We start from the raw sequence: 144,179 nt of genomic DNA, 5'->3' as shown, positions 1-144,179 counted from the left end.
TGTTAACCCACTCTCTCCACATCCTCTACCCAACAGTTCTCCCATCCTCTGTCCCATCAGCCACCTCCAGTCCACGTCTCCACATCACCTTCATCATGCCACACCCCACCAACTCCAGCCCTTGGGTGTCACATGCCTAGCCCAAGCACCTACCACCTATCCCTCCTAAATTCCTAGCCCACAAATCTCTGCCTCCCTCCAAACTGCTAGCTCCCAACCCCTCTTCCTGCCTCCTAGTTCTCATCTCTCCCTCCCCTACCCACCTTACCTGACACAACCCCCAGCTCACCTCAGTCGACCTTCCAAAATGCAATCCCACCATTGTGCATCCAGCCATCACAATATAGGGGCACATATGTGTGTGTGTGTGTGTGTGTGTGTGTGTGTGTGTGTGTGTGTGTGGTGTGTGTGTGTGTGTGTAACTATCATGAGAATGTCACAAAAACTACATGCATAAGAAATTAGCTTGAGTCATTTTGCTGACCAAACTTAGGACTTGTGTAAATGATAGTCTATTGCTTAACTCTTACCATGCATGTTTTCACAGCCACATAATCTTCTGTTATGTGACAGTTCCTTAGGAACAAAGAGTATTTTCATTTGAAAAAAAAAAAAAAAAAAAGAAAAGAAAAGAGAAGTGCGTGTGGGGGGGGGGGGGGGGAGGGGGGGGGGGGAGGCAGTCAAATGTAACTCCAGAGTTAGAAACCATGAATCTTCCTGACCATATAATAAAAAAATTATGTTGGCAGTGAACATAGAAGACTGACACCAATTAATTCTCTTGGACCATCAGGAACCACGGAATGCATTAAACTCTTTGCTGGAATGGTGGTGGTCTTCACTGTCTGGCAGTTAAAACACCCAGCCAATCTCTACTTAATCATTCTCCATAAGTTATGAAAATTATAGTTTCCTGAACTTTAGCTACAGTTTTGCTGTTTCCATAATTACCATTACTTTCATGTTGGTAATCAGTTAATTTACCCACATATTGATCAGGAAAACACAATTTCCATATTTGTTTATCCTGTGGGAAATGTGTTTCTCACTGAACATGACAGACAGATAGCATGGGTTTGCTAGGTGTGGAGGGTAAAATGGACAGGTAAAGCATGGCAATAATGTAACAAAAAGATGTCTGAATACAAAAGAGTTCTTTTAATGGAATGTTAACAGGTACAATTAATTGCATTGACAAATATGTAAGTTGCCACAAAAATTTCTATGAATAAAAACTCTCAATCAAGATAGTCTGGTAATTCCCACCACTCATAAAGGCATTACAACTAAACATACAGGGTGCCCACCATCTGTGAGGGATGTAACCAGTTTAGTTTTTTAAAACAACATGAGAAACATTGTTCACATTTTGAGGTGTGGTAAACAGTGCTAATCTAACACAGTCATCAAGGGAATCTACAAACAAAAATAAATGAACTTGGAGGTACTGTGAGTGTATCTAACACACTGATCAAAGTAAAATACAGAATCCAAAAAGCTGAACTTAGGTAATGTGAGTGAAGTTAATCTAATGCAGTGGTCAAAGCAAAGCAAATTACAATATAAGAATAAATGAACTTGTGGTACTGTACTTGAAGCTGATCTAACACAGTTGGGGATTTCAGTCCCCAACAGCTATACATGTGGCACTGCAGTGGTTTGTGTACAGTTCACATGTGGTGGTGACATCCAAAACATGAGACCCAGTGTCCATGAAAACTTTGGCCACTGTATCCATCATGATGTTGGTAGGTGGAAAGGCTTCCAGCCACTAAGTGAGTGTGTTGATGATGGCAAGGATGTACCAGTAGCCATTTTATGATGGAAGGGGGCCTACAATGTCAATACAGCCACAGGAAAAATGATGGTCCACTGAGGGGGAGGGGGGGTGATGTGTTAGGAGTGTGCACATGATGGCCTACCTCAGAGTGTTGGCATGGGAGGTAGGTGTGTATCTAGAAAGTCCAGCTGAATGCCAGGCCAGACAAAATTCTCCTGTATGAGGTGGGATAGGCCATGGAGCTGCTCAGATAGGGGGAAGGTAGGGGCATATGCACTCCAAGAGCAGCCTGGGTGATTGGAACTCACGTGAAAGTCACACCAGATCACTGAGTCCATTTTGGGAACCATGTGCAGTTTGAGATTTAGACTGGTGTTTGGGTCACTGTGCAGTCTTAACTGCTTGGGCTGAGCTGGCTGGGTGGTGGGCAGGGCAGTGTGGTCGAGGGGGGTATTGAGCATACAGGAGCAGCTGAGGCAGTCAGTAATGGTATTCTCAATACCTGTCACATGCTTTGTGCCAGTTTTGAGCTGCGGTATGCATTCCTGCTGGCAGAACTGCCTAGGGGAAATCTGTATGCATTCTTTTTGACAAAACCCTGGGCAGTGGTGAGTGAAGACCATGAAGGGCCGTCCTTCCACAGAGGGGTGGAAGTACTTCAAGTACAATGAGGAGCTCACAGTTGTACTTGGCCCAACTCTGCTGCAGTGCTGAGAGCTATTTGGAAAAGTATGCCAATGGCTGCCAGAAGCCTTCACTGTGTTGTTGAAGGAAGCACCTAGGGCAGACTGGCTGGTGTCAGTAATGATATCAAACAGTGTGATCAGATGGGGTTGGGTCAGGATGGCAGCATGCCAGATGTCACATTTCATTTGTTCAAAACACTCTATCATTTGCGTCTAACAGGGAATGGGCCTGCTACCTTTAGTGTGGTCACCCTGGATTGTGCAAGGAGTGGTGCTTGCACACTTGCAGCAGCCTTCATATGACTCCAGAAAATTTTGCAAATCCTGAGGAATCTGTGGAGTTTTTTAAATGTTGTGGGGCATGGGATTTTGGCAATGACCCAGACCTTCTCATTCAACAGGTAGGAGTCCATGGATTATATTCTGTATCAATGGAAGTTGATCTGAAAATAAATCATGAAGGCATTGGCAGAGTTCCTTTAGATCACACAAGTAGTTGTGGATATCATCCAGGTAGGCAAAACATCCCAAGGTACCACACAGGACACTGAAGCATTGCCAGATCTGGGTGGCATGCCAGAACCCAAAGGACATAAATACGATTTTCAAGAGGACTGATGGGGGTGATTATTGTCATCTTCTCCACATACTTCAGGTTGACCAAAATCTGTGTAAATGCTTTTGCACAGTCTACCTTCCTGATGACTGTTGAGCCAGACAGATTGTCACTATAGCTGCACAAGAGGGGTACTGGGTAGTAGTCAAGGATCATCCTGGCATTGAGAGCCTGAAAGTCACAGCACATGTGCAAAACGCCATCTTTTTCTGGGCTAAGATGTAGGGCAGGGACCCATAGCAATTGCTGCCTCAATTTCAGTCTGCACAGTTCTTCACTCACCCCACAGAAGGCAGTAAGGGAGCCGAAAATGGTGGGCCTAGCATTGTTGTGATGTAGTGGAATTTATCATGGTGTACCTTCTAGGGAGCACTAAAAGGGTGTACAAGGAGAGGAAACTCAGCAAGGAGGTCAGCAAAAGAGATGGAATATGACAATTTCTTGATGACAAAATGTGTCGCAGTGCGGGATCTGCAAGGAATGGAGCAGCAGTATGTGTCATTGATGATACAGTGATTTGCAATTTTGAGGAGAAGGCCATAGTGGACAATGAAATCAGTGCCAAGGATAGGGTCCATAACACTGGCCACAGTAAAGATCCATGCAAAATCTCTGGTGAGGCTGAGGTCAATGGGCTGGGTGTAGGTGCAGTAGGTCATGATTTCAAAGCCATTTACCTTGGTTAGGAGGAGGGGGCAGGAAGGCCAGAGTAACAGAGTAACAGTTTGCATGGATATATGGATAGATCAAAGTCATAGTGGGCAATGAACATTGGCCACAGTAAAGGTACATGTAAAATCTCTGCTGAGGCTGAAGTCAACGGACTTGGTGTGGGAGCAGTGAGTTGTAATTACAGAGCCATTTACCGTGGTTAGGAGGAGGGGGCAGGGAGGCCAGAGGAAGGTAACAGTTTGCATGGATACATGGGGAGATCACAGCTAGGGTCATGCAGGTAAGCTGTTGGAGAGGAGGGATTCTGACAATCGTGCACAAACAGGTGCTGAGAAATAGTGATGCAGCTGGGCGCACCTACTGCCAGTGATGCTCTGTAAGATTGAGTGAGTAAATGAGGGTATCATCCAGGTAAGCAAAACAACCTGAGGTACCATGTACAATGTTGTCAAGATAGTGTTGCCAACACTGGGTGGCACTGCAGAGACTGAAGGGCTTAAGAACCCTTTCAAACAGACTAAAGGGGATGATTATTGCCATCTTCTCCACATTGTCTGGGATGACCAGAATATGCATAAATACTTTTGCACAGTCAACCTTGCTGAATACTGTTGTGCCAAACACATCATCACTTTAGCTGCACAAGAGGGGCACTTGTAGCATTTTGACTACTTTGTTTCTACATTTTTTGTCCTTGTTGTCGACATACTGCATTGTGATACTGGCTGAAAAAATGGGTTGTGGATGTGCAACTACTGCCTACTGTAAATAATGTAGCTGACAGATGCACAGTTGCATTTCACAGTCTTTTACTTTCACTATTCACAACCCCCAATATTACACAGTTATATGGCCAGTGCACTGTTGTTTAACTTTCGATAAGCCTCAGTAATAGGTTGCAGGTGAACTGTCACATACTGCTACAATAGTTTCCTGCTGTACATCTTCGAGCAGTAAAAACCTAACCACAAAGTTCACAGTTCTTCAATAATAGACAGGTACAAATGGAGCAGACACTGTCATTGGTTTAACAAATGGCCTATTGGTGTAATACTTATTTCACTGTTAAGTTGATGCATTGTTGTCATTCTAACCAACACAGGTTCCTCATCTGAAACCCAGCCATGGACTGACTGTCTTGTGACCAAAAATCAGGCCCCTATACATCCTCACAGTAATAGGTACTGAAATTACACATTGTTCAAAGTTAAATTTACAGAAATTACAATTAAAACTTAACCCATTAAATTAACTGTTAATTACTTTAGAATTAATTAAGGGCTGGCTTTGATAACATGTTTTCAAAGAGAGCCAAACAGATACTTTAATATTACTAGGAGTTGTTCCTCCAAATGTTTATAATTAGTACAGAATTTATATTTTTTTATATGTCAACAATAGAATTTAAGTTATGAAACAATTACTGATTTTGTCCTATAATGAAAGATAATAACTAGTAATAGTCAAAATAAATTAGAAAACCAATTAAATACATAAACCTAAGCACAGAATTAGATCTGGTGTTAAATTCTTTAAAACTAAGGGTGAACCTTTATCTTTTATGAAAATGCAGATTATATTCACATATGATAATGGTAATCAGTTAAAATTGAAAAAACAAATTTAAGGAGCCAGATGGCAAAACAAGAGGGGAAGTAAAATTTTCCCAGCTTGCTTCATCACATCACCCCCTCAATGGATTGACCTGAGAGATATTGCAGATAGCTAACTGGACAATTCAATGACCACAAGTAACCCAAGAATGTGGGTTAAAAATCTACACACAAAAAAATATTACCTACAAAATCTTATCAAAACTACAGTACATATATTTTTTATTTTTTTATTTTTTATTTTTTTAATTTATACTTGTATGAACTGGCCATGTGAAAATCCCCATCTAAAATATTTACATACAGTGTCTTATACATTTGCACAAAATATCCACAAGTTATACTTTTAACAAAAAAAGTAAGCATCTTCATCATAAGTGATGTCCTTTTCGGATAAGCGAAGATTACCTTTGAAGATACATATCATTTGATACTAGTCCTGTCTTCCTTCAAATAATAAATCCTCCTGGGTCGCAGTGCTCACTGCCACCATTGGATAAGCAGCTGCAATAGCAAGTCGTATACTCTTAGCTCACTTATTTGTTACATAGTTAATTCTTAATTTCTTTGTGTGTTTTTGGTATTTGCATTGTTTAATTCATACATTTTGGTTGTATTATAGTATTTGAGAGTTGTATCATCGCGTTTTAGTACCTGACTAGTGTAAAATCGCGTAGTCTCCTTCCGCCGCCGAGCAGTGTGTCAGCAGTGCGCAAGTAGCAGCATTACTGTATTTACTAGGCAATCTTGTATTTTAATAACCATTTAAATTTTGTGTCGAATTGTTTGTGCTCTCTGTAGATTAGTTCAGACGTTCTTTGCACAACAGTTTTCAGCATGGATAGGGACTGCAACTGCTGTGTTCGGATGCAGGCTGAGTTGGCATCCCTTTGCTCCCAGCTTCAGGCAGTGTTGGCTTCGGTCACACAGCTTGAGGCTGTTGCCAGTGGGCATCATTGTGGGGGTCCGGATGGGGATTTGTCGGGGACGGCCAACTCATCCCACACATCCCCCGATCAGACTACGACTGTGGCTGCCCGGGATACTGCCCACATTGAGGCTGATCCCTCACCTGTGGTAGAGTGGGAGGTCATCTCGAGGTGTGGCAAGGGGGCGAAAGACATTCTGGAGGGCTGAACGGAAGGCCTCTCCAGTTTGTCTGATGCACTGGTTTCAGGCTCTGTCTCAGGCTGATACTGATCTTCAGCCAGACATGGCTGCTTGTCCTGTTCCAGAGGTTGCCCCTCAGTCTGAAAGATCCGGGCAGTTGCAGAGGGTGGGTTTACTGGCAGTTGGGAGCTCCAACGTCAGGCGCGTAATGGGGCTCCTTAGGGATATGGCAACATGAGAGGGGAAGAAAACCAATGTGCACTCCATCTGCATACCGGGGGGAGTCATTCCAGATGTGGAAAGGGTCCTTCCGGATGCCATGAAGGGTACAGGGTGCACCCATCTGCAGGTGGTTGCTCATGTCGGCACCAATGATGTGTGTCGCTATGGATTGGAGGAAATCCTCTCTGGCTTCCAGCAGCTATCTGATTTGGTGAAGACTGCAAGTCTCACTAGCGGGATGAAAGCAGAGATCACCATCTGCAGCATCGTTGACAGGACTGACTGCGGACCTTTGGTACAGAGCTGAGTGGAGGGTCTGAATCAGAGGCTGAGATGGTTCTGCGACCATGTGGGCTGCAGATTCCTCGACTTGCACCATAGGGTGGTGGGGTTTCGGGTTCCGCTGGATAGGTCAGGAGTCCACTACACACAGCAAGTGGCTACACGGGTAGCAGGGGTTGTGTGTGTAGCATGGACTGGGCTGTTTTTTAGGTTAGATGGCCTTGGGCAAGTACAGAAAGGGCAGCAGCCTCAAAGGGTGCGGGTCAAAGTCAGGACATGCGGGGGCCAAGCAGCGATCGGTATTGTAATTGTAAACTGTCGAAGCTGCATTGGTAAAGTACTGGAACTACAAGTGCTGATAGAAAGCACCAAAGCTGAAATCGTTATAGGTACAGAAAGCTGGCTGAAGCCAGGTATAAATTCTGCCAAAATTTTTACAAAGACACAGACAGTGTTTAGAAAGGATAGATTGCATGCAACCGGTGGTGGCGTGTTTGTCGCTGTTAGTAGTAGTTTATCCTGTAGTGAAGTAGAAGTCGATAATTCCTGTGAATTATTATGGGTGGAGGTTACACTCAACAACCAAGCTAGGTTAATAGTTGGCTACTTTTACCGACCTCCCGACTCAGCAGCATTAGTGGCAGAACAACTGAGAGAAAATTTGGAATACATCTCACATAAATTTCTCAGCATGTTATAGTCTTAGGTGGAGATTTAAATTTACCAGATATAGACTGGGACACTCAGATGTTTAGGACAGGTGGTTGGGACAGAGCATCGAGTGACATTATACTGAGTGCACTATCCGAAAATTACCTCGAGCAATTAAACAGAGAACCGACTCGTGGAGATAACATCTTGGACCTACTGATAACAAACAGACCCAAACTTTTCGACTCTGTAAGTGCAGAACAGGAATCAGTGATCATAAGGCCGTTGCAGCAACCCTGAATATGGAAGTTAATAGGAATATAAAAAAAGGGAGGAAGGTTTATCTGTTTAGCAAGAGTAATAGAAGGCAGATTTCAGACTACCTAACAGATCAAAAAGGAAAATTTCTGTTCTGACACTGACAATGTTGAGTGTTTATGGAAAAAGTTCAAGGCAATCGTAAAATGCGTTTTAGACAGGTACGTGCCGAGTAAAACTGTGAGGGATGGGAAAAACCCACCATGGTTCAACAACAAAGTTAGGAAACTACTGCGAAAGCAAAGAGAGCTTCACTCTAAGTGTAAACGCAGCCAAAACCTCTCAGACAAACAGAAGCTAAACGATATCAAAGTTAGCGTAAGGAGGGCTATGCGTGAAAATAAAATTCAATGTACCGACTTGACAAAAAATCCTAGGAAGTTCTGATCTTACATTAAATCAGTAAGTGGCTCAAAACAGCATATCCAGATACTCCGGGATGATGATGGCATTGAAACAGAGGATGACACGCGTAAAGCTGAAATACTAAACACCTTTTTCCAAAGCTGTTTCACAGAGGAAGACCACACTGCAGTTCCTTCTATAAATCCTCGCACAAACAAAAAAATGGCTGACATCGAAATAAGTGTCCAAGGAATAGAAAAGCAACTGGAATCACTCAACAGAGGAAAGTCCACTGGACCTGATGGGATACCAATTCAATTCTACACAGAGTATGCGAAAGAACTTGCCCCCCTTCTAACAGCCGTGTACCGCAAGTCTCTAGAGGAACGGAAGGTTCCAAATGATTGGAAAAGAGCACAGGTAGTCCCAGTCTTCAAGAAGGGTTGTCAAGCAGATGTGCAAAACTATAGACCTATATCTCTGACGTCGATCTGTTGCAGAATTTTAGAACATGTTTTTTGCTCGCGTATCATGTCGTTTTTGGAAACCCAGAATCTACTCTGTAGGAATCAACATGGATTCTGGAAACAGTGATCGTGTGAGACCCAACTCGCTTTATTTGTTCATGAGACCCAGAAAATATTAGATACAGGCTCCCAGGTAGATGCTATTTTCCTTGACTTCCAGAAGGCGTTCGATACAGTTCCGCACTGTCGCCTGATAAACAAAGTAAGAACCTATGGAATATCAGACCAGCTGTGTGGCTGGATTGAAGAGTTTTTAGCAAACAGAACACAGCATGTTGTTGTCAATGGAGAGACGTCTACAGATGTTAAAGTAACCTCTGGCGTGCCACAGGGGAGTGTTATGGGACCATTGCTTTTCACAATATATATAAATGACCTAGTAGATAGTGTTGGAAGTTCCATGCGGCTTTTCGCGGATGATGCTGTAGTATACAGAGAAGTTGCAGCATTAGAAAATTGTAGCGAAATGCAGGAAGATCTGCAGTGGACTGGCACTTGGTTCAGGGAGTGGCAACTGACCCTTAACATAGACAAATGTAATGTATTGCGAATACATAGAAGGAAGGATCCTTTATTGTATGATTATATGATAGCGGAACATACACTGGTAGCAGTTACTTCTGTAAAATATCTGGGAGTATGCATGCAGAATGATTTGAAGTGGAATGATCATATAAAATTAATTGTTGGTAAGGCAGGTACCAGGTTGAGATTCATTGGGAGAGTCCTTAGAAAATGTAGTCCATCAACAAAGGAGGTGGCTTACAAAACACTTGTTCGACCTATACTTGAGTATTGCTCATCAGTGTGGGATCCGTACCAGATCGGGTTGACGGAGGAGATAGAGAAGATCCAAAGAAGAGCAGCGTGTTTTGTCACAGGGTTATTTGGTAACCATGATAGCGTTATGGAGATGTTTAGCAAACTCAAGTGGCAGACTCTGCTAGAGAGGCACTCTGCATCGCGGTGTAGCTTGCTCGCCAGGTTTCGAGAGGGTGCGTTTCTGGATGAGGTATTGAATATATTGCTTCCCCCTACTTATACCTGCTGAGGAGATCACGAATGTAAAATTAGAGAGATTCGAGCGTGCACGGAGGCTTTCAGACAGTCGTTCTTCCCGCGAACCATATGCGACTGGAACAGAAAAGGGAGGTAATGACAGTGGCACGTAAAGTGCCGTCTGCCACACACCGTTGGGTGGCTTGCGGAGTATAAATGTAGATGTAGATGTAGATGTACACAGAAAATTTCACTTGATCAATGTTTAGTAATTTTCACAAGCACTTTCACACTTTTAATGAGCTTTTACACACTTTCTCACCAAGTTGTCCACACCTTCAACAGGTCCAAGTGGCAGTTAGTAAGAAAATGCCCTGCTCTCAATTCCCTTGGAGTTGGTTATCCTTTGCCAAAGTACATGAAAAAAATCAGACAAAATATTCTACCTTAGTACACTTACTTTTACTTCTAACTTAAGTCTAAGAAAAAATATTTGACACTAATGGCAAATGATAGTCATTACATCATATATAAATACATTACATAGTTTTCATAACACTACAATAATTAGCACTAAAACTGACTATAGTACAAAAGTTGTGGACTAGTAAAAATTTAAATCAAGTGCACAGTACACTACAAAACATTACTCTAAGACATAACTGTCTCAAGCTGGTTATACTTGAAAGATTTGGGTTTCTTTTCCGTTTGCAAAATAACAAAAACTCAAGAAGTGCAGTAGCATAGATTTATTAATCATTACATTATGATAAAAGAATAGATTCACCATCACATAATTTAATTACTATTCAAATCAAGATTACGGGGATGGAAGTTTTACCAAATCATATCCCCACTTGTCTACTCAACTCTGAGCACTACTCTCACTGAAGCAGAAAATTAAATCATCACAAAATGTTACCAAATTGTTGACCTGTTCAAATATTCACATCACTCTTGCACCACAGTTATCAGTTAATCAGCAAAATTATTGTTCTTCATTCCAGTATTACCACCTCAAGCTCATAATTCCTCAGAACACAAGTAGAAGTTTTCAGATAACCTATAGATCCAACGATGCAGCTTTATACGACTTGTAAATCACTAAAATATTGCTCTTTCTGTTAAGCTCTCATTCCCAGCTGCAGTGTCATGAATTGCACAATATACATAGTACTCAATGTTGCCTAGTTCACAATTAGATCATGCTTATCTAATGCAAAACAGACTCTACTGAAAAACAATCCACAGTAACAGATCCTTATGCTAAGGCAAACTTAACTATCATTACCAATCAGACAAAAATTATCACTTAGAAAGACTATTACTTGCTTGACATTCTAGCCAGAAGGGGGATATACATGCAAATCTTGCTTACACTTTCCACACAAAGTACTCCAGGTGACTATTTTTAACATTGCTCTAGGCAACTGTGTTTAAAGTTGGAATTCCTTAATTTTAGAAATGGCTGTACCATGACACAGATATATATCTCCATATACTGACTGCACTGTACACAATCACTTCTACTATACAACAATTAATGTTAAGATCTCATAGTCCAGATGGTTTATATTGCACATTGCCTCTGTTGCTGCACCAAATCACACTAATTTTGCACATGAGCTGATTACTTCATATGTTAATTATCCTTCACATCTGCTGAAGCCTTTCAGTTTACCTTACCTCTTCAACAGAAATTCTTTAACCATTGTACCAATTTACTTTTTTCCATCCTCTTATGATTGCATTACTTATCACTAACACAACATAATATACATATACCGGGTGATCATAAAGTCAGTATAAATTTGAAAACTTAATAAACCATGGAATAATGTAGATAGAGGGGTAAAAATTGACCCACATGCTTGAAATGACATGGGGTCTTATTAGAACAAAAAAAAAGTGCGATTATTGGCTTTGGGGTTACCTGAAGTCACAAGTGTATCATGATTGACCGACATCTCTAGGGATGCTGAAAGACAACATCCGACGCCAGTGCCTCACCATAACTCCAGACATGCTTTACAGTGATGTTCACAACATTATTCCTCGACTACAGTTATTGTTGAGGAATGATAGTGGACATATTGAGCATTTCCTGTAAAGAACATCATCTTTGCTTTGTCTTACTTTGCTATTGCTATTCTGATCAGATGAAGCGCCATCTGTCAGACATTTTTTGAACTTTTGTCTTTTTTTGGTTCTAATAAAACCCCATGTCATTCCAAGCATGTGTGTCAATTTGTACCTCTCTATCTACATTATTCTGTGATTTATTCAGTTTTCAAATTTATACTGACTTTTTGATCACCCGGTAAACACCCCCACAATAAGCAGCCTAAAATATGATGGAACCTGCAATTTCTCAAACTATTGCTATAAGAAGATTAGCATTACAAGAATTTAAATAGGACTCCATGCAGGAAATGTACTTAAAGGACAAATGCTTCAACTGCAGGGTCAAACAATTGTTGAAACAATACATGAGAGATGCTTAGAAGTTGTTCTGTACCTCACCAACAAATGGAGAAAACATGATGGGCATATGGTGGAAAGTTAAGAGTTTTGGAAACAGTAATTATTCATGTAAAACTGAAAATACAGTCATAGGCAGGAAAGAAAACTTTTTGGACATGACCACTCCAACATTTATTATCCTCAAACAATTTCATTTGGTCTCATGATAAAGGATCACATTTTGCACATCTCTGTAAGTTTAAGGGAACTTCAGCTGGAAATCAACCAAATCTCTAACACCAACTGTAGGACTGACAGCATTTGTTACTCAATGCTTGCACATTTGCTATTAGAGATATTATAACATTTGCTACACACTCCAAATGAAATCTTTTCTATAGAATCTTTTCCAACAACATGGGTGACAAAAATCATTGCACCATAAGCATCCACAAGGTGGAAGGCAATAGGAGGAACTTGCCCCATCTTGGAAAATTGGGTGGACATTTTATTCATTACCAACATTTCATGTATTTGTAGAAATTATTCTGTGATTTTACTGTGGCAATGCACTACAGTACATGCACATTCACCACCAACCTGCTTCAGCAGACAACAACAGCAAATGACATGGATCAACTGTGGGCAAAGCGGACCGAATTACTGAAATCTCACTCTGCCATGCACTGCCTTGTGGCAGTCACAGCGTTTTTCTCAGAGAGAAGTATATGACAGGACAAGTTCTCTGACTGCCACTTCCCATGCAGGTGCTGAGCAAATGACATGTTCACTTGAGCGAGATAGTGTTTCATAGTCAGTGGCTTTTGTGCTGTGTGAACTTGAAGATGGGACTTGCCTCGAAGTGCAGTGATGGTCTTCTGGACCTGTGGTTGCAGAGAATATGATGACAGAGAGTCTGTATTGCATGCTTTGGCCGAATGATGATTGTGGGTACCTACAAAAATCCTTGCTGACTGTTAGTGGTGAAGTGTTAGAATTTTGTTTATATGGACCAATTCAAGATCAAAGGTTTTTACACTGCTCCCATTAGATTCATGGGATCAGTAAGCTACTTTCACATTATGGAGTTTTCAGTAGTGATTGTATCACAGAGGATGATGTGCATTGGGTCACCTGACTGTCATAGTCTACCATGTGCACACACACAAGTTTTCTTTTATTGTATTAGCCAGGTACGGAATAGCTGTCTATAACTTTCAATATTTATGATTCGTTACATGCCACTCACTGAAACCTTCAGTTCTGTAGTGCTACTGTATGCTATGGGAATTATACTCACTGTGTCCATTTTTATTGCTACAAAATTTTACTGTGATGCTGTCCCATGTCAATTTTGTGTGGTTTTGTCCCATTGCAATAAACAAACTTAAAAATCAAAAGTACTTTCCATATCCTGTTTGTTTTTTTTCCCACTAACACCCATAGATACTAGTGTACCATGGGACTACGTGTCAAGGTTAGTGAGGATAGTATTTCTCACACTGGTTTCCTTTGAGTGAACTACCCCCACCATCCAGCTTCTGCTCACTGTACCAAGCACCAAGTCACATTCATCACACAACCACATTGTGCATCCATCCCTGCCTCTCTGCCTGCTAGAGAAAAGAGCAGTGCACCATCATACAGACTGATCCCTGTACCACCCCAGTGGGTCTGCTCCACCAACAATGACCAAACACCCACTGTCTCCCCCCCCCCCCCTCCCCCCTCAATCCACAGGCATAGATGGATGGATTCAAAGCATTCCTAAGCCTGTCTGTGCAGCTTGCAGACACCACCACCGTGCAGGTGCATGTATAGACCCTCTCCCACCCCTCCATCTGCCTGTGTTGCCATTTACTTGCCACCACTCAACACAAGTGACCCATGCCTGTGGTTCACTTCTGCTAAGGTGACATTAACAGGCCCTTCCATCAGGGATGATGTATTGCAATTTGCACTTACTGCCATGCAGCTGGAACCATCAAACACCACAGAGGTGTGCATCATCATTTAAAATTAGCTGCAGTCAGAAAATTCAGTGCCCTGTGTTCTCTGCTCACAGGGTGACTCTGACTCAATGTATCAGAACTGCAGTGCAAACACATGCTTTTCTCAACAGAAGAGTGCACCAACGTGTGGCCCTGACAGCTCCTACAGCACCTCCGAATGCTGGCTGAGCAAACAGCTAATAGCAACTTGGTTCGCTCATTTACCACCCCTACCCCATGCCCGTAATATGCGTGGCATTACCTGTGCAGAAGTTTGAGTGCTGATTCAGTGGCTCCAACTGCTGACAGGATTTACAAAGTGTGCACTGTCACTGCTACCACGCAGTGTCACAAAACTCATTCACATGATGGCATGCTCATGTGACTTCCACCACTCCACACTTCTGCAGCCCCTGGACCACCTGCAGACACAGCACAGCTAATAGCCCAGGTGACTAGTGAGATGGGTAAGCTCACTGCTGTCTTGGAGCCCACACACCTGCACCACACCATCCATTGCCCATCTATGCCCAGTGGTGCTTACAACTGCTAGCACACACAGGTAATGCAAAGGTGCACACTCCCAGCCAGTTTACAATGGCTGCAATGTCCATGGGGCTGGTGAATATTGCCAGTACCATAAGGGTTTTGGCAGAGGTGCTGCAAATTGCCATGCATTGTGTGTATGGGCCCAACTGGCAGTAGGTGCATCCTGCTGTTCCATGATTTTGCAGAGCCATTTTTATGTGCTCGTCATAGCCGCCACTCCTTGCCACCCTACCCCCTTGACACAGGTTTGGACCTTTCCATCTATCCCTGCCGGTTATTATCCTCTGCTGGATGCCATTCTCCTTACCTCCTACTCCTCACTGCAGCAAACAGCTCAGCCATCTAAACATACTGCTCCCACACCTGATCCATCAATCTAGGCCTCAGTTGAGATCTCTTGCACACCTTTACCATGGATAATGTTACAGACCCCATACTTAGTGCCGATTTTATTTCTCATTACAGTCTCCTCCTCAGCTTCGCAAATCACTGTCTTGTTGATGCTGTCAGTCCTACCCCACCACCTCTTGCTCCATCAAATAGCTCTCCTACTCCAGCCCTTTCACCAGTCTTCTTACTACATTCCCCCTTCTCACCAACCCCTCCAGCACTCCCTATGAGGTTCACAACAACACCTGGCATTACAACGCCACAATACCAGGGCTGCTGATTTTCTGCCGTCCATGCCCCCTTCTGCCTGACAAACGAAGACCCATGCCGGCTGAGATCAAGGCAGCAATCACTGCAGATGTGCTCTGCCCCTCCAAGAGCAGGTGGACCTCCTCCCTGCCCTCATGACAAAGAAAGATGGTACATGGTGCCCCTGAAGGGAGTTCGAGGCTCTCAACTCCAGGATGGTGCCTGACCATTACCCCACTCTACTTGTGCACAATTATAGTGATGCCTTGTGTGGAGCTACCATTTTCAGTAAAGTAGACTGTGTGAAAGTATTCTCACAGATACTGGTCACCCCTGAGGGCATGGAGAAGATAGCCATCATTAGACCTTTTGGCTTCTTCAACAGTGCCTTCAAGCCATTTAGCCTCTGAAATGCTGTCCAGGTGTGACATTTCCTTGACAATGTCCTATGTGATATTTCTGGGTGTTTTGCCTACTTGCATGATAACCTGATTTATTCACACTATCTTGCAGGGAACTGCTGCTATCTCCAGGAGGTATTTTCTTGCCTCTGGGAGGTTGGTGTCATTATCAACCTAGAGAAGTGCATTTTTGGTATTCCAGAGATCGACTTTCTGGAGCACGAGGTATCGCCCACAGGCTCTCACCCCATTGATGAGAAGTTCTGGGCTGTGTCTGAGTTCCCACATCCCACTACATACAGGGAACTCTGCAAGTTCCGAAGGATGGAAAATTTGTTCAGGCGCCACCTAAAGGACTTTGTGAGTGTGCTGTCACCCTGGTTGCTGACCCTGAGCCCCTATAGCTGTGAAACAACATAAATACAGGTCTCAACTTGCAACTGCATATGATACCAGGTGCCCACAAACTCAAATGGTGCAATGTCTATGTCAGTACCAACCACCCATGCCCCCACTTGGATCACATCTGCTGATACCTTCCCCAGATTTCTATAAGGTGGCCTTTGAACACTTGCATGACCTGGCCTACCACGGTGTCTGTGCATCTGCTGCTTTCATGGAGGAGCATTTTGTTTGGCCCAGTATCCCACGTGACTGCACCAACTGGGCCCACACCTGCATCCCATGCTAGCAGTCTAAAGTAGGCAGGCACATGCATGCCCCCATCACTTCCATCACCCCAGTGGGCCGTTACTTGTCCCACATACATATGGATATCATAGGCCACCTGCGATCACCCAATGGTCACCGGTATATCCTTATTATCATCAACAGGTTCACCTGGTGGCTTGAAACAGTACCACCTCTGTCCAACATAACTGTGAATACAGAGGCAAAGGCCATTGTTGACACGTGGGTCTCCCGTTTTGGGTGCCCCCACCACATCACCGCCAACATCTTGTTTATTTAAGACTCTCACAGCAGCTTGTGGCACATCCATGCACTTCACAACAAGCTACCAACCTGCTGCTAATGACATGGTGGAGCGACTACACAGATCACTAAAAGTTGCCCTCACATGCAACTCTGCAACTTGGTCTACTGCTCTGCTTCCAGTCCACTTAGATTTCTGGGTGGCACATCTGGTACTGAGCTCATGTACGGACAGCAGCTCACTGTCCCAGGTGACCTCATTGAGCCATACTCCCTGCCTTCCGTAACCTGCATCATGGCCTTTGTGCGACATCTCCACAACTCAATGGGAAGCCTGCACCTGGTACCTCCCAGGTGACAAGCAATTGCCAGCCCTTCATGCACTGGGACCTCAGCACATGTATGCATGTGATGCTCTGGTTGGATGGCCAGCCACCACTCCACTCACAGTGCTCAGACCTGAACCTTGTCCTCTCACATTCTCCGTGGCTTCATGGGCACCATCATGAAGGTCTCAATGAATCACCTGAAGCTGGTGTACATGCTCAACCTGCCTGTGCACAGCACCACCCATTGAGATCAAGGTAGCACAAAGCAATCAAGATGGTGCCTTACCTGATTTGATTGGCAGCCTGTGGGACCCCAGGGCAGAGGCCGCCTTGCCATTCAGCGCACCAGGTAACCCAACAGAGCTATCTATAACGTTAGCCACCCCACCCCCACTACTGGGCCCTCCCCTGAATGCTGTGTCCGAGCCATCAGACAAAAATGCCATGCCTCTGGCACTGAGGGTCCATTCACCAGTGCCACAACACCAGCAGGCACCTCCACAGTGATGTGTGACCCAGTGGGTTTACCAGTACAGGATGCCAGCAGCAGATGCCCATGACAACAACATAGGACTGTGAGCAGTGTACCACCCACACTAGGTGCACTGTGCACCACATGCCATGTGTCACCTGCCCATGCACTGGCACACTACTGCCTCTCTTGCCTAACCCTACCCCCACACCACACCATGCCTCACAATGCCGGCAAACCAAGGCGCAATGCCACCCTCTGCCTCAGATAACAGTGGAGCGTTGCATCACCCGAATGGCAGACTTACCATGGGACAATACAATGCCCACCATGCACGACATTATCACACCTGCTGTGATGGTATATGCTGGCCCACTGACTCCATGCTGCAGGGCACAGGACCATGTTGGATGTCATTGCCACATCTGCCTTCATTGACACAGCCAACACTGCCCCTACCATCACCATACCATCATCCATTGCGGGGGCCACAGCTGGTGCCACTGCTACCACTGCCATCGCTGAGAAACCACCCACCATCTTCTTCTCATACGGGGGGGGGGGGGGGGGGGGGGGGCTGTGTGGTGACATGCTACAGTGCATGCACATTTCCTCCCATCTGCTTCCACAGATGACAACAGCAGATGATGTGGATCAGCTGCGAGCAAATCTGATCAAAGTACTGGAATCTCTCTCTGCCATGGACTGCCTTGTGGCAGTCCCAGAATTTTTCACAGAGGAAGCATACAATGGAAAGAGCTCCCTGACCAACATTTCCCACACCAATGCTGAACAATTGACATGCTCACCCTAGAGAAATACTGTTTTATAGTGAGTGTCTTTCATGTTGTGTGAACTTGAAGACAGGACTTGCCATGAGGTGCAGTGATGGTATACTGGACATGTACGGTTGCAGAGAAGATGACACCGGTGAATCTGTATTGCACGTTTTGGCTGAACAATGATTGCAGGCACCTGGAAAAAAACTTGCTGAGTGCTAGTGGCAGAGTGTTAGAATTTTGTTCATATGAACCAATTCAAGATTGGTGTTCTTCACATCTCCCCCAGCAGTTCCAAGGGATCGGTAGGCTACTTCCATATCATGGAATTTTCAGTAACAATTGTATCACAGTGGATAGTGTGCCGTGGATTGCCCGATTGTTGCAGTCTACCATGGCTGCGAGTTTTCTTTTCTTTTATTTGCAAGGTATGGAATAGCTGTGTATGACTTTCAACATTTACAATTCGTTACTTGTCACTTTCTGAAACCTTCAGTTCTTTGAGGCTATTATGTGCTATGGGAATTATGTCCACTGTGTCCATTTTCATCACTATGTAATTTTACTATGTTAGTGTCCTATATTAATTTTTATGTAACTGTGTCCTGTTCCAATAAAGGAAATTAAAAATCAAAAGTACTTTCTGTGTCCTACTTTCCTTTTTCTTCCTGCTAACACCTGTATGTGCTAGTGTACCATAGGACTACTTGTACAAGGTTAATAAGGAAAGTATTTCCCACACAACTAAACTGCATATTTAACAGTGCAAAGTGCAACAGTAAACACTGTGGCTTTAGCAAGCACTTCATAGCTACAATTTATTTTGTTGTCAAACTGAACACTGAAAATTACACTATTTTCTTGCTGTGGAGGTGCTTTAGGTATTTTTCTCCAATCACTGCAGTTGTAAACCTTTACTGAAGATTACCAAAATAGAGTCCCCAATATTTTTGCTTTTGACTTCCTCATTCAGCCCTTATTGAGCTACAGAAAGGGACAGTTACAACACTCAGCACACTATATTCATGGCTGCAGTGTACCTGCTCGACACCCATCTCCAGTTCCCACAAGGCCAGAACCTTCCCTTGCTGTAAAACTTATCCCAACAGTAGGTTACCATGTGGCTTTGGACAAAGAAGGTCTTTCAAGGCTTGCTGAGACTGTATCCAGTTTTACTTGGTGGAGTGATTGTAGAAGAGCCTGAACAATGCAGTCATGTAATGCTGTAGATGTATTCACCTATATTCTAGGAACAGGTAGGAACAGGCCCAAATGCAGGAAAAATGTCATTTCCTGCACTAGAAGAAAGGAAAAAAATGGTGAAATTTCAAGGATGAAAAGATATTCACTCGAGGTGTTCCAGTCTTCTCAAACTACAAGGGCACAACACAGTGCATCAGATAGGCAAAGAGTTATGTATTCAGTTGTCCAGTTACCATGGCTGCATAATAGGCTGTTAAGAGTCAGTTACATTTACTAATTAATGGTTGTTTTGATAGGCTGCCCAGACACATCTTTTGAATGCTGGCCCTGAGTTCGCCTTTATGCAAACAACCCAAAAAACATAGCTTTCAAAACATATTTTGTCGACATTTTATTATGTACCTCGCTAAAACAACATTTTTTTGCCACAAACCACATTAAAACACAGAAAGCATGAATATAATGGAATAAATCTGAAGGAGATATCAAGGTGGTAAGGTAATGACCACACAACAAACGTACAGGTCGAAGACTAGGTGGTAACTGAGGTCCCAGAAATATACAAAAACAAAGATCAACTCGAAGACATAATACACATATGATGTTTTGGCCTATTGATCCGTGGATCGACGCCACAAATCCATTAATGAGATCCTGTATGAAGTTTCATATGCAAAAGAAATGCTATACTTGGTATCAAATTTGAATAAGCATTTTTAAAGTTTATATCAGTATATGAATAATAATATCTTTTGTGAATATATTCTAGTTTTATTTTTAACTCATTGGATATACTGGTTAATCTTAAGAGGATGTAATTGCAGATGGTTTAATCAAAATGGTAATCTACCCTCAAAATATATTTGCTATATAACTGCTAAATATTTGATATTAAATTAGTTTTTTGTACTTTTTATAAAAGGGAATTGCAGGGAATTGCACATTCTCAACCTCACCAAATCAGTTATATAAAAAATGGCGGTTTTACAATCTTCCCCCTTGGATAAATTTTTCCAGACACCTGAGCATAGTTTCCTTACTGGAGCCTTGAAAAGAGTTATCATACCAGGTCTTAATGGTCTAATTATAGTAAACTTACACATCAGTAAAACTCCAGAATCAATTGTTGAAACATGATTAGAATAATGGCTGGAACACAGTTACTTACTGTTGAGAAATCAAAATTCTTCAAAAAAGGAAGGGAATCTAATGATAATCATGCAATATTAATGTTGAATAATGAGATGATGGACACTCAGTCAGGTATCACAGGGTCTCATCAGCTTGTGTTCCTCAGTTCAATATTGTATATCATATACATATACTGCTGATCTCAAACTTGTCTACCACCAATCGTTAAACTAGTACAATGTAAAGGCAAGCTCTATTCCATGTCCAAATCTCCCTTGCTTTGAAGTCCCAGTGACACCCAGTCAAAAAGCATTACACTTCAGTTGACAAAACTGCTAAGACCCTTGAATGAATGGTTAATGGAGTTTTGGCAGTTGGAAATGAGTTCTGTTTTGTGGAAAGCTGATTTCTTCTATATTACATTTCATTCAATATGGGACCCATAAAATGTCAAAGATGTTTTTACTAATATCGAGGTTGCTCTGATAGTTAATGCATCTGTCACTTATAATCACAAACAACTGTGGAACAACGTTGCTTTCAAAATTGAAGTTTACCAGAACTAGGCTCCAAACTCCCCACCTCTATGCTAGAAGACAGGGTCAATGTTTTGAAGTTATGTCAGTATGGAGTGTAGTTACCCAGAGAAGAAATACTGCACATACAGTTATGTGTAATGACAGCTATGAGCATCATAATAAGTGTATGCGCTTCTCCTTGCAAAGAGGTTTTCCATGCAACACCTACTGTAATAAAAAAAAAATAGAGTTAATAGCATTACACTTTCCAAGAACATAAAAAATATATTCCATGGCACCTAAACTTCAAGTTTGCACTGGAAAATTCGTATACTAACACCTGCACAAATTTTTATAGAGCGCTTTAGGTAGTACGTCTATACCTATTACAGTCAATCTCAATTTCAGAAATAAATTTCAATATTTGAAACTGTAGTTTGTCATTAAATACATAAACATTAAAATATGGTACAAGCTTTAAGGGATATCCTCTTTAAACAGTTCACATATTGCATGACAGCTCATTATTATATCTTACACATACTTTGAAACAGAAATCAATATTTCAAAAAGGATAGATTGCTACTCACCATAATGATGACCCACTGAGTTGCAAACAGGCACAATGAAAAGACTGTTTACACATTATAGCTTTTGGTCAAGGTCTTCTTCAGCAAAGAAAACATGCACATTCACACAAGTAAGCACACTTCATGGATACATGACTGTTACCACTGGGGATTCTGAATGCAATTCCCATTGGAACTGCTGGTAGTAGCAGTCATGTGTGTGTGTGTGAGGTGTGCCTACTTGTGTGAATGTGATTTCTTAGCTGGCAACAACTTTGGCCAAAAGCTATAATTCTTTTCATTGTGCCTGTCTGCAATTCAGTGGGTCATCTTTACAGTGAGTAGCAATCTATCTTTTTCCTAATATTGTTGACATTTCAACCTGAACTTTCCATTGTTTGAAATCAATATCTCTCAGCCTTGTTTCAAGCAAAGTAAAACAGTACTTGCACCTTTTACAAGCACATTTAAAATATACATGGTGTTTCAAAAATGACCGGTATATTTGAAACGGCAATAAAAACTAAACGAGCAGCGATAGAAATACACCGTTTGTTGCAATATGCTTGGGACAACAGTACATTTTCAGGCAGACAAACTTTCGAAATTACAGTAGTTACAATTTTCAACAACAGATGGCGCTGCAGTCTGGGAAACTCTATAGTATGATATTTTCCACATATCCACCATGCGTAGCAATAACATGGCGTAGTCTCTGAATGAAATTACCCGAAACCTTGACAACGTGTCTGGTGGAATGGCTTCACATGCAGATGAGATGTACTACTTCAGCTGTTTAATTGTTTCTGTTCTGGCGGTACACCTGGTCTTTCAAGTGTCCCCACAGAAAGAAGTCACAGGGGTTCATGTCTGGCAAATAGGGAGGCCAATCCACGCTGCCTCCTGTATGTTTCGGATAGCCCAAAGCAATCACACGATCATCAAAATATTCATTCAGGAAATTAAAGACGTCGGCCGTGCGATGTGGCCGGGCACCATCTTGCATAAACCACGAGGTGTTCGCAGTGTCGTCTAAGGCAGTTTGTACCACCACAAATTCACGAAGAATGTCCAGATAGCGTGATGCAGTAATCGTTTCGGATCTGAAAAATGGGCCAATGATTCCTTTGGAAGAAATGGCGGCCCAGACCAGTACTTTTTGAGGATGCAGGGACGATGGGACTGCAACATGGGGCTTTTCGGTTCCCCATATGCGCCAGTTCTGTTTATTGACGAAGCCGTCCAGGTAAAAATAAGCTTCGTCAGTAAACCAAATGCTGCCCACATGCATATCGCCGTCATCAATCCTGTGCACTATATCGTTAGCGAATGTCTCTCGTGCAGCAATGGTAGCGGCACTGAGGGGTTGCCGCGTTTGAATTTTGTATGGATAGAGGTGTAAACTCTGGCGCATGAGACGATACGTGGACGTTGGCGTCATTTGGATCGCAGCTGCAACATGGCGAACGGAAACCCGAGGCCGCTGTTGGATCACCTGCTGCACTAGCTGTGCGTTGCCCTCTGTGGTTGCCGTACGTGGTCGCCTTACCTTTCCAGCACGTTCATCCATCACATTCCCAGTCCGTTGAAATTTTTCAAACAGATCCTTTATTGTATCGCTTTTCGGTCCTTTGGTTACATTAAACCTCCGTTGAAAACTTCGTCTTGTTGCAACAACACTGTGTTCTAGGTGGTGGAATTCCAACACCAGAAGAATCCTCTGTTCTAAGGAATAAACCATGTTGTCTACAGCACACTTGCACGTTGTGAACAGCACACGCTTACAGCAGAAAGACGATGTACAGAATGGCGCACCCACAGACTGCGTTGTCTTCTATATCTTTCACATCACTTGCAGCGCCATCTGTTGTTGAAAATTGTAACTACTGTAATTTCGAAAGTTTGTCCGCCTGAAAATGTACTGTTGTCCCAAGCATATTGCAACAAACAGTGTATTTCTATCGCTGTTCATTTAGTTTTTATTGCCGTTTCAAATATACCGGTCATTTTTGAAACACCCTGTATGTTGCCTTCTTGTGATTGATAATCAGTTGTAACTAAAATGTAATTGTAACAAGGCTGGATGAAGAGAAAAAATGCAAAAATCACCCATCAATTAGGAGAACCTAATGGAACACCACACAGCATCCCATCAACACATCAGGTTGAGGATACTCATTTGGTAAAACACATGTTCTGCTATGTGGAGAAGGCAGTATCTATCTGTTGCACATCTTAGTCTGACAGGAACCATCAATCCTTCAAAGTCTTTTTTAAGAGACCGAAGGAGTGTGGGGAGGGATCAGGGCTATAGGGCAGGAGCTTGAGTGTCTCTCAGTTGTCCATAATGAACAAGTCTGGCCTCTGAGGTTGACTTGTGTCTTGTGTCAAACCATAAGCAGCACGGAACTGGGTGCACCATTCCACAACTGTAGTTTTCAACAGGCATGCTGCCCCTACACATTCTTTATACTCTGTTGGATGTCTACCAGTGTTTGTCCTGCGGCAGCCAAGAAGAGAATAACAGCATGTTGGTCCTCTCTGGAAGCAATAATGTCATTACAGTTCACATTTTCACATTTACCGCATGCATGTCAGAAAGACGTAACTGACACACTAATCCCTTGCTTACATGTTGGTGCTTATACACTCACATCAGAGTCATGGTACATTTCATATATGCTGCAGCAATGCCCTCCAGAGGAAAATTTTTGATCGCTCTTATAATACAGAAGTCCAAACAGTTCTGTGGCACTTAAGAGGTTTTACAAGGGGATTTCCACCATTTCTTGGCTTGCAAGATGCCTAAACTTGTCACTGGCTGAACACTTTAAGATGTGTCAGAATATATTAGCTCTGCTGTTGTTTCCTGCCACAGTGGATCCATATGCAACTTGTTATATCAGGTATCATTCTCTTAAGGAAAAAGTGATTATTGGCCATCAGTGTTTATGTTCACATATGAAAAGATGTTTAGGAATGTAATAAGTGTATTTTATAATAGGTGTGGATTGTAGTATAAGCAGTGCAATAAAAAAAAAGAAAGTCATGTGACTAGGGCCTCCCATTGGGTAGACCGTTCGCCGGGTACAAGTATTTCAATTTGACGCCACTTTGGCGACTTGCTCGTCGATGGGTATGAAATGATGATGATTAGGACAACACTACACCCAGTCCCTGAGCGGAGAAAATCTCTGACTCACCTGGGAATTGAACCCGGGTCCTTCGGATTGACATTCTGTCATGCTGACCACTCAGCTACTGGGGGCAGACAGCAGTTCAATTACTTAAATATTTACAAAATCCACTCACCCATCATGTACCCAAAGACGCTGACACTCTCCTGCTGGCACAGTGTGTGTTGTTTTCTCATGAAATATCAGGACAGACACATAATCAACTGTGCCAAGAACAGCAAGCAGTGCAAAGCACTGAATCAGAAGACACCAACAGCTACCTTCATGGCAACTGTACCCACTTTTGGCAATGCTCCTTGTTTAATACATTGCTGATTCACAAATTGCAGTTTCTTACTGTGATGCAGATCTTCTGAAGTGTGAAATTTGATAGTGGAGACATTAACTAAGGAAATAACTGTTAGTGTACCATCCAGTTAAATTTCTTTGATGACTGATTGTGGTAGTATGAGGCCCCACAAAACAATAACATCAGGGAAGGAGGAGGATCACCCCTGTTGCTCTGTCTAAGAATATGGTTCAAGACTATTATCATGATTTGTTACAGTTTGTTGATGATAATCTAGCAACTGCTAAGAAATCACAGGCTGTGAATTAACTAGGAAGGAAACTTTCTGACTGGACAATGTTTCAATCTAGACTTGAAGGACAAAATCACAGAGTTGGAGAGAGAGAATCTTTGTTTAATGTAGAAGCTCAGATGCAGTTTTTGGTGCAGTCAGCTTCTACATTTTTAGTGTAGCAGCAACCTCAACGAATGTGTCAACAATGGTGAAAATAGATGCATGTGTGACAAAACCAGGAAGCACTATCTTTATTGGATATCAAGATAAGGATGCTAAAGAACTGAGGAAGAGATATGCAGATCTATGAGTTCTTATATAGCATAGGATCAAAATAAAGAAAATGAGGAGCACAACAATGAGTTAATTACATAAATGAAGGCTGAGAAAGATGGCAAGAAGATCTTTGAAAAATTCAAAGTTAAATGAGATACTGAAAGTGAGCTGCCCAGGAAAGAGAGACCCTTAATCATTCTGCTTAATGTTGAGTCAGATTCTGCAGAAAAGGACAGGATTTACAAACAGAACTTGGAAAATAACTTTCATGTACAGAAATTTGAACAGCAGATAAAGACAAAGTTCAGAACAGTATCCAAAGACTGACCCACAGTGCATCACATCACTGATGTCATTTCAAAATTGAGGAAGACTCTGACACAGGGAGTGTCAAACAAGAACTACCACTTTATCACCTGACACAACACATTGCAGGGGTTTAATTCAGCTTTCAACCTCAGCAGCATCCAGCAACACAGTCATTGCCCACTTCACACATGTGGAAAGCCTCTCTTTGGTTCTCAGCAAAGAGCACTATGAGTGTTATTTTCATTCAACTGTGAATACCCCTTCCTGCTGCTGGCCCTGATAAATTTTGACACTGATGTGCGAGTATCACCAGTCACATCCAGCAGCAGTGAACACTGCAACAACCACCACCTAAAGATGTCTAGCAGCTGTTTTGATGAAATATTATGGGACTCACACAATGTTATCCTATGACAAACCCAAGAAGTGTATTTGCAACAGATATGTTGGCAAAGCCTGAAAAGTCATATAATGGTAAGCCTACATTCAACTTTGGTCCATTGCTGTCAAGGATTATTTAACGGTACAGACATGTACCATGTGTAGAGATTATTGACGTAGAGCTTAATTCTGTATGGCTACAGAAAAGGTGTGCTAACATGGCAGGGAGAAGGGCCCTACGAAGATGGGCTGTAAGAAGAGTGCAGCTTCTCCAGTTTGTATTCCTTGCATGTTAAGGCAAAAGGAATGTGGGAAACAGGGAAAAGAATGTAGCATATCTACATCTACATCTGCATCTACATCTACATCCATACTCCACAAACGATTGTATGGTGCATGGTGGAGGATATCTCATACCAGTAGTAGTCATTTTATTCCTATTCCACTCATAAAAAGAGGTAGGCTAAAATGACTGTATATGCCTCTACAAAAGACCTAATTTCTCTTATCTTCACAGCCCTTACATGAAATTTACATTGGCAGCAGCACTGTCATTCTAGTCTATTCCAAATGCCAGTTCTCTAGATTTTCTCAATAATTTTTTGCAAAAAGAAATATCATCTTTCATCCAGGGATTACCATTTGAGTTCATGAAGTATCTCCGTAATACTTGTGTGCTGATCAAGCCTACTGGTAACAAATCTAGGAGCCCACCTCCGAAATGATTTGATGTCTTGCCTTAATCCTAGCTGGCAGGGATCCCAAACACTCAAGCAATACTCAAGAATGGGTTTCTCTAGTGTTCTATACTTGGTATCCTTCACAAATGAACTCCACATCCCTCAAATTTCCCCCAATAATCCAAAGTCAACTATGCTTCTTCCCTACTACTGTCATTATGTGCTTGTTCCATTTCATATTGCTTTGCAACTTTACGCCTAGATATTTAGTCATGTCAAGCAGCATACTACTTACTCTGTATTAAAAATCACAGAATTTTTTTCCTACTCATCTACATTTACTTACATATTTTTACATTCAGAGCAAGCTGCCATTCATCACCTGCCACACACCGTTGGGTGGCTTGCGGAGTATAAATGTAGATGTATCTACATCTACATCTACATCCATACTCCGCAAGCCACCTGACGGTGTGTGGCGGAGGGTACCTTCAGTACCTCTATCGGTTCTCCCTTCTATTCCAGTCTCGTATTGTTCGTGGAAAGAAGGATTGTCGGTATGCCTCTGTGTGGGCTCTAATCTCTCTGATTTTATCCTCATGGTCTCTTCGCGAGATATACGTAGGAGGGAGCAATATACTGCTTGACTCTTCGGTGAAGTTATGTTCTCGAAACTTTGACAAAAGCCCGTACCGAGCTACTGAGCGTCTCTCCTGCAGAGTCTTCCACTGGAGTTTATCTATCATCTCCGTAACGCTTTCGCGATTACTAAATGATCCTGTAACGAAGCGCGCTGCTCTCCGTTGGATCTTCTCTATGTCTTGTATCAACCCTATCTGGTACGGATCCCACACTGCTGAGCAGTATTCAAGCAGTGGGCGAACAAGCGTACTGTAACCTACTTCCTTTGTTTTCGGATTGCATTTCCTTAGGATTCTTCCAATGAATCTCAGTCTGGCATCTGCTTTACCGACAATCAACATTATATGATCATTCCATTTTAAATCACTCCTAATGCGTACTCCCAGATAATTTATGGTATTAACTGCTTCCAGTTGCTGACCTGCTATTTTGTAGCTAAATGATAAAGGATCTATCTTTCTGTGTATCCGCAGCACATTACACTTGTCTACATTGAGATTCAGTTGCCATTCCCTGCACCATGCGTCAATTCGCTGCAGATCCTCCTGCATTTCAGTACAATTTTCCATTGTTACAACCTCTCGATACACCACAGCATCATCTGCAAAAAGCCTCAGTGAACTTCCGATGTCATCCACCAGGTCATTTATGTATATTGTGAACAGCAACGGTCCTATGACACTCCCCTGCGGCACACCTGAAATTACTCTTACTTCGGAAGACTTCTCTCCATTGAGAATAACATGCTGCGTCCTGTTATCTAGGAACTCCTCAATCCAATCACACAATTGGTCTGATAGTCCATATGCTCTTACTTTGTTCAATAAACGACTGTGGGGAACTGTATCGAACGCCTTGCGGAAGTCAAGAAACACGGCATCTACCTGTGAACCCGTGTCTATGGCCCTCTGAGTCTCGTGGACGAATAGCGCGAGCTGGGTTTCACATGACCGTCTTTTTCGAAACCCATGCTGATTCCTACAGAGTAGATTTCTAGTCTCCAGAAAAGTCATTATACTCGAACACAATACGTGTTCCAAAATTCTACAACTGATCGACGTTAGAGATATAGGTCTATAGTTCTGCACATCTGTTCGACGTCCCTTCTTGAAAACGGTTATGACCTGTGCCCTTTTCCAATCCTTTGGAACGCTACGCTCTTCTAGAGATGTAGATGTAGATCACACCAACTAAAAATGTTATCTGTCATCTTGTATCCTTCTACAGTAACTGAATGATAATATCTTCCTGTACACCACAATGTCATCAGCAAATGGCTGCAGATTGCTGCACACTCTGTCCATCAGATCATCTATGTACATAGAGTATAAGACTGGTCTCCTTGCACTTCCCTGGGGTACTCCTGACAATATTCTTGTCTCTTATGAATACTTGCCATCATGGACAGTGTACTGGGTTCTACCAGGTGTACCGGTATGAAATGAGCGTTTTTTTGTGAAAATGAAACACTAATTTTGAATCAAAAAGTAAAAACATTTTATTCAAAGTACTCACCGTTGCTTTCTGTACATTTTGACCAGCTTTCTGGCAATTTGTGGACACCACACCAATAGAAATGTTTGTCTTTTGAAGCAAACCAATCAGACACCCAATTTTCAACTTCTTCGTAGGAATCGAAGTGTTCCTCAGTCAATGCATGTCCCATTGATGAAAACAAATGGTAGTTGGAAGGGGCCAAGTCTGGTGAATATGGTGGGTGGGGTAGCAGCTCCCTGCCAAGTGTTTTGATTGTATACTGAACCAGTTTTGCTTTGTGTGCAGGTGCATTGTCGGGTAAAAAAAATTACTTTGCCATGTCTTATGGCCCATTCTGGTATTTTTCAATCAATGCAGAGTTTAAATTGATCATTTGTTGTCTGCAGTGATTAGTTTTTACAGTTTCACTGGGTTTTAGAAGCTCATGATACACCACACCTTTCTGATCCCAGCAAACACAGAGCATTGTCTTCTTGCCGAATTGATCTGGTTTTGCAGCCGATGTTGATGGTTGTCCCGGATCAACCCATGATTTTCCCCATTTAGGATTCTTAAAATAAATCCATTTTTCATCACCAGTAACAATTTGATGAAAAATTGATTTTCTTTCATGTTTTTGAAGCAAAATTTGACAAATAGTTTTTCGGTTTTCCATCTGTCTTTCATTCAATTCATGTGGCACCCATTTTCCACACTTTTGGATCTTTCCCATAGATTTCAAACGTTCAGAAATTATCTGTTGTGCAACATTTAGCATTGCTGCCATTTGCTTCTGACTCAAAGTATCATCTTCATCCAATATTGCTTGCAATTCAGTGTCTTTGAACTTTTTTGGTGGTCTTCCATGTTCTTCATTTCTTACATCAAAATCATTAGTTCTGAACCATTGAAACCATCTTTTGCATGTTGCTTCTGATAGTGCACGATCACCATATGCCTTGACAAGCATTCGCTGCGACTCTGCAGCACCTTTTATCAAATGAAAATAAAAAATTAATGCTTTCCACAAATCATCACTTTCTGGTACAAAATTCGACATTGTTAATATGATGAAAACATATGATGTTGTTTGTTCCATGACTTGATGTATACTAGATATCTTTGACAGATGTCATACCAACCAAACAAAAAAAAATTAAGGCTCGTTCACAACAAATGTTCCCTATCGACACATTTGTATCTTAATGCTCATTTCGTACCGGTACACCTGGTATTACCCAAAAAGTCTTCAAGCTACTCACATATCTGGAAATCTATTCCATATGCTTGTACCTTCATTAACAGTCTGCAGTGGACACCATGCCAAACGCTTTCCAGAAATGTAGGAATATGGAATCTGCCCACTGCCATTCATGCATGGTTTACAGTATATTGTGTGAGAAAAGAGTAAGCTGAGTTTTGCATGACTGATACTTTCTAAACCTGTGCTCATTTGTGGACAGAATCTTTTCCACCTCAAGGATATTTATTATATTCAGACTGCAAATATGTTCAAGAATTCTGTAACAAACCTATTTGAATGATATTCGTCTGTAATTTTTTGAGTCCACTCTTTTACTCTTCGTATATACAGGAGTCACCTGCACTGTTTTCCAGTCACTTAGGACTTTGTACTGGATGACAGGCTCACAATAAATGTAAGTTGTGTAAGGGGTCATTGTTGTAGAGTATTCACTGTAAAACCAAATTGGGATTCCATTCAGACCTAATGACTTATTTGTTTTCAACACTTTCAGTTGCTTCTCTATACCAGGGATGACTTATTTGTTTTCAACTCTTTCACTTGCTTCTCTAGACCAGGGATGCCTATTACTATGTCCTTGACAAGGGAGTCTGTGTGATGGTCAAATGATGGTATGTTTTTTGTGATCATCCTGTGTGAATGATTTCTTAAATGCAAAATTTAAAACTTCAGATTTCCTTTTGCTGTCTTCCATAACCACACCAGACTGTTTGGTGACTGGCTGGATAGAAACCTACAAATCACTTAGTGATTTTATATAGGACCAGAATTTTCTCAGATTCTTGGCAAGATGTTTTGCTAAGGTATGATGGTGGTGGAGATGGTGTGTAAAGTACTCACTAGTAGTGGTACAGGGTAACCCCTGTCATGCAGTGTACAGTGGTTTGTAGAGTACATAAGTAGATGTGGTAATTGTTGTGTGCTTTGACCATCAATCTTTTTACAGATGCATGAATTTCTATTGACCTGCACCTTTCATCATTTGCGCATTCTTTCTTGAACAATGCAACACTCTTCTACCTCAGGATTTTCTGAATATTTTTATTAAACCACAGTGGGTCTTTTCCATCCTTAATCCACTTACCTGGCACATATTCCTCCAGGGCATGATTTACGATCTGTCTGAACTTTGCCCATAATTTCCTGTCAAGCACTGCTAAACACAGAAATATTATTACTGAATTATGGGTGAGACACACAGCAATGAGTCTTGTGTGACTGTACAAAGATAGACAGTAGTGCAAATTGATGATAGTGGATTTGATAGGTTACTTCAAGATTCATGTAATTTAAATGTTAAGCAGTGTGATAAAAAGAAAAACCTGAAGCAAGGAAGCAAGGCAATCAGTTGAGAGTGATGGCACTACGAAATAAAATAAAATTATATCTTTTGTACAAAAATGAGTTGGACAAGACATGTATAAAATATAGCAGGAAGAAAAAGAAACCACCATATGAAATTCTGAGAAACTTTAAGAAGTCACAAGAATGGAAGCAAACAGCAAATGTAGATTAGTGTAGAACTGCAAACAGCTTACCCACAGCTCAACACCACAGGTGACTGTATTATTGAGTGTACAGAAGTAGGTTGCCAGACAGCAGACTGGGAGAAGAAAATAAAAATCAGGAGAGCAGGTGGAACACAGTCAGCTTGTAGATTTATAAAAATAAGTTGCTGCAAGAACCAAAGCAAGATATCATAATTGAAGACAGTGGTCTGCACACACAACAAAAAGGTGATGATTTAGGTCTAATGAAAAGCAGCTACAAATGATATACCCAAATCTAGAGTTTAGTAAAATAAAGGATGTTTTAGAGTTTCTCCTAAAGGTAAAACCTGACTATTTTGAAAACATTATTCACAAGACTTAACAAGAACATGTGGATCCAAATAAAATTTGCAATAAATCTTAGGATGCCCTGAAGCTAGCAACTATAGAGGAAATGAAAAATGTTCGTGTTGCACTGAGATATGTGGTGAGGAGGTGAGATAAGGTTGTCCTCAATGGTCAGTCAGTCATAGTTCCAGTACTGGAGGTGGCAGACCATATTCTGTTATGGAGAAGAAATATTTCTCAAAATGTGAAACAGTTTCTTGATCTTGCATGAAAAGTCCTTACAAGGCAAAAGGCTACAGTCAACCTGGATAGTGTCTGCAGAAATCTTGTACAGAGAGTAAAGACTGCCAAAACACTGCTAAAATGGTTAGCAATCCAAAGCAGATGCTGTTTACAGTGCAGGAAAAGGCCAAGTAGTTTTATGGTTATGAATGAATTACTCAGATTAGCAGAATAGAAGTGGATCAATGTAGCAAAATTCTAAATCTATTAATATAGCGAAGGAAATAGTTGATCAGGAGCCCAAAGGCTGCCATTATTGTCTTTAATAAGAATTTGATGCTTTCAAAGTTGGGTCAGATTTGCAGTGAACACAGGCTCAGTGTGGAAGTTCTTGGAACATCTGCAGAATAGGTGATAACAAATAATTATTTTCAACATACGGATGAAGAAACTGAATACTTAGGGCATATGGAGACTTCACTTCATGTGGCAGGCATAAAAAAGTAATATCATGACTATGGGTCCCAATTTGCACTCTACATTATGAAACAGCAACTGCACTGAGGCTAGGGGACTAAACCTAATGGATGCATTCAGTGAATTAGATTTAAATTTCTGTGAGCAGGTCTAAGAATTCATTGATGTATCAAAACAGAAGACATAATACTTGCCTCAAGAGAAGCTTTTGAGGGTACAGTATTATAGAATGGTGGGTAGATTATAGTCAACTATAAGCAATCACGAGCAGTATGCATAGTTGTGAAGTGAGCCCATCATCCAAGCTGCTTTTTACACATAGGGAAGATCCACTCAATTTCCTGGCAGACTGAGTAGATATGGAGCCATACTCAAGGGACTGACATGAGAAAAAATCCCAGCTTCTACTCATGGTTGAAACCAGGACCTCAAGGGCTGGTGTCTAGCTCTCTAGCCATTTTTTCCCCTGAGGAGTAGAAAAGAGATTCAAAAAAGGAAGCAAAATTGCCACCACCATATTTGCCATAAAAATAAATAAATAAATAAAATAAAATAAATCCACTTGAGGCATTGGTCCCTATCTAATCCTATTCCCAAGAGAAAGGATAAAGGGAAGGAAACTGCAGGGGAACCATGAAAATTAAACATAATTTTTCTTTTTTTTTTTTATTATTATGAGCACCTTGAGTAGTGTGGCTGACAGAGTAGCAGGTGCTGTGTCACACAGCATAACCAAAAGTGTCTTCTCATTGAGTAAGCATAGATTCTGTCATCAGTTCTGTTCTGTTTGGGTATGTTCAGATCAGTTTTCAGCTTTTCATGGCTTGGACATTCCAGCTGCGAGGCAAGCCATTAAAGATGATCCCTAAGAAATTGAAGAAGTATTGCTGATAGTGTGGGTTGCATGTTAGGACACAGTGTCATTCATTGAGATAATGCCAAGATCTAGCACTGATTTATTGCCAGAATTAAAAAGCTAGCAGATCGTGTGGCCACAGATCCAGTTCACAGAGTGAGATTTGGTGGTGGGGTAAAAAGTCCCCTCCTGGAATAAAATTGTGTTGATCTGAGTGGGTCTTTGGTTTGTATAACATGCCAAAATATGCCACGCAAGTGTTCAGACATTGGACGCTGAACCACAGAAGAATCAGTGGTCATCTGTGTTGTCTATTCCACAGTGGGTGCTGAGGGGCGAGTCGGCTAGATGGATGCAATTCAGTTGATGTTGATTAACTTGTTTGCCATTCACTGTGATATACCATGCTGATTGGACATCTGATTAGAGAAACTGTGCATGGACTGCTTTCCATATATGCTGCCACATATACAGGGGATACTTAATTTCGATTAGGTTGGGTGGGTTGCACTGTTGCAACACTTTGTAAACTGTTTAAAAACCAGTACACATGATTGAAGTCCATGAAAAATTGTCAGATATGATGAAAGGTGAATGGATTGGTCAATACCAAAATTGGGGCAGGCAAAGAGACCGACACAAAGTCTTGGAATGAGGTGCTGTGGGCAATGGTGCCAGAGTTTTAGTTAGGAGCTGATGTACAGCGCTGTGACTCTGGTCAGCACACGTATTAGTTCCACCCCACCACAGTCCCGTGGGAGTCATACTGCACTTTGAATAACATTCTTGAGCTGACAAAAGAGCCCACTGCCATCAACAAACATCAGACCAGGAGAGTTGGGACTATTAATAACTGAGCCACCTATGGTATATGGGAGGCATGATAAATATTCACATAATGCGCACATTGGATAATGTTGAGGGCTCACAGCTGGTGATCTGTGAGGCTTGCTCTGATGGTCTGTAGCAAATACCTACCATTAATATCCATTGAGAGACAGAGATTGGCTGTGAATTCAATTCCAAGACATTGAATGATGGCAGTGATGCTAAGGGGGCTGATGCTTCTCTCTGGTAGGCCCTCACCAATGAGCAAGACCTCGGATTTAGACACATTGAGAGAGCTGCCCGATACTTCACCGTAAGTTGCCACCCATGTCAGGGCTGCTCAAACTTCATCCTCACTGTGCAAATAAAGGACTAGGTCATCTGCATAGGCCTTGCAACAGAAATGGTACCCATGCATCTACATCTACATCTACATCCATACTCCGTAAGCCACCTGACGCGGAGGGTACCCTGAGTACCTCTATCGGTTCTCCCTTCTATTCCAGTCTCGTATTGTTCGTGGAAAGAAGGATTGTCGGTATGCTTTTGTGTGTGCTCTAATCTCTCTGATTTTATCCTCATGGTCTCTTCGCGAGATATACTTAGGAGGGAGCAATATACTGCTTGACTCTTCGGTGAAGGTATGTTCTCGAAACTTTAACAAAAGCCCATACCAAGCTACTGAGCGTCGCTCCTGCAGAGTCTTCCACTGGTGTTTATCTATCATCTCCATAATGCTTTCGCAATTATTAAATGATCCTGTAACGAAGTGCGCTGCTCTCCGTTGGATCTTCTCTATCTCTTCTATCAACCCTATCTGGTACGGATCCCACACTGCTGAGCAGTATTCAAGCAGCGGGCGAACAAGCCTACTGTAACCTACTTCCTTTGTTTTCAGATTGCATTTCCATCATATCTTCCAAATATTGGCACAGTGCCTCGAGCACATAAAATCATGGAAAGGGGGCAGCCTTGCCACACAGATCATGGTATGACCAGGGGTGGCATGAGGCAACTGCTGTACATGATTTTGGAGTTCATGCCAGTCAAAAGGCGCAAAACTATCATGAGAATACTGCTGGTGAAACACATATGCTGAAGGACTGTCTGCAAATGGGAGTGGTCAACATGGCTGAAGGCCTGGCTAAAGTCTACCAACGGCAAGGCACCAGGGAGATGTTGGTGATGAGAAAATGCTATCATGTCTTGGTAATGGCAAAGGGCTGTATGGATATTGTTGTTTCCTCCTAGGGAAGTTTGGTTGCAGGATGTGGTGTAATGTGCAACCGTCTTGATCCATTATGCCAGCAGCCATGTAAATATTTTCATTTAGCTGTGATTGGTCAATAATCATGGACCCTTGATCACTCATGCAGTTTGTGAATGGACATAATGATGCCATTGAGAAAAGCATTAGGGACTATGGTCATCAGGGACATCAGTTCTTGTGCCATGGTTGTCCATGTGGACTTTTGTAAAGTTTGATCGAGGTACCATCAGTTCCAGGGGATCTGTTATCAGATCCCACCTTGATAGCATTGAGTACTTCATCTGTGGCCACATCTTTCTGGAGTTCATGCACTACTGGCAGGGTTGTTAGCAAAATCCATAATGGGGGACACTAGTACTCATGGATGTACCTCTTTTTTAGGCTAATATCAGTGTCCAATGAGAAGTTCAGGCAGGCAGGTGCTAAAGAGGTCCAAAACTCACAAAATTCTCACAACAGGAAAGTAAATAATAATGTTACCATATTTGACCAAAATACTGGTGGATTAAAGAAAAAAGTAGATTCTCACAAAAGTAAAGTAAAAATTAATATTACCATTTTTCACCTAAATATTCTGGGATTGAAGAATAAAGTAGATGAGCTCCTGGTTTGTTTAGATGACATTGAATCTGATAATGTAATAGATATATTATGCCTGTCTGAGCATCACATTGTGTCTGATATGGAAAAGGTAAATATCAGTGGTTATAAACTAGCTGCACATATGAGTAGAGAGAATAAGGGGGGAGGAGGAGTTGCCATATATGTCAAAAGTTATCACTGTGTAGAAAGCTTAGGTACAAAAAAGTTTTGTCTAGAGCAACATATAGAAGCATATGCCTGTCAACTTAAACTGAAGGAGGGCTCTTTTATAATTGTTACAGTATATAGGTCCCCTTCAGGAAACTTTCATTTATTCCTGGAAAACTTGGATGCCTTGTTGTGCTATCTGTCAGGTAGGGGAAAGCAAATTATTATTTGTGGGGAATTCAATGTTGATTCACTGAAAGAGTGTAATAGGAAGAATGACCTGGAAGTCTTGCTCGGTTCTTTCAATTTGACATCTGTCATTAATTTTCCTACTCGGGTAGTAAAGGGCAGCAGCACATTGATAGATAACACTTTTATAGACCAAGATAGGTTTAAAAACATAAATTCTTGTCCTGTTGAGAATGAGCTTTCTGATCATGATGCTCAGCTAGTTACAGTATATGACATAGCTCCATTCAGTAATTCAAAACTACGCTCCAAAGTTGTACGTTCAACTAATGACTCAACAATTAGAAATTTCAGAGAAAATCTTCAGCAGTTAGACTGGGATGAGGTGTACAAGGAACCCAATGTTAATTTAATATATAACTTATTTGATGATACACTTGTAAGAGAATTTTAAAACTGTTTCCCCAAGAAAGTAGTTAAATCTAATTAAAGAAACCATGCAAAAAACCTTGGCTTACTAAAGGAATAAAAATATCTTGTAACCACTAAAGGGAACTGTATCTAACAACGAGAAAGAGTAATGGTCCAGAAACAGGCAAATATTATAAAAACTACTGTGCTACATTACGAAAGGTGATTAAAAAGTCCAGAAGCATGTGCATCATGTCTGAGATTAATACCTCTGATAACAAAATCAAAACAATTTGGAGTATTATTACAAGGGAGACAGGACAACCAAGAGTACAGGATGACAGCATCACCATCAAAGGGAATGGAAACTTGATAAACAACAAGTTGGAAGTCGAAAACATTTTGAATAATCATTTTTTAAATGTTGTAGAGAAAATAGGATCTAAATGTTCATTAGAAGAAGCAAGGCCAGTTAATGGAAGAGGCCTTACCCACACCATTTGATACAAATGAAATTCCACCCACCTCTCCTTCTGAAATTAGGAAAATAATAAACTCTCTCAAGAATAAAAGCTCACATGGAATTGATGGCATTTCCAGCAGGATAATAAAAGCTTGTTCCCAAGAGATAAGTGGGATTCTTAGCCACATATGTAATAGCTCTCTGAAGCAGGGTATTTTCCCAGATAGACTGAAGTATGCCATTGTTAAACCACTGCATAAAAAAGGGGATACGTCTGATGTCAACAACTACTGCCCAATCTCTCTTCTGACTGCCTTATCCAAAATTCTTGAAAAAGTAATGTATTGTAGAGTAGCTTCACACCTTTGTAAAAATAAAGTTTTAACAAAATATCAGTTTGGTTTCCAGAAGGGTTTTGCAATGGAAAATGCTATATATACTTTCACTAATGAAATATTAAATGCTCTGAGTAACCAGAAGTCACCCATTGGGATTTTTTGTGATCTATCAAAGGCTTTTGATTGTGTAAATCATGGAATACTTCTAGATAAGCTCAAGTACTGTGGTATGAATGGGACAGTGCTCAAATGGTTTAAATCATACCTAACTGGAAGAGTGCAGAAAGTTGAAATAAACAGTTCACATAATATGCAAAAAACTAGTGATTTCTCAAACTGGGGAACAATCAAGAATGGGGTGCCACAAGGTTCAGTCTTGGCTCCACTGCTGTTCTTAATACGTATATATTAATGACTTGCCATTCTATATTCACGAAGATGCAAAGCTGGTACTTTTTGCCGATGATACAAGTATAGCTATCAAACCCAACAGACAAGAATTAACTGGTGAAATTGTAAACAATGTTTTTCAGAAAATCATTAAGTGGTTCTCTGCAAATGGGCTCTCATTAAACTTTGACAAAACACAATATATACAGTTCCACACAGTAAATAGAATGACCCCATTAATAAATATAGACTTCGATCAGAACTCGGTAGCTAAGGTAGAATATTCAAACTTTCTAGGTGTATGCATTGATGAGGGTTTGAAATGGAAAAAACACACTGAAGATCTGCTGAAACGTTTGAGTTCAGCTACTTATGCTATTAGGGTCATTGCAAATTTTGGCGATATATATCTGAGTAAATTAGCTTACCATGCCTATTTCCATTCTCTGCTTTCATTATGGCATCATATTCTGGGGTAACTCATCATTGAGTAAAAGAGTGTTCATTGCACAAAAGTGTGTAATCATAATAATTGCTGGAGCTCATCCAAGATCATCCTGCAGACACTTATTTAAAGAGCTAGAAATCTTCACTGTAGCCTCACAATATATATATTCACTTATGAAATTTGTTATTAACAATCCAAAAGAATTCAAAAGTAATAGCAGTGTACATGGCTACAACACTAGGAGAAAGGATGACCTTCACTACTCAAGATTAAATCTAGCTTTGGCTCAGAAGGGGGTAAATTATGCTGCCACAAAAGTCTTTGGTCACTTACCTAATAGCATCAAAAGTCTGACAGATAGCCATATAGCATTTAAAAGGAAATTAAAGGAATTTCTTAATGGCAACTCCTCCTACCCATTAGATGAATTTTTGGATATAATAAGTGGGTAATTTCCCAAACCCCATCAAAAAAAAATTAAAAATATTGAGTGTCATGTAATATTTTGTCTAATGTAATATCTTGTATAGACACCTTTTATTAATCTGACACATTCCACATCATTACGAAGAGTCATATTCATGTTCTATGGAACAAGTACTAATCTAATCTAATCTAAACTACCTCCACTAGAAAGTGCTCATAGTAAGTTGTGCAACCTCTGTGATCAGTTCCGCAGAATGCGATATAGCTGCATACAATCTGGTGAAATGATTGTGAAGAGCACAACTGATGGTTTCTTGTATCTCATTCTGGTGGCCTTCTGCATCAGTGAGGACATGGATCAGAGCTCTGCATTGTCATTGTCTTTCCTGGAGGATGTGGTATATTAACAGATGTTCTTGAGATATATGATTAGAGGTTAAAGATCAGACTACAGTTCCTTCTAGATGGCAGTGCATAATCAAGGAGAACTGTACCTTTGTTTGATGTACCATCATCTCCTGGGCTGTTGAGAAAGACATCGTTTCACAGTCATGAAGAATGGAGAATTGAAAGTGCAAGGTATCAGTTCGCCATGCCTTGACTTTCTTACCATAACTTACCAATGTTTGATGGAAAGTCAGCTTTGCACAGGAGAGCCATCAAGATAAGGGGTGTGATAGGCATTGGGATGGCTGTGGCATCATGCCCATGGATCCTCGACCATACGGCGAATGTCTGGGATCATCATGTGGGCGACATTAAGTTTCCACAGACGAAGACTATGCCAGACACACTGTTGGAGGAGAGTGACATGGCAGATGTATACTTCATGGTCTGAAAAGGCCATGGGCCAGACTTCTGCATGGTGGATGCCATCAGCAAGGGAGCTGGTGAGGTAGATGCGTCCAGGTGTCAATGAGTTGTGGGTTATCGATGACCACCAAGAAAGCCGCACAATATCAATATTGCAGGAGTTGGTCAGCAGTTCCTTGTGTCAAGTTGGAGTCCCTACTGAGCACCAAATTGTCTTGTGGGCCTGTGAAGAGTGGTGTGCTCTCCTTGACAAAAATGTATGTTGATCATGACAGCGGCTAGAGCCAAATGGGGCAAATGCCATACCCCATGTGGTGGGGAGGTATATGATGTCCTCAGCATGGAGCTCATCCTGTAGGAGGATGGAGACGCCACTACCAGTGTCAGAGGCATGAGAAATATCGGCAGTGTGCCCAGTGGGCACTTGGCAGTCAGTGACCAACACTTCCCGTAGGAGTGCAATATCAACATCTGTAGTGTATATGGTGTCTCAGAACATGACCAGTTTGTCAGGAGCACAGATGGTGGCAAGATTCATTGTGGTGTCAAAATATTGCTGTATACAGTCCCTTGCAGTTGATGCAGAATTCCTTATGGAAGCCGCTGGGTCCTCTGCAGTGGCTATGATTACTGGCAGGGCACCAGGTCAGGCATCTCCATGGGGTGCACCCACTCAGAAATGCTGGCAAGCTGATCCATTCCATCTTCAATGTCATGTGCCCAGGATGCTGAAGCTGACGACATTTGACAGTCATGTACTCTTAGAGTGGGTGAAGCGAGGGCTGCAACAAAAGCTGTGGGGACATCCATCATCCTCATATACTGTCTACACTGAGTACATCCTCTGGATTGAGAGAGGATCTATCACAAAAGGAATGCCAGGACTGGCTGCAATGTTTCATTGGACACAATATGGTAGGTCTCTGTCAGACACCCGGTTGTCATCTTGCGAGGACTTCTGAAGGAGGGCATTGTCGGAGGGTGTTCGACATCATTCCTTACTCTTCTGTGGCTACCAGTTTTTCCTGATGTGTTGTTCCAAATCAGAATGTGGTCACCCATCATCTGATGCTGTACCCGTCTGGATAAAGGCAGAAGTCAGCACGACATATGTCTTCCATCATGGTCCTCAGATTGGATGACCCTGGTAAGAACAGTGGAGGTGACCTAGAGGTGATCTGACTGGTGTGTTGTGCTGCAATGAGTGGTGTTGAAGAGGCATCATGCGTCTCCTGGAATGGTATGGCAGGGCTCCGTGCAACCACTGTGTAGGTAATGGCTAGGGACATGAGCGTCAATGCCAGGGTCGCTTCACTTGGTGGTGTCTGTATCAGACATTGGTGTAAACATTCAGACCAGACATGTCCTTTCTGGCCACATCTTGTGCAAGGTTGTGGTATGCTATCATAAATGATGATGGCACAACACTTATAAGGTGCAACAGGTCTACTAAAGAGACTGCCTACACCACACTTGTCAGCCCTATTCTGGAGTATTGCTGTGCAGTGTGGGATCCGCATCAGGTGGGACTGACAGATGACATCAAAAAAGTTCAAAGAACTGCAGCTCATTTTGTATTATTGTGCAATAGGGGAGATAGTGCCACAGACATGATACATGATTTGGAGTGGCAAGCATTAAAACAAAGGTGTTTTTCACTGCGACGGGATCTTCACATGAAATTTCAATCACCAGTTTTCTCCTCTGATTGTGAAAACATTCTGTTGGAACCCACCTAAATAGGGAGAAATGATCACCACAATAAAATAAGAGAAATCAGCACTCGCAAAGAAAAATTTAAGTGCTCATTTTTCCTGCATGCCATGCAAGAGTGGAACAGTAGAGAGACAGCTTTAAGGTGGTTCATTGAACCCCTCTGCTTATTATGAATAGCAGAGTAATCACGTAAATGTAGATGTAGAGGAATCATCAAGTATAACAGAATGTGTTTTGTCAGCTCAATTTTGATCTGCTGGGTGCCATTTAACACTGGGTAGGTTGTAATTGTTTTCTACTTCTCTGCAAGATGGCAGTGACCACTTCTTGAGGTACTGTGAATGGGAGCTCAAACATCCGCAAGGGCAGGAGAACGAATCTCTCATAGTCCACTGTCACTGCACCTACATATCCATCAGAGTGTTTAAATTTTAGTCTGGTGGCAAGTTGTTGGATAACTTCAGCACATAAAGCACATAGAGACAGCAAACAGCTTGGATGAACAATTGAACAGAATGGAAAAGAGGTTATAAGATGGATATCAACAAAAGTAAAACAAGGGTATTGGAGCCAAATTAAATCAGGCGATGCTCAGGGAGTTAGATTAGGAAATGAGATGAAGTAGTAGATGAGTTTTGCTGTTTGGACAGCAAAGTAACTGATGATGGTAGCAGTAAAGAGGATTTAAAATGTAGACTGGCTATAGTAAGAAAAGTATTTCTGAAAAAGAGCAATTTGCTGACATCAAATACAAATTTAAGTGTTAGGGAGTCTTTTCTGAAAGTATTTGTCTGGAGTGGAGCCCTGTTCCAAAGTGAAAATTGGACGCTTAGCAGTTAAGGCAAGAAGAGAATAAAAACTTTTGAAATGTGGTGCTGTAGAAGAATTCTAAGTAGAATGTGTAATTAATGAGGAGGTATTCAATCAAATGGGGGGAGGGGGGGGGGGGAAGAAATTTTATGACACACCTTGATTAGAAGAAAGGTATGGTGTATGGTATCGTCCAGAGATCACGGTGCCACACAAAAGTCGGCAGTGCAATTCAATACCACAAACATTAGTGAGGACTCACTGCAATGTATGGTAGCATCCAGTAGACCACACCTCCCTCTTAGCACCAACAGCACTCTTGCATTGAGGTCAATACAGTATTGAGCATTAAAGAGCTCTCCCAGTTTGAGACCTCAGCCACAGCAGTCATCATCATTGAGTAGGACAGTGACAGTTAAAGTTTCAGATGAACTTGTAGTGCTCTTAATGTTGAAAACTGAACTGCAAGAGAACAGTTTGTTAATGAGTGCATCAAGTGATGTTGTGCTAGTCAATGACAGTTTTAAATCATCCAGTACTCCCGTGGCAAAAAGAAGTGTGTCAAAGTTAAATAAATCTTCTATTCATTAATGTGAACTAATATTTCATGTGTTCTAGTGTAATGAATCTCCTTCCAGAGCAATCAAAGAACCAACAGTTGTGGCCAGACAAAGTATATTCACCTGGTTACAGCAAATAGTGACAATGACCAGCATTTAACTGATTTGTAATTCATGTCTGTTGCCCTGCCTGTTGTGCATATCTTTTTTGTAAATATTGTTGCTTTGCCTCTGTTCACTAGTATTTTGTGCCCCATGCAATTTCAACATGTCTGAGCTGCCACAAGAAATGTCTCTAACCAAAACTGGACAGTTTCAAGTGGAGCAGATAGAATGCCTGCTGCTCACTGTCAGCCAATTGATGTAACTACTCAAAAAACAAGCAGCACTGCCATCGGTAGATGCCCCAGAATTGTACTCATACCACAGCCAGGACAAAGAATGGTTGGACTTCAGGGTGTAATTAGAGGCACACTTCACCATCTACAAAATAACAGTTATGGAGCACAATGCTTTTGTCCTGTGTTGGTTCTGCGGTGTGTAACCTCTGTGTGAAGTTGTATGCCAAAACTGTTCCCGAGAAAGCCACATATAATGGTTTATGAAATTGCTAGATGAATGTGATGACAGTCAAATCCATGTAACAGCTGCATGGTTTAAATTTTTTCTTCTGAAGCAGCCATGTGGTCAGACAGTCAAACAGTGGACACTGAAACTCAACAGTTTCACCAGGCATTTCATGTTTAAATATTTATGTGGAATTAACTATAGTAAAGTAATGTTGCATGATGCCATTACACAGAATGTATCTGATGCATGCTTTCATACTTGACACTAATTTAAAAATAGTACTGCCCATAGTGGAATCTCAAACAATTGTGGACTCAAAAGAGGTTGATTTTGAGGTTCCAAGTATTTCCTTTGTTCATAGTGCACCAGAGATTCAGTTTCATGAACAGAATAGAGTTCAGGTGGCTCAGAATTGAGCTCAGACAAACAGAAAAACAGTAAGAACAGAAGAAGTAAAACTTTCAATCTTGTAGTACACAGAGTGTGTTAGAAATCTCTGGGAGAAAACTGTGTCCTCAGTGTTTTTCAAGGCATGATTAGAAAGGTTGTCTGAGGCATACAGCTAGTTGCTTTCAGTGTGGATGTAAAGGTCATATTCAGACTGTGTGCTCATATAGCAGGCAAGTAAAAAGCCAACAGCTGCGATCATGCTAGCAGATGTTCAGGTGCAAGCCAACCCAAGTACTTTGATATCGTGTAACTCTTGCTCGGCAATATACAGACAGGGGAACAAACTTTTTGTCCATTTAAAAGTGGGAAATAGGAGAATTAAATTGGAATTCTGCACTGGTGCTTCTGTTTCCCTGATAAATAATGAAACTTATGTCAGAATCGGTAGCTCACCACTAAAGCTGCTTACTTCTATTTTGTCTGCCTACACTGGACAAGAAATTCCAGTCCTTGGTTAGTGTAGTTTGCCAGCAACTTTTCAGAGAGTAACAAAATGTGTTTCTTTTCATGTAATCTGTGTTAAAAAAGTGCAAATGTTTTTGGTTCTGATTTATCTGATTTGTTCAGTTTTGCATTCAGAACACTGTGTAACAAATCAGTGTTTCTGTGCCTCATACTAACATTTCAGACTTATGTAGTAAGTACAGGGAACTATTTGAACAAGATATAGGGAGAGCGAAATACTCTGAATTGCACATCACTATGAACAATAATGCATAGCAGTGATTTTTTTCATGAAGTACCTGTCCCCCATGCAATATGTGAGCAAGTTGCTCAGGAATTGCACAGATGGCAAGACAATAGTTTTACCAAGCCCGTTTCTGCAAGCCAATCAGCATCACTCTTGGGCATTCTGAAGAAGCCTTCAGGTTGTTTACATTTGTGTGAGAACTTAAAGGCAACAGCAAACCCATAAATAGTAGTGAATTCTTTTCCCCATCTTGAGGAATTGATGGACAGACTAAGGCAGGACAGATACTCTTCAGAGAGAGATTTGCGAAATGCATATGTAGAGTAACTGCTGGATGAACATTCCAAGCAATACTTTGTGATAAACACTCACTTAGGTTTGTTCCAGTTTCAAAGTGCTTCAGTCTCTGCATTTTTTTCAATGATTTCTGGAACAGTTAACAGCAAAAATCTTCTCTCATACTAACTATTTGGATGATATTGTCATCACAGGTCATACTCCTATTGAATATTTAGGAAATTTAGTCTGTCTGTTTCAAGTTCTTTCTGCAGTTGGCTTAAAATGCAATAAGGAAAAGTATTCCTTCTGCCAGGAAATATTTAACTTTTTGGTCATGTAATAAATGCACAGGGTATACAGCCAACTACATTTCCCTTGGCTGCAATTAGAGATCTGCCAGTGCTCCATAATTTTAAAGAGCTACAGTAGGTCATTGGTATGTTTACCTATTATTTCAAATTTATTTTTTACACTGTGCAAATTGCTGCTCTGTTTAACCAGCTTCACTGAAAGGTTGTTCCTTTTGTGTGATCCAAAGAATACCAGAACACATTTCAACTACTGAAAGAGGCATTGTTAAGTCGTATATTTTTGATTCACTTTAACCCAGCTAAGCCTCTCATTTTAGCTGTGGAATATCTTCTTGCAGGTTCAGAGCAGCACTCTCCCATAAAATTGTTTCTTCTGACAGACCTATTGCTTTTGCTCCTAAATCTGTTAACAAAGCATGGAGTAACTACAGTCAGCTTGAAAAAAAGATACTCACTGTTATCTATGGTGTTATGAAATTCCACCAGTATTTTTGCAGTCAGCAGTTCTATTTGCTAATAGATCGTCAGCCTTTGACCGCCTTGTTCAAGCCTGTCCTCCTCAAACAATGCAAAAATCACAACATTGTGCTCTGACATTGTCTAATTATCAGTATGAGTCATTGTACAGGCCCACTACAGAACATCTGAATGTTGACATGTCTTAGTTACTTGTCAGTACTGACACAACATTTGTTTCATCTGAGGAATCATGTTTTCAGATCAATTCACAGGATATTGAATGTCTTCAAAATTTTCCACTCACCTTTCAGTGTGTTACTGAGGCAACTGCTCCTGATGCAGCTCTTCAGGTTGTTTTGCAATATGTGCACCATGGATTGCCATGCAGTTTGAAAGAAATTCCCTGCCCAGTGGCATAATGTTATTTTTTTTGCCTTGTCACACACTTTCCATGTGATCAGGTGTTATGCTATTGCATACAGAGAATGATGATGCATGGGCTGTCATTCCTCAGTCCCTATCTTTATTCTACCAAGATCATTAGGGAGTAGTTTGCACGAAGCAACTTGCATGCCATCATTGTACTTGGCAGGGTATGGATACTCAGATTGAGCAATTGATCACTCATTGCAGAGTTTGTGAGGAAAATCAGTCAGCTTCACCACAACATTGTACGAGTGGCCATGTCCATCTGGATTGTGGTAGCATTAATATTGATTTCACAGGTCCATTCTGGACACGTGATCTAGACTGTTACTCAGACAGCTTCAATATCAAGGCATGGTTGACCTGCTAACTGTGTATGATCCTTATCCTGAGCACCTCTTGAGAATCACAAAAGAGTACATGAATGTAGAATGGATGGTTTCCCAGATTATGTAGTATTCTACTGTCCCCTGTAAAACAGATACAAATAAGAGGTGGAATGAAAATATTGATTAAAATATTATAGTCAATTACCCAGAATTATGAGAAGTTGTAAATAACACAGTAGATGCCATTTCTAATCAACTGCAAATAAAATGCTTCTTTGGACGTCACAACAACCTGTAAGACAGATTTTGAACACATAACATTCCCAATTTCAGTGTCAGACAAACTGAAAGAGTGAATTATGATGTAGTTAACGGAATGGCACTTGCAGAAATGCTAGGGGATACAACACGTTGTGCTGGAGTACCTGCTTTGCTTGCATCAAACACAGTGTCATGACCATTCAGGGCCATTGTCATCATCTACTAAAATACCAACAGCTGCAGGCAGGTGCAGCGGATGACAGCTGAACATTTATCTCAGAACCGAGCAATGGATTTGAATTTAGTATCTTTAAAGTATTTTGATAGCTTTATTTATTTCTAAAATCCAATCAGTATTTATTGTGGGATATTAACTTATCATATACTTTACAACAAGAACCATGCATGAATTTCACTGATTTGGTGAAGTATGCCAGTGGCAGTAGGTCTAGTTCTGTTGTGACTCGCTGATCTTTCAAAGTGCCGCCGCGCAGTTACGCACATCCTCTACATGCGGCGCTGTCTGCCAGCCATGCAGCAGCAGAGCCACCTAAGCGGCCAGCCAGCCAGTGGCCGCTAGACTTGGACTCAGTTATGATTTGATTGTTAAAGTGTACACACGTCTTACTCTGTTTACTTGATCTGCGACTTCATGTGTGCGTCGTCCTTGAAATATATTTGTTCAACTTGAAGTTATAACAATTGGCGATGAGGTAGTGAATTTTTCTTTTTCATCGTTGACCCACATGTCTCCATGGCTACTTTAGAGCAACTCTTGCAAGGTCTCATAGAACAGCAAACGCTTCTCACAAATGCGATTCATGATTTTGTCGCGGCATCCAGTGCCTCCTTTTCCTCCTTACGGCGAGACGGCGGAAGACTGGTATGATTACAAAAAATGTCTTCGACAGCACTTCTTGGCATTTCATGTCGCAGATAACCAAACATGTAAGTCTCTGTTCCTTTCATGGATTTCACCTCAAATGTATCAGTTGTTGTCGCAATTGGGTCCTTTGAAATATCCTGCATCTTTGTCCTTTGCTGAAATGTACTCACTTCTGTCCATCTATTTTCAAAAGCATATGCATGTGGTAGCCTCTCGTGTTCCCTTTTATCGTTGTCAAAAACAAGCGAATCAATCCTATCGCACTTGGGCTGCTGAACTTCACGGCCTCAGCTGAAAGTGTCAATTTGTTACTGAAGTTCACAAAGAATCCTATGCCGATACCACAGTACGGGATGCTATTATCCGGTCGGCACCCGACAAAGAAGTTAGGCAACGTGCCCTTCAGTTGGCAAATCTGACTCTAGATGAAGTCCTATCCATCGCTCAGTCTTTTGAAATTTCTCGCGCCGCTGGAGCACAAATAGAGGCATGGGCTTACACTGGGGAAGTACAACCTCTGTGTGCTGTTGATGAAGCATGTGGCGTGTCCCCGCCGGCCGACGTGGCCACAGTACACTCCCAAGCGCAGCCTCGGCCTAACCGTAAACAAACCTCTAAGAAACTGCAGCAAACCCCACGGCAACTTCCTTCATGTCCGTGGTGTTTAACGAAACATTCATGAGAGGATTGTCCACAATGTTGGGCCGTGTGTAACAAATGCAAAAAAAAGGGTCATGTGTCATCCGTTTGCAAATCCGACCACATACATGAGGTTCATGAACATGACGCTGATTCTAAATCTGTGTTGTCTGTCAATTGTACTTCTTCCCTTTCAGGGAAGTTATTCCTCACTGTCCAAATACTTGGTCGAGATATTTGCATGCAGGTGGATACTGGTTCTGCTGCCACCTATCATCAATTCTCAGACGTATCTTCAGTTGGGTTCTTCAATCCTGTCACCTGTCACTAGGCAATTACGGACTTACAATAAACAGAAGATTTCTCTCTTGGACAATTTGATGCTGAGGTCGCTTACAAATCTGTCGTTTGCACTGTTCCTATATTTGTGGTCGACCATAGTAACGAGGAGAATCTTTTTGGTTTCGATGGCTTTCGCGTCTTTGGGTTCTCCATACATGACTCCATCAATATCATCTCTGACGCTATTCCTTATGCTCAATTGGATTCCTTGTCGACAACATTTTTGTCTCTTTTTTTTCTCCTGGGTTAGGCCGTACAAACAACTTTGAAGCTCATGTCATGCTCAAACCCACTGCTCGGCCCAAGTTTTTTCGGGCTCGGCCCATTCCTGTGGCCATTCGTGATCGGTAAAATGGGAGTTGGATCGTCTCACTGCTTCGGGGGTCTTGCTTCCTGTCACTTCCAGTGAGTGGTCCTCTCCTGTCATTGTCGTTGCTAAGCCAAATGGTGATATTCATCTCTGTGGCTGTTTCAAAGCCGCTGTAAATGCTCAATGCCTTATCAACACTTACCCTATGCCTCGACCTGAAGAATTGTTCACTAAACTTGCTGGAGGCCAGTTTTTTCTAAACTTGACATGTCAGAAGCTTATCATCAACTTCCTCTCGACACTGCTTCCCAGCAGTTTCTGGTCCTTAACACGCCTTTCGTCCTCTGTCAATACCAACAATTGCCATTGGGGGTTGCCAGCACCCGTGCTCTCTTTCAGCGATTCTTGGAACAATTATTGCTCACTGTCCCTGTGTGTATAAATTACATGGACGACATTGTTGTCACTGGCTCCACCACTGAAGAACATCTTCAAAATCTCCGCACACTTTTTCATGTCTTACAGACTGCCGGTCTTAAGTGTAATCTTCAGAAATCAAAATTTTTTTCAGGCATCTATCACGTACTTGGGGTTTCAACTCTCTCGGGATGGTATTCATCCACTTCAGCAAACTGTCGCTGCGATCGATGGCCTTCCTCCGATAAATTTGTTAAGGAACTGCAGGCCTTCTTGGGGAAAAGAGCATACTATCACAGGTTTTTACCATCTGCTGCTTCGGTGGCTCAGCCGTTGCATCGCCTGTTGCATAAAAATGTGCCTTTTCACTGGTCCGCGTCATGCAATGCGGCTTTCCAGAAATTGAAGACTATACTGAAACAGGCCATGTGTCTGGCTACTTATTGACCTGGCCAACATCTTGTTCTTGTCATGGACACCTTTCAATACGGGGTCAGTGCAGTCCTTGTGCACCGTTTTTCTGACAGTTCTGAACAACCCATTGCTTATGCCTCCAAAACGCTCATGGATGCCCAACAAAAGTATTCTCAAATTGAAAAAGAAGCTTTGGCCATTATTTATGCTCTTTATAAGTTTGGTGTTTTTCTCTATGGATCCAAATTTCATCTTGTTACAGATCACAAACCACTTGTTTCCTTGTTTCATCCATCAGCGTCACTTCCCGACAAGGCTGCACACCGCCCTCCAGCGTTGGGCTCTTTACTTGTCTCGTTTCAATTATGAGATTCATTTCTGGCCGACAGCTCAACATGCAAATTCTGATGCACTGTCTCGCCTTCCCATGGGTCCTGATCTGGCATTCGATAAGGACGAACTTTTGTGTTTCTACCTGGATGTTGCCGAGCAGCGGGTTGTGGATGGGTTCCCCATCACCGGGGTTCTGACCCTACCCTCTCCCGGGTTTTATGCTGTATTCAGTAGGGTTGGCCAGATTGTCCATCCGCTAAGACTTCTGATCCATTGCAGAACTACTACGCTTTGCATTATCACCTCACAGCTAGGGATGGTGGGATGGTGTTATCCTCCTTTCCACCGAAAATGCTTCGCCGCGTGTTGTGGTACCTGCATCTTTGCATGCTTCGGTCCTGCGCCTCCTTCACCAAGGGCACTGGGGTGTCTCTCGCACAAAATCTCTGGCGTGCCGTCATGTGTACTGGCCCAGCATCGACTCTGAAATCGCACACATGGTCGCTGCCTGCGGCCCTTGTGTGTCACAGGCCGCCGCCCCGAAGTCATCTTTGTCACCGTGGCCTTTGCCTGAGAAGCCCTGGGAGCGTATTCATGCTGACATTGTGGGACCTTTTTTAGGTACTTATTGGCTTCTCGTTATTGACGCCTACTCTAACTTTCCTTTCATTGTCCGTTGTGCGTCGCCTACCACCCCAGCAACCACCAATGCTCTAGCTCGCATTTTCTCTTTGGAAGGCCTTCCCTCTACTCTTGTTACTGATAATGGTCGGCAATTTGCCTCTTCTGATTTTGCAGATTTTTGTGCCCATCACGGCGTCATGCATGTCGCGGCCCCTCCGTTCCATCCACAGTTGAACGGTGAGGCTGAAAGACTGGTCCACACATTTAAGGCTCAGATGAGGAAACTCCTGACTTCTTCTGCTGCTGATGATGCGCTTCTCCAATTTCTGGCTTCTTACTGTTTCACCCCCATGGGCGACCACAGCCCGGCTGAGCTCTTACATGGCCAACAGCCCCGCATGCTACTTCATCTTCTGTGACCTACCACCTCACGGCCGCGGGTGCCTTCGCTTGGCCTGTTCATTGCTGACGACCTTGTATGGGTATGGGGATATGGCAGGTGGCCAAAATGGAGTCCTGGCTGCATCTTACGACACCGTGGCCGACGACTGTATGAAATCCAGATGGATACGGGTTTTGCAGTGCGTCATTCGGATCATCGTTGGCCTAGTGTGCCGGCAACGCCTGTTCTGTATGCCGCTACACCACCTTCAGCTCTACCTGACGTTCTGTATACTGGAATCTCTCATTACTCACAACGCAGTCCTCTCACCATCATATCAGTGCCAGCACAAGAACTGACACCACCAGGAGACGTGCCCATGCAGGAATCAGATGACAATCATCTGTCGGAGCAACTCTACTCGCCTCCTTCTCCTACGGACGCCGACACATCGCCCACGTCTCCTGTTATAACAACCAGACTTGCCGCAATGGGCAGATTGGGGCACGGGGCCCCAGCAGATTCAACTCCCACGTCTCCTGTCATCTCAACCCATTATCATCGGAGACACTTCCGTCCGTACGGGAAGCCTCCTCCTCGAGGCTTTACGGCCAGTCAAACAACACCTATGGATGTTAGCAATCTTCAGGCCACCTCCATCAAGACCTGTGCAAAAAATTCAAAGCGGGAAAAGTGTTGTGACTCGCCGATCTTTCAAAGTGCCGCCGCACAGTTATGCGTGTCCTCTACATGCGGCGCTGTCTGCCAGCCATGCAGCAGCAGCACCACCTAAGCGCGGCCGCTAGACTTGGACTCAGCTATGATTTGACTGTTAAAGTGTACACACGTCTTACTCTGTTTACTTGATCTGTGACTTCACGTATTGTGTCATCCTTGAAATATATTTGTTCAACTTGAAGTTATAACAAATTCCTACTATAAAAAACACTATAAGTAGACCTCTGCTGGTGTATGAGTAGATATGAAGGGTTCCAAGACGTTCTCACAATTAGCAAACTGGTGGTGGAAAACAGCAGGTGAAGATAACTTCTTCTTTCTTTAGTAGATTAGACTTATTCATAGTTAGTTATTGTATATAATGTTTCTTGTTTGTCTTTAATACTGTAAATTTCTAAAGCACAATTAACTGTACATCATATAAGATGATGAAATAATTTTTAACTTATAATTTGTAAACTTCAGTGTGCACAGTGAAAACAATTTTAGAATACAAAGTAATGGGTTTAATAAATGCAACAATTCAAATGTAGACCAATAAAAACTGTATTTCACTTGACACTTCAACTTTATGACTCCCGAGACGATAGGTCAGCCATTACCCCAGAAGATTGTAGCAAATATGAATTGTTAGTACTGATCAACAAGTAGTTCTGTTCGTGGGATGCTTTGTTCAGAACATCAGTTGTGTTGAACACTCTCAATATCTGTCACTCAAGCTTGTTTACATATTCTGAGGAGATAATCACACTCCAAAAATGTTTGTTTAAGTTTATGTCTAAAATTCTAGAAAGGCAAAGCATTAAATATAGAAACCACTTAATTGTGGGTTGTGGATGATACTTTGTATACCCCTATAATTTCTCCTTCATCTGTTCCAGTCACAAATGGTGCACAGGGATGACTGTTGGTAAGCCTCTGAGTGAGCTCAAATCTGTCTAATTTTACCTTTGTGGTCTTCTTGTGAGATATACATGGAAGGAAGCAATATATTGCTTGACTCTTCCAAGAAAGTACACTCACAGAATATGCCTGAAGATTTCTCTCTGTTGAGAATTAAATGCCATGTTCTAATTGCTAGCAACTCTTCACTCCAGCTACAAAATTGTCCTTATATTCTAAATGCTGGTATTTTCTTAGTTAGGCAACTGTGCAGTACTGTGAACAATTTTGATGTCCATCATTCTGACATTCATGTTACGATCTTTCTCAGTGAAACAATTTTGGAAAAAGGAATCAATCAGTGCTCTCCAAAGTAACTGCAAGCATCCTACCTTATTTTGTTTTAAGGTCTTGTAGTTAACAGACTGCCACCTCACACAATTTAATTCCTGGTAATATACGTGAAGACCATAAATGGGGTACCCACAAAAAAATATATATTTGTACACAGTGATTTTCAGGTTTCAAATGATGCTATGAAAAATGGGTGACATTCATTATGCTGCCGCTGTTGTGTTACACAGAGATTTCTTTATTATTGTGTCCACAGTTTTGTGGCCCATAACCAAAAATTGCCATCAGATCATACAAATAAAAGTCTAGGTTACTGAAAAAAGCTGATGTTTTCTGTCCATTTATGATCAAATAAATATTTATGTCCACTCCATGCTAAATTTGTCTATGCTCCTATGTCCATTTGAAATCTGACTTCCTGGTTGAAAACAAAAATTAACAAGTATAGTTTTGACAATGACTGAGAGTCTAGAAAATACTTAATAATAATAATGTTGATGTTCATGCCTATAGACCTGTATTTCTGACCTTGTGTTTTCCTTTGTGACTATCATATAGTGGCTATATGACCTTTCTTCTTGCAGTAACTGTGCATCACTTTGCAGAGTGGGCAAGAGGTAGTACTAGGACTTCATATAGTCAAAGCATGGTGGGTTTTGTAGCAAAACTGAATCTTATTTGTGCCGCAGTGGACACAATGCTGAGTAGAAGTTTTCCTGCTCACGAGAGTCTGGCTGCTTCGCAATGTTTGGCTGCTGTCACCTCGTGTTAACCATACTATCCATTTACTGTCCTGACTAGTAAAAGGAAAGCTAGGTTATTCCTGGTTTTACATATTCTGATGAACTATAATACAGATTTCTGATATTTTGCAGTTTCTAAACTGTACATTATCTGTCAGTTACTTTTTCAAATGACTTAAAATGGGTGCGAGCTTTTGAATATGTAATTTAGAGAAGAGTCTGTAGATTTCAATGCTTCTTGTTTTATTTCCTTTCCTAGAGCTAGGCATAGTACTACAGCATGTATTAATGTATTTGTATCAGATTACTGATAATACTAAAACACACAAACTCGCATTTGTGTCCTAGCTACCAAGAACTGCAATCAATAGTGATAAAGTCTGCACTAGTTGCTGTGAAAGCTAGTGGAATTTCATTTAAGAGACCACAACATTGCTTCAACTACATACATATGTGATTACCCTTGTTACATATTTCATTTAAAGATAAATCTACAGAATCAGCTAAGGGTGCTAGTTTGTAAAGAAGACTGAAGATCTCGAGGTTTAGCCTATATGAAGAAAATGATTTTTGAACTTCGTCATATGTTAGCTTGAAGGTGGAAAAATGTTGCCACAGATGGTGCAACTATGAATCCCAACCTCCTTCAAGAGTGGTCAAGACATGCAGACACTAGAAGTGGCATGTGAGATAGTGAAGTAAATGTCTAAGTTTGCTGTAGCTTGACGAATGGGTCTACCTGCTGCTGTTGGGATTGCCATTGTTGTGACATGGGCTGTTGTTAAGTTTATAGTGTTTTCCTTGACATGCCAGTTGCTGTTGATGTCCTAAGAATGTGAAAAATGCCCGATGTATTGTTTGTGCACTGTTTTTCCAGGGGGTACTACATGAGCTTTAAGCTGTTCTGCACATGAAAACCCATGACGCTACTGTCCTTGTTTATCACAGGTGAATATGGAAAGCCCTTAACACCTCTGATATAACTGTGGGAACAGTTACTCAGTAACATATGATTGGCAGCTACACTGAATACTCATACATAGAGAAAACTGTGTGCAGTACAGTGCTCGAAGTACACTGGGAAAATCACTAAATAAGTGTTATCAAAAGAGAATCCATTAAGGTATCTGGTCATCATAAGTAGTGCATAGACAAAAATACGAATGAACATCTAAATCATAAGCAAATGGTGCACAGAAGCTGTCATAGAATAGCAAGCCATGACAATGCTATGTCTGAAATGCTAGTGAGACCCAAGCGAGGCCAGCTAAGGTGGCGCATGCTTATTTATGTGCATACAATGGTGAGTGGCTCCGCCCAGAGGACACACCTCTTGTGATGTAACTGGTGGTGATGTACTCTGCCCTCTACAGCAAAACTGTTTCCATTAGCTCTGTTTCTGTATCAGCACTGATGTTACTGGTCACACTAGTACACCCATAAGCTATCCACAGACACATCAACCAAACGCTGGTGGCACTGAGCCTATTTCTCTATAAACTGTTAGTTGGCGAATATTTTGTTGCAACAGTTGACATTTGTCCTGAATCCAGTCTGTGTTTTTGCTGATTACTTGTTCATAATGTTTCAATGATGGAAACAGTATTGTTACATGGCTTAGTAAAAATGCACTTGACTATGATGTGCGGGAAGTAATTTACTGAGCAACAGATACTTTAGTACATGTTCTTCCACTGTACCCAAACAACACAAATTTTATTTACATCTCAGTATTTGCAAAGTCCCTCTATCTTTTAGTAGTCAGTAGTACAACAGCATAAATATGGAACCCTACACTATTTAAGAAAGAACTAAAACCATTAAATAATGGGTCAGAGTGTCTGACTAGTACTTACCTTAAGGAGCGAAATATTTACTACTGCAGATATACACATATAAAAGTAAAAATAGATGATGGTATCAAAGCTTTCTGAACTATTTATTCCTTCCTTGGAGAGGAGAGATGGCTGGATTGGGAAGTCACTCAGATCCAGGGTGAGGTACACACCTGAAGTGAGGATGTGGGTGGGGTCTGAGTGACCTGCCTGTCCTTTTTAATGAAACGTGTCGCTCTTCTTTGGAAATTCTCTATTTATAAATTCTATCTGGTAAGAGTCCAAGATTATTGTTTTCATTCTAGAATATCATAGTTCCATGCTTTACTGTACTTTTTTAAATTAATTTAATAACATGTAATTGCATAGTCTATGCTATTCACACTGAGATTTAACTGAACAAAAATTAAATAAATAAATGATATCAAACTATGTGAAAATTGTGACTGTGTTGATAGATAAATCCACAGTTAAGAATTTAATAATGATCTTTAAGATCCATAGATAATTTCTTCAAGAAGTTTCATGCATAATTTTACAATTTAAATGACATTTTCTTTTTTAACAATAACTAAAATTAATTTTCTGGTGAACACTGGGCTTTTCATAAAATCACTAAAACCAGTTTGTTTTGAGTTGACACAAACACAAAATTGAAAATCTCTTCAGAAACACCAGAGGAATTGCAGCTGATGACTTTTAGGAGGGAATATAATTGGTGACATCATCAAAGTCTAGAAAACACAAACTTTTTGTTCCTGATAATGCATCCCAGCAGAAAAATTTATTTTCAAATCAAAACTCATTCACAATGACACCATCCCTTAGATACATCATATCAAAAATATTATTTTAGATTGTTTTCATATCAGTAGATCAATGGCAGTTACAGGTGTAATACGCCAGTAGAACAGCGGAGATTCCGAATACATAGTACAGATTTTCCATTTCATTACAAATTATTTGTAACTACACAAAAGTGTGGCACCAAACAAATAATGTTATACAACAAAATTCAGTCAGATTCCACCTTTTTTAACAGTGTCATACAAATCAGTTCGTCTCTGCAAAGAAATTGGTATCTGCTGCCTTACTTCTTTTACAGTGGATAAATCTGAAAAGAATTGTGTGTTTAAATTAATGAACATAATCAGTTCAAAAGCAACAACAATAAATAAATTAGATACTATTGCAGTCAAAATGGAAAAATAATATGGATGTTTATTCCATGTATGGTATATTCATTCATGAGTTATTAAATTATCAGTGTATAGAAATCTATGGAGAAAGCAAAGGAGGAGAAAGGAGGATAAAAACAGTGATTCTAATGGTTGAATGAGTACAAGAGATATGCTGGATGGTGAAAAGCAACAATAACCACACACAAAAACTGGAAAAAAATTCTAGGGTAAACTAGAAGAATGAAGGTTCGGGAGTAACAACATACAGCCCTTACATTAGGTTCAATTTAGATCACATTTTTGTTTTGTTAGTCACTGTTCATTTTGTGTATTGGAGAAGTAGCATTTTTCTGGTTGTGGAGTACTTATGTTCATCATCTGATAACATGACAGATGAATTTTATGTAACAATAACTAAGAAAGTGCTTGCTTGTCAATGGAAACTAGTCACATACCTATTTCTCAAATGCAAGTTAAATAATTATACATAAAGGAATCCTTTATATGTGTGTATATGAATTCAACACATTGTTAGAGAATATTAAACGTCTTCTTGGATGGTAGAGTTCAAGAGTGAATTAAAGAACTCTGTTTTACGTTGCTACTACTACTCTGCTCGAGAATATTTTCACATGAACATGATGTAATCTAATTTAAAAGGGTTATAACATACAGGGTTATTACAAATGATTGAAGCAATTTCACAGCTCTACAATAACTTTATTATCTGAGATATTTTCACAATGCTTTGCACACACATACAAAAACTCAAAAAGGTTTTTTAGGCATTCACAAATGTTCGATATGTGCCCCTTTAGTGATTCGGCAGTTCGAAAGCATCGTTGATGCGAGCTCGCAGTTCTGGCATGTTTCTTGGTAGCGGAGGTTTAAACACTGAATCTTTCACATAACCCCACAGAAAGAAACCGCATGGGGTTAAGTCGGGAGAGCGTGGAGGCCATGACATGAATTGCTGATCATGATCTCCACCACGACCGATCCATCGGTTTTCCAATCTCCTGTTTAAGAAATGCCGAACATCATGATGGAAGTGCGGTGGAGCACCATCCTGTTGAAAGATGAAGTCGGCGCTGTCGGTCTCCAGTTGTGGCATGAGGCAATTTTCCAGCATGTACAGATACACGTGTCCTGCAACGTTTTTTTCGCAGAAGAAAAAGGGGCCGTAAACTTTAAACCGTGAGATTGCACAAAACATGTTAACTTTTGGTGAATTGCGAATTTGCTGCACGAATGCGTGAGGATTCTCTACCGTCCAGATTCGCACATTGTGTCTGTTCACTTCACCATTAAGAAAAAATGTTGCTTCATCACTGAAAACAAGTTTCACACTGAACGCATCCTCTTCCGTGAGCTGTTGCAACCGCGCCGAAAATTCAAAGCGTTTGACTTTGTCATCGGGTGTCAGGGCTTGTAGCAATTGTAAACGGTAAGGCTTCTGCTTTAGCCTTTTCCGTAAGATTTTCCAAACCATCGGCTGTGGTACATTTAGCTCCCTGCTTGCTTTATTCGTCGACTTCTGCGGGCTACGCGTGAAACTTGCCCGCACGCATTCTACCGTTTCTTCGCTCACTGCAGGCCGACCCGTTGATTTCCCCTTACAGAGGCATCCAGAAGCTTTAAACTGCGCATACCATCGCCGAATGGAGTTAGCAGTTGGTGGATCTTTGTTGAACTTCGTCCTGAAGTGTCGTTGCACTGTTATGACTGACTGATGTGAGTGCATTTCAAGCACGACATACGCTTTCTCGGCTCCTGTTGCCATTTTGTCTCACTGTGCTCTCGAGCGCTCTGGCGGCAGAAACCTGAAGTGCGGCTTCAGCAGAACATAACTTTATGAGTTTTTCTACGTATCTGTAGTGTGTCGTGACCATATGTCAATGAATGGAGATACAGTGAATTTATGAAATCGCTTCAATCATTTGTAATAGCCCTGTACTTAATATTATTATTTTAATACTACAATATTTGATAAAGTTAAGTTAAGCTATTGTATTGTACTTGAAGAGTATCTTCACAGGGATTCTTAAAACTAGTGTTTATGTTATAATTCACATTATATACATACGCTAGGAGTAAAGGAGACCATTCATGAAATAGCAGAGGTGTTGAGACAGACACACACAAAAGAGAAAAAAACTCATGCTTGGTGCCTGCATTAATGCAATACCTGTCTTATTTTCCCAACAGAACTGGAAAGTGGTGTTAATTCGCTTGTTATTATTCTACTCTTCTTAAATAACTATTTTTTTCACTTTCATCTGACTGTTTTTGTACACAGAACACATATGTAGGGTGCACTCAAAATGCCAAAGTACTGTACATACAATATTTCAAATGGTTCAAATGGCTCTGAGCACTATGGGACTTAACATCTGTGGTCATCAGTCCCATAGAACATAGAACTACTTAAACCTAACTACATCACACACATCCATGCCCGAGGCAGGATTTGAACCTGCGACCGTAGCAGTCCCGCGGTTCCGGACTGAGCGCCTAGAACCGCTAGACCACCGCGGCCGGCTACAATATTTCATATTAATTTATTATTCAGATGGTACTGATTACAATGGTATAGTTATTTTTGCTGGAAACCATGTTAATGAAGAAACTGATAGTTGAAATTATTACTACATTGTGTAATGGTCAAAGTAATAAGAGCTAAGGAGAAGTTCTGAAAGAATTGACATCACTCATTAGAAAGCCCTCAGTTCATTCTTTCTGGCAACCTCTTTCAGTTTTAAAAAAACTAATTTAATTAGAAACTAACTACCTGTAATTAGAGATCAGTCACACTCAACTTTACTTGTGTGAATTGAGCCACTGTACTTGTTAAATTCCAGGACTGGACTTTATATTTGTATAGTTGTAATTTTTCTAAACCAGATAACACTCTTCTTTATTCAGTTAAGCCATTAGTTGGTATAAATTAACATAATTCAAATATGGCAACTTTACTTGTAAATTGGTAACTCACAGTGGAGGCATACAATAAAAGTTCTGAATTTTTTTTTACTTTGTTAACTAACCATGTGTTGTTAATGAAAGTGCTTGTTGAAACCTATACCACATCTGCTCTGGTAAATTTTCACCTTATAGTTTTATAAACAAATATGTAAGTTCCAAAATCATAGAACATCATTATGTCAGTCTTTATATACTTAGTCCCATATCAAAAATAGTGAGTCAGAGGCTAGCATTCAGTGTGTTAACAATATAAAGTTACTGATGTTGTACATTTGGGAAACTCTAAGCAGTTGTGCATAAACATCAATCATACAGTACTTCAAGGTTACTGTCTGGTGGAATTACAGTGTTAATTTCTCTCTGCCAACTATATGCATTTCGTTGCAGTATTATTAGCTATTGCAAAACCTACTGAGTCCACCGACAGTGTGATTTGACACCAACTTTGTGATGTCTACCTGTCAGAATACATATATGAAAGTGCCCTTTAAACAGTTAGCCGTGGTGACTCTGTAGAACGAAATTTTCACTCTACGGTGGAGTGTGCGCTGATATGAAACTTCCTGGCAAATTAAAACTGTGTGCCAGACTGAGACTCGAACTCGGGACCTTTGCCTTTCGTGGGCAAGTGCTCTACCGGCTGAGCTACCCAAGCACAACACACACCCCGTTCTCACAGCTTTAATTCCGCCAGTACCTCGTCTCCTACCTTCCAAACTTCAAACTTCACAGAAGCTCTCCTGCGAACCTTGCAGAACTAGCACTCCTGGAAGAAAGGATATTGGGAAGACACGGCTTTCATTCTAGAAACATCCCCCTGGCTTTGGCTAAGCCATGTCTCCACAATATCCTTTCTTCCAGGAGCGCTAGTTCTGCAAGGTTCGCAGGAGAGCTTCTGTGAAGTTTGGAAGGTAGGAGACGAGGTACTGGTGGAATTAAAGCTGTGAGGACAGGGCGTGAGTCGTGCTTGGGTAGCTCAGCCGTTAGAGCACTTGCCCGCGAAAGGCAAAGGTCCCGAGTTTGAGTCTCGGTCCGGCACACAGTTTTAATCTGCCAGGAAGTTTCATATCAGTGCACACTCCACTGTGGAGTGAAAATTTCATTCTAGAAACATCCCCCCAGGCTGTGGCTAAGTCATGTCTCCGCAATATCCTTTCTTCCAGGAGTGCTAGTTCTGCAAGGTTCGCAGGAGAGCTTCTGTGAAGTTTGGAAGGTAGGAGACGAGGTACTGGCAGAATTAAAGCTGTGAGAACGGGGTGTGAGTCATGCTTGGGTAGCTCAGCCATTAGAGCACTTGCCCACAAAAGGCAAAGGTCCCGAGTTCGAGTCTCGGTCCGGCATACAGTTTTAATCTGCCAGGAAGTTTCATGGTGAGTCTGATTTGGAGGTGAGAGCTGACGGACACTGGTCATCATGTTACTATGAATGTTAATAAATGTGGAAAGCAGTTAAGGTAATTAAATTGAGAATTCATCATAAAACTATTTTACAGCAATTCGGTAAACTTCTGCTGATGAGACACTGAGAGCAATTCAGTGATCACAGGTTAGTACACTGACAAACTCATGTGGTGTGATAAAGTTCACAAGCCACTATATTCACCATTGAGCAACTGAACTGGAGAAACGTTCTGTGTTTGAGAAAGAGCTATCCCATCACCACAGTGAAGGGAATAGTTAAACACGTCATGTGACTCACGTACCACAATACACTGTATTTGGCATCAGTATGACAGCTGAGTACGAGACAAGCAAAATGCATTCAGCAAGGCATTCAAATGCAACTATATCATGTAATCCTGTTGTATGGGATATCTGATCTTTGATGACATTAAGGCTTTGGATTTTTGGTTGTTACAATGTCAATGGCATACCCTGGGTACATTGATTTGTGCTAAATGGACACCACCAGAGGCAACTGCCATGGGCTACAACAATATATTTCCAGCTACTGCAGTTTGTAACAGCCGATACATAAGCCACTGTACAGGAGATCATTCACCAATTTAGTGTTGAATAGCAACAGATCGACAGCAATGCCATCCAGAACCAGCACTTTGCTACAGGGCACAGAAGTCACCATCACATAGGTACAGCTCTACTTACTGCATGTTACAGGATACAGAGATTAGCAGTGGCTCAGAAGTACAACCACTTGATACTTAAAGCATGGAAAAAGGTTGTCTGTAGTCACGAGTTCTGGTACATGTGAGTACACACCGAGAGCTGAAAGGAATAGCAGTTCATCAAAAACTATATAGGGTGACACATACCGTTTACTGCAGGGCAGGTGGTGGAGGTATTCCTATGTGGAGGATGTTTACATGGGATGATTAGAGCCCCTGATATCTGTGCCATCATCTCTCACCAGTAATCAACACAAGAACGTACTTTTTGATCATGTGAATCCTTATGTTAACTTACATCATCTTACAGGTGATCTGTAGCTTCAGCAAGTCAACAGTGTGTTCCTCACTATCAAGTTGGATCAGAATGGTCTGAAGAACACTCCACAGATAGAAGGGTGCTTTGGTAATCCCCAGGTTATCTGACCGCTGTCTTATTGAATGCAAATAGCACGCCATTGAGCAAGCAGAGCACACCTTGGAGCTAGCTCCAATGAATCTCTGTGAGTTGTGGATGGTGGCTGAGCAGTTATGAATCAGGGTAATGCCCCAAAACTTATGATGTCTCCTGGAGTCTGTACCAAGATGCCCTGCCATTGCCTTCCAAATGAAATGGCTTGGTATATGCCACTAATTAACTGTATTGAATTCAGTTGTTCCTGAGTGTATTCTCTGTAAAGTCACTGGAAAATTTAAATTTCATGTCATAAATCATAGTTTCCAGTTGTACATTTTAAGAAGTTAAGGTAAGAATTTAATGAGGCAATCAAAGCAGCCTTCATCTTGTTACTTTAGCCTCCTTGCTGAAATTCTTCTTTACAGTTATAGTTAATTTTAGTTTTCTCTTGCTCCATAGAATGAAGCATCAGTGACTGAAATGACAAAATTTCAAAGAAAAGGATATAGGATCAGTGTGAATTGTATCAATGATATATTGGTACATCTATATCTTATGGTCAGAGTATCTTTGTTGAATATGACTTTGTAAGTGTAAGTCTTACCAATAATCTACAGATAAACATTTAAGATAAACCACAGGAAAATTTAGTCAACTTATCTAAGACTGAATTTAAAAAATTGTGAAATAATGTAGACAGAACATTTAGAAGATACTTGACTACATACGACATCTCATTTTTCTTGTAAAACGTACCAATATCACCATACAGAATTTCTTCTGAAAATTCTCCTTCAACTACTACTTTGCCCCAGGGATCAACAAGAGTAGAATGGCCCCATGAAGTGTAATCTGAACCTTTCTCAGTCAATGGTGCAACACCAGCAACATACACTTGGTTGTCCACAGCTCTAGCTCTCTGTAGCAGCTGCCAATGTAAAGGTCCTGTTGTCATGTTAAATGCTCCTGGATACACCAATAGCTGACAACCTAAAATATAGGAATACTTTTTTAAAAATGTAACTTGATGAATATAAGTATACTACCAAAAGTGCATAACTAAACATACCCATGTTCCTATAGATGCGAGCCATTTCTTCAAATCTAATGTCATAACATATTCCAACACCTATTTTACACATCTCTGTTTCAAATATGGTTAACTGGTTTCCTGGTGATAGTGTCTCAGATTCCTTGAATGTTATTCCACCAGGTATATCAATATCAAAGAGGTGGACCTTATAAACAGAAAACAAAAATGTTCATTAAACAGTGAGGAGAAGGAGCAATTCAGCAGTACACATTGATTATGATTATTATCTCCATTAGTTTTACATGACAGGTGCATTAAACAATCAACATGCCCAACCATACAATTGAAGAGAGAACCTTTACACAACAAAAAATGAATAAGATGAAGAATTCTCATTTCCTTTTTTATTCAAAACATAGATCAGTGTCATTAATTCACATCAAATAAGCAAAATAAAATGTTACTATCTACTCATTATCACACCATCATAAATGATAAAAACATTTTCAGAGAGCACTTCAAATCCATATATTAACTCAATATTAAAAATTACACAGCCATAAAAATCTTAAAATCATGAGGTCTAATATGCACCAGACAATGCACAAATGCAGAATGCTCAGTAGAAAAAATGAGAGTGATGATCTGTGGTATTAACTGTTACTTAAAGACTAGTTCTGTACCTATTTTAATGCATGGAAGCAATACAAAGAAGGTAATCCTTCAGTCTGAAAAGTATCCTGTATTGACAATAAAAAAGTGGCATAAACTCTTTTCAGGGAAAGGTTAACAATAATTCAAATGACACACTACTCTTTGAGTACGTTAAGTTGAGCTTTGCATGTGTGTAGGATATCTGGCTATTGAGCCATGTGTGTATGTAGAACACTAGGCTATTAAAAGGAGGTAAGGGATAGGATGTTAATGTAATGGAATGCTAAGTAACAGACTTGAAAATATTGCTCCTAATGATGCAGAAAACAGCCACAACTACAAAAAAAAATTGCAGGTTATGGTATGCCTGACCAACAAAATTGCACATAATGCATCTTGAGATTTTGAACTAACAAAAAAAGCAAAAAATTGGTCAGTAGGTGCAGTAACAATATATTGCTGGCAGTAAAGGCAAAGAATAAATGGGAGGTGTTGTAACCCTATACAGTGAGCATGCATAATTAATCAGCACACACCTCTGCAGCCAGCCTACAGAGGCTGCCTCATGTTGGAACAGATGATGCAGCAAGTGCTGTGTCATGTGCAAGGTAGCTGTATATAAGCCAGCACATGGGGCCACTCAGCCACTGTAATGTTTATGGAACTTATGAATTACTTCACTGCCAGACTCTGTCTCTATGTTGTGTGTTTGAACTCTTTATTACATCTTTCAATGTATCAGTATTTTCCTGCATATGGAAGCAAATTAAGGGTTGGTTGGTGGGAATTCTAATATTGTGTTTGTGCAACATTACCATATCTTTGGCGATGAGTGTGGTACTCTACTCTGTGGGTTTCATTTCACAACTCACTATGGCCAGCATGTCAGCAGCAATTCTTCAAACTCTTGTTAACTAGAAGCAGGCTTTCTGTGTTGCACTAAACAATCTAGTGGCATCACTGATGCACCAGGGTTCAGCACTGTTGACACAACCCCCACAGTTTTCTCCATATGATGATACTGCAGAAGATTGGAACGCTTATGAAAATTGCCACAACATTTCCAAGCTTTTGGTGTCTCCGACCAAGGAATGTGTAAGGCTTTCTTTTCGTCATGGATTTCTCTTTGTGTTTATCACATTTTGTGTCAGCTTGATCCTCTTCAGGAACCTGCCAGTCCCTCTTTAAAAAAAAAAAAAAAGGGACCTAATGTGTCTGTGTGCAACTCTCAGTCTCATTCATCAGACATGTACATAGACATGAACAGTGTTTCCCACGTGACGGGAGTCCCAAACAAAAGTGTTACGGACAAAATGTTAAAAATGCAAGTGGACATGAATGCGGCAGTGACTCTGTTAAATTCTCAAACCTATGGGGATCTTGGATCATTGGCATTGTCCCCTGTCTCGTCATTTGGTATGTTAAAGATTTCAAGGCTCACCTCATAATGAAACTGAAAGTATGCTCACATTTTTTTCATGACTGCCCAAACCCCATTGCATTACAGGAGCAAGTCAAAGCTGAACTCGATCCACTTACATGCCAGTCTCCTCTAGTGAACTGTCTACTCCATTGGTAACTGTCAGAAAACCTAATGGCAACCTTCAGCTCTGTGATGATTTTTAAAACTCCGTAAATTTGCAGTCTATTATTGATACTTTTCCCTTCCCCCATCAGAATGAACTCTTAGCTCAACTTTCCGGGGACCAATATTTTTCCAAATTAGCCTTGCCGAAAGCCTACTTGCAACTGCCTCTGGATGATGCTTTCAAACATATCCTTGTAATGAATACCCCCTTCAGGTCATACCAATACCAGTGCCTGCAATTCGCTAGCACCCCTGCTGTTTTCCAATGATTTTTGGAGTAACTCACAGCTTCCACACTGGGCTGCATTAACTACCTGGGCAATACTGTTGTCTCTGGTTCCTCAACGTATGACCACTTGCAGAAACTTTGTGCCTTGTTCATGGTACTGCAGGCTGCTGGTTTGAAATGTACCTTGAACAAATCACAATTTTTAAGCCATCTATTGTCTATCTCACTTTTGAAGTCTCTCATGCTGGTGTGAAGCCTTTAAGCCAGTGCATCGATGTCATTACAGCTTTGTTGCAACCTATCAATGTCAAAGAGTTGCAGGCCTTTCTCAGAAAGATTGTATACTACCATAAATTTCTTCCTGATGCAGCCACAGTGGCTGCAGCCACCTCATGCTCTCTTACATAAATGTGCTCCTTTTCACTGGCCACTTGGCTACTTTCCAACTCAGCCAACATCATCATCTTTTGGCCACAGACACCTCTCAGTATGGGCTTGGGACCATTCTCACACACAAATACATGTTTTCTCTTGCAGTTCAAAATTTTATTTGATTACAGATCATAAACCTCTGGTTTCTCTTTTCCATCCTTCGGCACGTTTATCAGACAAAGTGGTCCATTGACTGCAATTCTGGGCTTTGGTCACACGATAACTATGAGATTCATTTCTGACCCACAGAAAAACATACTAATGTGGATGATCTTTTGTGACTGCTGATTGGCTCTGATCCAACATTTGATCACAATGAAAAATTGTTTTTCCAGTCAGATGTTTAAGCATAAAACACTGTGGATGGTTTTCCCATTACCATTTCTCAGACTTTGGCTGTTGTGGCTGATTCTGCCTTGTGTCAGGTTGTTCAATTTGTCCAATGTGGCTGGCCAGATAAACAGCCAAACTGTGAATCAGGTCCCTTACGTAATTACTGTGCTCTCCAGCACCCCTCTCCATTCATGACAGTGTGTTACTGTTGGCTACTGAAGAATCGGCCGCCAGGGTTATGATCCCATCCACGTTGTGGTGGGACGTCTTGGGCCTTCTTCACATCGACCATTGGGATGTTTCCGATACAAAATTGCTGGCCTGACGCCATTGTTTTGGCTGGGTATTGACAATGATATCACATGTGTTGTATTGGCCTGCCTGCATTGTGACACCCATCAAGCAACACCACGGGCCTCCTTTTCCCTGTGGCCAGCCCCTAAGCACCCCTGGAAGCATATTCATGCTGATTTCGTGGGACCCTTCTTTAACTCATTTTGGCTTGTTGCAGTTGATGCTTCCCCAAAATTTCCTTATGTGGTTTGTTTCCTGTCCACACCCACAGCAGCCACAGTCAAGACCTTCTCAAAAATCTTTTTCTTAGATTACCGTGTATGCTTCTGACAGAAAATGGCCCAAAATTTGTCACTCAGTATTTTGAAAAGTTTTGCACAGTGTCATCCGGCATGTTACGGACTTCTTGAGACAATGGTGCACTATGCTGTTTCTGAAGCTTTTATCTGAATGCTGCCATCTTGTTTTGTATCAGATGGTTTGCAGAATTATGAATTACCATGTCGAAGATGTAGGTTTTCTAAAAAAATATCATAACTGATAGCATTCTTTTGAAGTTTAATACACAGCTCTGAGAAAGGCTGGGTTCCATTAATTCTCTGTTCGATAGTAAACTTGATGTTATCAGCCAAGCTATTTAGCTCAAGGAGAAAACTATTACAGTCTTGGAATGAGGCACTATGCAATAAGAAAATGTTGTCTTTGTGCTGAGTCCATAAAACGATATTATTGGATACAGTGCTCAAAATTCATTATGAATATGTTTGCCAAACAATAGGAAAGCAGAGAAGCCATAGTTAACCCCTATCTTTGCACACATGAAAATTAACGCCAACTACAACATTGTAAATGATCATCTATCTCATCTGAGGGTCATCTGCTGTGTCTTCTAAGGTTCTCATTAATTATATCCTGTAGCTGCAGGAATACTTGTACACATGCCTTTCACATCCTGAGAAACAATGGATGTGTTAGGAGGAATGGCTAAGTTAGAAAGTTTACTGATAAGTTCCTCTCTATTAGATATACTGTAATTCACTGGATGCTCAAAATTTTTATTCTGATAATTGGCTAAATGCTTTTCAATGCAGTATCCTGGTCTGCTCTTTGGGTTTATAATTGGATGAATGTGCATATTGTCCTTACGTATCTTTACTGCTCCTTGAAGCCTGGGAGCTGACATCTTAATTGGTATCAGTGTTTTCTTGGTATATACATCAGGAAATACTTTTGTGGTCATGAGAATTTTCAGAATATTTGCTGTTTATTTAGCTGTTAAGTCAAATATCCTTTTACGTATATTGTTCTCATCCAGAAACTGACGAACTTCATATGCATACTAGTCTCCAATATAACAACAGCTAATTTAGATTTATCAGCTTGCACTACAAGCACACCATTATCCACAAGCTTCCTATTGATATTCTTAGCAATAACAGTCTCTGAGCACTGTGTCATCAAAAGATAGTCAGAAGTACTCAAGTCCTCTGTATAAGACTTTACTACTTTGTTTACACCTACGGTTACCTCGCTGTGCAGTGCAGAAGGCAGCAGCCTGCCATCTAAGGTTGAAACTGTATGAGGTATTAGTAAACTTAGCTGTTGCTGTGATGCTATCAAATGTGTGTTACATGAGAGTGCTTTGTCCAGGAGTTTCAGTTCATTATGGTAAAACTTGATATTCTGTAAGTTACCCATTTCAGAAAAAAATCTGATACAGGTGTACTATTACTGTACGAAATTCTACCACAAAGTTTTTTTAAATTTTTATTTTATTTTGATGGCCTCACACTAAATGGTTCTTGACATAACATAAATATTGGTCTATAGACTGAATTACCAAGTCAATCTGTTGGCTGTTTATCAGCATCAAGAGGAGCAGGTGTGCTTGATCCAAGTTCCTATTTATACCATCCTTCTTGATGTATAATGACCATAATTCATTGTGTATACAAAATAACATAATGTTGTGAGAGTTTGGTACTGAGACCAAAATATTTTTATGAAATGTGTGTTTTACACAGCTAAGAAAAATGATGTTTTTTAAACATAGTTTATTGAACTGAATATTAGCTGGCACTTTCACTATACTTTTCTTAAAGTTCAAGGATTTGAAGTAAGTTCATTTTACCATGCTAGGCAGTTTTCAACATGTAACTTTAAAATGAGGACAACCACAGCTGAAATTCTGCATGTTTAATAAAAACTTTTCCACTCAGGCTGTTTAAGTCCTTTATTGAAAGGTCTCAACCAGTTTTGATTCTTAAAATACATCATCAGGTGACTTGTACATTGGAGGAATAACATATTTACTCTTCAGAATAACCAATTAAAAAAAAAAAAAAAAAAAAAAAAAGAACCTAACTGATCATAATCACATAAAGCCGCTAAGACTAATATGATTACATTAGCTTTTAAATCATTGTATTATACAGGAAAAACAGTTATTGCCAAGTCCCACTGTTCATCATCAAAGCAATAAAAATAAGGAACTCACTGTAAAGTAATGGTCCAAGTTAAAATGATTGGGCCCAAAAAGCAACTTATTAAATAAGGGTATATCTCAGTAACTATGGTAAAAAAAGAGTAAATATATTATTCCTCTACTGTTCAGTTCACTTGGTGATGCATATTTTAAGAATATGAAACCAATCATGACCTTTGAACACAGAACTTTAACAGCCTGAGTGGAAGACTTAGTGTTCAACATGCAGAATTTCACCTGTGGTTGTCCTCCTTTTAAAATTATGAATTGTATTAAGTGAATGCCTGTGGATGCCACTGACTAATAATGAATGTCTGTTTGTTGCCCCAAAGGATGAGGGCATTACTATCATCTGTTATGACAGTAAGCCCACTGACGACGTAATCTGAGGCACAGGAAAGTTGAAATTTCTAGGTAAATGTCGTGGATACAGTGCTCAAATGGTGGTGCAGTCTGAGCATGTAATACAAACAAAAGTCTCCAGCAGTGACATTGTACCTAACCTACACATGGAAATTAACTGCTGCATTGTAAATAATGAATAGAAGCATACCAGAGAACTTAAGCTGAACTTGCCAGTAGAATATCAAGAAATAAGTTCTATCAGTAGCTTCTTGACAACTCAGTTCACTTTCTGGAGTTACATGAGCTCTGGCACAGTACTTATAGATATTATATGCTATCTTTGTAAATACTATAAGTATAGTACAGATTGTTTTGAACTCATGTTCACTATGTTGTGTGACGACTGCTGCAAGAAAATGTGTGTTAGGAACACTATCGTAAATCAGCAACCAGATAGGGACATAGTGCAGTGTCATCCTACTCGAATGACATTGAGACACAACAAAGATATAATTTTTGATAGCTCCAGTATGCCTGTTAGGCATGTCTGAACTGAAACTAGATATGTGTGGAATCAAAATAAATCACAGCTTCTAAATTCCATAGCTAAGACAGACAAGGTGCAAAGAAAAATTGTAATCATGATACAAAGTGTCAATTATTGTAAAAGTAAATGTCCATCTCAGGCAAAATATTTGTAATCAGGGTAGAAAGCATTCATCATTGTCAAGTAATTATGCATTTTCTTCAGCTAACCAGAATTATAATCATAGTAGGCCCTAATTAACTGTGCAAAAAAGGTATTCATTCATGCTAAGGCAAGCTAACAAAATAAAACTTATGTAAAAATTTGTAGTCATAAAGGACAGAGCCACCACGAGGAATATAGCACAACAACCGTGTCACCTGTGACACTTCAGTTGGCCACAGAACAGTAAGTCAGATGACTTCATGTACAGCAAGCCTCAGTTTGAGACTTAGAATTTACTATGGCTTTGCAGTGCTCCATAATAGCCATGTGGGTCTTCCTCCAGGGGAAGCCTAGAGCACTTTCAAGTATTTGCTCAGGTGAGCAGTAAAGACTGTTACTCAAGTACTGTCTTTTTTTGCTTGTATTTTATTGACTATATTCTATAATGATCAACACATTCAGTTAGCCAACACCACAGTTAGCTATGTGAACGGACTTCCCCGTATATTGTCAATCAGTGTCTAGTCAATTCACTGGACACAACAGTGATAGTTTTGATACTTAGATGTTGGTGATAGTCCAACACTTTTCTCACTGAAGAACAACTAGAAAGTTTTTCAGTTCTGATGTCTATTTTTCAGTATTTGAAGGCAATGTGCCACTCAAAACTTGAATAAAAAAGAGAGCATCCTTTACTAAGGGTTCATGTATTTTTTCAAGGTTTTCTATGCTCCTTTAATCTGAAATTTACATAAAATTTTATTATGTAAAATAAATGGGTCCAGATTACACTGTATTTTGTCATGTGACATCTCAAAGAATCAGAAACTTATTTAACTAGTGATCAAGACAAATTAGAAGTTAAGATGCACCCCACTCTGATAATGACTTTATAAATATACTTACCACCACTACAAGCACCATTTTAAGTAGAAATGGAAACTTGGATTTTGGTTGCATGTCTTCATTCCAGCTAAGTACACTGGCATCATATGGGTAAAGTCTCATGCAATTGTATGGACCCTCAGTTTCCTATGTACACCAGTTACTGTGGAACTCTAACCTCTCTGTGACGTACTTGTGACTATCTTAATGATCCACCCAAAATGGGACACTGTCTTGGCCTTGAATTCAGGAGATACACAAATACCAGGGCACTTGTTAAGAGACGTAACTTATTACATAATAGGTATACAAAAAATAAATCCAGAGATATTAACAGAAATGTGCTCAACCACTGGTAGGGCAATGGTTGGTTGGTTGGTTTGGGGAAGGAGACCAGACAGCGTGGTCATCGGTCTCATCGGATTAGAGAAGGAAGTCGGCCGTGCCCTTACAGAGGAACCATCCCGGCATTTGCCTGGAGTGATTTAGGGAAATCACGGAAAACCTAAATCAGGATGGCCGGACGCGGGATTGAACCGTCGTCCTCCCGAATGCGAGTCCAGTGTCTAACCACTGCGCCACCCCGCTCGGTAGGGCAATGAGTGAAGTCTTCCATGAGTACCATAATGAATGATAATTAAGGAACTGTTTCAAAACAGCACAAAGTTTTGCTTATAGGATGAGGCTGTTAGTGACACAAAAATCTGTGTCTAGACATTTGAACAAGACAAAAACTGATAAAATACAAAGCAAAAACAGAAATCAAAATGTTGAATTCTGTGTTTGTATGAATAAATTGCATAGTAATCAACAGTACCAAAGTTGAGAAGCTACCAAAACTTAATAACGTTTCATGGAACCTTTTTCAAGTTCTATACAGGATTTGCAAATGAATTGGCTCCACTATTCATCATATATACTACCAATCTCTTGAACACAGACATATTTCCAATGACTGGAAAAGAATACAGGTCACACTAACCTACACAAAAGGAAGAGGAACTGAGCCACAAAACTACCATACCATGTTCAAAAAGATTTCGGGCTTGCAGCCGGTCGTCGTAAACTTCATTGCACGATATTTCGGCTGGACAACTGCCAGCCATCTTCAGGTGAGCCGAACAAGGACTGATGAAGACATTCTCCGCTCCAGCTTATATAGTGCGCTGATAGTACTGCCGCGCATTTGTTGCAATTGCGGAGACAGAAGGGCCACACCGCCCAGTATGTGGTATGGCCTATATAGGACAGACAATACGTACAGTGGAAAAGCGTTGTACAGAACATCAATGTTGCACTCATCTACTGCAACCCAGTAAGCCTGCAGTTGCGGAACATTGTATTTCTAACGGACATTCAATGGAGTACACCAAAACTTCGATTTTGGCCACTGCAAAAACGTTTTGGGACTCCATTATCAAAGAATCAGTTGAAATACGCATTGCGGGAAATGTAACGAACCGTGACAGTGGTTACCAATTGAATAATGCATGGAGTCCCGTCATCTCTGAAATTAGCTCGAGACGAAGACGCCAGAAGACTTCAATAGCTGTGGCCAGCGACAATACCGACGGCAGCTGAGTACTGCAGTTGTCCAGCCGAAATATCGTGCAATGAAGTTTATGACGACCGGCTGCAGCAAGCCCGAAATCTTTTTGAACATTTGATTCGCCGGGAAAATTTCAAATTTTACTATCATACCATATTATTCCCAACTTTTTGTAATAGAATCCTAGAGCACATTCTGAGTTCAGACTTAATGACCTAACTGGAAACAATAACCTTTTCCAGGGAAATGAGCATGTGGTCTGAAAAGCCCGATCTTGGAAAACACAACTTGTCCTCTTCATACTGCTGTGTACACAAAGACTGGTCTCATGCAGCTCTCCATCTCCAAATAACTACTGCAATCTACAACCATCGAACCTGCTTACTGTATTCATCCCTTGGTCTCCCTCATTTTTACCCCCACACTTCCCCATTACCAGACTGATGATTCCTTGGTGCTTCAGGATGTCTTCTATCAAATGACTTCTTCTTTTAATCAAGTTATGTAATAAATTTCCTTTTTCCCCAACTTGATTCTGTAGCTCCTCATTAGTTACTCTATCTACAATTCTAATCTTCAGCATTCTTCAGCAGCACCAAAATTCAAAAGATTCTATTCTCTTCTTCTCTTAACTACTTACCATTCACATTTCACTTCTATACAAGGCTACACTGCAGGCAAAAATATCCAGAAAAGACTTCCTAACATTTATAATAGATGTTAACACCTTCTTCTTTAATGTCTCATTTGCTAATGTAGTTCCCTCAGAAATGTCTGACTTAATTTGAATATATTGCATTACCCTTTTGTTAATGTTCATTTTATAAGCACATTTCAGGACACTTTCCATTCTAGTCAATTGCTCTTCCAAGTCCTTTTCTGTCTGACAGAATTAAAATGTCATTTGCAAACCTCAAAGTTTTTATTTTTTCTACTTGAACTTTAATTCCCATTCCAAAGCTCTAGTTGGTTTCCTTTACAGCTTTCTCTATATACAGACTGAATAACAGTGGGGATATGCTACAACCCTATCTCACAGAATAGTCTTTTGTATGTGGTGGGTCCACAGCCTCAAGATGTAGCTACCGTATTTACTTGAATCTAAGCCGCACTCGAATCTAAGCCGCACCTGAAATATGAGACTCGAAATAAGGGGAAAAAAATTCCCAAATCTAAGCCGCACCTGAAATTTGCGACTCGAAATTCAAGGGGCGAGAAAAGTTTTAGGCCGCACCTCCAAATCGAAACAAAGTTAGTCCATTGTAATATGAGACACAATTTAGGTCGAATGAATGACGATACAGCTACAGTAGTTTGGTTCGAGTCGAAAGCTTAGCAGTTAAGCTTTACCAGGTAGCCATTGCTATGCGTCAGGCGCTCCGTCCGTATTTATACGAATACCCTTCCTTTTTCACGTGCTTCATCTGGTTTGAATCGATTGCTTATTTTGCTTTGATCTGATAAGTGCCGTTTTCGATTGCTTATTTTGCTTTGATCTGATAAGTGCCGTTTTCAATGTTATAGGTGTTTACGTCAGTCACTCTAAGCTGAAAATGCATTACTATACTGTGTCATGCATTGTTTGTCGCATTCTGATAGTGCGTGTTTACGGCCTGTCGCTGATCGCGGCATAGCTTGCTTTTGTGCGCGCTACCGCCGCCTACAATTAAAAAAAGAGAGGAATCGTCACATTAGCGAAACAATGGCAAGAGACTGCTATTTGTTGTTACTTACACTGCTGCTTTCTTTGATAATGATCAACAAGAACCAAATAATAGACTGCGTATGATATAACATGTCCTGAACGAAAGTTTGGCGAAAATTTTTCTCCGTTTGAAAATCTTTGCGGCCGCTTCTTTAGTACATCAAATTCTGCACATAAATTAGTCATCTTAGATTTAAAAATCTAGTCAGTTGCCATGCTTCATTTCTGACTGTATCACTATTGGGCATAAGAGTAATACGAATATAAACATGACACGATGCGTATATTCTTCCGCGTTTGCTGTTGTCTCACTCTAGTTTCGTAGTTTATTTGGCAGACAGGATTTAAATGAGATAGAAGCAAACACGAAAGAATACACGGCAAAATGTTTATATTCGTATTCTTGTGGTGAAGAGAATACTGCATGTGATTCACATTTCATCAGGTTCCTATTAGCAACCATCTCTTCTCACAGGTAGGAAAAAATTCAGAACGTAGAGTTGGCCATATTGACAAAAATCCCAGTATTACCAGTCGGATTTTCGTAGTACATTGAAATTCGAAGATGAACAATACGGAATTTGTATTTACTTCGTTGGATAATGTATGAAAATGCAGTGGTCGAAACTCGGGCGGAGAAAAATGCTCGTCTTCCAATTTTTTTTTTTTAATTTTATTTACTGACGCAGAGGTTTTGGCGCCAGTATTTATCTTTGTGCCTACAAAGGATGCCTATGTAGCGCTACATAAATTCGACGGCAGAAGTTAGTTGTGGCGGCACCTATCAACATTTTTCAGAACTTCCGCTTGCTTTGCACTCGATTCTAAGCCGCGGGCGGTTTTTTGGATTACAAAAACCGGAAAAAAGTGCGGCTTAGATTCGAGTAAATACGGTACATTTCTCTGGAACCCAAACTGATCTTCCACAAGGTAAGCCTCTACCAGTTTCTCTATACTTATGTAAATAATTTGTGTAAGTATTTTGCAACCATGACTTATGAGACTGATAGTTCAGTAATATTCACACCTTTCAGAACCTGCCATCTTTGGAATTAGAATTATTACATTCTTCTTGAAGTCTGAGGGTATGTCACCTGTCTCACGTATCTCACACTTCAGGTGGAATAGTTTTGTCTTGGCCGCATTCCCAGAATTCTCAATAATTCTTGGGCTATGTTATCTACTCCATGGGCCTTGTTTTGAGTTAGGTTTTTAATGTTATTTCAAATTCTTTTTGCATATCGTACCTCCCAGTTCGTCTTTCTCTATTTCTTCTTCCCTTTCTATGTAGGTGCCTTCTTGTTCATTTCCCTTGTATAGACCTTTCATACATTCACTCGACCTTTCATCTTCCCTTCTCTACTTAGTATGAGCTTAATATCTGAGCTCTTTACATTGATACAACTGTTTCTCATTTCTCCAAAGGTCTCTCTAATTTTCTTATAGGCAGCATCTACCTTTCCTTTAGTTTTGCATGCTTCTACAGCCTTTCAATTGTCCTCTAGTCAAACCGGCTTAGACATTTTGCTCTTACTGTCAATCTCATTTTTTAGATTCATGTAGTCCTCCTAAATACCAAATACAGAGGATACCAGGATGGCCTGATGTTTCTTGACTTCCAGAAAACTTTTTATTCAGTATTACATCAACACCTAAGGAAAATGGGTTTACATGGGATACCTAAACATGTTTGCGACTGGATCAAAAACTTCTTGGCAGGCACAATGTAACATATTACAGTTATATATGAAGACTGAAGTAATATTTCGTGTGCCCAATGGAAGCGTAATAGGGCTATTACTGTTCATGTTATTCATTAATGACTTAGCAGACAGTAATAGCTGATAGCTGAACTCTCAGACTTTTCACTAGGAAAATCTACCTGATAAAATTTGAGAATACACACACACACACACACACACACACACACACACACACACACTCTCTCTCTCTCTCTCTCTCTCTCTCTCTCTCTCTCTCTAGGTAAATGTGGATAACATGAATGAATTTAGTATGAACCCAACAATTCACAACCACAACACTGGATGTAGAAATGCTATCCACACAGGGTATGTAGACATCCCTCTCTAGGGTCCAGAAGGAAGTTTTACTTTCTGGTTCAAAAGGCTACAACAGGTTCCTAGAATACATCAGGAAGGAAACTGAAAATCCCTACATATTTAAAAACAAAGTAAAAGAATATCTCATTAGCCACTCCTACTACAATGTATCAGAATACTTGGACTCAAGAATGCAAATTCTATGTAACGCTAACATTTGTATTAGATACATCCTTACTTTCCCAGTATATAGACATGACTGTCACATAAATGCATGTTACAGAAGAACAGGAGCTGAGTAGCATGGGAGGTGCAGGAGCAATGGCTTTTTTCTACAGTAGCTGTTTTTCTCCCAACAAAGTAGTCTAGAGGTTAATACCATAATTATAGTTTAAGTGCACTAGTCATAATTTGTTGTTAATATACTATACAGAAGTAGCCACTGCCTGTTAACATATAACTTGACTTATTTCACATCCCTGAAGGCTCTTCTTCATCGTGGGACTTACAGAACACACTATCAGTTACCTGTTGTGTACATTACTTAACATGGCAGGGACCAGCTTTTAAAGACTGAAAAGCTCTATAACACTCTTGTGATCATCCAAATTTGTTCCTGCATTAGGAATAAATTTCCCACAGTAGTTCACTTTTCCCATGAAAACTTTCAGTTCTTTATGGTTTTAAGGTGTAGATAATTTATCGACACACACTACATGATAATTCATTAGATTTAACTTCTCCTAAATTCGTATGTATCTGAAATATTCGACTCTTGCTTCAAGGAAAAAATAGTGCTTATTTAAGTTATATTTTAATCCATTAGCTGGCAGCAAACTGAATAATGTTTCTGGGTTTTGTGTAGGCTGTTCCTCTTATCTCGCTTCAATAATAATATTGTCAAGAAAATTAATTCACTGAGGGTCATATTAATCAACGGTTACAAATAACGCTGGAAGAATTTTATCACTCAAGTTTCCCAATTGTGCTACTGTAATATGGGGTGATTTCAACTTGCTATGTATAGAAAGGCAGAGTCATGTGATCAAAAATGGTGCTACAGACAGGAGTTCATCTGACATTATTCTGAACATCTTGTCCAAAAATTACTCACTCATAAAGGTAACATCTTAGACCTCCTAGCAACAAAGAGACCTGGAACTTTCAAATCAGTTAACATAGAGGAGGGTATCCGTGATCATAAAGCTGTGATAGCATCTATGACTACAGCTACTACAAGGAATGTTGAGAAGAAAAGGAAAATATGTTTGCTTAGCAAGAGTGACAGGATAAAAATTGTCTAGTATCTGAGTAGTCAACATCAAATATTCAGTGCTGAGAAGGAGGATGCAGAGCACAAATGGAAAAAATTCAAAACCATCATGCACTATGCCTTCACAAGCATGTTTCAGGCAAGGTCTTAATGGATGGAAAAGATGCACCATGGTTTCCTAATCTTGTAAAAAACTGCTATTTAAACAGAGAGAGCTTCATCACAGATTCAAGAGAAGTCAAAACATAGCTGACAAATAAAAGCTGAATGAAACAAAAATAAGTGTAACAAGAGCAATCATAGCTGCCTTCAGCGACTATGAAAGTAACCTTCTGCCAACCGATCTGACTAAAAGCATTAAGAGGTTTTGGTCTTACATTTAATTATTTATTTATTTATTTATTCATCCGTTGAACAATATACATTGTATGGATGGTGTGAAATGTTTGTACAATATTTCTTATTAAAATAAACATTCCTCTTACAGTATTTATAGCTTCTATACTTAGTTCTCCTTTTTTAATCATGCCATAAATTGTTACATAGTACGAAGTTCATGAACATTAAGTTACTATTTATAGTTATTTTGAATATTCATTCACAGTGTGCAAGCAATTATTTAGTAAATATTTTTTTAGGCTTTGGTGCTGAAGATGTGTGGATCACTTGAATCTTTTATTTCTTGTGGCAGTCTACTGTACAATTTTATTCCATGGTATAATACACTATTATGAGTTTTTGACTTGTTTCTTATATTTATAAGTAAATAAGTTAGCATATCAAAATCATCTATTCAATCACTCAGGAATCATACTGGTACCAAAATGGAAGATGACAGAGAGAAGGGTAAAGTATTGAATTTGGTCTTCTGAAATTGTTTCACCAAAGAAGAGCCTCCTTTCAATCACTGTATGAACACCAAAATGGCAGATATTAAGATAAGGGATCACAGAATACAAAAGAAACTACAGATGCTTAGTAGTGGAAAGACATCAGGATCAGATTAGATACTTGCAAGATTCTGCAGGGATTAAGCAAAAGAGCAGCACTTTATTGTAGGTCACTGGAGTGACAGAGAGTACCTAGCAAATGGAAAAAAGTGCAGGTCATTCCAATTTTCAAGGAGGGTAGGAGGACACATGCACATAAATATAGACCTTATCATTGACATCAACCCACCATAGAATTATGGAGCACAGCTTATGCATGTATATATTGACGTCTCTGAAGAATGAAAATCTCCTTCACAAAAATCAACATAGATTCCACAGAGATCTTGCAAAGCTCAGTTCACTCTGTTCCTCCATTAGATCCACAGTGCTGTAGACATCAGCACTTAGGTTAATTCCATGTTCTTAGACTTCAGGAAGCAATCTGCACAGCCATACTTAGTGAAAAAATATGAACTTACCACGTATCAGACCAGATTTGTGAACGGATTTAAGACATCCTTGCAGAGAAAATTCAACATGTTAGTCTTAATGGAACAAAATGGATAGATTTGAACATAACTTCAGGGATACCCCAGGAAGTGTTATAGAACCATTAGTGTATATATGATCTACTAGAAAATGTTGGAAAATCCAAATGGCTATTCACAGATCATGCAGTCATCTACAACAAGGTAGCAATGCCAGAGGAGTGAAGCAATTCGCAAAAGGGCTTGCAGAGAATTGATGAATGGTGCAGGGACTGGCAGTTGACCCTGAACATGAATAATTGTCATTTTCCTTATATTGTTGGTATTGCAACCTGGAGTTTCCATTATTTAATTGTAATATATTGTGCATACAAAGGATAAGAAATCCACTATTGTACAACTACACTATTGATGACAAATTCCTTGAAACAGTACCTACCATAAAATATCTAGAAGTAATCATTCAGAGTGACCTTAAGTGGTATGAACACATTAACACAAATAGTAGTTAAACTGAAATTCAGAGGAAGAATCTTCAGGAAATGTAACTCATCCACAAAAGAAGTGGCGCACAAAATACTTGTTCGATTGACTCTTGAGTACTGCTCATCACTCTGGGATCCTTAGAAGAGGTAGAGAAGAGCCCACAAAGAATAGTGTGTTTCATCACAGAATCATTAAGACAGCACAAGAGTATTATCAAGGTGCTCCACAAACTCTAGTGCCAGATGCTACAAGAAAGGCATTGTTCATCACGGTGTGATTTACTATTGTAATTCTGACAGTGTACATTCCAAAAACAGAAAGTCTCTGAAAAGCCAGTTTCAGAAAAAATACTGGTTCCAGGCTAGTTTTGATGTGAATTCTTTGGGAATGAGGAAAAGGATACATATCAAATTATCAGATTTACTGTAGTTCAAAGATGCCACATAGGCAAAGGTTCCCACATCACTTACAGTTTATGACCAGGCATGTGGGAGGTTCATACAAATTCTGCAGATTTGAAGGAAAGATCAATTCTTCAGTGCTACATGTGCTTTGTAGTTTAATTTACATTCCAGTTCTGGTTCAAACATTGATTACATCATTCTTTTAGGTTATTGTGTAACATATAACCCTTAGTTCTCTATGTCATGAATCTGAAAAGCAAAACTAAAAAAAATTATCAAGCCAAAAATTCTCTCCTTTGTGGAAGACACAGCGATGAGAAATGCTTTACTTTCTTGTATGATATGGTCACTGTTATTTGTTCTATGAGGTGAAACTCCTTTTCATTATAATTCAGGAGATGTTTCTCAGTTTGCTCTAATGGCAGACAATCTATTTTACTGTACATATCTTAACCATTTAAGGAAACCACTGCATAGGTTGTAAGGTAACAGGGGATAATATGGAACTCTTTCAAGTAATTTAAATTTTAAAGCACAGCAGCAGAGATAATATGCTGGGCAAAATAGACCGGAAAATACTTGTGTGTTTTGATGGGCATTGTAGTTCTGTTGCATAGTGTTTAGGTTTTCTTTTAATTGCCACGAATTATGAGTGTGGTGATAATTTGTAAAATTATATAATGTATTTAGATTTAAGTATTTATATATTATAAAATATTGTAAACGAATTGTGGCCATGTTTAGCGATTAATTTGACTACTGTGGTGTCATGTGACCCGACTCAGGACTGTGGATGTGAGCGGGAAAATCGGGGTCTTTGGTCGTTGGCCATTGTGGTGGGGGGTTGGGAGCGGCAAAGTGCCGCGAGTGCAAGCATGGACGCCAGGGTATGCGAAGGAACAAAGTGAAAGTGTGTGGGTGTGAGACAAACAGTGTACGAATTGCACAGATTATTATCTGTGAACTTAAAAATGCATGGCCACAACGTTAAAGTGTTTCTTTTGAATAAATAAGTTTCAATCTGAACGTGTATAGTTCAATTCACTGCTCTTCAATAGCCAGCCAATATCAGACTCAATAATAGGGGCGCAAATGCAACCGTTTACTACCAACCCCCTTTACAGATGAGCCACGCGATAAATAGGTAGTAAACGAGCCTGAGTTCAGTTGCAATTGGGGGCTCGTCCGGGATAGGACTTTCTTCCATATTCCATAGTATTTCGGAATCGAATGTCCGTCTGATGTTAGGCTTTTGAACAGTCAGTGTGGGGGCTCTGAGCTAAATCGGTGCATTAGCAGTACCGGAGTGTTTGTGCTGGACAAGATACGCGCTGCCCCGTGGTTACGCCGATATAAGGCCACCACGATTGTGAAGCAGTCAGTTACACAGTCTGATGAGTCGACCACGTGTTGCCGTGGGTAAAACCGCCGTGCTTGCTGTGTCCACGTGTTGCCGCGAGTAAAACCGCCGTGCTTGCCGTGTCCACGTGTTGCCGTGGGTAAAACAGTCGTCTGTGCCGCGATACGTGCTGCCGCGAGAAGAAACCGTCGTCCGTGCCACGTCCATGTGTTGCTACGGGTAAAGCAGTCGAAGCTGTATCCATGTGCTGCCGACGATCAAGGCCGTCGTCCGTGCCACTGACCAACACGACTACATGCTGCCAGGGGCCTACGCAACGTGTTCTCGCTCCTGATTGAGTTTGCTGTGTGTCCACGCCGCCGATTAAGATTCATTGCATAGCTGTGCTGCGGAGCTCACTGCAGACGTCGCGTCACACGAGGATTTAAAAGATAAGTACAGCCAACAGCTACATTGCAAAATTGTGTCCTTTTCATTAGCCATGGCCGATGAGATGCGTGAATCTCAAAGTGAAGGCGAATCAGTGGATGTTAGGAGTACCTGTAGTAGCCCTAGCATGCCAAAAGAAATAGGCTGGATACCAGGAAGTGACCTCAGCACATTTTTTGTAAAACTTACTAGTAAATTAGGAGAAATAGACTCGAAAATAGGGAATATAAAAACTGCAATAGTTGGAGAAATGGATTCGAAAATAGGGGATATGGAATTAAGGCTTAGTGATAAAATAAAGACAGTGAGTGAAAAATTTGATCAGCTAGATCTCAAATTCACTCAAATTACAGATAAAGTTGAAAACACAGTTAAAATTGTTGAGGGAATTATTGAGAGAGTTGATGTGGTTGAAAGAGGCCTAGTAGCCAAGGTGGACACTGTGCAAAGTAATCTTGTGGGGCAGATTCAGGTACAGGAACAGAAATGCACATTATTTCAAAGACAAACAGAGGCAGACATTGAATCCATTAAGATAGGAGTGCTGGATTGCCATAAGGGAATTACTGACAATAAGAAGGAATTAGAAGGGGAAATAAATGTCTTGAGGGAAACAGTTAATACTGTGGCAGCAGGGAATGGAAATTTGTTGTTGGGATATCCTCTGGGGCATGGATTTCAGTCAAAACCTTTTAATGGGGAGAATAAATACCATGCAGTTGACTTTCTAGCTGCGTGTAAGGATAACTTTGTGACAGGGATGAGTGAGCAGGCAAAAAATTAAATATGTTAAGAGGCAGTTGGAAGGGGAGCTCAAACATGGGGAAACCAAAATGATGATAAATTTTGTGATTTTAAAACCTTCGAAAACCTGTTCTTGAACATATACTGGGGCCAAGTAAAACAATTAAGATTGCAAAACGATTTTTTGAATGGATCCAGTTACAAGAGTGGAAAGGAAAGTATGAGAGAGTTCTGTGTTAGAGAACTGAAAAAATTAAATCATCTGGATAGGTCACTGGGCACATTAACAGAAATATCTACACTAAAGAGAACATTACCAGAGCATTTGCAATGGGATTTGATTCACAGTGCAACAGATTCAGTGGAAGAATTTCTTAATTTTGTGGGTAATATGGACAGGGCATTGTGATACAGACCTAAATACATGGAACATAGGGAGGTACGAAGCTTGACATGCATGTCTGTTAAAAAAAAAAAAAAAAAAAAAAAAAAAAAAAAAAAAATTATTGGGGGCTATGTATACGTGTATTTATAATTGGAGTATTATTAGTGTTACTGTGTAAGTTGTGTTGCGATGCCATTGTTGGTGGTCAACAAACTTCATTATACTGTATGTATTTGCAATAAGGGAATCTGTTGTCCAATGGATTTGCACAACTGGTGTAGGTGTGATAGAAGCCTTGTTGAAAGTCATATGGGAACTGAAACCTACTGTACATATAATCTATTTCTGTATAAATGTGTGGAGAATATAGGAGGGAGGAAATCTGCAAATAGTTTGTTAAAAAAAAAAGTTGAGATTTTATTAAAATTTCTAATGTATCTGTGGCACCTGGAGTTGATACTGGTGCGTGGGGGTAGGATTGTTGCTGGGACAGTCATGTAGGGCAGTCACTAAATATGCAAATTGTAGAGGCATATGGGAAATAATTAACTTGCTTATTATAAGATGTTCATGAGGGAAGTGAGGGAAAGAACACTAATGGCTAAGTGGATGCTTGTAAAAGTTTATGACCTTGGTGAGTTTGTTTGCCATTTATGATTGAATCTAGATAGCCATGGAAATGTCATGAAAGAATGGGTTTCAAGATATTGCCAAATATTATGTGAAAATTTATATACTGTAGGAATTCATAAAAAAAAATTGAGTGTATTTATGTACAGTGATATAGCTGTATGGATGCTTAAAAAAAAATAAATAAATAAGAATCTGCATCTGGGAATAAATTCTCTTGGTGCGGGGGGTAGAAGTGTCGGAGCTCCTGATCTGGGAACATTTGAAGGGTGAAATACACTCCTGGAAATTGAAATAAGAACACCGTGAATTCATTGTCCCAGGAAGGGGAAACTTTATTGACACATTCCTGGGGTCAGATACATCACATGATCACACTGACAGAACCACAGGCACATAGACACAGGCAACAGAGCATGCACAATGTCGGCACTAGTACAGTGTATATCCACCTTTCGCAGCAATGCAGGCTGCTATTCTCCCATGGAGACGATCGTAGAGATGCTGGATGTAGTCCTGTGGAACGGCTTGCCATGCCATATCCACCTGGCGCCTCAGTTGGACCAGCGTTCGTGCTGGACGTGCAGACCGCGTGAGACGACGCTTCATCCAGTCCCAAACATGCTCAATGGGGGACAGATCCGTAATCTTGCTGGCCAGGGTAGTTGACTTACACCTTCTAGAGCACGTTGGGTGGCACGGGATACATGCGGACGTGCATTGTCCTGTTGGAACAGCAAGTTCCCTTGTCGGTCTAGGAATGGTAGAACGATGGGTTCGATGACGGTTTGGATGTACCGTGCACTATTCAGTGTCCCCTCGACGATCACCAGTGGTGTACGGCCAGTGTAGGAGATCGCTCCCCACACCATGATGCCGGGTGTTGGCCCTGTGTGCCTCGGTCGTATACAGTCCTGATTGTGGCGCTCACCTGCACGGCGCCAAACACGCATACGACCATCATTGGCACCAAGGCAGAAGCGACTCTCATCGCTGAAGACGACACGTCTCCATTCGTCCCTCCATTCACGCCTGTCGCGACACCACTGGAAGCGTGCTGCACAATGTTGGGGCGTGAGCGGAAAACGGCCTAACGGTGTGCGGGACCGTAGCCCAGCTTCATGGAGACGGTTGCGAATGGTCCTCACCGATACCCCAGGAGCAACAGTGTCCCTAATTTGCTGGGAAGTGGCGGTGCGGTCCCCTACAGCACTGCGTAGGATCCTACGGTCTTGGCGTGCATCCGTGCGTCGCTGCGGTCCGTTCCCAGGTCGACGGGCACGTGCACCTTCCGCCGACCACTGGCGACAACATCGATGTACTGTGGAGACCTCACGCCCCACGTGTTGAGCAATTCGGCGGTACGTCCACCCGGCCTCCCGCATGCCCACTATACCCCCTCGCTCAAAGTCCGTCAACTGCACATACGGTTCACGTCCACGCTGTCGCGGCATGCTACCAGTGTTAAAGACTGCGATGGAGCTCCGTATGCCACGGCAAACTGGCTGACACTGACGGCGGCGGTGCACAAATGCTGCGCAGCTAGCGCCATTTGACGGCCAACTCCGCAGTTCCTGGTGTGTCCGCTGTGCCGTGCGTGTGATCATTGCTTGTACAGCCCTCTCGCAGTGTCCGGAGTAAGTATGGTGGGTCTGACACACAGGTGTCAATGTGTTCTTTTTTCCATTTCCAGGAGTGTAGAATATATTTAACTATGCCATGTTTGTGTTTGATTTGTGTGCATGTTTGTCATTTGTACAAACCTCAATAAGAACTGATCAGTGAAAACAGGATGTTCTGGGGAGGATTTGGATAGCTTGATTCCTGGGAAATGTGGGTCTGCATGTCTAGGCAAGATTCATGAGGATTTGGTTAAATTTTGATAGGATGGCTTGGCTAACGAGAGGAAGCACAGTGCTGCTGGCTGACAAGTTTGGAAAGACTGTATTCCAATGCAAAAACCTGTGAACACAAGGATCTGGTTACAACAACTTCGTTCAACTTACAGAAACAACTGTATAAAAAAGTGGAAGTGTTAATGTGCAGTGAGTGTGCAACCTACATATAGACTAACATCGGCATTTATTTTGCCTGCCCAATCAGACTCAATGGGAGACTATCTAATTGTATATTTGTGTTGGATACATTGTTGGATTATGTATGTATGTTTTCTGATCACAGTACTTACACTGATTAACTCACCACTATAACACTGTTCTACATGTTTTGGTGCCATTATAGTTCTAATTAAAATGTTTAATATATAAAGTAATATGGGTTCACTCCATTTGGTGCTACTTCATGTTGCCACTACTAAGGTAATGTCTCCATGAAGTGGGGGTATGTAAGGTAACAGGGGATAATATGGAACTCTTTCAAGTAATTTAAATTTTAAAGCACAGCAGCAGAGATAATATGCTGGGCAAAATAGACCGGAAAATACTTGTGTGTTTTGATGGGCATTGTAGTTCTGTTGCATAGTGTTTAGGTTTTCTTTTAATTGCCACGAATTATGAGTGTGGTGATAATTTGTAAAATTATATAATGTATTTAGATTTAAGTATTTATATATTATAAAATATTGTAAACGAATTGTGGCCATGTTTAGCGATTAATTTGACTACTGTGGTGTCATGTGACCCGACTCAGGACTGTGGATATGAGCGGGAAAATCGGGGTCTTTGGTCGTTGGCCGTTGTGGTGGGGGGTTGGGAGCGGCAAAGTGCCGCGAGTGCAAGCATGGACGCCAGGGTATGCGAAGGAACAAAGTGAAAGTGCGTGGGTGTGAGACAAACAGTGTACGAATTGCACAGATTATTATCTGTGAACTTAAAAATGCATGGCCACAACGTTAAAGTGTTTCTTTTGAATAAATAAGTTTCAATCTGAACGTGTATAGTTCAATTCACTGCTCTTCAATAGCCAGCCAATATCAGACTCAATAATAGGGGCGCAAATGCAACCGTTTACTACCAACCCCCTTTACAGATGAGCCACGCGAAAAATAGGTAGTAAACGAGCCTGAGTTCAGTTGCAAGGTATCCAGCTAGAATTTCATAGGTGTGCCTGGCAAGCATTGCATAGGGAGCAATTTGTTCATCAATTCCATTTACAGATTAATAATGGGCTCAACATGGTTTAAAATATGTTGTTGTCATGGATGATCTGCTGCCATGCTGTGTTGCTTGCATTTTTAAACGAGGTAAGTGGCGCCACTTCTGACAACATGCATACACCATGTTTTGATGTAGACAGCAGTTCTACATCTACATTTATACTCCGCAAGCCACCCAACGGTGTGTGGCGGAGGGCACTTTACGTGCCACTGTCATTACTTCCCTTTCCTGTTCAAGTCGCGTATGGTTCGCAGGAAAAACGACTGTCTGAAAGCCTCCGTGCGCGCTCTAATCTCTCTAATTTTACATTCGCGATCTCCTCAGGAGGTATAAGTAGGGGGAAGCAATATATTCGATACGTCATTCAGAAACGAACCCTCTCGAAACCTGGCGAGCAAGCTACACCGCGATGCAGAGCGCCTCTCTTGCAGAGTCTGCCACTTGAGTTTGTTAAACATCTCCGTAACGCTATCACGGTTACCAAATAACTCTGTGACAAAACATGCCGCTCTTCTTTGGATCTTCTCTATCTCCTCCGTCAACCGGATCTGGTACGGATCCCACACTGATGAGCAATACTCAAGTATAGGTCGAACGAGTGTTTTGTAAGCCACCTCCTTTGTTGATGGACTACACTTTCTAAGGACTCTCCCAATGAATCTCAACCTGGTACCTGCCTTACCAACAATTAATTTTATATGATCATTCCACTTCAAATCATTCCGCACGCATACTCCCAGATATTTTACAGAAGTAACTGCTACCAGTGTTTGTTCCGCTATCATATAATCATACAATAAAGGATCCTTCTTTCTATGTATTCGCAATACATTACATTTGTCTATGTTAAGGGTCAGTTGCCACGCCCTGCACCAAGTGCCTATCCGCTGCAGATCTTCCTGCATTTCGCTACAATTTTCTAATGCTGCAACTTCTCTGTATATTACAGCATCATCCGCTAAAAGCCGCATGGAACTTCCGACACTATCTACTAGGTCATTTTTATATATTGTGAAAAGCAATGGTCCCATAACACTCCCCTGTGGCACGCCAGAGGTTACTTTAACGTCTGCAGACATCTCTCCATTGATAACAACATGCTGTGTTCTGTTTGCTAAAAGCTCTTCACTCCAGCCACAGAGCTGGTCTGATATTCCGTAGGCTCTTACTTTGTTTATCAGGCGACAGTGCGGGACTGTATGGAACGCCTTCCGGAAGTCAAGAGAAATAGCATCTACCTGGGAGCCTGTATCTAATATTTTCTGGGTCTCATGAACAAATAAAGCGAGTTGGGTCTCACACGATCGCTGTTTCCGGAACCCATGTTGATTCCTACATAGTAGATTCTGGGTTTCCAAAAACGACATGATACTCGAGCAAAAAACATGTTCTAAAATTCTAAAACAGATCGACGTCAGAGATATAGGTCTATAGTTTTGCGCATCTGCTCGACGACCCTTCTTGAAGACTGGGACTACCTGTGCACTTTTCCAATCATTTGGAACCTTCCGTTCCTCTAGAGACTTGCGGTGCACGGCTGTTAGAAGGGGTCAAGTTCTTTCGCGTACTCTGTGTAGAATCGAATTGGTATCCCGTCAGGTCCAGTGGACTTTCCTCTGTTGAGTGATTCCAGTTGCTTTTCTATTCCTTGGACACTTATTTTGATGTCAGCCATTTTTTCGTTTGTGCGAGGATTTAGAGAAGGAACTGCAGTGCGGTCCTCCTCTGTGAAACAGCTTTGGAAAAAGGTGTTTAGTATTTCAGCTTTACGCATATCATCCTCTGTTTCAATGCCTTCATCATCCCGGAGTGTCTGGATATGCTGTTTCGAGCCACTTACTGATTTAACGTAATACCAGAACTTCCTAGGATTTTCTGTCAAGTCGGTACATAGAATTTTACTTTCGAATTCACTGAACGCTTCACGCATAGCCCTCCTTACGCTAACTTTGACATTGTTTAGCTTCTGTTTGTCTGAGAGGTTTTGGCTGCGTTTAAACTTGGAGTGAAGCTCTCTTTGCTTTCGCAGTAGTTTCCTAAGTTTGTTGTTGTACCACGGTGGGTTTTTCCCATCCCTCACAGTTTTACTTGGCACGTACCTGTCTAAAACGCATTTTACGATTGCCTTGAACTTTTTCCATAAACACTCAACATTGTCAGTGTCGGAACAGAAATTTTCGTTTTGATCTGTTAGGTAGTCTGAAATCTGCCTTCTATTACTGTTGCTAAACAGATAAACCTTCCTCCCTTTTTTTATATTCCTATTAACTTCCATATTCAGGGATGCTGCAACGGCCTTATGATCACTGATTCCCTGTTCTGCACATACAGAGCCGAAAAGTTCGGGTCTGTTTGTTATCAGTAGGTCCAAGATGTTATCTCCACGAGTCGGTACTCTGTTTAATTGCTCGAGGTAATTTTCGGATAGTGCACTCAGTATAATGTCACTCGATGCTCTGTCCCTACCACCCGTCCTAAACATCTGAGTGTCCCATTCTATATCTGGTAAATTGAAATCTCCACCTAAGACTATAACATGCTGAGAAAATTTATGTGAAATGTATTCCAAATTTTCTCTCAGTTGTTCTGCCACTAATGCTGTTGAGTTGGGAGGTTGGTAAAAGGAACCAATTATTAACCTAGCTCAGTTGTTGAGTGTAACCTCCACCCATAATAATTCACAGGAACTATCCACTTCTACTTCACTACAGGATAAATTACTACTAACAGCGACCAACACTCCACCACCAGTTGCATGCAATCTATCCTTTCTAAACACCATCTGTGCCTTTGTAAAAATTTCAGCAGAATTTATCTCTGGCTTCAGCCAGCTTTCTGTACCTATAACGATTTCAGCTTTGGTGCTTTCTATCAGCGCTTGAAGTTCCGGTACTTTACCAACGCAGCTTCGACAGTTTAGAATTACAATACCGATTGCTCCTTGGTCCCCACATGTCCTGACTTTGCCCCGCACCTGTTGAGGCTGTTGCCCTTTCTGTACTTGCCCAAGGCCATCTAACCTAAGAAACCGCCCAGCCCACGCCACACAATCCCTGCTACCCGTGTAGCCGCTTGTTGCGTGTAGTCGACTCCTGACCTATCCAGCGGAACCCGAAACCCCACCACCCTATGGCGCAAGTCGAGGAATCTGCAGCCCACACGGTCGCAGAACCGTCTCAGCCTCTGATTCAGACCCTCCACTCAGCTCGGTACCAAAGGTCCGCAGTCAGTCCTGTCGACGATGCTGCAGATGGTGAGCTCTGCTTTCATCCCGCTAGCGAGACTGGCAGTCTTCACCAAATCAGATAGCCGCCGGAAGCCAGAGAGGATTTCCTCCGATCCATACCGACACACATCATTGGTGCCGACATGAGCGACCACCTGCAGATGGGTGCACCCTGTACCCTTCATGGCATCCGGAAGGACCCTTTCCACATCTGGAATGACTCCCCCCGGTATGCACATGGAGTGCACATTGGTTTTCTTCCCCTCTCTTGCTGTCATATCCCTAAGGGGCCCCATTACGCGCCTGACGTTGGAGCTCCCAACTACCAGTAAGCCCACCCTCTGCGACTGCCCGGATCTTGCAGACTGAGGGGCAACCTCTGGAACACGACAAGCAGCCATGTCAGGCCGAAGATCAGTACCAGCCTGAGACAGAGCCTGAAACTGGTTCGTCAGACAAACTGGAGAGGCCTTCCGTTCAGCCCTCCGGAATGTCTTTCGCCCCCTGCCACACCTTGAGACGACCTCCCACTCTACCACAGGTGAGGGATCAGCCTCAATGCGGGCAGTATCCTGGGCAACCACAGTCGTAGTCCGATCGGGGGATGCGTGGGACGAGCTGGCTGTACGCACTAAAACAGCTGGGATATGCCAAAAAGATTGAATCATACTATTTGTGTTATCAATTTACATTGTTGTCAGAATTTACTGCAGCTGCAGATTATGATGAAAAATTGTAGTAGTTTGTAAAATGAAGATTTGGTGTTGGGCTTTTACTGTTGTTCAATCTTCACTGCAATTTAACTGTTATTTCATGTACTGGACAAGTTTCAAACTTTATGTTCATGATCAACAGTCTCCTACACATATGTGAAAGTCACATTATTATAAAAAAAATCTAAATTTTAAAAGCAAAAAAGTTAAATCTTATAGATACCTGAACTAGTAGAAATAATAATGTTAATGACATTAGACACATTACACAGGGTGTTTCCGTAAAAACATGCAAAAAAATTAACATGACATAGAGGATGCTCCACTGAACAATTTGAGGTAGAGAACCTGGGGTTAGAGAAGCCAGCTTAATTTAAATTAGTTAAGTTAACTGCAAATACCAACACTGACACAATAAATGTACCATTTGTACTGTATCTTACAAAAGTGATGAAACTGATGGTCATCAACCTCAATGCAGGCATGACATCACCGAACAAGATTCTGATGCACCATGACAAATATCCCTGGTGCATTTCAAATCACATCAGAGGCAGCTACAATTCTGGCAACTAATTCCATCTCCATATCCACTGGGGTCTCATACACAAGTGACTTTAGACATCCCCATAGGAAATAATCCAGGGGATTCAGGTCAGCTGACCTTGCAGTCCATGGAATAGGGCCTTCCCTTCCAATCAGACCAACAGGAAATACTTCCTAGTAATCAGGCTCATTGTTCTCATTTCCTTGCACAAAACAAAGAATGTACATGTAAACTTTTGTGTGTGTTAGTTGTAAATAAGCTGGAAAACAGTAATGCTAGGCAAAGAAGTAGAAAAATTTACTTCAATATCTCCTTATTAACATAGCATCTCCAACCCCATGTTCCCTGCCTCAAATTGTTCAGTGGAGCATTCTCTATGCCCCATTACATTTTTTGAATGCTCTTATGGAAACACCCTGCATTAGCTTCCTCCTGGGCACAAATCTTGCAATGTAACATAAGGAAAACCAATGTATACAAAAATGTGCAGACATCATCACACATTGCATTATCCCGAGTCGACTGCAAGAATACACAGAAAATTATACTCTTTACCTACGTTATACATGTCCCTGTATACACACATACATACATAAATACAGAAACTGAGCCTCATAAACACCATGTGTCTTGAAGTTAAATGATAAATACAGGGTGTAAGTAAATTCCATTTACAGATATTAAGGAGTGTAGTGAGGACCAGGACGGTTAAGTTTGGTACAGGAAGTCACGTATGGAAGTGTACTGTTTCCCTGCTACACAGAAAATACCTCAACATGCATTCAGATCCTCTGCATTTTCAGTGCCACTGACTAGGGTATTATGTTGGTCATTCACAGATCACCTTATGTCCCATGCTCACTACAAGTTTGTTCACATGCCATTCAGTTGAATTTGTGATCTGCTCAGAGAGGTTTGTAACTGCTGTTGTGCTGGTTGTCTTTGTTCACACTGTACTATCGTGCACTAGTAATCATTCACCGCAGTACAGAATGCAAGATGTATGTACATTTCATTTTTAGTGTGTTGCTGATAACCATAGTGAACTACATGTTTGCAGAATACTCTGGCATGATCTTACTGTACAGTGAAGTTGAATGCAACGGGAAGGCTGATCGTCAGTTGTATGCAGAGGGTTTTCCACATTGTTAGACACCTTTGCACTCCCTCTTTGGTACAATGTACCAGCGGGCCTCAGAAACATGTAAATTCCCCACTAGCAGGCCCGACTGTGGTGTTCCATGGCATCGCCACATACCCAAGTTTGAGGAGGCTGTACTTCATGCAGTAGAATAAGATGCAATGATGAGTCCCAGAGACATAGCACGTAGACTGACTGTGGATCACCAAACTGGCTGGCACGTTACAGCAGCTACACCAGGGTGTCTACATGGACAAGGAAAAATAATTCCTGGATTTTTTCCAGATTTCCCGGTTGAAAATACACTTTCTCCCGGGTGAAAAAACACACTTTTCCGTGTTAAGTGACAGTATACTTTTTCTTGGCTCTTATCAATCCTTTTATGGTTTACGATTTTATACATCGGCGCAGAATTTCCCGGCGCTTTAGAAAATGAAACTCAGGGGAAAAAACACGTTTTGGAAAGATGTTTGATGTGCAGCAACATATACACTATACACTGCATATTTCCATGTTACGAGGGTATAAATTCGAATTCCACCAAACACCGCATGTTACTTTTCGAAGCATTAAAATCGAGATTGCGACGCGCTTTTGTAAGCCAGTCACAGCTCATGTCACCTGATTTCGCCAGCTAATGACAGCATTTGATATGTGATGTAGTCAGCCAATAGCAAGATCACTCTTAAGTAGCACGAACACACAAATAAGAAAAATTAATGGCTTAAATTAATGTACAGTTGTTGCTACAGGAAAAGCAAAACTATTACATATAATTTTGGTCTCTAAGATTAATAAGCTGCAAGAGAAGCTAAGCTTACACATATATTGTTGATCTTTTTTGCACGTCATACATCACATAAATGTGCCAGTAAAATTTTTTAATAATGACGTAAATGTCTGATCTTCTGGGCTCGAAATTCTTCATATGGTCGTCCCCAAAGTGTTGATATTTAAATGAGAGTCAAACGCTCTGTGATTTAAGAAATTCGTTGTACACTCTCTCACATAGTTTATCTTACGTAAAAGGAAATTTACTTTGAAAGTAACACTTTTCAAAGCAATATTCGCAATATTTTTCCGTGACCTATTAGAAAGGTACGTTTCAGCAGTTGCCACAGAGCGCCAGATAACAGGCGTCACTGCACTTGCGCAGCTACGATGACACAGGAAGGCCGCATGTTCGTACGTGTGAAACATTAAAAGATCTTGTATTAAAACGAATCTAATGTAAAAAACTGTCACATCATGCTCATTGGAGGCAACTTGTTGTTAAGAAGCACTGCACAGTCTTCCTAAAGCCTTTGACACACTTTGCTGTTGGCAGACGCTTGTATGAGCACTGTGTTTTGTTGTTGTATATGGCGCATTTTCTTTGCGACTTAAGTTTTATTTTCATTTTTTTCTCTCATTCATGTTTTGTTGCTGCAGTATTATTCTGCAGAAGCGGGATACAGTAATTTTTTTTTGTTAGAGTATTGGTTCTTACCAGTCAAAATCACAAAAATTTAACTGAAAACTAAAACAATGAAAAATTTCCGGAACTCAAAAAGATTCCTGGGTATTTTCCAGTTTTCTCCTGGATGGAAAAATTCCCGGGTTTTTCCCGGATCTCCCGGTTGTCCCCAGTCGTAGACACCCTGTACACCAGTACCAGCCCCAGAAGTTACAGGCAATGCAGCCACAGGATTTTACATCTTGAGCCCACTTCCACAGGTGGTTCTTGTAATGTTGTGTGGTGAAACCTGACTTCCCAAGGCAGATCCTTTTTATGGATGAAACCCAGTTTACCAGGGAAGGTGTTCTCAATTCCCACAACAGTCATGTGAGATGATGAAAACCAGGATGCTGCCCGCCACCATGGGTTTCAGGAACAATATGGTTTGAACACTTGGACAGGGATCCTGGCTGGACATGTGATTGGGCAATACCTTAATCGACCACATCTTACGGGTGATACATACTTGTGATTTCTTGATGGCATGCTGCATGGGCTCTTGGAAGATGCACAACTGCATGTGCATCAAAGCTTGTGGTTCCAGCATTATGGTATACCACCTCATTTCACATGTGTGTTCCGAGATCATAGGACTAATGATTTGGGCAATAGTGGATAGGTGGTCACAGTGACCCGATTGTTTGGTCTGCATGTTTGCCTGACTTGAACCTGCTTGACTACTACGTGTTGGGTCACATGAAATCCTTGATTTACAAGACCACTGTGGGGTCTGAAGAAGACCTACTGGTATAGGTTATGGCTACAGTGGGTGCTGGAGGACCAGGGATTGGTGATGAAGTGTAACTGAACATGGTACAAAGGTACCATACCTGTGTTGATGTTGGTAGTCATCACATTGAGCGTACTTATTAAGTAGACCAAGACAGCACACAGCAAGAGTCAGAGAGCAACATGTGCTGTAATATTTTGTGAGTAGCAGGAAAACGATGTATTTCTGGACACGAGTTCCTATGCTAAACTTAACCATCTTGGTCCCCACTACAAGTCCTCAAAATCGGTACAGGAAATTTTATATTACAACCTGCATATCCATATATGGACAAAAATCATTTTTTATAAACAAAACATATGGCTAAAGCATGATTCTTTCCCAAGTGTTTCACAATTTCTCTTGGGGTTTTTTCAGATTCTGAAGAAGTTTCAACTACATTTCCAGACTACCAATATTTATCTACCATTCCACTCTCAAACAGCATGTCAAACATCTAAATCTTTCCAAGCTAGCTCTGGCTTCCCTTATCTTATTATGATGGACGTTTCTACCTATGTAAGTGGAAGTTAACAAAATGTTTTGGAAATCAAAATAACTAGCTAATGGTTAAAATTCATGGAAAGATCTCACTGTAACAAAAAACACCTCTGTTTCAATTATTCTCATCCCAGTTCACTTATCAAACCATAACACCACATCTGTTTTAGGGTAAGCAGAGTAATGTGCTATACCTGATAAAGTATATGCTTCAGAACTGTTACTCAGATTCTGTAAAAAGAGCACCACAAATGTTTGATACTGAAACATTAACCTCATTGACATTCCTACAATCCCTAGTATTTTTCCTGTGGGTAAATATGATTTTGCGTCAGACGGTTAATGTGCTACACATTTGCAACATGTTTAAAACTGTTCGATGAGCTGTGAATTTAACTTTACATCTGTCTTTAGTGGAAATTGGTTTATTTACCAACTGGAATCAGTAGTTTCAAGTTACCTTTCGGTGTTTAGCCACCATCTGGCCGGATCTATTCCAGATTGTGCAAGTGTTATATAACTTATTTCCATCCCGTTCAGGAATAGACCCACCAATTAAATATACATTATTTTCTTTAGCTGCTTGTGATAATGCTTTGCTTGTCTCACCACTGGGAATTTCCTCAGCATAACTGGAGAAATACTCTGAAATATGTCAATTAATAAATCAAACAATGGAAAGTCCAGGATGGAATAACAACAATATGGGAAGGACAGATTGCTACATATCATGTGGAGAAGGCACTGACCCTCAGACAGGCACAATGAAAAAGACTGTGAAAGTAATAAAGCTTTCGGTTACAGTCCTTCTGCAGTAGAAAACACACACATTCACACAAGTACAACACACATAGGCACTGTCTCCGGGAACTAGCATGTGAATATGTGCATGTTTTCTACTGGAGAATAAAAATTTTATCCAAAAGCTTTAACATTTTAACAGTCTTTTTCATTGTGCTTGTATGTGATTGAACACCTTTTCTATATGGAGAGTAGCAATCTATCCTTCCAAATCATCAATAAATAAATCAGAAAGATATACAATAAAAACTTTAAGAATACAAAGGATACAAGCAAAACATAAAAGGATTCAGCTAAAACATTCTCTCTCTCTCTCTCTCTCTCTCTCTCTCTCTCTCTCTCTCTCTCTCCCTCTCTGCCAAAATATTTCAAATTCACAGTCCAAAGGTGTGATGTAAACTCAAAAGAAATTACAAAATCTTGGGATGGAACATAGACATAGAAAAGTTGGGAACATTGAGAAACAAAATACAATAGAGAAATACCAAATACAAAATCACCAAAACAGACAGAAGGAAAAATAAGATCATGGTTTCATTTCTCATTGACAATAAGGTCATTTGTGATGGAGGACATGCTCAAAATTGGGCATGATTAGGAAGGAAACTGGTTTTGTCATTTTCAGATGACACAATACGGAGACTGCTGAAAAGAAATAAAAATGAAGAAGTGGGATGATTTTAGAAAAGAGTGAGGAAGCAAGGAAGAAAGAAAACAGCAAACAATAACATCAAGTAGATAGTGAGAACAACATGCATTTTGAGAAATTATTTGCCCTGTATAGAGCACTGGCATCGAATAGAGGAACTGAATCAGCCAAGGGACAAAACAAGTAACCCAATGCCCATTGTTACGTGTACAGTAAAATATAATAAAAATTTGTTTGTGTACACTTAATTTGGCGAGGAGTTAGCTCCTATCATTCTCTTCCTCCTGGCAAACTTCCTGTTGGGTTTCACACCTACAAAAATTATCCTGCTGGCCAGTTTAAAGCTATATGACACGTAAAACACTAGCTGCATAATAGTTAACAACAAACCATGACAACAGCATGAACATAATTCATAACTACTTAAAAGTTAGTATAAAATATTTCTGCTCTGAGAAAACAACTAGTGAATCCATTCAAAATGCACAGCAGTGAGTAATTATGGAAGAAGCAGCACAGACTTTAAAAATGCAAAATAAACCAGAAAACAATAACAGGTTTAACAATAAATGACTTCAGCTCAAAGTGCAAGAAACTCAACCAGCTTAAAAATTTCTGAACAGAGCATACTAAAGATGCACAGTCACAGAAAACAAGTAATGGTAATATTAAGCCACAATAAAGGACAATAATAGCTGCTGCATTTAAAAAAATATATACATAAATATTTTTATTACAATTTCATGTTCTTTTGTCAACTACATCATTCAGGATGGTGAAACTCCTCATTTTTTTTTTTAATTAGGAAAGTAGAAATAATTGGTCAGTCTTAATGAAGGAACCGTGTAAGCATTATTTCACTTCTAAATTCAATTTCACCAATTATCTGCAAAAAGTTAGAAATTTTCCCCACACATTTAAAGCTGAGAGAAAGAGAGAGAGAGATACTGAAATTTCTGTGTTCTTACTTGTTCCATATGGTGAGTTGAAGCATTCAGGAAGAATGACAACATCAGATCCTTTTTCCTTCGCTTGCTTAATGAAGTCTATGGCTTTTTTTACATTATTTTCCTTTGTTCCACCAACCACAAGTTGAACCAGTGCAATTCTGAACTCTAAGAAAAAAATAAAATAAAAAGATGATTTTATTAATAATCAGCGATGCCTCACACAAATGTTTTTCGTATTTATATCACTAGTGACGCACTGCAGCTTTGCAGGGGTGGTTCTAAGTATCTACTGTTGGACAAATTGTCTGGCATAGTGGTGATAAATTACACACACAAACCTTCCTTATCAATCAGTGTATCAATTAGTGGAACCTGTATCAAAATCCCTACACTAGTTCCTAACATTAGCCTTCACATTCAGTTAGAAAAATACTGCTGCAGACTTCAGTTTACAATATTTATAGGTGTGAAATGTGAAAGATTAAACCCATTGTTGAAGTAAAATTATTAATTTATACTAAGATTAATCTATTTTTAGTGATCACTGAAGACTGCAAATTGTACTAGATGTTTTACGTGGGCTACGAAGTTCTCGCTGTTTCTATAATGGTTTGAGTGTTAAGTTTGCCTCTAGCTTTCATTTTTATAATATAGGAAAGGTTATTGTTTGATGTCCCACCAACATTTAGATCATTAACAACTGAGCACTACAGTACACTGGTAATGATGAAGATGGAAATTGCTTGCGGCTTCACTGATGAAACTGTAACCATCACTTGCATGAAATTAGGAAAAACCATGACAAACATAGATCTGGATAGTGTGTCTGGGATTTGTACTCCACTACAAAATATAATCCAGTGTCATAACCACTATATTTCAGATCGTGAGAAATCTGATAAGCTTTATATTTTTAAGCAGTTCCAGTGGCTAATATAACTGACTGTTTTATTAAACTAAGAAGGAAATGCTACTCAAGCTTTCAAGCTATAAAATCCAACTAAATTACAAATACAGCATTACGTTATTAACATGCTATTTTTGCTGTAGTGCATGACTAGCCCCACAGCTCTTCCTGTGGCAAGCACACTGGTGACTTCACAATGATGAAATTTGTTTTCAATAGGGGTGCACAGTAGGAAAGTTACTAGCACAAATAAACAAATAACTATCCTGATTTTTCCTAGCAATGACATGGTATTCTCTCTTTGGTTCATTTACAGCATCTGTCCCACTCATTGCAGTCTCCATGGCATCATTCACTCATTTTCACCACTTCTTGATTGGACCTTGATGATATGGTCACAGTCAGTAGTTGCCCAGCTAGTGATAATCCTATTACCAGCTGGGATTCTCTTGTCACTTTTGCAGAACATTATTTTCATTATTTTCTCCAAAGAGGAACAACATGACTATATTACCTCTGGTTGTATTGTACAGTCTCACCTTACTTTCTGTGTTACTTATACATATTCTAACTTGGGTAATAAGTTACTTAGGTATCCTGAACTGTACCAAGTAGTACTTTAAGCTTCTAAAGTTAATAATGTCATATGGCTTCCTTGAAGTCCTCAAAAAGCACATGCACACAATCTCACTGAGCTGTCAGAGCACACAGATGTGGATGAATCTTTCTGAAAACCACCAAGGTACTCATCATACATTTTTTTCCACTGATGGCCTACTTCTACCTAACACACAGCTGGGGAAAAATCTGCACAATGTATGGAGGAGAGAAACTGTGTGTACATTTTGTACAGTCAACCTCCTTGCAAATTACACACATTATCACTGGTCTCCAGCCTCCTAGACTTTATTACACTGTCCACATCTTCACTATTAGTTGGTGAAGTTTCTCCTTGAATTGCATTCTGCTCTTCTGAACACACACAAACTGGATCTCATCTGCACCTGGGCATTATTTCTTCAACTGTTTTACTATGTCTTTATTTCCTTCAGTGTTGGTTGATACTAGTCTGGATCTACAATGACAAATTGTTGATGACAATTCCATTTCACAGTTATATTATATATTCCATATAGTGGAATTGTAATTATGTACATCATTGTTCCTTTTCAACTGTAGTGGATTATTTGCAACAAACTTCATGAGGGAATAAATACACTGTGAAGCAGTAATCGGAATGCCCAATTCCTTAAACAGATGTCTACAAGACGATTATGAGTGAGAAGCACATATTATTCTTACAGCAGATATTTGAGCAATGGAGACTTTCTTTCTTAAAGGTGAGTAACTCAAGAACATTATTCCACACGAAATTTTGAATGAAAATTTGTCAACTTACTGATTTCTCTCTTCCCAAGATTTGCAATGATTCTAAGTGCAAAATGTGGCTGACCTGAGTTGTTTTAAGAGTTCCAAAACATGCTTTTTCCAGTTAAAATTCTCATCAATAAGGACACCTATTCTCATCAATATGGACACCTAAGAATTGTGAAGTTTCCACCCTATTTATTATTCCCTCTCCATGTGTTACAGTTATCATTGGTTTAGTACCCCTAGGTGTGCAGAATTGAATATGTTGTGTCTTTTTAAAACTGAGGGTGAGACAATTTGCGTAAAAAACAGTCACACTTTAAAGAATGTTGTTTACCATTCCTTCTGCTTCTGTATGTACGTTTGGATTGTTTACAATAGTAGTGTAATCTGCAAAAAGAACTAATTCTGATTGTTAGATATCAGACGGAAGAGCATTTACTATACCATCAGTTCCATAAAATTTAAAATTATCTATGAGAATACTGTGAAGTACACAGTCAAATGCCTTAGATACGCCGCAGAAAATACCAAGTGGCAATGCAAAATTTGGTGAATGAACATGTAAATTTCATTCTCAGTACAGTAACTCTCCTAAAACACAAACTGGGATTTGCTAAGGATATCATTGTTGCAAAGATGAAATATTATTGCAGAACACCTCACCTTCTCAAAGATTTTGGAAAATGATGTCAACAGTGAAACAGGTCGGTAGTTACTGACACCTCTCATATCACCTTTCTTAAGGAAGGGTTTAACAGTGGTATATTTCAGTCTTTCTGGAAAAATGTCTTGATTTAGTGACATGTTACATATTTCAGATAAGACCCGGTTTACTATTTATATTTATTTATTTATCCATCCATTGACAATGTAAATTGTATGGATGTTGTCAACACATAAATATGTAAAATACAGGCACAGATATACATAAATGTACACAGTTACACACATAAGTACATACATACACTTTGTGCCTTACTGTATTTCACTGTTCTACTGAACATACTGTAAAATGGCTCGTAATTGTCAACAAAATTTACACATAATTTCAGGTATTCCTTTACAGTATAAAAACACTTTTCTAACAAATAATTTTTAAGGTATTCCTGCAGGCATATATTTCACTTTTGTCTTTGATTTCTAGTGGTAGTTTATTGTGCAGTTTAATTACATTATATAGGGCACTATTTTGGGTTTTTGTTTTGTTTTTTCTATTGAGATGTAACTGGTGGGTGGATCTGGTTCGATGTTTGTGTAGAGACCTGTTTGTTAGGTACTGATCAACATCTTTTTTAATGTGGATCACTATTTGCAAAATATACTCACATGGAACAGTCAAGATTCCCATAAACAATTCAATGCAGTGAGTTCTCTTGCTATTTTTTCACAATGCGTACAGCCCTTTTTTGTAGCTTAAAGATTATCTGTCTGTTCTGCTCATTTGTTCCCAACAACATTATCCCATAACTCATCACAGAATGAACATATGCAAAATACATTGTTCCAGTGCATTAGCTACTACACACAGAATTTGTTATTCTAAGTGCAAAGCATGCTGAAGCTGTTTATTTCCCAAGGGCAGTAACATGCTCAGTCCATTTTAGTTGTGCATCAACATGCTTCACTAGAAGTTTTGTTTGTAATACACGCTCTATGAGCTGATCTTTCACTTTTAAAGTGTTATTTTTGTGTTTTCCGCTGATGTGGAAACTAATGCTTTCTTTTTATGTGGAAAAAAACACTGTCTTTTTTTTTTACATTTAAAGTTAATTTGTTGTTGTCAACCCATCTGCATACGTGCATAAGTGTTTCTTCAGCTTTGTACATTTGTTGATGTTTCACTGATTAGATTATTACTGTCATCAGTAAACAGTAAGCTATCACTACGTTTGACACTCTGGGTGAAAATCATTGATATATATCTAGAAGAGTATTGATCCAAGGACACTTCCTGGGGGACTCCAATATTAATGTATTCTGGGTTAGAAATGCATTTTATGACATGATCGGAGTTTTTTATTTTTTTAAAAGGTATGAACGAAACCACTTATTTCTTATTTGCTACCCCTCTTATACCTAGAGCTTCCAGTTTATTTAACAGAATTGTGTGGTCTACTCTACCAAAGGCTTTGCTGAAGTCCAGGAAGAAGCCTGTTACATGATCTCTTTTATCCAGTGCTTCCAGAACAATATTTGTAAAATGAACTATAGCTGACTGTATCTTTTTACCAGCCCTGAATCCAAACTGTTCTTTAAACAGAAGAACACACTTTGTTAGGTACCCCATGAATCTAATTTTCATTATGGTGTCCATTACTTTTGAAAATCATGTCATTAAAGAGATGGGAGTATAATTTTCTATATTTTTGGGATCTCTTTTCTTATGTAGGGCCTTTGCATGCTCTAGTACCTCTGGGAAGCAACCTTTGGTGAATGATTCATTTATGATGTGCACCAAAGGGTCTTTGATACTGTCTATACTGTCCTTCAGTAAGCACACAGGTTTGATCTATACTTGCTGAGGGTTTATTTTTTTAGGTTCCAAACAGTATTGCTCTTTTTCTTCTGAAGTGTTGGGTCGCAACATCATTGTGTTTGGAACATATTTCAGTGTTTGTACAGGCTGTATTTTGTCAAATTTGTGTTGTAGCTTGGTAGCTATGTTGCTGCAATGTTGATTTGCACAGTTGGCAATTTTTTTTACAACTGTGTATTGTTGTACCATTGTGCTGTAATTGTGTATTTGCCTGTTTTGTCTTTTTTCTATTTGTCTCCTGTTTGGTGACATTCCAGGCAGCTTTTATTTTGTTTTCCGCCTTTTCTATAATTTTATCGTTTTAGACCCTTTTGCTGTTACTAAAATTTTTCTATATATGTTTTTGTATGTTTGGCAGTATTTTTGGAGTGCAGGGTCCTTTTGGTTGATTTTTATGCCGCTGAAGGGTTTGAGTGCTTCAGATGATTATTTTATCCTAGTGCTCACCCAGTTACTTTTGTTTTACAGTACAAAATCTTTAGAACGCTGTTGGAAACACCATCAAAACTAAATGAAGTTTTATTTTTGAGAGAGTGGATAATTTTCTTAATTTCAGAATGAGAAGCTGGTGACACATTTATATGAATGAATTTAATGGGAGTTACTTTTTCCACATACTAATGTGATTTTCCTCTTGAGCCATTTGTCTTTGTACTTTCTACTATATTTGAGAAATAATTATTAAATATATTTGCTACATGTGACTCATAACTTATAGCCTTTCCATTTAGTTCAATAGTGATGTTACCCTGTTCTGTTGCTTGTCTTGTCTCTTGTTTAACTACATTCCATATAGCCTAAGTCTGTTGTCGGAATTACTGAGTTCTGACATTATGTCCTTTTTTTAGCAATTTTAAGTAGTTTTTGTAGTGTGCAAGTACTGCAGGATCCCTACTTGTTCTTCACAACAGATATGTTTCCCTTTTGCTTTTCCTAGATACTTTAATCTCTAGTGATCCATTATTTACTAGCTTAGCATATGGCATGTTAATTGTATGTCCAGTTCTAGAGAAAGTCATGGATTAACCTCCTTACATCATACTTACTAATGTTTCCTTTATCAAAGGCAAGGAAGTTATAGATACACACGTCAGATATTGTCATTGTATTAATTAATTTGAAATAATGTTTGATCTCTAGACAGGAATGAACAATGTAGCACTATCTTCTTACATAAGTATATAACTTCTTCGAAAGAGTATATGAACAAAACTGTATTGTGCACTAGAGATAAATTGAATGAGATTGCACTATTGTAAATATACCAGACTTGTATTTGAGAAGATGGAGGTTCTAATCTCTATCGGGTCATCCTGATTTTTCTGTGGTTGCCCTGCATTACTTCAGATGGGTGCCGAGAAGGGTCTTTCTAATGTACTCGATACTTTTCTTTTTGGAGTTCAAACACTAATTTTATGCCTAGAAACTTGCCATTTAGGCCTATTACATAACTCAGGTTGGTTTGTAAGAAAGTGAAATATGTGTATATATAATGCATGCAACAGGAGTCTCTCACTGACAGCTGTTCTGCTACTACAGCAGATAGATGACGTGTTAAGTCTGCCACATAAGTTTCCTATGCGAGTATGCCAGCTGAGTTTTTGGTCTAAATCAAATCTTATATAACATGCCACCAAAGAATACAAACTGTAACTGGGGGACAACATTTTTAGCTTTCGATTATTTGTTTTCCCTAACTGTTCCCTATTGCTAAAGTAAGAACACATTATATACAGAGCATTCTCTGCCACTCCATAGTTGTTGAATTTTCTGACACAAATATTGTGTGAGAACAATACAAATGCTTTCCTTACATGCAATGGAGCTGCATAAATTATCTGTTTACTTTCAAATCAACTGCACTGCTGGACACTAAAATTGCAATTCCAGAGAGGGTAGCAAATAACCAAATTTTATTTATTTTGTGTATGCAGTATAGTACTGCAAAAAGGAGATGGAACCTGGATAAACTGAAAGAACCAGAGGTTGTACAGAGTTGCAGGGAGAGCATAAGGGAACAATTGACAGGAATGGGGGAAAGAAATACAGTAGAAGAAGAATGGGTAGCTCTGAGGGATGAAGTAGTGAAGGCAGCTGAGGATCAAGTAGGTAAAAAGACGAGGGCTAGTAGAAATCCTTGGGTAACAGAAGAAGTATTGAATTTAATTGATGAAAGGAGAAAATATAAAAACACAGTAAATGAAGCAGGCAAAAAGGAATACAAACGTCTCAAAAATTTCGTGAGGAAGTGCAAAATGGTTAAGCAGGGATGGCTAGAGGACAAATGTAAGGATGTAGAGGCTTATCTCACCAGGGGTAAGATAGATACTGCCTACAGGAAAATTAAAGAGACCTTTGGAGAAAAGGAAACAGAAACTACTTAAAAACAGAAACCCAGTTCTAAGCAAAGAAGGGAAAGCAGAAAGGTGGAAGGAGTATATAGAGGGTCTATACAAGGGCCATGTACTTGAGGACAATATTATGGAAATGGAAGAGGATGTAGATGAAGATGAAATGGCAGATACGGTACTGCATGAAGAGTTTGAGAGAGAACTGAAAGACCTGAGTCGAAACAAGGCCCCGGAAGTCGACAACATTCCCTTAGAACTACTGACGGCCTTGGGAGAGCCAGTCCTGACAAAACTCTACCATCTGGTGAGCAAGATGTATGAGACAGGCGAAATACCCTCAGACTTCAAGAAGAATATAATAATTCCAATCCCAAAGAAAGCAGGTGTTGACAGATGTGAAAATTACCGAACTATCAGTTTAATAAGTCACAGCTGCAAAATACTAACGCGAATTCTTTACAGACGAATGGAAAAACTGGTAGAAGCCAACCTCGGCGAAGATCAGTTTGGATTCCGCAGAAATGTTGGAACATGTGAGGCAATACTGACCCTACGACTTATCTTAGAAAATAGATTAAGGAAAGGCAAACCTACATTTCTAGCATTTGTAGACTTAGAGAAAGCTTTTGACAATGTTGACTGGAATACTCTCTTTCAAATTCTGAAGGTGGCAGGGGTAAAATACAGAGAGCGAAAGGCTATTTAGAATTTGTAGAGAAATCAGATGGCAGTTATAAGAGTTGAGGGCATGGAAGGGAAGCAGTGGTTGGCAAGGAAGTGAGACAGGGTTGCAGCCTCTCCCCATTGCTATTCAAACTGTATATTGAGCAAGCAATAAAGGAAACAAAAGAAAAATTAGGAGTAGGTATTACAGTCCATGGAGAAGAAATAAAAACGTTGAGTTTCGCCGATGACATTGTAATTCTGTCAGAGACAGCAAAGGACTTGGAAGAGCTGTTGAACGGAATGGACAGTGTCTTGAAAGGAGGATATAAGATGAACATCAACAAAAGCAAAACGAGGATAATGGAATGTAGTCGAATTAAGTCGGGTGATGCTGAGGGAATTAGAGTTGGAAATGAGACACTTAAAATAGTAAGGGAGTTCTGCTATTTGGGGAGCAAAATAACTGATGATGGTCGAAGTAGAGAGGATATAAAATGTAGACTGGCAATGACAAGGAAAGCATTTCTGAGAAAGAGAAATTTGTTAACATCGAGTATAGATTTAAGTGTCAGGAAGTCGTTTCTGTAAGTATTTGTATGGAGTGTAGCCATGTATGGAAGTGAAACACTGACGATAAATAGTTTGGACAAGAAGAGAATAGAAGCTTTCGAAATGTGGTGCTACAGAAGAATGCTGAAGATTAGATGGGTATATCACATAACTAATGAGGAGGTACTGAACAGAATTGGGGAGAAGAGTTTATGGCACAACTTGACAAGAAGAAGGGACTGGTTGGTAGGACATGTTCTGAGGCATCAAGGGATCACAAATTTAGCATTGGAGGGCAGTGTGGAGGGTAAAAATCGTAGGAGGAGACCAAGAGAAAACAGATACAGAAGGATGTAGGTTGCAGTAGGTACTGGGAGATGAAGAAGCTTGCACAGGATAGAGTAGCATGGAGAGCTGCATCAAACCAGTCTCAAGACTGAAGACAAGAACAACAACAGTCTAGTACAAAGACCACATTACTAAATTTGTAGGTGATCTGCAGAGGTGGTCATTATGTGTACTCAATGGCGTCCCATACCACCATGTCAGCATGAAGGTGACAAACACAGTCTGGCAATGACCATTCTCCTTGGAGATGACACACATAGAAACAGCCATTGTGATGCTGACTACAGAACGGAACTCTGTATGAAAACATGATGTGGTGCCATTCCTGTGTCCAGTACTGTTGTTAGGTGTACCACTATCAATGAGACTCGCTCTGCTGTCGCATTAAGGAAAACTGCAACATGATCACCATGCTCACAGTCTGTGGAGATTCAGACATCATTGCACTTTTTGTGTGTATACTTGTATTGCTGCATAGAAGACCATTTCCCGATTAAAAGTATGTGATATGGCTGTAAGGTCCTGCACAGCAGAGTAAACAATATGTCTGTCCTCTCAAGCACTAATAACATGGAAACACTGGCATTCTGCATGACATTTAGTATGGCCCCCTTCAGCACATTGACACCACATTCGCATGACACTTGGGCGTTTCAACCAATGCGAGGAGTAACATGGCAGAATGACAAACCTCTGTCTTGATAGGCAATGATTCTGCCACTATTGAATTCTGACACATACGGTTATACATTTCTCCTTCTTACGTGAGGCCTAACTTGATGATCTCACAAATAACCAACTTTCAAATGTGATTTCTGAATGACAAACCTCATCTTATCGTCTATAATGTAATTGGCATTACTAAAATTTACTTTCTGTTGAAACGCTCATTATATCTGCATCCAAGCATGTAGTACACTTCACACCAATTTGAAGTTTGTTGTATGTTACCTTCAAGGAACTGCAATTTTAATGGCTACTGGGGTATATACCTTTGCTACCATGCTTGTAACTGCTTTGACTGCAGAAACACTTCAGCTCAACTAATTTTCTGAGCAACTAAGTATGACATTAGATTCAAACTATTCGCTCATCTGTTTATACATACAGTATTTTATCATCATTGATATTATAGATATAAGTGAAATAGGTTCATACTTAACCGGGGTGCCATGTCTCCTTTCTTGTCAACTGGTTTGACAACAGAAATTTTCAATAATTATCTTCATTTAATATTTTATTAACTATTTTAATCAAAGAGATTACACTGTCTTTACTTGGCATATTTGATGATTTGAGAGGATATAATTCTCTCCTCTAGAATTACTTAGCTTAGCTACTAGTTCATGGAGTACTTTATCTGTTACACAAATCCACAAAAAATTGTTTATTGTTTATTACTGGTAGTGTGTGTGTCTTTCTTGCACCTGAAATGACACTGTCATCTCTTTGTAAAGCTCTAGCACAGAGTAAAGGTTATACAAGGGCTCCTAGACAGGTCAGAATAACAAAATATGTACACATTCACAAACTCTGGAGTTAAGGTTCTCTACATTCAAAGAAAAGTTACTGTGCTTTCATATTTAGAAATTCTTGTACAGAAAAAAAAACAGTTCTTTATGACAAACAGCTTTAGTTTGCTCTTTAATATTGACTTTGGAGTAATTTGTACTACTTCTAGTGTGTTATGGCATATTTTAACACCACAGTAGAGTACACTTTCTTGACAGGATGATGTTTTGGGAAACAATTGGTAGATATTTGATTGTCCTCTGGTACTATAACAGTGAATATCATCTTTTTGCTTTGTTTTACAAGTTTTCATGAGATAGTTCCAGTTGAGTAAGTGTGTTTCATGGATAACAACACGTGAAACATTTGTAACACCAACCTCAGTCAAACAAAATTCACAATATTCAACTTTTTTAAAGCCATAAATTACCTTCAACACACTGTTTACATTCTAAATATGTTTATGCCCTGAGTATCATTTCCTCAGATCCATAAGGAAGCAGTGAATGGAATTTTGGTTTGCTGAATTCAGAGATCCAAAATTTTATTAGGGCACAGGTTTCAACAATTTTCTCTTTAATGTTCCTTGGATATATTTATTTGTTTTTGAGCAAACTGATGCGAAGTTAAAGCTCACATTTTTTCAGTAGTTACAATTTGTTTGTTTCTGATGGAATACTCATAAATTCAGAATTTAATACCCTTTCATCAGCACAAGATAGATGTGCACAATATATATAGAATACGTATGCCTTATGACAATGGGGTCTGTAGATTTTAGAAGTCAGCAAATTCTTGAGAAACTGTATATTTGAGTGACAAGTGGAGAATGAACATTTTTAAGTGAAGAACATTTAGAATGGTGTATGCCTACTTTATCGTCACAATTTATTTGTTTCAATAAATTGTAACTGAGCAAAAAAGTTACTAGTGTGAATCATTTACAAATTACAGTACAACGTAGATATGTTAAAAATGTGAAATTCAACAAAGAACACTCAACTTGTAAAACCTTAACACACAACCTAAAACAGAAAGTAAAATAAGACACAACTTACGGTACATGTCTGCCTAGAAAAAGGTCATATTAAAAAAGGAGCAATACTGAAAACCCAATAACAATATGTAAGATTTTAGATGAATTCATATCGCTACATTTTTCTTACTTCAAAAATGATGGAAGAGATGCAGAAGAGGAATAGTGCAGAAAAAGGACTTGTATAGTCAGGAGTGCTTCAAACAGTACTGTTGAACAAATAATACAATTTCAAGATTGTTTCTTCCTTACGTTTTTATTTTCACTTTCAACTCTTGACGATGGATAGAGCGAGAAATGAGATGGTACTGATATCAAGTTACGGCATTTGTGTATGGCAGATTCGAGTCAAATTATAGGTGCCCGAACTGTATACTTGTAATAATTTTTTCTGGTAGAATGTGACGACCTATAATGTAATTACACGTAACTGCACTTCTCTTGTCAGAATGTACGAAGAGATGGTCAAGGGCTTGAAGACTACAACGTACACATAGTTGATTATAAGCCTTGATTAAGGAACGAACTTGTCGAGAAACCTACCGCCCTAACTGAACATAAATGGATGCAACACACTAAAAATGACGCCAAACACCAACTGCATCATTGTTGTACACAAACAGAAAGTATAAGGATAGAAACAAATTTCTCTCACTGTTTGAAGACATCGTTGAAAACTGCCGGCGTTAGATGCTACCTTCAACCGAATTCGCGCGTTTCTGACAACGCACGATATGCAGGAATGACTGGTAAACAACAAAATCCTCTAATAATTCTGTTATCTGTTTAACACGTGACCGTCAAAGTTCAATGTCAACTGCACAGCTGGAAGAACACAATGTTTTGAAGAACCAAGACCGAGAATCCACTAGCTATTTCATTTATTACTATCTACGCTCATGGAAACAAACATCCAACCTTCCGTATAACATTTATATTTTTTATATAATCTAATCATTCTCAATAATCATGCGTTATCACACCGCTCGTGTGCTTCTTTTTGTAGTTGGGGCGATGTTAATTCGTAAACACTTCAATCAGCTGTCGTATCTTTCTCGCTGAACGTCTGTAGTGTGTGTTTAATGTTGCACATACTGTAGCATAGATAGCGCAACCTCTATTTGGTATTTGGCGCTTGTTGAAATTTGTGTGGGGGCGGTTTGAAGACGTGCAAATATATCTAGAAGAACTATAACTTTAAAACGAGAAGAATACTCCAAATTATTGGTCATAATATCGTATCTGTGGTGCAATGGACGCTGTTTTGTACAGAACATCAAAATATCAGAAGTGTTAAAGGTCTCCGTAAACGCGCAAGCCTGTTTGTCAAATCAGCCCTTGCCTAGCCGCGGATTTGTCAAACAAGTCCGCACAAGTAAAAAGTATGTCAGTTTAACAATACTCTGAAGCAGACGCTGTTCGTGTTAGCGAGTCGTTTGACAGTAGTGAGAACAGCTACAAATGCAGACAAAGCAGTCCCGGCATTGACTTTGGTACTGTATTTAAAGAAGAAGAAAACGAGACGTTGGTCCAGGGAATGCCTTAAAATAAGAGAGAGATTTACCTATAAAAATTTGCTAAAGGAAATATTACTCTCAGAACCCTATGATTTCATCAGCTTTCTTCGAATGGACAATTAAAAAACTGGTTGAGGCTCTCGAAAAGAGGAAACTTGTCTGTTAAATTCGCTCTTATATACCCACCGCTGTGTCAAACAAGCCCGTACCCGTGCCAAGCACGCTTGTCTATTTAACGTTACATTTGAAGCAGGCCCTTTTCGTGTATACTGTATTTTGACACTAGCGGAAATCGCTACAAACGCAGAAAATGAATTTCTGACATTGACTCTGGCACTATGTTTAAAGAAGCAGAAATCAAGAGCTGGTCCAGGAAATGGTTTAAAATGAGAAAGGAATATATGCATGAGAAACTATTAATGTCAGTGTCACACTCGGAACCTGATGATTACATCAACTTTCTGCGGATCGACAGTGAAACTTTTAATAACTCGTTTAGACTTGTTTCACCCTCACATTGAAAAAGAGGACAGAAGATGCGAAATTTTATTCACATCTACTTGCTCCTCTAATGATAGTTCATTTACGGACGCAGGTTCGAATCCTGCCTCGGGCATGGATGTGTGTGATGTCCTTAGGTTAGTTAGGTTTAAGTAGTTCTAAGTTCTAGGGGACTGATGATCTCAGATGTTAAGTCCCATAGTGCTCAGAGCCATTTGAACCATTTTTTTGATAGTTCATTAAAGTACCACAACGTAGGGACATACAACCCACATAGTCAGTGGAAGAACCGAAGAATTTCTATTTTGTTTATTTCATTGCACTCCCGCTTGTATGTTATGTGTTAAATAGTGATTTTGTTGCTGATTACCTCGGCGTTGAGCGCCTGTAAGCTGCTTCCTCCAGTGATTTTGTTCATAATCTCTTCTTGCGTAATATATGGCTCGGAAAGGTGTGACACCTCTGCCATTTTGGTAATCGTCAGTGCTATTTTTATATCCTTTATCATAATTAACATAGTTGTGGAAACTCACGATACAGTGAGATAAATTGTAATAAAACGATTTTTCACTAAACATATTGTAGAGTGCAAACTTTTTCGTGGACTGATCACAAGGCCTGTCACCAGACTACACTGCCGCATGGCCCAGCTCACTGACAAAGGGGGAGAGCACAGATTAAATTAAATCAATCATTCTGACTTCACATTCGGGTTATTAGTTAAATTACCTTTCATTTGACACACCTCTCGATCTAATAAAATAATTATCTCAAAGATCGTTACCTTAATCTCCAGTTATACAACCTCAAATTAATTTTCCCACTACGTTTTGGACCACTGTCAGCTTGTCTAAGCAGCAGACCACGGGCTCGTGGTGGCGGACGAATTTTCAGGGTCCAAATTCAATTCATTCTACAAAAACACAAGACTGCGAATATCTCCAAACGCTAGCCCGCCGTTAGTTTCAAATTCAGGCCACGGATACTCGCCGCGGAAGTGTACACTAGGGCCGGCCGTTTCCGCGGAATTCTCGCCACAGTAAGAGCACCAATCTCTGGGCCGGAGTTCTGACCAGTTCACAGGGGTGCTAACGGTAAAAAGCCCCATTGGTTGGTTTGGCTATACGTCCATTTTATCGTCGGCGGATGCGTACTTTGTTGAGGTTCCTCGGCCAATAAAACTCACGAGAGACTGCAAGTGAAGCCAGCTGGTACTAGTGTTGCCAATTTAGCGACTTTGTCGCTAGAAATGGCGACTTTTGCCTTCGTCTTAACGACAAAAAACACTTTTTAGCGACAAAAATTATTTAGCGACAAAAATTGTTTAGCGACTTATCTGACGACTTTTGGAGTACTGACGACTTTTGAAGTACAAATCAAAACTATCTTGGGCCAGTATTTTCATTAACAAAACTAAGATTTTAACTATAGAATGGGTACTACACTGACTTTGTTCTAGATTTACTAAGTTAAATGAAGTTCTTAGCAGATCATGTAGCATTGTTCAGCATTTAGGAAACCTGAATGTGGGAATTGCCTACAGAGTAAGAAAACCTTGACTATAGGACAATTCATTATTCATTACCCACTAGCCTGTTATCGTCGATAGCGTATCGATCTATAATTCATCAACTTTTGAACTCCCTTTATTTTTCGAACTGACACAAAACATACGTAATATTAAGTATAATAAAATACATTTCTGTCCAGCAACCTCTAATTTTTCGAAATGATAACTCGCAGTCAAATTATTACCACAAGCACAGTGGTAACGCAAGAACAATTCGGTGGGGTATCTCAGACATTATTACGATTTAAACAATGAACAATAAGACTGATATCGAGTTACCGAGCGAGTAGATTGTTTCATGACCTCTAGTTCGCCTGAGTTTTAATGTATTTTCAGTGATTATAAATTGGTGAAACTTATGTTGTGGTGGCTTACATAATGGATTTACCGCAGAAGAAGAAGCAGTACGCTCAAAAATATCGGGATGCGTGGGAAGCAGAACCTGAATTCAATGGATGGCTGAAACCAGTCGTTGGAGACTTATCCAAGGCAAGATGTCAAGTATGTGCAACTGAGTTTTATGCTAAATTGTGTGATATTAGAAAGCATTCGAAAACTATTAAGCATGAACAAAAAATTGATTAAAAAGAACACAAACCACCTTACCTGTGAAAATTGTTCCGAAAACTAGCAGAGTGGAAGGCGCCCTTTCTTTATTTATTGCTGAATATTGTTCTATTGTAGCTGTAGATCATTTAGGAATACTGTGCAAGAAGGTGTTTTCTGGTGATAAGGGCGCTAAAAACATGCAATTACATCGTACAAAGTCCACTAACATTATAGCTGAAGTTTTGGCTCCATATTTTACACAATCATTGGTTGAAGATATAGCTAACCAAAAATACAGTGTACTAATAGATGACTCCACAGATGTATCAATATCTAAAATGCTAGGTTTCGTTATACGGTACTATAGTGTAAACAACCAAACCATGAGATCAGCATTTCTCAAACTTGCTGTAGTAGAAACTACAGATGCAAGAAATCTGGTTGCTGTTCATGTGAATTCTTTGAAAGATCTCAAACTTCCAATCGCTAATATGGTAGGAATTGGCACAGATAATGCTTCTGCAATGGTTGGAATAAACAATGGGCTTTTCGAATAACTCAAGAGAGAATATAGTTTGAAGCATTTGGTATTGATCCGTTGCATTTGTCACTCTCTTCAGCTTGCAGTTTCGCATGCCTCAGTGAATACCATACCTATAAACATAGAGTTTCTTGTACGAGAAACCTACAATTGGTTTTCCATTTCACCCAAAAGACAAGAGGAATATAAAAAGGTTTATGAGACAATAAATTGTGGAAAACAGCCACTAAAAGTTTTGAAGGTGTGCGCAACATGTTGCCTTTCAATTGAACCAGCAATACGAAGAATTCTGGAGCAGTGGGAAGAACTAAAACTACATTTTTCACTTGCCATAGTTCAAGACAATTGTTACACTGACGATCTTTTGTATAAGATGTATTGTGACGATTAAAACCATCTTTACATGTTTTACCTTAAACATGCTTTAAAAGATGTACAAATAGCAATAAAAGCTTTTGAAGGAGAAGACAATGACCCCACTAAATTACTAGATACACTTGTATTTCTCATGCAGTCACTCGGACGAAACATAGTTTTTCCAACTGTTGATTTGTTGACAACACCAGTTCCAAGCGAATGTATATATGCAAATCCGAACCTTAGCTTTATGTTTGAACAGAAATTGTCTGAGTCAAGTTTGTGTGAAGAAAATAAAGTTTATTTGAAGAAGAGATGCATCCAGTTTAGTTTGAAACTCATAAAAGAAATTCAACAAAGACTGCCAAGTAATGTTATGATCCTGAAAAAAAGGTCAGTGCTGAATGTTGAAGAAACACTAAAAGTGAATAAAAATAATGCTGTAGCGGATGTAGCCAAGGAATTGGTGGCGATTTCATAGATGGTATGCTGCAAGAATGGCATAATATCAACTTTATTAGGTGGAATAACACTACTAACACTGTTCGATTTTGGAGTGAGGTTTTGCAATATAGAAATGCCGCAGTGGAGAATCCTTTTTCTTTGATTTCACAGCTAACAATGACTGTTCTATGCCTACTGCATTCAGATGCAGAAGTGGAAAGAATATTCAGTTTTATGAACATTATAAAAACTAAACAACATAACAGATTATGGTTAAATACATCTAACGCTTTGATCATATTGAGAGACCAGCTGAAAAAACAAAATAAAGATTGTGCACCTTTTGACATACCGTCAGATGTATTGGAGCTTATTGGAACAAACAAAAGTTACTCTTTTGCGACAAAACCAGTCGAACTACAACATTATCTTTTGAGCGATGTTCAACCCTCTATATCAACTGCAGTTCTATCAGAGCATGAAACAGAAGAGTTATTCGATCTTCTGAGTGACGATGATGAATAGCTCACATACCGGTATGTATATATTTTGTAACCTAATTTGAGTTGTTGCTTTCTTTTGTTACAAATATAATTGCATATTTCTAGTATATTTGACTACTGTGATTGAAACAACAATTTATGTGTTGCATCAATTATGATAACATGTTTAATTAAACGTTAGCGTATTTTATATGTATGTTGTTGCAAATGATGTGTCATTTAATTAAGAATTAAGACAATATAGCAATTACATATGAGACAATTTTTATTAATATTTTGTTACCCCCCCCCCCCCCCCTCCTCAACTCCCACTGGCTTATTGCACCATTCACAGCATGAAATTTTCAGTACACCCCTAGTAAAATCAGTTTTAGCGACTTTCTAGCGACTTTGGATATTGAATCTAGCCACTCGGGTTTTTTAGAGTTGGCAACACTGGCTGGTACTAGTAAAATAAGTGGAACGGATGTGAACAGCTAAGATGGTCGTCAGCTCGGAGCCAACCGCCATCTTGGGGTCGGTGATCAAGTTTAGTACACCGTTTTCCGCGGTGGTCGCTCCACTCGCGAGATGATAATAAGTTCTATCAGTACCTACATTCAGCGGCATTCGGGGCTATACTGTTTGTCGTTCGGCACGCCATAGACAGGGTGCGATTTACCGTGATTACTGGGCTTCTGTTACCTTTGTTGCCGATAGTAACATTCTCTGTGGTTTATCTCCTCTCACTCTTGCATAGTTCAGGAGCTGAACCAAGCTAATTCAAGGCTTTACTATCATTTTCTGTGTAGTATTCCCGACCTTCAGAAAGAAGAGACATGAATGGCTTCTTATAAATGTACTGTCATACTTGTAAATCAGGATAGCTTACATTCCCTTTGTGTGCTACTTGAAGTACAACATACTATAAATTTACCCAAAAAGATGCATTTTCTCTGGTCTGTAGCTTTCTCTGTTGTCCCATTCATTATTTCAATTAACCATCAACTAAATCTTTCCTAGAAGAAAAGAAGTTCGGTGTCAGCCGCGGTTGGGACGCCGCCTACAGGTAGGTGGATGACAGATCTGCCAGCTTGCAGGGAACAGAGAATTCGTCTGCTTCACTAAGCACGTTAATTAAATTCATTAGTTATCATGCCAACGTTTCTTAGCATACCACTAATGGCTACAAAATGCGGCGAACCCTCGACACAAACAACTTCCGCCATCTTGTCAAACCATCCATCAATCAAAATTCCTCACACACTTTTCAGACACGCTCTATGCTTGACAAGCACGTCAAACAGCACCATACGCAATTAAATATTTGGCAAACATAGTTAAGTTTGACAAATGTTTAATCGATTATGGGGCCCTTTACAGGCCCTTCACGAGACGAAAACAGAGAACAGCAGCAGTGGCCTTAGTGGCCTGGCAGTAAACTTTGAATATGAGAAAATATGGTGCGAAAATCCGTATTTTTAATTTGAAAAACGGAATTTAGGTGCCAACATATTTCATTTATATTTACATTTAGTTCCCTTACTAACTTTTTCCTGGAGTAATTTGCACAACAGATCAAGAAACGAATCAAGTTAATAACTATTTAAACAATTCGTGGTTAAATGTGGGTGCATGCTGATCAATTACACATGAGCATAAATAATAGAAAAAGTATTTTGCATGATAATAGAAGTAATAATTTTATTCAAAAAGACAACACACACTGTCACATGCCTGGAAATAAACTTCTGATATATAGCACACCCACGATCTATTTAGGGAGACCCTGTAGTTTTCAACCATATTGTTGTAGTGGAAGATAGTTTGTTAATTAGACTTAAATCGCCAACTGCCAAGGAATCTGTATTTGTGAATCTGACTTATAATAAGTATTCTGTTGCAAAAAGGAGTGATCCTGGTGTTCTGGGCAGAGTGTCATTTTGTATGAAATGTGTCCATAGGCCCACAGTTGGAGAAATAAGAAATGAAGTAAATTAAAATCAGGCTGAGACAGCATGCTATGTGGTACGCTTAATGGAGTACAGTGGTAGTAGGAGATCTGAAGATAATTTGTTAAACAACCTGATACCAGTGACAGCAGAAATGTACTTATGATTGTGGCATATAATAAATGTTTTGTAGAAGAAAATATGTAGATCTAGTGACTATGAAAGTTTCAGTTGCCTAGTTACTGTGTATCTGGAGTTCCTTTAGGAGGTTAATCACTGCACCAACAAGAACACAGGCAGAAAAAAAGAGTTAAAAATGTAACACATTCGTTCAAATAAATTGAAATTTTAAGTTTTAGTCTATTTTCGACACAAAAATGTTCAGCCAGCTATGTTTTTTACATTTAATGCTATTGACAACTTCTTATGCTAACACAGAGCATGTATACCAGTGAACTAACAAAAATACTCTGGTTCAAAGACATTTGATGTAGAAGATTGTGTACACCTGAATTACAACAAAAGTATCAACATGCAGGGAAGCCTGTACATTGACTCAAAGAACTAAAAACCTTCAATAATTTACAGAACGGTGAGAGCTGTGTTTAAAGCTCATTCACTAACTTACAAAACAAGCCATTTGAATTTTCTGACTGAATCACAGCAAAACGTGAGTATTCAGTTTGGTAATGCATATTGAACCACCACCGAGTAATACCAAAGATTGTTGGAAGATTGCATTGGCCTGTGTGTGATCTCATAGAGCACATGTCACCTAGAAGAGCGTTCAGAAATAACCAAGAGTGGTCACACACAATTCTATATGTGGTTTATTCTGTAACTCTCTAAAACAAATTTCAGAATTGGTGCTCTGAAAGTAGCCACCGAATTTCTCAAAAGAGAAATCAATAAATGCAGTGATTCATATCTACAAATCAGAAGGCAATGAAATGTGGGTGTTATGAAGCAATTAGGATTTGTGAAGCTAATCAGAAGAAGAGCCAGACTTCGCCCCCCCCCCCCCTCATGACAAAGGTAAATATAACATCACTGAATTTAATGACAATACACAGCCTGGTCTGAGAGAAATACAGATCTATGGCCCAAAAATCTAGTTGAAACCATTATGTGGTAAATGGGGCAGTGCTTGTATATGGGTGCATAAATTCGACTGGAGTGGGAAATCTGCATCAATTTTAACATAAGTATTCGTCCATACAGCAGAGATTAAAAATTTATCTGTCTGAATACATCTTTGTTAAGTGTACAAACGTTTTTTATATCCAAGATAGATGGCTAATTAATATTTTATGTTATTGGATGTAATGTGTTTAGTTTTAAATTAGATAATTTTGTCCATCTACTATTGTAATTATAGTCATTATTCTTCTTGAAATTTAATGAACTATTTACAACAAAATTTTATGAGAATATATGTACAACAAAACTATATTTAGAATTGTCTATGATATGATTGTAGCTGAGTACCAAATATTATACTTACTGCACTCTTTTCATCAATGGAATATATTTTTTCTGTAGGTTAGCTACCCCAAAAACAATTTTATAACATATTTCTGAATTTAATCAGCAATACATGTAAATAATTGATCAGTTCCAATCCCAGATTTATAATGACATGAAACATAAATTAGCAACAGTGAATTGTTTACGAATCATTAAAATTAATCTTTTTTCAGTTTAAGTTCTGATCAACACACTGATGATTCCGCCATAATTATTAGCTCTACCATGTACTATACTTTCCATTTGTTTTGCACCCACTGATGTGCAGAACTGAATATAATGTACGATTTCTTATTTTTTTTAAAGAAAAGTTAAAGCAGAGGCTGTTAGTGGAAACAACATTGAATGATCTTTCAGAGAAATAATTTATTATTTCTTTTGGTATGATATATCTATTGAAACCGATTATAATGCTATTGCCATCTGGAAAAGGAACTAATACTAATAGTTGCATATTAATTGAAAAGTCACCTATAAATATGGGGTTGGATCTAAGCTATTGTCTAATAGAATTGTGTTGATGATTCCACCAGAGGCAGAGGTATCTCCCTCTTTACATTTGTTGGGATATACAGCACAGCATCATACATTGTTTTCATTAAATATAGTGTGTCCATTAATTAGCTATATCATTAATGCTATAAAAACTCAACTTTTCTAACAAAATATTGATTTACATGGTGAAATACCTTGTACAGGTCACAAAGTTCACTAAAAGTACAGTTCTGTTGTTTAATAGCTGTAAAATTTGATAATGAAATGTGTGAATGGTATCATCAATCAAGCAGGTTAACTTCTTATGAAGTATGAGAACAGGTATAAAACATACTTTCTATAAGTAGTTAAAAAGCAATATTTACATGTGTCATGTGATTAACAAATCAGTAATTGCTTTTCAGCATCGACAGATGGTGGCACCCATACTTCGATTTGCATACTAGGTTTAGTTTATGAACCTACAAAGTCTCAAATTAATTAGTTTCCACATATCTGATGCTCATCAAGTGTCACAATGTTCTTTCCAAGACTAGAGGGCGGCAAAAACACGTCAACAATGTAAAAAAGTGCAATATTTACATCAAGTATCACAGTATTATTTTCCACATACACATATACCCATCAATTCGGTGCCTAAAACATTATTGTGTACTCTAAAGTAAGTACTCCAATACTGTTTTCATATCTAAATAGTTACAAATAATATGTTAAACAGATAGTTGACATTAGAATTTAGGCCTAAAAGATCGATGTCACAAAACTTACCTTATCGATCTTATAACCACAAAAAATACATGTCATCTTAACTACTACACTAAGGAGGCAAGCACGTAAACAAATAGGCAATCTCAATTATTGGATTCCAAATCTAATTAATTAGGCCTACTTTTTAAATCACAATAAACCTACAAATTAAATATTTCCACAACCAAATTGCTTTATGATGCTTTTTCAGGTATTACAATGGCCTGTCCACGTCTGAAATACGCAAAGAGTGCTGAGAAAATTCTGTTGGTGATTTTTAGGATGTACTGTCATCACCTTCAGTATATTCAAGTTATTCACTAATGTTTCAACGCCAGTTTAGGAGGTAAGGAGACAGCGTATCATTAGGAAAGTATAACTGATGATATTGAGTGGCAATTATTACAAGCCAGACGCTGTGACCAAGCGGTTAGAGGCACTTCAGTCCTGAACCGCGCTGCTGCTACGGTTGCAGGTTCGAATCCTGCATCAGGCATTGATGTGTGTGATGCCCTTAGGTTAGTTAGGTTTAGGTAGTTCTAAGTCTAGGGGACTGATGACCTCAGATGTTAAGTCCCATAGGGCTAAGAGCCATTTGAATTATTACAAATGATTAGGTCTAGTCGAGGTTAAGGGCAAAAACTAACTGCTGCAATCGGAACTATGGCTCTCTAAAACGTTTATAGACCCTATCTCCTATAATCAACTACTGAATAACACTATCATGTCAAAAAATTACGCAGTGTAAAACACCAACTCACGCAAAATAGTCAAACATGACTTTACGAAGGAGTGACAGAGTCATATCTCGAAAGCAAATTCTTCGATAAAATTATCTATCATTTATCGACTGCAAGAAAGAACACATATAAGTTGCATACAAGTATAATTACAGACCTGGAAAATCGGAACTTTGCGTCACAATAAAATTGTAAGATTTTGAGCACAATTTGCAAGCACAATAAACCCGCAGATTTAATACTTTCACTTCTAAATCGTCTGTATTACTTACATGAACCTTCAAATTAAATATTTCCACATCTAAATTGCCTGTATAACTTATTAAAATAGACAGAGCTTGCTCGCTAGCGATACTTAAATAAATTATAGATTATAGATGAGTGTAAATCGATCTTTATGTAATGCATTAAATTCATCTAAATACTTAAGAAAATGGTTGTAAACATACACATGGGCATCACTGCTGGTTTGACTTACAGCCTAAAGCGCAATGTGAATGAGCAAAATAAACAATGACAACATCTCATGCTTAAGTTGACACATTTTTTGGGTAACTTGATTCAGTTTTGGGCTGAGATGATATATTCTGGGGTACACTGATACATTTTAGGGGTAGGGACAAATTAAAATATTTTTCGGGTAAGTTCGTACAATTTGAGTGTAAGTTGATACATTTTTGTTCAAAGTTGATATATTTTTTGGGGGAAAACATACATTTTGGGGCAAATTGGTACACGTTTGGTGGCCAATTTGCAAATACTGCTTTATGTAATTGTTTGGATGAACATGGTGCAAAATATCAGAGGGAAATATATATATATATATATATATATATATATATATATATATATATATATATATGTGTGTGTGTGTGTGTGTGTGTGTGTGTGTGTGTTTGTGTGTGTGTGTTCATCTCAGAGAGGGAGATCTAACGATACCACACGCGACTCCCCTAACCACACCCTATGCGTGGGTGGTGGGGGCAACTTTGAAATCTTCAATGGGAATTACCATTTTTTTTTATTGTTGGTTACGATTCTATGGCAAGATCTAGATAGCTTTTGTCTGAAGCATTTTCTTCTTTTCGCCACAAGCGGCGCTGTAAAAAAGAGGAATAGAAATGGGTACACAATCGTAATTCAATTTAAAATTAAATACTACTCAGTGGCCCTTGAATATCCAGTGACACATGGGACCACATCTACATCCTGCGAGGGTATAGCTCTTGAATATCCAGTGGCGTGTGGGGCCACACCTACATGCTGCGAGGGTAGGACAGGTGAGTATTTCATAACTTTTAGTTGAAAACCCCATTTGCAACATTGTAATCCTCCAGCATATGGAACAGGGTATCACCTTGTCCTTGTAGAAAACTACAACGTATGATAACAGGCAGTAAACTGCAACCGGCTCTCATGTATCGTGCAGATGTAGAAAAGATGGTAGTTCTAAACGTTATGATACTTGTGCAGTGTTTACTGCCTGTTCACCTACCTATCATTTGGAGAACAGACATGCAAGTTGATGATGAATGTTGCAACCACAGAAGAAAAAACTGAAATAATCCTGATTTACAGAGAATGTAGGAAAAATGCTGAGGCTACTTTTGTGTTGTACACCGAGCGTTTTTCAGAGAAATCTCATTCTCATTCGTTCTTTTACAAGTCAGTGAACGCATTTATGCCTGACGGCAGCATACAGACCTGCAAAACAGAACGAAGCAAACGTGTTACAGAAGAAGGTACTGAAATTGCTACACTAGTGGCAGTGTACTACAACCCACGGATAAGCACCTGGCAATTACACTGCGATTCTGGTATTTGCCGAGGTACTACTTTCCAATGAGTCTACATTCACAAAACATGGTAATGTTCACTGGCATAACATGTATTACGGGAGTGTGGACAGTCCCTGCTGGTTATGACAAGTTGACCATCGACGAATGTATGGTGTGGCATCATAGGCAACAAACTCATTGGTCCGCATTTTATCGACGACACGTTGAATGGACGCAAATATCGAACTTTTTAGGAACAGGAACCATGGGTACTACTGCAGCATGTTGCTCTAGACGTTCAGCAACCTCTGTGGTTTCAACATGACGGCTGCGCAGCACCTTACGCAACTGAAGTACAGGAGATGTTAGACTGTGTTTACACTGGTTGGTGGATTGGTAGAGGTTACCCCATCAATTGGCCCGCTAGGTCGCCGGATTTTACGTCGCGAGATTTCTATCTGTGGGGATATTTAAAACGTAAGGTGTACCAGCTTGTGTCAACAGGTCATGAAGACATGATCGACCACATCACAAACGCCTGTGCTGACATTTGCGCATATATGCTTCTGTCCTGTGTACAGTCATGTAAAAAGTGGATCATTAATTGTACTGAAATTGGTGGTACTGCGTTTGAATACTTTCTCTAATTGGAAAAGTAGAGTACCATTCACCTTGAGCCATGGCCACAGTGGCACGTCGAGTAGTCCACTGTTCGATATGTCAGAGGAATACAACGTTGCAAATGGGGTTTTGAATTAGAAGTTATCAAATACTGGTCTGTCCTACTCTCGTAGCATAGAGATGGGGTCCCATGTGGCATTGGATATTCAAGGGCCATTGAGTAGTATTTACATTTAAATTAAATTACGGTTGTGTACGGTGCCCATTTCTAGTCCTCCTATCACAGGGCCAACTGTGGCGAAAAGAAGAAAATGCTTCAGACAAAACGTTTGTAGATTTTGCCATGGAATCATAATCTGCAGGTTCACATTGAAGTTTCCCACCACCACCTACTTATTGGGTGGAGTGGGAGGTCGACTGTGGTGTCATTGGATGTCCCCCTTCGAGACAAACAAATTTGAATTATAAAGTTGGTGCGTTGTGTATTTTTCAATAGATATTTCAATGTCTTCAGTTAACATGAACACACTGTATATATCTGTGTGCGTGTGGGGGGGGAGGAAGAGGAAATAAAGCTTTCAACACACAATTACTGCATTTCTTTGTGAGAGAGATATAGTGTGCAAAGAATACTTTTTTAAATTTATTTGATTTATTGAAACTAAATTCTAATTGCGCTGCCTTATTTCAATACTACCCTATGAGTGGTTGGATATGAGGAGAGGGAAAGAGTACAAAGCACAACTGGATTAGTTAAGCCAATTTTCCAAATGTATTATGTTCATTTATTGAAACTACAATGTATTCTGAGCAGCCGCTTCTTGTTAATAGTACGCTGCGATTTGCTGGAGAGGAAAGGGGTAGTGGTAGGGGGAGGGGAGCAGAAGGGGATAACGATATGGATTGACTATGTCATTGATAACAGAAGGTGGGCTTGATGATGTTATTACTCCTTAAATTCCAAAGAGGTCACACGAGTGCTTTCCTTGCATTCCATAGTGGATCGAGTAACCTGCTCATAACTACACTGAAGCGTGAAAGAAACTGGTCTAGGCATGTGTATTCATATACAGAGACATGTAAACAGGCAGAATACGGCGCTGCTGTCGGCAACAACTACACTCCTGGAAATTGAAATAAGAACACCGTGAATTCATTGTCCCAGGAAGGGGAAACTTTATTGACACATTCCTGGGGTCAGATACATCACATGATCACACTGACAGAACCACAGGCACATAGACACAGGCAAGAGAGCATGCACAATGTCGGCACTAGTACAGTGTATATCCACCTTTCGCAGCAATGCAGGCTGCTATTCTCCCATGGAGACGATCGTAGAGATGCTGGATGTAGTCCTGTGGAACGGCTTGCCATGCCATTTCCACCTGGCGCCTCAGTTGGACCAGCGTTCGTGCTAGACGTGCAGACCACGTGAGACGACGCTTCGTCCAGTCCCAAACATGCTCAATGGGGGACAGATCCGGAGATCTTGCTGGCCAGGGTAGCTGACTTACACCTTCTAGAGCACGTTGGGTGGCACGGGATACATGCGGACGTGCATTGTCCTGTTGGAACAGCAAGTTCCCTTGCCGGTCTAGGAATGGTAGAACGATGGGTTCGATGACGGTTTGGATGTACCGTGCACTATTCAGTGTCCCCTCGACGATCACCAGTGGTGTACGGCCAGTGTAGGAGATCGCTCCCCACACCATGATGCCGGGTGTTGGCCCTGTGTACCTCGGTCGTATGCAGTCCTGATTGTGGCGCCCACCTGCACGGCGCCAAACACGCATACGACCATCATTGGCACCAAGGCAGAAGCGACTCTCATCGCAGAAGACGACACGTCTCCATTCGTCCCTCCATTCACGCCTGTCGCGACACCACTGGAGGCGGGCTGCACGATGTTGGGGCGTGAGCGGAAAACGGCCTAACGGTGTGCGGGACCGTAGCCCAGCTTCATGGAAACGGTTGCGAATGGTCCTCGCCGATACCCCAGGAGCAACAGTGTCCCTAATTTGCTGGGAAGTGGCGGTGCGGTCCCCTATGGCACTACGTAGGATCCTACGGTCTTGGCGTGCATCCGTGCGTCGCTGCGGTCCGGTCCCAAGTCGACGGGCACGTGCACCTTCCGCCGACCACTGGCGACAACATCGATGTACTGTGGAGACCTCACGCCCCACGTGTTGAGCAATTCGGCGGTACGTCCACCCGGCCTCCCGCATGCCCACTATACGCCCTCGCTCAAAGTCCGTCAACTGCACATACGGTTCACGTCCACGCTGTCGCGGCATGCTACCAGTGTTAAAGACTGCGATGTAGCTCCGTATGCCACGGCAAACTGGCTGACACTGACGGCGGCGGTGCACAAATGCTGCGCAGCTAGCGCCATTCGACGGCTAACACCGCGGTTCCTGGTGTGTGCGCTGTGCCGTGCGTGTGATCATTGCTTGTACAGCCCTCTCGCAGTGTCCGGAGCAAGTATGGTGGGTCTGACACACCGGTGTCAATGTGTTCTTTTTTCCATTTCCAGGAGTGTATATAAGACAACAAGTGTCTGGAGCAGTTGTTAGATTGGTTACTGCCGATACCACGGCAGCGTATCAAGATTTAAGTGAGTTTGAACGTGGTGTTAATTGTCGGGGCGCGAGCGATGGGACACAGCATCTCTGAGTAGCCAGTGTACTGCGAATTCGGCAAAACATAAAATCTCCGACATAACTGCTGCCCGTAAAAGATCCTACATGAGCGGGACCAACGACGACTGAAGAGAATCGTTCAACGTGACAGAAATGCAACCCTTCCACAAATTGCTGCACATTTCAGTGCTGGGCAAGCAACAAGGGTCAGCGTGGGAACCATTCAACAAAAACAGCATCGATATGGGCTTTCGGAGCCGAAGGCCCACTCATGTACCCTTGATGACTGCACGATACAAAGCTTTATGCCTCACTTCGGCCCATCAACATCGACACTGGAATGTTGATGACTGGAAATATGTTGCCTGGTCAGACGAATCTCGTTACAAATTGTGTCGAGCAGATGGACGTGTATAGGGATGGAGACAACCTCATGAATCCATGGACCTTGCATGTCAGTAGGGGTCTGTTCAATATATATATAGAGTAAGACCACCATACAGATGGGACAAAGACATCAAGAAGATCGCTGGTAAGACCTGGCAGAGAACTACCCAAGACCATCCCACTTGGAGAAGGCTGCTGAAAGCCTATCTGAATCCACGACTCGAAGAGGCCACATCATTTAATGATTGAATTGGCTGATGATGATATATATATGTTGTTCAGCACACCTGTATCTATGCAACGGTTTGGACTCTTTCTTCTTGGATCATGCTGCTCTGATTTAGGGTCCTAGCTCTTCTTGTTTCATGTCTTAGTGTCTGCAGTGCCAGTGCCTTGGTCCAGATGCAACGTGCTCCTTTAGAATGACTGATAAGAATCTACTGATAAGAATCAATTTTGTGTTGTTTGTGTTGCACTTGTGATACCTACCCTACTACATAACTCTGAAATAAAGCAATTTCAGACAGAGCTTTATTTGACGTTTTACTCTTATTTTGATGCATATAGCACACCCATGAAATGTGTAGTTACTTTCAGATCACTATATATATATATATATATATATATATATATATATATATATATATATTGTGAATGTTTGAACTGAATAATAAAAGCACGACTGTGGATGCTTTTTAATCTTTGTGGATCTTATAAACATTCAGGTATCCTCCTGCATATAAGTGACCAGTGTAACTGAACCATGCACAGAACAATGAAAATTAACCCAAATGGCATCTATGATAATTAACTTCTAAGTACCATGTACAGTCATATTAAAATGGTAGAGCCATGCAAACAGAAATTCAGTGTAGGTGATTTAGTACATATTTCAAGATAGAAGATTGCATCTGAGAAATCCTACACACCAAAGTAAACTAGTCAATGGAGAAGTTTACAGTTTCCCAAGTGTGATGAGCAAACCCTATGGCATATACATTGGAAGACAGCATTGGTAATGAATTAATTGATAGTTTTTAGACCAAAGAATTACAGTGAAACAGTGAACCGAACGTGTTTCTCATACAATGCGTATAAAGTGTCAGGGGAGTAAGGCCCTTGTTCAGTTGCTTGGCTTCCTTTATTCGCTATATAACAAGGTACCATAACATACATGCAGAACCAATACATGGACGATAGGAAGTACATTGGCTCAGGTAGTGGTATTCTCGACAAGTTGTCTATAGAACAGCACATCCACACACACAACTACTGCTGACCATGAATGAAGCCTGAGAAACGACTCACGCATGATGTCTACTACTGTAGATGAAACCTTCAGACATCATGATATAAGATATGTGGCAAATAAAGATCTTCCAGGATTTCATGTTGTGGATCGAATTTTAGCTGACAGAACTAAGGAAATCCGTCAAAGAAGTAATATCGGCATAACTCAGCATATTGTATCACTTGTTCTTGATAAAGTAATGTGTGCGAAACCTTAATTGGATATGGGATTAAATTTCAGTCGATTTCTGAATGTAGCTCTTTGTCAGCTACAGATCAAGAACAAGAATTAGAAGAAGAAGACGAAGAACAAGGAGGTCATGTCAGGATGTGGACCAAGACGGGTGTCTCATTGACTTTCACCATGAAGAAATCGTAATACAGCTTCATCTGAAGCAGGATGGTCTATTGGTAAGAAGTCATATCACACAGCCAACAGCAAGCCACTTTGTATTTGAAATAAGATGTGTCAACACAAAAGAGATATCAGTTTCTTAAATCACTGCGATTGAAACCATACAAGAACAAAGGCATCGCTCAACATAACTGTCCCAGTCAAATATGATGAATTACTCATCGTTCAAACCTTCGCTTCAGCGACATTTGATAACAGTGACAAGATGAGGATTACGATCCTCACCAAGATGCTTTAACCACTCCACGCAACAGTTTTCTATACATGGAAAGGAAATTTGTGAAAAAAAAAGGGGTGAAAGTCCTACAGCAACACCACGTTTTACATATAATGCGTTTGCTTTCCTGTTTAAGGAAAGAAGATAGTAGCTGGATGGTGTTGGAGTTTACTGAGCTCAGATGGTGGGTATCATATCAACCTTATAGGCCTAAACACTTGTTTCAGTGTCTAAAATGGGCATGAAAAGTTGAGAAATAGCAGGTTCGTTTGTGGAGGAACCAACATTGACAGACGTATACAAATAGAGCTAGGTTTTGTCCAGCATACTATGAGGGTGAAGAAAATGATTTGTGTTTGCTCAATCCAAAGGGACTTAAGAAGATGGCTTCAACTTTCGTTATACACTGCTCAAAACAGAATGAAATGTAAAGACTGGACCAGTTAATACCCGTGTTGAATCTGTACCCTCTGAAAATTTTCCAGCAAACACGTCAGCATTATCATCAATACTGTATGATCGTATCATTAACTACTTCCCATTCACCGGATGCAGAGATGCATATAAAATTAAACATGCAGTATCACATCTAAACCATTTCACTATGGCACCTTAAACTACAAACATTACAACTGACATCCAAGCCTTCCTTGAAGAATAGGGACAGGAGAGCTGCATTGCTACTGCCTGATTTTTACCACCTCTCCCCTGACCACAAGAATGTAAGGTAGGCCAGCATCTGTTTGTAGCGTCGCTAGTGTCATCATCATGAAATGCTCCAACACTGGCAGCAATTTTTATTCTAGGATTGTTGAATAATGATGACGATGATTTTGCAGATGTGACTGATTTAACCACACCATCTCAGGGCTTTCCTAAATATGCTCCTATCCATTATGGAAAGGGAAAATTTCCAAGGTCGTAAATAATCTGCAATATCCCAGCATTAAGTGTAGGGCTGCGCTATGCTGTGAGTTCACTCTCCAATAAAACCTTATAAACTTGCTGAAAAATCGATCATGCCAGTTGCAATGCAGTAGCAAAGCGATACTGTCACACCCTTTTAGCCAAATGACGGTCTGCTCTTTCTGATGTCACATGTGGTCCTGGTCTCTGGGATACAGTTTTTGTCACTATAAACTGTCATCCCATCCGGGAAACAACATCACATTAAGCCATCGAGCAACATCAGTTTGCGACTGTTCTGCTTCCACTCATCCCATAGCTGTCCACAGCGATTGTGGATGTGGGGCTACCCTGCATACACTACCCTGCATGATAGGTCCCATGACGTCGTTTCTGGCCTAGTTGTCCGTTGATCGGAATGCCATCTTCTGTGCAGAACGCGGTCGTAACGACATTTGTTGACAGTTTGTATGATTATGTCGGAAATTAGACACAGGACAGGGAAAGATCCGTTTGTTGCTTTAATTTTGGACATCAGTGTACATCTTTCTTCCACGTGATACAGCTGGAAAACAGAGCATTATTAATGTCTGAAATAGCGACGATTTTGGTTGGCCACTTCTGGCTTGCGAGAGAAGTTACAAGAAACATGCTCAGCATATGACTAAATACCAATTCATGTGTATTATAAGCACAATGGTATTGAATTCTTCATTAAACTCCAAGATGCTGCTAAATGTGAGAGGCAGAATCCTCATATCTACATCTACATCTACATTTATACTCCGCAAGCCACCCAACGGTGTGTGGCGGAGGGCACTTTCCGTGCCACTGTCATTACTTCCCTTTTCTGTTCCAGTCGCGTATGGTTCGCGGGAAGAACGACTGTCTGAAAGCCTCCGTGCGCGCTCGAATCTCTCTAATTTTACATTCGAGATCTCCTCGGCAGTTATAAGTAGGGGGAAGCAATATATTCGATACCTCATCCAGAAATGCACCCTCTCGGAACCTGGCGAGCAAGCTACACCGCGATGCAGAGCGCCTCTCTTGCAGAGTCTGCTACTTGAGTTTGCTAAACATCTCCGTAACGCTATCACGGTTACCAAATAACCCTGTGACGAAACGCGCCGCTCTTCTTTGGATCTTCTCTATCTCCTCCGTCAACCCGATCTGGTACGGATCCCACACTGATGAGCAATACTCAAGTATAGGTCGAACGAGTGTTTTGTAAGCCACCTCCCTTGTTGATGGACTACATTTTCTAAGGACTCTCCCAATGAATCTCAACCTGGTACCCGCCTTACCAACAATTAATTTTATATGATCATTCCACTTCAAATCGTTCCGCACGTATACTCCCAGATATTTTACAGAAGTAACTGCTACCAGTGTTTGTTACGCTTTCATATAATCATACAATAAAGGATCCTTCTTTCTATGTATTCGCAATACATTACATTTGTCTATGTTAAGGGTCAGTTGCCACTCCCTGCACCAAGTGCCTATCCGCAGGAGATCTTCCTGCATTTCGCTACAATTTTCTAATGCTGCAACTTCTCTGTATACTACAGCACCATCCGCGAAAAGCCGCATGGAACTTCCGACACCATCAACTAGGTCATTTATGTATATTGTGAAAAGCAATGGTCCCATAACACTCCCCTGTGGCACGCCAGAGGTTACTTTAACGTCTGTAGACGTCTCTCCATCGATAACAACATTCTGTGTTCTGTTTGCTAAAAGCTCTTCAATCCAGCCACACAGCTGGTCTGATATTCCGTAGGTTCTTACTTTGTTTATCAGGCGACAGTGCGGAACTGTATCGAACGCCTTCCGGAAGTCAAGGAAAATAGCATCTACCTGGAGGCCTGTATCTAATATTTTCTGGGTCTCATGAACAAATAAAGCGAATTGGGTCTCACATGATCACTGTTTCCAGAATCCATGTTGATTCCTACAGAGTAGGTTCTGGGTTTCCAAAAACGACATGATACGCGAGCAAAAAATATGTTCTAAAATTCTACAACAGATCGACGTCAGAGATATAGGTCTATAGTTTTGCGCATCTGCTGGACGACCCTTCTTGAAGACTCGGACTACCTGTGCTCTTTTCCAATCATTTGGAACCTTCTGTTCCTCTAGAGACTTGCAGTACACGGCTGTTAGAAGGGGGGCAAGTTCTTTCGCGTACTCTGTGTCGAATCTAATTGGTATCCCGTCAGGTCCAGTGGACTTTCGTCTGTTGAGTGATTCCAGTTGCTTTTCTATTCCTTGGACACTTATTTCGACGTCAGCCATTTTTTTCGTTTGTGCGTGGATTTATAGAAGGAACTGCAGTGCGGTCTTCCTCTGTGAAATGGCTTTGGAAAAAGGTGTTTAGTATTTCAGCTTTACGCGTGTCATCCTCTGTTTCAATGTCATCATCATCCCAGAGTGTCATTTCATACATGTATATGGCCTGGGTGAATGTAAGTCAGCTAATTGCGACAATGATGTGCAGAAGAACATCAAGCATAAAGTTTTTGAGTGCCTTCACTTTTCCCAGTCCGCTGATCGGTAGGAGAATCTTGCAGATTTGTTGTTAATCTCTCAGTGTGCATAGAAACAGATACTGCAACATGTTTGTTCACTGAGCTTGAAGGACTATCTAAGAAAATTTACTTATTCCAGCGACGTTCCTATGACTATCACACGAGAAGACAGATCATTATATGAGAAAGCAGTTAATTGTTATATCTATGGGTAGCCAGTAGCTAACAGAGTTGAAACACTTTGCACGGATCATCTAACTTGGAAATTCCTCGGCACAGGACACAATACATGCAACCTGATTTATGAACTCAAATGGCACATAACATTTTCGTCCATAACTTGAACAGGTGTAATGCTCATTTGTGAGGATGTGATCAGAACCTTACTGTACTCACACTGTTCACTTGAATGATAGTGGATGTTGTTGTTCTTGCTGTGGTCTTCATTCCAAAGACTAGTTTGATGTAGATCTTCATGCTATTCTGTCCTGTGCAACCCTCTTCATTTCCAAATAACTGCTGCAACCTATATCCTTTTGATCTTGCTTACTGTACTCATGCCGTGGTCTCCTTCTCAAATTTAATCCCCTCCCCCTCCCACCTTCCTCCAGCACAAATTGGCGATCATTTCATGTCTCAGAGTATCTCCTGTCAGCTGATCCCTTCTTTCAGTCAAGTTATGCCAGAAATTTTTTTTCTCCCCAATTCTGTTCAATACCTCCTCATTGATTACATGACCTACCCATCTAATCTTCAGCATTCTTCTTTAGCATCCCGTTTCAAAGCTTCTATTCTCTTTATGTCTGAACTGTTTAGCGACCAAGTTTCACTTACGTTCAAGGCTACACTCCAGACAAAAATCTTCAGAAAAGGCTTCTGAACACTTAAATCTATATTCAGTGTTAACAAATTTCTCTTCTTCAGAAACATTCTTCTTTGTATTGCCAGTCTACACTTTATATCCTCTCTACTTTGGCCATCATCAGTTATTTTTCTGCCCCAATATCAAATCTCATCTATTACTGTTAGTGTCTCATTTAATAATGTAATGCCCTCAGCTTTAATTCCACCACATTCCTTTACTCTTTTTTCGCATTTATTAATGTTCATATTGTATCCTCCATTCAAGACTCTGTCCATTCCGTTCCATATTGAGTGAATGTGTTGTATATATAGTGAAAACTTGTGTGTGTGTATGTGGAATAATATGACACATTTATCGTAGTGTGTCTACATACTGAGTGATTTTTCCCACTGTGTACAAACTCTAGGGATTGATCGATGAGAGGATACAGAACAAACAAGGTCTAATGAGCTTATGTCAAGAAAAGCAGGGTTTACATGCCAGAGAGCATTTATACAATCATACTTTGCTACAGAGACTAAGGCCTAATACGCCCTCTCTTGCCATAGTAACTGGTAATGTGTCCGATTCACTTCTCTTGCTGACTCACCTTGCAGCGGATGTGATACACAATGGTTCTGTATTCTAACCGAGAGCTTGCCGACATGGTGTTTACTTATGGAAAGGCAAACGGCAAAGGGCGGCGGGCAGCAAGGTTGTCTCAGGAGACGTATCACCGCCGACAACAATCACAGCATTCAATGTTTACAACAGTGTTTCGCCATTTGTCTGAGACAGGGTCGTTTCTGGAAGCAGAAAATCATGAAGGACGTACCCGAAACGTTCGGACATCAGACTTGAAGGGAAATGTGATTAACACTATGAAAGGCGACCCCCTCGTCAGTACCAGGCAGTTGGCCCACCGGTACAGGATAAGTCAGACTACTATGTGGAACATTCTCCATGACAATTGTTACTTCCGTATCGCTTACAGCACGTTCAGGGGTTTCTAGCGACAGACTTTCCACATCAGGAGCAGTTTTGTCACTGGTTTCTTCAACAGGCAACCACAATTCCAGGATTTGTGTCATCCATCATATTAACAGATGAGGCCACTTTTACGGGAAGTGGTATCTTCAACTAGATAGGTCCCTTATCATTTAGCTACAAAGTAGCAGGTCAGCAACTGGAAGCAGTTAATTCCATAAATTATCTGGGAGTACGCATTAGGAGTGATTTAAAATGGAATGATCATATAAAATTGATCGTTGGTAAAGCAGATGCCAGACTGAGATTCATTGGAAGAATCCTAAGGAAATGCAATCCGAAAGCAAAGGAAGTGGGTTACAGTACGCTTGTTCGCCCACTGCTTGAATACTGCTCGGCAGTGTGGGATCCGTACCAGATAGGGTTGATAGAAGAGATAGAGAAGATCCAACAGAGAGCAGCGCGCTTCGTTACAGGATCATTTAATAATCGCGAAAGCGTTACGGAGATGATAGATAAACTCCAGTGGAAGACTCTGCAGGAGAGACGCTCAGTAGCAAGGTACGGGCTTTTGTTAAAGTTTCGAGAACATACCTTCACCGAAGAGTCAAGCAGTATATTGCTCCCTCCTACGTATATCTCGCGAAGAGACCATGAGGATAAAATCAGAGAGATTAGAGCCCACATAGAAGCATACAGACAATCCTTCTTTCCACGAACAATACGAGACTGGAATAGAAGGGAGAACCGATAGAGGTACTCAAGGTACCCTGCGTCACACACCGTCAGGTGGCTTGCGGAGTATGGATGTAGATGTGAGACAGAACATGCTACAGTGCACACACACATGTGTTGTGGCACATAGAAACCATATTCAACAAATACTGTAACTGTGGCTGCATTGTGCAGTGTGCATTAGACCACAGTCTCTGTAACAATTTATGATTGCATAAATGGTCTCTATCATGGAAACCATTCATTTCCAGACATAAGTTCATTGGACCTTTTTTTCTGTATCCTCTCATCGATTAGTCACTTAAGTTCGTACACAATGGAAAAAGTCAAATATATATATATATATATATATATATATATATATATATATATATATATATATATATATATATATATATATAGTGTGTGTCTGTGTGCATAAATGTGCATATGTGCACAATTAAACATATGTGTGAGAGTGCATACAATGTATGTGAGTGCATACTATGAATGTGAGTTTGACTCTTAGCATAATATGTATGTGAATTAATGCAATTTTTTCTTCTCCTGGGCGTACAAATCAGGATCGTAACAATTTTTTATATTACGTCTCACATGCAAGCTGTAAAGTAAAAACCATCTCACGTGATACAATTTCAACTGTTGAATCTATTTTACACTGTAAAATATGGTTAAAGTTTATTCCAAGATGTAAAAACTGTTCCATGTTGTTGAAGACACATAATTGCATCAACCTGTGAAAACATATTAAGCTGTTCCAACCTGTGGGACCTAACTTAAATATATTTTTTGTATACTGTTAAGTTATTTTATAAATATTCTACACAGTTCTGTACTATGTTTTCTGTAGAAAGATACTACACACGTCAAAAAAAGTTTTGCCTCACCTCGGTTCGAGAGTTCCGGAACCTGTACAGAAAATGGGTATAGAGATCAACCTTAACATCATTTCCGCCCTTTTTATTGCTCATGAAAACCACAAATTGCATGTTGTACCACTTTACAGCAAGACCTTCAGAGGTGGTGGTCCAGATTGCTGTATACACCGGTATCTCTAATTCCCAGTATCACGTCCTCTTGAACTGATGCATGCCTGTATTCGTCGTGGCATACTGTCTACAAGTTCATCAAGGCACTGTTGGCCCAAATTGTCCCACTCCTCAATGGCGATTTGGCGTAGATCCCCCAGAGTGGTTGGTCGGTCACGTCAACCATAAACAGGGCTTTTCAATCTTTCCCAGGTATGTTCTGGAGAACATGCTGGCCACTCTAGTCGAGCGATTTCGTTATCCTGAAGGAAGTCATTCTCAATAAGTGAGCGATGGGGGCGCAAATTGTCGTCCTTGAATATGAATGCCTTGCCAATATGCTGCCGATATGGTTGCAGTATTGGTCGGAGGATGGCATTCACGTATCGTACAGCTGTTACAGGGCCTTCCATGACCACCAGCAGCGTACGTCAGCCCCACATAATGCCACTCCGAGAAATTGTTTACCTGTTACTTTAAAATTTGGACAACTGAACTACCAGCATTTTAAACTTAGGACAACTGGACTCTTAGCACAAATTATCTGGCTGTCCTCATATGCCCAGGTCAGCCATCTTGGGTCGCTATGTCGTATTCTTTTGTCGCAGAGGCTGTCGTCAGGTTTGCCATTTTGGATTTTCACGCAGGACAAGTGACCTTGCAAACATGCGGCTTGGGCTCATATTCCAGATCCACCTTCTTGGATTATGACATCATAGAGGCTGGGGAAAACCCAGTGGCCATCTTGGATTCTACACTTTGCACAGGTGACCTGGCAACTATGTGGGCTAGGCTCATATCCACTGGTCCACTATTTTGGATTATGGCAACAGAGGTCTGTAGAAAACCCAGTGGCTATCTTGGATTCTATACTAGACACAAGTGACATGACAACTATGCTCCCTCGGCTGGATTCATAGATCCACCTTTTTTGATTTTATACCAAACGGACAACTGATTAACTTGAATTTTTTAAAATTTTACGCAATTTTACGATTAGGACATTTAGGCTGTCAGTATTCTGGGATTTCCTGTCGCTTTACACATAGGTCAATTGGGCTATGACATCAGATCAGTGGATGGAAGAAGTAACTAGAAATATGGCAATGTTACATGGTGACTTCATCGATGACATTATCGGAAATCTGACACAAATGCAGAGTGGATTCGACCTGCTTAGCTCTACTACTCACATCGTAAAATTAAAAAATCTGCAACAGTAAGAAAAAGAAAATTGATTATAAGCACTTCCACAAAGTTAGATTTACATCATCAAAAATGCCGACTGTTTATTGCGATACATGTTTGTAACCACTGGTACATGTACTTCTGGACAGATTAAAGAAATTCCTCTAACATCGTTGCACGCATTACAACAATGCGATGTTTTAAATCCTGACTGGTCGCCAAAATTTATGCGTAGACATCATCTTCGAGCTTATCCCAGAGGAAAAAGTTCAGTGGCGTCAAATCAGGTGGATGTGTGGAACAGCCGATAATGCCTTCATGTGCTGTTCAGTAACAAGGAAAAAGCTTTGTGAATGATTTCCTAGCCACAGGCGAGTGAGCAGCTAGGCACCAACTGTCGCTGGAACCACTGACATTTATTTATTTCAAATGATATTGCCTCTAGTGAAATCTGTAGCACTTTGGAGAGAAATTGTGTGTATCTTTAGTGAAGCAAAGGATGAATACATAGTATGCTGTAATGCTAAACCAAACATTCACACTCCACAGCCTCTGATGGTCATCCTATTTTCCAGTGCAGATTCTCAGTGGATCAATAGTGCATATTTCTTACATTCAGATTTCCATGATTTGTTAAGGGTACTTCATTGCTAAGGACAGTAATTTCAAGAAAGAAACAAAGAACTAAATATCTGGATGTCACATCATATCTGACGGACGGAACTTCATTTGTAGTCTGTTATCCTGCTGGTTAAGTTACTAATAATATGGATGGAATCTGCCTGCAGTCAAATTGCGAACAATGATGGCGGTCGTAATTCCTCTGGAGCTAACATGTGAATTATGAGCAACATCTGTCAGATTATATATTTTGGTCGCTCCGTATGCTGCGGACTTATCCATCACTCTCTAAGCAGGTTTGACGTGGCTCTGTGGTGAGGATAGCTTTCAGCGTACTTCTTAACTACTCTTCAAGTTTTCTTGTATTATCTGCTAAGAAGACCTTTTTTCTCAAAGGAGTCTATATTTGATACACATGAACTTCAGAGACGGAATAGAAAGATAAGTTCTTTCTTTATTATTGTTTCATTCTCCCAAAGATGTTCGGGCTGGCAGTAGAATGTAAACTGCTCTTCAGCCATACATTTTTTTAAGATATGACTTAATTAGAACAAATACGTATAAAAAGGAGACAAACATAGAGATAATGTTAGTAAATCCGGTGATATCCAAGTGTTGATAATTATTTCCTATATGATCGTTTTGGTTGAATAATGATGTTGGTGCTTCTGTATGTCAACTGGAAGAATATATTTGGGGTACCTAGGCAGAAGAAAGTGAAATGCAAGTGGTTGTAGGCATATGTGACGGTGGCATTTAGTTGAGGTATGAAACGAGCAGCTAGTATGACTTGACGACAGGGAGTGATATTTTGGAGGACAGTTGTGATGAAAAGAGTTACATACAATGAGGAAAAAAATCGCAGCACCAAAAAGTAATCAATGAAGAGTAATTAAATTTTGGTAATACTTTTGTCTTAGTAACATATTTAACTGATTAACATTGCAAGACCACAGGTTAATGTAAAAACGAGATAAGCCACTGCAAACGTGAAATACTCGTACATTAATAACCGGTGTAACTGCCAGAATGATGAATGCAAGCATGCAAACGTGCATGCATTGTGTTGTACAGGTGCCGGATGTCAGTTTGTTGGATGGAAATCCATGCCTGTTGCACTTGGTCGGAGGGACGATTAATGCTCTTTTTGGATTACGCTGGAGTTGTCGTCCAATGATATCCCATATGTGCTCTACTGGAGAGAGATCTGGTGACCGAACAGGCTAAGGCAACATGTCGACACTATGTAGAGCATGTTGGGTTACAAGAGCGGTATATGGGAGAGCGTTTTGCTGTTGGAAAACACCCTCTGGAATATTGCTTGCCGGCCGTAGTGGCCGAGTGGTTCTAGGCGCTTCAGTCTGGAACCGCGTGACCGCTACGGTCGCAGGTTCGCCTTGGGCATGGATGTGTGTGATGTCCTTAGGTTAGTTAGGTTTAAGTAGTTCTAAGTTCTAGGGGACTGATGACCTCCGCTGTTAAGTCCCATAGTGCTCAGAGCCATTTGAATATTGCTTATGAATGGCAGCACAATGGGTCAGATCACCAGGTTGACGTAAAAATTTACAGTCAGGGTGCTTGGGATGTCCACGAGAGTGCTCCTGCTGTCATAGGAAATAGCACCCAATACCATAACTCCAGGTGCATGTCCAGTGTGTCTAGCAAGCAGACAAGTTGGTTGCAGGCCCTCAACTGGGCTCTTTCTAATCAACACACGGCAATCACTGGCACTGAGGCAGAACCAGCTTTCATCAGAAAACGCAACAGACCTCTCGCTTAACACAACTGAAGTCCCAAATAATGGTTGTTTGGGGTCAGTGGAATGCATACTACAAGACGTCTGGCTCATAGCTGTCCTTGAAATAACCAATTTGTAACAGTTCGTTGTGTCACTGGGGTGTCAACTGCTGCTCCCATTGCTCCTGCAGATACAATACGACGCACCAGAGCCATACGCCAAAGACAATGCTCTTTTTCCTCGATAGTGCCACATGGCAGTCTTGAGCCAGGTCTTCTTGTGATCGTAGATTCTCGTGACCACCACTTCCAGCGATCATGTGCAGTGGCTATTTTCCTGCCAAATCTTCCTGCAATATCGCAGAAGGGACATCCAACTTCTCGTAACCCTATTACATGACCTCATTCAAACTCAGTGAGATGTTGATAATGAGGTCTTTATCGTCTTACAGGCGGTCTTACCTAACACTAACTCACCAGTAACATCAACTCACATCGTCCAATCTCAAAGGTTACTAACGCTCACGACCGTTACAGTGTGTATTTAAAGTTAACCTGATTTGCACCCTCATAGTGGTGTTACTAGCGCCACTCTTATGCGACTGGTGCCAAATTTGAATAGATATCATATTTCAGATGTAGAAACACGCCTACCAAATTTCATTTATGTTGCACATCTCCTGCTTGTTGCTTCGTTTTTTTTTCTGTCAGTGCATTTTGTGGTGAGGTTAAGGTATAGGGAGTTGTTAGTATAGAGTGGTGTTTCTGTGTCAGATACTGAGACAGTCATTTCTGGTTTTGTGGAAGAGGTTTTTATCTTGCATTTGTGGGAAAGGTCAGATGTGATAGAATGTAGCCGTTACACTGTGGTTTGGATTGCAAGATAGAGCATTGTTCGAGGATGTGATTGTTTTTGAAATGGGGACAAGTTTATGGGTTTTTAAAATCTTGGGATATGTGGTCATAGTAGGTAAGGCATTTTTGACGACAGTGTGCTCGGGCTTGGATTTGGGGGGCAGTGGTTCTTTGTGGTGCCTATGGTGGTAAATGAGGGCACCATGGGTAATTATGAGGCCAATGGATAATGGAATGCGGGACCAGCATTGCTGCGGACGTGGACGGCTTTTCGGACCTGATACTCAGATTGGGAGCTGAGTCCCTGCTCACCTGCGGGAGAACGAGAGGGAGCAAGGATGTATGAGAGCGGAAGGTAACGAAGGTGAGTTTGGGCATCACGTTAGCGTGCAAGTTAGGATCTGTGGATCTGTGGATTATGGAATCTTTATGTGGGATAATATTCTTTTGGCTCTGAAGCTCTTGTGTTTCTTTCCGTGTTTGCAGATAAACTGTAGGATATAGCTTCCGCGTTTTTGCAAAAACACTGTTTTTCTTTTTATCCAGACAGGTTTCGGCGCCTCTGTGCCATCATCAGTGAGTTTTGTTTATTGGAAACTGTAAAAATTGAACAAGTTTTACATTGTAGCCGATCTAACAAAGTGAGTCCTAAAAAAGTTTTTGTTCGTTTTGCTTCTTACCATGATTTTACATTATATGATATTGCAGGACCATCTGCATGGTGTCCTGCACTGATATCTTGTCATCTGTAAACTAAACGATGTAAATGTGAATTTCATCGGCGAGTTAATACATCCCTTGATTTTTAATGTATGTGTGCAGTGCCCTCAAAAGCAAAGAAAGGATCAGTCACAACAAAACCTGTGTAAGAAGAAATATATATGAAAACTTTTTGACAAGCCAAAATCACGTTTTTTAAAACACCAAGTGATGTTTTAACTCGCCGATGAAATTCACATTTACAGTGTTTGGTTTGCAGCTTATAGGCTATCAATGCAAGACGCTATACAGATGATTCTGCAAAATCATATAATCTACGCAATGACAGACGAGGAGATGAGACGGGTGAAAGCTACATTCGTACTGAGTCCCCTTTATACTGGTATCTCGGCGGTGCGACAGTGTGTTTCTCTCTCATTCGACATGAAGATTTTCTTATTGAGGTATGAAATCGCGATCTTCTGCACAAGACAGCAATGATTTCAATGTCAGAAACAGAAAAATCCAAAATTCTAAATATCGCAGTTTCTCCTAAACTATTTGTCGAATTTCGAAGAATGAAAAGCAATTGAATTCGTCTCTGATACCTACGATACTAGCAACAAAAATTATTATGGTTACATATAAAAAGTGGAAAGTATAGTAATACCTCTGTAATTAATGTAGTTGTGACACGAGAGCATACGTCGTTTAGTGAGGATTTTCTTACAATTCATTAGGGTGAAAACCGAACTACAATATGGCAATATGGTAAACGGGTTAGGAAGTATTTGAGGTGAATAGGTCAGCTTAATAATCCCATATACTTCAGAAAGGACAGTAATCATTATGTGAGAACAGCTTTTCAGTATTCTATCTGAAGTACTAACAACTACATATAGGTTTTTATGTTTGATAGGAATCTTTTTTTTTTTAATATGACTGGGAAATTGGGAAACTATTTAAGACAATCAAATTATACAGGAACGGCCTTGCCGCAGTGGACACACCGGTCCCTGTCAGATCACCGAAGTTAAGTGCTGTAAGGTGTGGCAGGCACTTGGATGGGTGACCACCCGGGCTTCCATGCGCTGTTGCCGTTCTTCGGGGTGCATTCAGCCTCGTGATGCCAATTGAGGAGCTACTCGACCGAATAGTAGCGGCTCCGGTCACAGAAAACCATCGTAACGACTGGGAGAGTGGTGTGCTGACCACACGCCCCTCCTATCCGCATCCTCTACTGGGGATGACACGGCGGTCGGGTGGTCCCGGCGGGCCACTTGTGGCCTGAAGACGGAGTGCTTTAACTTATATAGGAATTTTCTGACAAAGAAGTTAATATTTCTACCAAACTGATAGATCCTGTTGACATTAATGTAACCATTATAATGGTGGCTGAACTCCATGACTGTGGATTAAATTGTTTGAGAAATACAGCAATCAGCAAAAATGGCTGTTAGGTATTTCTTCAGGTAATTTGATCTTACTGCGTATGTTGTATTAGCAAATGATTTTTATAACACCAAATACCTGCAAATTTCCGTTTATGATTATTCCATTCAGATAAGTATATTGTGTTAACGTGATCTCTTGGCTGATGTTTTATCTTTTGTATTACTATCTGATTCTTAGCGTCAGTGCTCTTGTATAAGTAATTTCTGGCATTATGTGCGTGCCCCCAGAGCTTTTAATAACTTTTGTTTAAAAGTTGGCACAATTTTTATAGCTGCAACTAAAGCGTGATTCTGTATAACAGACATGTCTTTCAAGTTTATAAAGTTCTAACCCCAACAGCGATTCATGACTTTTAGCTGTCTTTCTATTGTGTACTCCGATTAGTTTGCCTACAATGAATCTGATATTAGCGTCTGGTTACTTATAAATATCGCGTTGGTAATTATTTTTAAATTAGATCGTGTTAGAGGTGTCTCAATACTGCGTCCCAATATGTTGTTTATCATGACTAGCTGTACGTCTTGATCCTACAGTACATTCATTGCTACGTAAATAGATATTTGCTTGGTTTAAGCTTTGTCTAAAAAGATATGATCAACTAGATGAAAGCAACTGTTTTCTTGATGAAAGTAGGTGTTTTGTCTTACACTGGTGGAAATGGAAAGCTTTACACAATTAACATCTCGACCGAAAATTGCCAATCACAGACTCCATGTCTGTATGATATGTTCATCAGTGACAAGATGGACGAAGGACAACAGTGAGGACGGAAGGGTAGGCATGGGTCCTTGCAGATGGACTATACCACGAGAAGGTCATAGAGTTTTTTGGCTGATTATAGCGGACAGGCGGATGACAACAGTTGAAATAACACAATGCCGTAGAGAACAGAGACTTGTGTGATGCAGAGTCAGAATCAGCTGGGACGTTAAGTGGAATATTGTGGTGTTGAGCGCTGAATCTCGCTCCTGCTTGTGGCGGTCATATCGACGCCAGTGTGACCGTGGACAGCCTGGTGAAAGGTCATAGGAAGCAGCGATTCTCAAGACCCATACCTCTCCAACCCCTGGAATCATAGCAAGGGAGGGGGGGGGCGACTATTGGTGATAACGATAGGACTGATCCGATAATTGTTGAAGGGAGGATAAATGATCACCAGTATGTTGCAAGAATGGTAAACCCTGTTGTCATACACTTCTTGGAAATGATGTATTCCAGCACGATAATGCGACACTGCTCGCTCTTGGGCTCACACCACGACTGTCTTGAGGAACTTGCGGGTCCTTGAATGCTCTGACCAGTCCCTTGATTTGTGACCCATGGAGCATGTCTGGGATGTAATGGGAAGACACGTAATGTCATACCAGATTCCACCCAGCAATCTTCGTGAACTGACAAACCATGTGTCTGAGATATGGCAAGAAGTTCCTGACGTTCAGAGACTGTTTGCTTTCACAGAACAATGATTAAGCTCTTCTATTCGTCCCTCAGGGGCCACACCTCATATTGCTGCTGCTGATGGACATCAGTTCCAAATGGGAAGAAAGTTCAGTCATTTAATGCACGTTATGTAATGAACATCTCTACAAAGTTTGATGAATATTGGGCATGTGCTTGATGGAGAACAGTTCCCAATTCCGTCACTATATTTCTGTGACGGTTATACATTGATGTATTTATATCCACAATGTTTGGAAGTCTTTCCTTTATGAGTATACGCTGAGAAGCCTTTACTATGAGGACGTGCGTATAAGCGTTTGTCGTGGCGTCTACCAGAACAATATTGTGTTTTTGTCCAAACGAAATGGTAAACACACTTCAGCTGACAAGATGAAGGAAGCCAGAAGGGATAAAGGACATGGATGGAGTACTGAGAGAGTTCTTTGATGTTAAGTTAGGAAGGGGGGGGGTACATGTTCAGTTGCAGAATCGTATACTAGAGTTCGTCTCAGTATCCTGCAGAACCCTGTCCTCCAAATCTGGTGTATGCACAGACTACCGCCTCCCTGCACGTTCGTCTGTCTGAAAGGACGCATGATCACACAAACTCCCAGAATGAGCTTGAAATGTTGTGTGATGTGGTTGGCGTCTGTGAGGGTACCCATTTTGGTATAGCTGTGCTGCCTCTTGACCATTTCCATCTGCTTGGCTGTACACAAACACCATCTCGGCTTGTTCCCAATACGAGCACCAGACCATCCTGTCGCTTACAGTACTCTGCGTCAATCGCAGAACCTGCAACACGCAAGGAACACACGGAACGCAGTAAGAGGAACTGTCGTTCGTCAGCGCCATCTATTGTGGCAATGATGCATTTCCCGACACATGTTAATACGATCTTTTTCTTGCATTTCCAGTCAGGAATCCGTCCCTGTAGTTTGTCAGCTTTATTAATGTTCTCCCTGTATAGGCGGGGCAGAGACGATGAGGAATCGTTCTAACGACGGTAATGGCCGAAATAGG

General features: G+C 40.3%; 1 protein-coding gene across 1 annotated transcript; it reads right to left on the bottom strand.

Moving 5' to 3' along the window:
• Positions 1-56,703: 56,703 nt before the first annotated feature.
• Positions 56,704-110,268, bottom strand: LOC126184730 (omega-amidase NIT2). Its single transcript, XM_049927267.1, has 6 exons — positions 110,014-110,268; positions 98,098-98,244; positions 96,140-96,324; positions 63,824-63,992; positions 63,511-63,744; positions 56,704-57,180 (listed from the first exon to the last, which is right to left on the bottom strand). Exons 1-6 carry the CDS (start codon positions 110,024-110,026, stop codon positions 57,086-57,088), a joined length of 843 nt encoding a protein of 280 aa, XP_049783224.1. The 5' UTR covers positions 110,027-110,268; the 3' UTR covers positions 56,704-57,085.
• Between the last annotated feature and the right edge of the window lie 33,911 nt (positions 110,269-144,179).

This window comes from Schistocerca cancellata, chromosome 4 (genome assembly GCF_023864275.1).
Source record: "Schistocerca cancellata isolate TAMUIC-IGC-003103 chromosome 4, iqSchCanc2.1, whole genome shotgun sequence".
Lineage (NCBI taxonomy): Eukaryota > Metazoa > Arthropoda > Insecta > Orthoptera > Acrididae > Schistocerca > Schistocerca cancellata.
This window is presented reverse-complemented; position numbering and strand designations above follow the sequence as displayed.

Coding starts and splice junctions, on each gene's coding strand:
- LOC126184730 (XM_049927267.1), bottom strand. Junction 96,325..98,097: donor CAACTCACCATATGGAACAA/GTAAGAACACAG, acceptor GACATATTTCAG/AGTATTTCTCCAGTTATGCT. Junction 63,745..63,823: donor TCGCATCTATAGGAACATGG/GTATGTTTAGTT, acceptor CCTATATTTTAG/GTTGTCAGCTATTGGTGTAT.